Source organism: Marmota monax, unplaced genomic scaffold, assembly GCF_021218885.2.
Source record: "Marmota monax isolate L192 unplaced genomic scaffold, Marmota_monax_Labrador192_F-V1.1 WCK01_AAM20220418_F8-fsc00393, whole genome shotgun sequence".
Classification (NCBI taxonomy): domain Eukaryota; kingdom Metazoa; phylum Chordata; class Mammalia; order Rodentia; family Sciuridae; genus Marmota; species Marmota monax.
This window is the reverse complement of record NW_026692824.1, coordinates 411,981-520,263: the sequence shown is the minus strand read 5'-3', so window position 1 is coordinate 520,263 and position 108,283 is coordinate 411,981. Positions and strand designations below refer to the sequence as shown.

Genomic DNA, 108,283 nt, shown 5'->3' with positions numbered 1-108,283 from the left:
GTATTGAACTATTTCTCAATGATTTTTCCCTCCATTTTTTACCTGTTTTCTCAAATTGATTATCTCCAGCCTTCACATACCTCCTGAGTGCATTTATAGAGTACCCATGATATGCCAGAACATTTCTAGGTTATAACAGTGATAAGGGTAACAAAGTTCTGCACTCGTGGAGTTTATATTCTGCTGGAGGGAAATAGGCAAATAAGTTAAAGTAAAAAATAAAACAGTAATTAGCACCATGGTAAATAGCACTGTGACAGATAGTGACCTGATTATTTTATAATGGGTGATTAGAAAGGTGTTCTCTAAGAAGATGTCATTAAAGCTGTCTTGAGTAGTAGAAAGGAAGGAAGAAGGTGACACCAAGAATGCTGATGTCCTAAGGCAGGGACAAGTGGAGTGCAGAAAGACAGTGTCTGAAGTTTGGTTATGGAAGAGCAGAGAGAGCGCAAGAGATGGAGGTGGACAGGTAGGCAGAGATGAATTCCAGGGCTTTGGGGACCATCCTAAGAGTTTGGATTTCATTTCTTAGTGCAATGAGATGCAACCAAAGCATAAGCAGAGGACTAACATTCAATAAGCAAGTATTGTGCACCTGTTATGTGCCAGGCACTGTTCTTGGCACTTGGGACACATTCCTTTCCTCAAGAAACTTACATTCTAGAAGGGAGTGACAGACAAGAAAAGTAAGTAAAATGAATACAAAATTTATAGCATGTTAGAAAATAAGTGCAATGGGCAAAGAAAAAAAATCTAATCTGTTTATTTGAAGAAATGAATACAAGGGAGGGCTTAGGGAATCTAGAAATAAGGCTTTTGCAAAATGGTGGTTTTGACTTATGTGATAGAAAAAAATGAATGTGAACATGTTTTGAATATGTTTTGATATTAAGGTCAACAGGACTTGCTTGGAAATAATCAGAAAAAAAAGAAATGAACTGGGGTTTTGAATAAGGAGACAGATGAAAGTTAAGAAGTAGGTTTAGGAGCAATAGTAATAAAAGTCAACAGTTCTGTTTTGCTTATGCTGCATTTGAGATAATCCACTGGGCATCTAAGTGGAGAAGTCAAGCAGTTAATTGACTATAAGAAATCAGGGCTGGAACAACTGGATTGGGAGGATAGGTAGACAGATGCCACTTAAATTCATGGAATGAGTGTGAAGATCATAACTATAATGGGTCCATACTGATCCTTGGCCTTTGATGTATAGATTGGCCTGGCAAAAGGAATAGAAGCCACAGCCAATTGGGCAGAAAGAGGCCAATAGTAGAAGAGAAGAGCCGATGTTTAAAGGAAGGTATGGCCAACTATGGTGCTCCTGAGAAGTCATGGAGGTGACAGTAGGAAAGTGATGGCTTTGGCCATGTGGAGAGGATGGAAGATGAAATGGAAAAAACAATTGTAACATTAAAAAAATTTAGCAGAAAATGGATGCTAATAGTTGGAACACTAGATGGAGGGCCTGTGGACTGTGTCATATATGGTACCCTCTGCACCCTACCCTGTCCCCTGAAAGGATGATCTCTGTGGAATGTATTAACCAGGGTCTCTTGCCCTCTTTCTTCTAATTGGGCTTAGCTAATGCATCATACCTGCAGGAGATCTAAGGGTGGGAGCAGAGAAGCTGGTGTTCATTCCCCTTTTTGTCCTTTGCCAGGAGTTGGCTAATGCTATTCTCTTCTATCTTAGGCCACAGCTCCTGTTGGAGTCACAGGTCTCCAAGTTCCATCGCTGCTCCTCCCTTACCCTTTCAGAGCTGGGGTCAGTAACTGCACTTGCCAACCCAGGAATGCTTCGCTGTTCCTTGGTTTGCCTTAACCCTACATGCATCTTTTTAAATAGTTCCTCCATTAAATTCTCTTTAATTACTCCTTTTGAGCAGTGGTCATGGTAACAAATTAACTTTCAGGTGGGGGCAATGGAGGAAAAGAGGAGGAAGGTGGAAATGAGACACTGCTGGCTTGAGTGTTTGTGGAACTAAGGAGACTGCTTGTGCTACACATTTTTTAGGAGGATGAGCAAAGAAGGTTCCTTAAAGCCTGGTTATATTTACATTAAATTCTGTGAGAATAAACATAATGAGATAAGATGTAATTATTGAAGTAATCTTTGGGGTGTGATGAAGAGAATGGAGGGAAGAGAAGGAATGGAGAGCATGCTTGACATAGAAGTAATAAGCTGGTTCCCAATCTAGCTCATGGACTTGAGAGACAGTTTTTGAAGAATCTTCCTGAAGGAGTCAGGAACACTTTTGAATAAAAGAAGATTGAATGATGAAATGATGACAAAAGTGCGCTACCGCTTGAGCCACATCCCCAGCCCAAAAAAAATTGTCATAGACTTGTTCTTTCATCTCAATATTTATACCTCTTAGGTCTCTTAATTACCTAGGACCTCCAGTGCAAGGTTGAGCAGCAGTCATGATGTCATTCTCATTTTGTTCTTGTTTTTTAATGGGCTGCTTCTATTTTTTAGTTGGAATTATTAAGTATGTTCAATTTGATGTTTGATAGAGTAAGAAAGTTTTAATTCCTAGTTGAAACATTTTCATTAGGAATGAGTATTAAATTATATCAAATGCCTTTCTATTTATATTCAAACAACCATCTTTTTTTCCTCTTATTAATGAATGACATTAATGAATATGTTAGATCATTTTTTCTATTTTGGGACAACAATCATTTAATTTCTGCTTGATTTCATTTATTAATTTTATTTAGAATTTTATGTTTATATTTAAAATAAGGCCAAAATTTTTTTTTTCTCTACATAAAGTGATTTGGTAAGCAGAAATTATCTTCTTTTTCTCCCAAAGTTTTCATAAAATTTGCCCACAAATCAACATGGACATGGTGTTTATTTTTGTTGGGGGGTGGGTTCAGGGGAGAAGGTATTAAATGTTTTATTTCTAATTTTACTTAATGAATGGTTATAGATCTATTTAGGTTTTCCATGTCATCAGGAGTGAATTTGAATAAGTCATTAATATAAGGTTCTGTTTTTTGTTTTTTGGTGGTGCTGGGGATTGAACCCAGGACTTTGTGCCTACAAGGTGAGCACTCTACCAACTGAGTTACATCCCCAGCGCAATATAAGGTTCTTTTTTAAATTTTTTTTAACATTTATTTTTTAGTTTTCGGTGGACACAACATCTTTATTTTATTTGTATGTGGTGCTGAGGATTGAACCCAGTGCCCCGCGCATGCCAGGCGAGCGTGTTACCACTTGAGCCACATCTCCAGCCCAATATAAGGTTCTTAACAGTGTATTTGGTCCTTTTTTTTTTTTAATTTCTATTTTTTTTATACTTTTACTGTATCTTGGTCAATTTTTCTGAAGATTTGCTATATTGGTAATCTTTTAAAAAACCAAGTTTTCATTGTTGTTGAATGTTTTGATTATCTTCTTTATTTCACTCATTTTTGTTCATCTCTCTCTTCCTCTTAACTTTTTTTAGGCTTTATTGTTTTTAACTTACTGAGCTAGACATAGTTTAATTTCACTATTTTTTCCTCCAACATATATGTCTAAGACTGAATTTCTTATCTAAGTAATGCTGTGTGGACTAAAAGCTATGTCCACAAAATTCTTTGATACTCTTCTTCCTCTTTGATATTCCTTCCATCTGTACTCAAGAGGGAGAGGAGCTGGAGGATAAGAATTTTATATTCTTTCTTTCTCCTTCATATACTTCACTCCTACCACTTTTATTTCTTCACTAATATATTTTTCCAATCTCCCATTCACCCAATGTACCTATATTTTAATTTTCATTTGTATCAATATCAGATGAATAGTATATAAATATTGAGAGATTCATGTACAAAATTTTCCTTTTTTGAATAATTTTCCCCTATCTTCTGCCCTCTAAATAACCTATTAGTCATTTTGTTCATCTGTGTACACAGTCAATTTAAATAAATGTGTAAATGTTGTACAAAACAACAACAACAACAACAAAATAAAGAGGTAGAGGGGTTGAGGCTGTAGGTGAGTGGAAGAGCCTGCACTTAGCACACGCAAGGCCCTGGGTTCAAGCCTCAGCACAAAATAACAAAGTGGTAGAGCTTAATTCTGCCTTCCTTGAGTATTAGTTGGACTTAGTGACTTAATCCTGACACATGGAATACTATAGCAGTGATGGCATGTGAACTTGAAATTGGAAATTCTAGCTTCAGATCACTTCAGATCCAGCTGGTATGTTGACTGCAGCTACATTTCAGAATCAGAACCAGAACCACCCAGCTAAGTTGTTCTCTGGTTTCTGACCCACAAAAACTGTGAGATAATAAATTTTTATTTACATAGATGCTAAAATTGGGGGTAATATGTTACTATGTAGTAATATGCAAATAATGCAGCTGTTTTATCTACATCAAACTCTGCCAAGTGATATTGTCTTTCAGTTGTAATATTTTGAAATTTTCATTATGATTCTTTGGTCCATGAATAATTTAGAAGTGTTTTAAAGTTTTATGACTGTATAAGCATTCTAAATCGTCTTTAACTTTTAATTTTATTACATTGTGATCAGAGATCATTGTCTGCATTATTGACAAGATGAAAATCATTTAGACATTGTTTTATTTTTAAAAAGAGGCCTGTCAGTTACGGCTTTATTATGTCATTGTGCATGGAAGGAGATAGGTACTTTCCAAAACTATAAGCAAGAAGTTTTGCAAGCATTCATATTGTTGGAAAACGTGCTTATTCAAATATTATGCCCAGAGAAATTATCAAACAAGAAAGTTGTTTAATGAAATAGACACTTTCAATGAAATGTTTTATCTGATTCTACAGACCAATGTTGGTATCTGGAAAGAAACTTTTGTTACAAATTAACATTTTCAAGAAGAGATTTAAGATAATGGGAAACAGAATTAGGTGGATTATAGTTACAAATTGCCACACAACTCTATACCCAGAACTGTGATGCTTTCTATTAATGTCCTTGGCAGGATACCTTACAGAACATGCAGGAGGAGAGATCATCACTCTTTGTTTCCTTCTGATACTCCTTTCAGCAGCAGCTGCTACTTGGGAGAGCCAACATCCCCAACACTAAGCATAGAAATTCTACTGGCTAATGGCAGGAGAAAAGACAGGCTAGCAGCTTAAAAACTTAAAATAAGATAGAAGAAAGTGGGGGAAAATATTAAACAGAATATGGAGCATGAAATGTTTTACTTTGACAGTGATGTTGATCTACATCTAGGCATTGGTCATTTTCCCGAAATGTTCCACGAGACTCAAAAAGACTATTTCCACCATGAAGTTCAAGGTTCTGTATATGCCCATTAGATAAATCTTTTTATGCAAATATGCCACATCATTATTAGAATTAGAATTCCATGGTTCAAATATTTTAGGTCCTTAGTTATTTTTTTTGTCTTTAAGTATCAATTGTCAAGAAAGATGTGTTCAAAAATCTGCTACTGTGATTGTTGGTGTATCCAGTTTCCTTTGTGGAATTCTCTTAATCGTTATATTCATTAGAGCTTAGAAGTGTTAGTTTCCAGATAAGTTGCTCCTTTTATCAAAATGTTGTATCCTTCTTTCTCCAACCTAATAATACTTCTTTCTTTTTTTCTCTGATACTGATTTATTTACATCAGCTTTTCTTTGGTTATTATTGGCTGATGTATCATTTTTAATCTTTCAGTGTCACTTTTTTTGTTTTCTTGTAAATAGCATAACTGTGTTTTGTTTGTTTTGTTTCTTTGGTTTTATGTTTTGTCTCTGAAGCTAGGAGTTGGTCTTCTGGCAGATATGAGTTTACTCTGTTTTTTTTACTATGATTATTGATAGAACAATTAATTTCCATCACATTGTCTTATGATTTCTATTTATTTTCTTCTCTCCACCTCCTTCTCCTGTTTGTTAGATTGATTGAGACTTCTTTATCCCATTCTTTCTCTTCTCCTGGTCTGGAACTTAATTCTCTTTCCATTTATCCATAAATGGAAATTTAAATGCATACTTGAATTTAAAAAATAAAGTGTATCTGTGTCACTTTCTCTGAAACAATACAAAACCTTGGAATGCATTAACTTGGATCACCTCCTCATCTGATGTGACATTATCATCATAGCAGCTTTGTCCCACCCTTGTGTTGCTTCCATTTTCTTAAAAACAGTGCTGCGAAGACAGGTTTGTCATTCCCTGAGTATGCACATGCCAGAGTTCCCGTAGGATGAAACTATGGATCACAGAGCGACAACTTTACCAGGTAACGCCAAATTTTTGAGAGTAGTCACACCAATTCACACTTCCCCTGTGGGGTTGAACTGTCTTGTTGTTCGTCATTTTTGGTAATGTCTGCCTTGTGAACATCTATCTGCCTGTCTAGTTGATAAGTATTAGAACACTGTGGTTAAAATTTGCATTTCCTGGGCTGGGGTTGTAGCTCAGCAATAGAGTACTTGCTTAGCACATGTGAGGCACTGGGTTTGATCCTCAGCACCACATAAAAAAATAATTGAATAAAGGTGTTATGTTCATCTACGCCTAAAAATCAATCAGTAAATAAATTTGCATTTTCTGGCTGCTAAGGAGGGTTATGTAGGGTTACTTTTCAGGTTTCCTCTCCTGGTAATGCCACTCAAATGTTTTATCTTTTTCTGTCAGACTATCTTTTACATACTCATCTGCAGTCCTTGATGTGCTCTTTTGATTCAAGCCTTTTGTCAGTTGTGTTTATTATCAGTATCTTCTCCCATTTGCAAGTTGTCTTTTCACTCTTTTTAGTGCCTTGGTTATCAGAATTTCTTAACTTTAATGCTGGAGACTTTATTAATCTATACCTTTGTGGGAAGTGCTTTTTTATCATACTTAAGAGATCCCTTCTCTACTTAAAGATATCCTCCTGTATTATCTATTAGAAGATAATATTTTACAGATTTACATTTTATGTTACAGCGTAAAATTTAAGCAAAGTTGCAGTTATTGCTTCACAGATAAAGTTTTATTGGTTTTCCTTCAAATGTTGATTTAACTTTTCTTAAGATGACCCTGAGCACACCATATTTTAGTGTTAAGATTCCAGTTAGCTGCTGCTGCTGTTGTTCCATAGACTTAATACTTCTTCATATTTACTCACATATTTACCAGCTTTTTTGTTCAATAGTTAGGGTTTTTGGGGTTATACTCTTCAGTTTTTGTCTTCCAATGGGAAAAGGAGTCTCGTGTGTGTGTGTTTTCTATTGTTTGGTTGCATTTTGGAGGGAGGGAGCTAAGCAAGTACTAAGCAAATGCTCTGCCACAGAGCTACACCCCCAGCCCTGCTTCATGTGTTTTAAATTACGTTGTGAGCTCATCTTCAGGAGGTGTCCCAAGGACATTCCAGTGGTGTTTCTGCCAATCAATCCATGTGCAATTACAGTTAGTACCAATTTCATGTTTATTTTTTGGCTTTGGGGGATCCTGCATCACAAACCAAAAATTTGTGTGTGTACCAGGCCAGGGTTTCTGTTTCTCAGAAATTTTAGGAAAAGCTTCCCTGCTTTTCTCTCTTCTGCCATGGGGGGTCTTCCTTCAACCTGGCCTTTCTTTGAATGTGTGGTCTACACAGTGTCCAGGCCTGATGCCAGTCTCAGTTGTGACTGCTTGTTACTGAACCAACATTTCATATGCTGAGTTGTCCAGGATAACTAAAGGCAGAGAGTCTGGTGCAAGGGAGGTATCACACCCCTGTCACTCATGCTGCCTGGATTTTCACAGTTACTTAGGAGTTTAAGGCTGCAATTCCTCCAGCAAGGCAGTGGTGCTCACCTATGTTCTTGTAAAACTGAAAAATAATCAACCACTTAACTCACAGTGGCACTGACAGAAACATATTTTTTTGACATTGGCTGGCAATGTAGTAAAGTTCAGGGTGAGTTATGTTCATCAACTGTAAAGTTGGTTCAAGACACGATTCAAAATCCCCCCTAACAAATCCAAAGTGACTCTGAACTTGACCAAAAAAAGAACATAGCAAGGAAGATCATGTGATCCTGACACATGCCATGATATGAGAGAATGAGACTTGTGTGGAACAAATAGTTCCTTCTTTAAAAAAAAAAAATGAGATTGGGGACTGGAGTTGTGGCTCAGTGGTATAGCACTTGCCTGGCATGTGTGAGGTCCTGGGTTTGATCCTCGGCACCGCACATAAATAAGTAAAAGATCCATTGACAACTAAAGAATATATTTTTAAAAATGAGATTGCCATTTCTCCCTAGGTCTCATTTATTCGAGGAAATAACCCATTTTCTCTACTACTTAAACTTTCTTTATGTTGATTGCCTTGTCCTTAAAAGAGTCATTAGATGTCTGCCTAAAGGCAGAAGTGTGAATCTAAGCATTTGGGGGAGATTAAGTAAACATACTAAGGCTACATGACTAAAACATGAATTAGGATTAGAGCCAGGGTCTTCCTGCTTTCAGAGCCCATGATTTTCACCACTGACACTAAGGTATGAGACCATTGCTTTTCCAAGAGGCCTGAAAGAAAGTGTGTGAAATTGTCTCCCAATCCTATGAGAAACAAGGGAAGACTTAGAGGGTATGGGGTACAAGCAACACTCTTCCTCCTTTGCATGGACCACTCCTTCAGGGCAGTCAAGTCGCAGGTTCACAGATTTAAAAGGGATTCTAGATGCTCTTTAGGCGCTAGGGAGATTGGTTGATTTTTTTCCTAAAGCCAAAATCATTGGCAGAGCCAAGACTAGAAGAGGCCTACACTTCTCCAAGGGGGGCTCTTGACTTGTTTGCATTTACTGTTAATTCTGCACAGTTCTTAGGGCCACTTGCCCAGTCTCAAGATCTCTATAAAGAGACCCCTGTGAAGGGATGATACTGGTGGCAATGGTTTATTTTCATCATGAGAATAAATAGCTATTGTATCTTCTTTCTATTGAGTGTGGGAGGGAGGAATTTACAAAGACTCACTGTTCAAAGCCCCATACTCCTAAATTACAGATAATTTGTCTAGCAATTCTTACTAGTTTAAACTTTTCTATGTATTTGAGAAATAAGGGAAGACTTAGAGGGTATGGGGTACAAGCAACACTCTTCCTCCTTTGCACTTCTCTTTGAATTCAGGTGACACCGAACACTAGAGGTGCAGAAAAAGCTGATGACCAGAGGCCATCCCTGGCTTCACTCCTTCTTTTCATCTGTATAAGTTCTCCTTGGTTATTATTGTCCTAGAGTGCTGGACTGGGCTTAATCCCAGATTTAGATTTTGACCATACACTTATTGATCACAAATGAGAAAAATAATGGATGAGTAAAGATTGTCCTTTTCCTAAATAATTTCTGTTGGATGCATGTTCTTGTGGCTCACACCACTTTCCTTCTGCCTCTGCAGACCAGTCATGGGAGACATTAATCATTCAGCCTCCTGCCATGGTCTCATTTAAGGATATTTGCCTCAATTCCATCACCATGGCCAAACACCAACATTAACCGCTTACTAAAGACCAAGCACAGCAGCAAAGCCCATTATGTGTATTAATCCATTTAAGTCTCACAATAGTGCCACAGAACAGGTACTTTTTGTCTCTTTTTCACATGAGAAGACCAAGATTCAGAGGCATTAAGCAATTTGCCTGTGGCAAGGCTACAGGTGAGAGTCTATTACTAAATAAATCAAAGGACTACCACCTGTGCCAAGTACCACTGATCTCACTGATTGACCCTGCAGTAGATCTTATCAAGGGTCATCCAGACATATGCCACACTTGCCCAAAACTTGCAGTCTGGTGTACACACACACACACACACACACACACAAATCAGGACTGAGCCAATTGAAAGCCTTTCTCAGGAAATTGGACCTTGGAGATCTAGAGTAGAAGCAGTGGGTAAGAGCTGTGATACAGAGTCTTACTCAAAGTGTGGTCCACAGCACCAATTAATCATCTGAGAGCTTTTTAGAAATGTTAAATTCTCAGCCTCCTCCGTATACCTTCTGAATCAGAAACTGCATTTTAATAACACTCCCAGATGACTTTTAAACACTTGAGAAGGACTGATATAGAGACAGCATGGCCAAGAAGGTCCTGAGTAATTGGAAAGATCTGTGTATAATTACTAAGAAATACTGCCTTATCATGTAAAGCTTATCTCAGAAAGGAATAATAGTTTAATATCAGAAGATCTGTTAAGGGATGACCACATCCATGGACAAATAGAAAAAAAATTACAGTGACTATCTTGAAACATTAAAAGAAGTGGGGAGGGTATTAGTCTAAAATCTAAGGATTATTTGAACTACCCTAAGAAAATTAGGAATAGAAAAATACTACTAGAGATTGGATGTTTGTGTCCCTGTAACTCATGTTGAAACCTGATCCCCAAAGTGATGGTATTTGTAGATGGAGCTTTAAGTCATTAGTGCAGAGTCCTTCTGACTGAAATTACTATCTGTATAAAAGAGACCCCAAAAAAGAACCCCTTCCACCATATAAGATAGTGAAAAGACAGTTATGAACCAATAAGTGGGTCCTTGCCATACACGGGATCCACCTTGATCTTGGACTTCCCAGCCTCCAGAACTAAAATAAGCTTTCGTTGTTTATAAGCCACCCAGTCTGTAGTATTCTATTATAGCAGCTCAAAAAAACTAAGATACACTTTCTAGTCCAATAAAGGCTCAAAAAATCCACAATTATCAACCCTACTGAACTTTCTTTCATGTTCATAAGAGACTAAGGGTGCCCTCTATCACAGCTACTGCTCAATACAGTGTTGAAGGTCTTGGCCCACATGACAGGATGAGAAAAATCAGAATTATATGAATCAGAAGGAAAGAGTCAAAACTATCTTTCAGATGACAAAATAGTAAGTTTTCTGTATAAGTGACCTACAGAATGAACAAAATATCAGAATAAGAATATGGTAAAACTGATAGCTATAGATTAACTTATAAGAATCTTTATTGCTTCTTTATATCAGCCTAATCAACAATAGGTTATAATTTTAAAAAATAATTTTGCATAGTGGCACTGTGTGCTTTTGAAATCCTTTTAGATACATGCAGTTATGATTCATTCAAGTGTTGCAGAGTAGTGCATTTTATGAATATACTATTATTTATTTAGTAATTGAAACTGTGCTGTACCTTTTTTTTTTTTTTTTTTTTGGACTGGAGATTGAACCCAGGGATGCTTTGCTACTGAGCCACATGCCACATCCCCAGCCCTTTTTATTTTTTATTTTCAGGTAGGGTCTTACTAAATTGTTTAGGGCCTTGCTAAGTTGTGAGGCTGGCCTTAAACTTGCCATCCTCCTGCCTCAGCCTCCCCAGTCACTGGGATTACAGGCATATACCACCACACAAGCCCAAATTATTTTCAATGCATCTCATTGTACACATGTGTGACTATTTCTCCAGAGGGAGAATTACTAGGTCAAAGGATATGCATATTATCAGATATTACTAAATTGTTCCAGAAAGAAAATTTCAAATTCCCATAGTTTCAAAATTTTAAGTTCATAATCAAGTTTCAAAATTAAATGGTATAAAGCAGATCTAAACAGCCAGAGAAAGAACATTTATGAATAGGATGATAATATCAAAATTCTCTAAATTAATTTTCTCCAATCATTTCAAATTCAGTAAAATGTTTATGTCAATGTTAACTTCAGTTAAAAGAGCAGCATAATTTCTAAAAAAAAAAAAAAAGAAAAAGAAAGAAAGAAACTGGATTTTTGATTGTAAATCCAAACTGTAAATTTAGATAAAGGTTCACAAGAATCCACAAAATCAACCCTAGTGAACTTTCTTTCTGTTCATAAGAGACTAAGGGTGACTCTGTCACAACTACTGCTCAATATAGTGTTGGAGGTCTTGGCCCACATGACTGTTTGAGAAAATCAGAATTATATGGATTAGAAGGACAGAGTCAAAACTACTTTTCAGATGATAAAATAGTAAGTTGTAATCCAAACTGGGTTTACAATAAACTCTGTTAAGCAATTAGAAGCTATAATCTAACTATGCATAGCAATATGACTAGATCTTAAAATGGTAATGGGCTGTGAAAAAGCACAAGATACTGAACTAGTACTGTTATATATTTGAGGATTCCTATCTTTAGACAGAATGGTCCCACATTCAGAGCAAAGCAAGTGGAGCTGAGGGACAACCCGTCTGCTGCAGCTGTAGTTCATTACATCCCTCCCATGGTAATCACTGTTCCTGGGCTCTGCAGAGGTTCCCTATGGACCCCACCTTACATTAACCTTTCTGGTTTTCTGAGGCAGCTCAAGCGTGTGACTGCTCCTCACATAATCCAGCATTCTGGCAGTTCTTTCAAAACTCAGGGTTCTCATGTTCCTCAGAAATCAGCTACTCTTGTAAAAGTACTGGGAGCATCTTAGATTGTGCTGAGTATTCTGAAGAGGAGATAGAGGATTTTTTAAAATTTATTTATTTATTTATTTATATGAGGATGGTTTTATATCACAAATAGCAACACAGATATCCTGAGATTCTCTGGCTTAGGTGTAGGAAGGTGGGATATTAGTGCTCAATTTGAGAAATAGCTAGAACCAGAAAGGGTGTGGTGGTGAAGAAATTAGCAACCTTACCAGGGCTCTTAACTTGCTGTTCTGGTTTAGATATGAGGTGTCCCCCAAAAGTTCATGTATGAGGCAATGCAAGAATTTTCAGAGACAAATGACTGGGTGATGAGAGCCTTAACCTAATCAGTGAATTAATACACTGATATGGATTAACTGGGCAATAACTATAGGCAGGTAGATTGTAGCTAGAGGAGACAGGTCACTGGAGGTATGATTTGGGGGTTTATATTTGGTCCCTGGTGAGCAGAGCCGTCTTTCTGCTTCCACATTGACATGTCCTGAGTGTTTTCTTCCATCATGACCTTCTGCCATGATGTTCTGCCTCACCTTGGGCCCAGAGCTGTGGAGTCGTGCCGGAGTACAGCTGCAGCAAATAACCGGGGGGTGACGAATAACTTGGGTACGTTGATACAGCAGGAGTGGGAGCCGTTTATTGCAGGACAGGAGCAGTATTTATACATTCCACACAGCTTATCTAATTAGCATAAACTAGATACATCAGTCAACCAATAAGGAATCTCCACACTTAATGGCTTGCTTTTGTTACTTCTCAAACCACTCCCTCTGGCATTTTGCCAGGCACCATCCAGACTTGTTTACGAACTCTAACATTCCCCTGGCAAAATGCCAGGTGTTATTTTGACTTGTTTACAGACTCTAACAGAGTCGGCCATCTGCAGTCTGAGACCTCTGAAACCATGAGCCCCCAAATTAACTTTTCCTCTTCTAAGGTTTTCTTGTCAGGTCTTTTGGTCATATCAACACAAAACATTGACTAAAACACTTGCTTTGCAAAGTTCTTTTAATGTGTGATCTGTTTCAATGTCCACATAATAGTAAAAGGAATAATAAATATTTGGGAGGTTGGTTAGATCTGAACAAAAGTTTCATTTTATTAAACAATAGGGTCTGGTGATTGTCCCATTGTCAACAGGCAGGTTTTGAGTAGAAGAAGAGACAGGATCATGTCTTGATCACAGAATGATCAGACCCTCTGCACCTTTCCTCCCTCCCTTTACTTGTCAGCTTTCTATGACTGTAATGAGATAGTTGAGATAATTAACTTGGAGAAAAGGTTCATTCAGTTCATGATTCTGAAGGTTCAGTCCATGATTTAGTGACCCCATTGCTTTTGACTTCTGGCAAGGCAACACATCATGTGAGAGCTGTTGGTGGAGCAAAACCATTCATCTCATGAGCCAAGAAACAAAATGGAAGAGGGAGAGACCAGAGTCCCACAGTGCCCTCCCAGAGTACAGCCCTAGTGACCTAAAGGCATTCCACTAGTCCTCACCTCCTAAAGGCTCCATCACCTCCCAACAGTGCCATGCTGGGGATCAAGTCTTTAACACATAGGTCTTTGGGGAACACTCACTATCCAAACTATGGCACCTCCACCTCAGCTCCAAGTCCCCATAGACAGATTAGACACATGAAATACAAAAGTCTGTGGGCCACATACTTTACTAGAACCTTCTTTACAAGTCTAAAGAAATGACCCAAAGGGCTGTTGAGAAGTCTCCATAGAGGTGGAGACATCTCCTAGTGTGTATCAAAATAAAGTCAATGGTAAAAGCAAGCCCAACAAAACCCTTCCCATGATGATTATTTTGAACCTTTTAAATTTTTATTTACATCTGGCTGGATGCAGGGGTGCATGCCTGCAATCCCAGTGGCTGGGGAGGCTGAGTCAGGAGGACCCAAGTTTGAGGCCAACCTCAGCAACTTAGCAAGGCCTAAGCAACTTAGTGATACTCTGTCTCAAAATAAAACACAAAAATGGGGACTGGGGATGTGGCTCAGTGTTTAAGCACCCTTGGGTTCAATCCCTGGCACACACACATACACACACACACACAAAGTCTGTTCCCCCTCTCCTCCCAAAACCCACTGGCTCCCGGCTTTGCCACTTATGCACCCCTGGTTCTCCACTCCCAGGAGTACTGTCCGGGTGTAGGGTATCAGGTGAGGACGGGAGGAAACTGAAAGGCATAAGATAAATAAAATAAAAACAACTACTGTTCTAGAATCCAAGATCTCATCTTCACCTGCCTCACTGGCCAGCCAGGGACAGAAACAGATTTGGGTCCTAGGGCGCTGCTGTCTCTGCTATGTGGTGCTTCCTACTTCAAAGTCAAACAGGAACCTTTTTTCCAGACGGCAAAGAAAGGGTAGACTCTGCCTGAGAAAGAGGCGGTAAAGGTGAAGATGGGCACCTGGGTGTCTGCGTCTAGGAGGGTCACACGCCCCGCCTCATAGTCCAGGGTGACGTCTATGCAGTGAGGGATCTCGCTCAGCGGCAGGTCGGTTCCCGGGGAGGTGCTGGCCCAGCACTGCTGGTGCGAGATGATTACGGCCCAGACTCCCTCCTGGGTGCTCAGGCCCATCTCCCCCTTCCTCCTCACTTCCTCGGCAGCCACTCCCACCGTGCAGCCGCCTCCGTCGCTCAGCTGCACTTTCACTTGCCAGCGGTGGAGTCCGGAGCAGAAGCCTGGAGAGCCCAGCACCACCGGCAAACTATCGAAGCGTTGGGGGCTGTCGGCCAGGTTCCGCTTATTCCGCGTATACCTCACTGACTTTCTGTCTTCTGAGAGGACCAGGCTTGCATTGGCGGTCTGAGGATCCAGAGTGACGATCCCTAGAGGAAGGAGAGCGCAGACATCTATAGAACTGACAGCAACCAGGGCCCTGCTGCAACCTGACATTGGCCTGCTCCTCTGAATCTCAGTTTCTGCTTCTGTTCTGTAAAAACAGACAATGGCAACTTCTCTACCTAAATGCCAAGCAGTGCTTGCTTCCCAGAGAGTAGCGGCTTTGCCCGCAGCAGCAGCATAGCCTGGGATTTGTCAGACACATTATATTGGGCCCCATCCCAGACCAACTAAGACAGAACCTGTTTTAACAAGATCCCTAGATGTTTTTTTTCCCCCTCACATTAGAAAAATCACTGATATATTTCAGAATGACACAATGCTTGTGGAAATAATTTCTAAATTAAGCACCAACTTAAAAGTAAATGCTATAGCTAGACATGGTGGTACATGCCTGTGATCCCAGTAACTTGGGAGGCTGGGGCAGGAGGATCACAGGTTGGAGGCCAGCCTCAGCAATTTAGTGGGACCCTGTCTCACAATAAAAAAGCAGGGGGCTGAATATGTGGTTCAGTTGTAGATCACTCCTGGATTCAATCCCTAGAACTCTCCCCACCCACACACACACACAAAAGGAAATGCTTTCTTTTGAAAATTGTACAATATTGTTCAAACCTATGGAAAATCTAGCACAATACCAGGCAAAAATCAAGGACTTGTTAGCAATTTTGAATGAATAATATCTTTACAAGTAACTAATGTTAATTGAACATTTATTATGTACCAGGGATTATATTAGCTCTTTGAGTGTATATCAGCTCTTTAATCCTCACAGCTCCTTATGGGGTAGGCACTATTATAATTTCCATTTTATAGAATAAGTGTGGGATGAAGAGGCTTAATAATCTGCCCAGCACCCTAAAGCTAGCAAGAGCCAAAATAGAGAACCCAAGCAATCAGGATCCAGAATGCATGCATATAATTGCTCTGTTTGCTGCCCTGGATGAAAGGATAAGTGAAGAATGGCTCCCCAAACCCTTAGTTGTTTACCTGAATCTGTTTCCAGATGACTCACCAAGTTTTCTGAGGGAAGCAGAAATAGAAAGATCTGTAACTTAATGTTTCTTAAAGGCACTCCCAGGGCAAGTTGTCCTGGCTACAATATGAGGACAGGGACAATGTGAGGAAGGATCTGCGTTTGCTGTGGTCTAATAGAAGAGAAGTGGCCTCACATTCCTGGACTTCTAGTCCAGTGTCTGTCCTCAGGGAAAGGAGGAAATACTCTGGGAGATGACTTCCATGAATAGAGTGGGGTCACTATGGGAAGCTTGGGGGGGGGAAGACACTTGAGCCAGGTTTTAAAGGTAGGAAAAAAATGTAGATGAATGGAAGGCAGAAGGGCACCTAATAGGAGTGGGGGAAGCTTCAACCCCTTCCCCTTTACCTGAAAATTTCTTCATCATCTCCGGGAGGGCAAGTATTTTCCTGTGAAGGTCACGAATCTTCTTGATAAGGTCAGAAGAAATGGTCTCTGGACTCACAAAAGTCTTCATCTCACACCTGCAGACAAGTTGGTAATTGGTTAGGTCCGATTCTCAATAATTGGGTGATACTAACCAAACAGGACTACAATTAAACTAAAAACTGGTCCTACTGGCTGTGGTGAATAATTAGATGGAGTATAATTTCTCTACCTTTGATAGAAAGATACAGTTACTAATGCAAAAGGCCCTTCAGATAGACTTTACAGGAACTAATGGCTACCACTCCTTAAGAATTGGAGGGTTGGTCCTCTAAAAGACTATTTGGAACTGTCAGCCTCTAGAGGGCAGTGCTGTACAATTTGAAAAACAGCCTTAAATTTTATTATTTATTAAATTATTATTATTATTATTATTATTATTATTATTATTATTATACCAGGGATTGAACCCAGGGGCACTTAACCCCTGATCCACATACCCAGCCCTTTTATTTATTTATTTATTTTTAATTTGGAGACAGAGTCTCACCAAGTTGCTTAGGGCCTTGCGAAGTTGCTGAGGCTGGCTTTGAACTTGCAATCCTCCTGCCTTATTCTCCTAAGCCTTATTCTCCTGTGCCCCACCATGCCTGGCATGAATTATTCTAATTTGTGTGCTGATATTTAAAAAGTGAAAGGGCCTAGGAAGGAAGAATAAAGGAGATGGGGACCAGGGCTCAGTGGTAGAGCACTTGCCTAGCATGAACTGAGGCCCTGGGATCAATCCCCAGTACCTTTATTTAAAAATAAATAAAGGACATGAAAGAAAGTACATATTGACACATATTGCAGTAGAAAGTCCCTGATTCTGGTCCTAGTGCAGCCCTTATTTGTCACTGGCTGTGTGGCTTTGTTAGTCACTTGTTAGTCACTGGCTATATGACCTTGCACAAGCATTTTACCCCCTTGGGCCTCAGCTTCTGCATCGGACTGGAAGATCTCTAGTGACCTTTGTGGTCTCAGACTCTGACACTCTTTGAAAGCATATTTGGAGACATTTCCTGATTAATAGACACGTGGGATTATCCCTACCCCCACCCCCTCCATGAATGAGCACACAGCATATGACAAGTGTTCCCCATTCTGAGTCTTAATGAGGATTGCTAATGCACCCAGCAGAGAGGAAAGGAAGGAGCATGTATTTACAATGCCTTTCAGCACCTGGCAGCTGTCCCATTTGGGTAGCATTGGAAAACTCTGCGGGAAGCAGGAGAAATGGATCTGGGGAAATCTGGCTAGTCTTCCCAGGTTCCATGCCTGTCATAGTCTATGATGATACTTTCCCTTTGAGTATTACTAATAGTGTGGATTACATATGTTCCTAGATCAACTTAAAAACACAATTATTATTTATTACTCCATTTCTAGGAATAAAAATAGGTTCCCAATACTGGCCTATCAGTTTAAAACTAAACCTTTAGAATACAAAACTTCAGGGAGTTTGGACTTGGTGTGTGAGGGAGTGGCTCTTTTGTCAGTGCTTTTGCCTTTCTGGGTGACTATCCACAGGGAGGAGGTAGTAGCAGTGTCACGGGTATTCATGTGAAGGAGCTGGTGCCGGGGAGTATGCCCTACCTGTTCTGGTTGACTCTGACATCCTACAAAAGAGAGACAAGAACATGCACTTAGTTTCCATATATAATTCCTGTTAGGGATTCTGTACCTCCTTTCTTCCTTCAAATATCAGCTCAAAACTCTTTTCCCCCAGTGAGTTGTGTCTACTTATTACCTACTCATTAAACTGTCCTGTTACCTCATGTTTCCTTGCTAATGTGGACTCTGCAGCCAGTTCTTTTGTGATAATTTCTGTTTTAGTCTTAGAGGGTAAGTTCTGCCTCCAAAGATTAAGAGCTGGGGCTGGGGATGTGGCTCAAACGGTAGCGCGCTCGCCTGGCATGCGAGCGGCCCGGGTTCGATCCTCAGCACCACATACAAACAAAGACGTTGTGTTCACCGAAAACTGAAAAATAAATATTAAAAAAATTCTCTCTCTCTCTCTGTCTTAAAAAAAAAAAAATTAAGAGCTGGTAGAGAGCGGGGACCAGCCTTGGAGTTCTCAGCTGGACCTACAGAAGACAACATCATAATAACCATGACAGACTCCATTTAAGGAATTCTCTTTGTGGTCACGGCCCATGTGGAGTGTTTTACATGGATTCTTTCTTATAATGTTTGCAAAAACTCTACAAAGGAGTTGCTATTATTATTCCTGTGCATAAAAGAGGTTAAAGAGACTCCTCTAGTGTTACAACTAGAAGAGCCAACATTCAAACCCAGAGCTCTCTGAACTCTTAACAAGAGCTCTTAACAAGCTCTTAACAAGACCACAGTGTATGCTTTGGGCAAGTTGCTAGACTCTCTGGGCTAGAGGAACTAGACAAGCATTGGTCCCTCCCATTAGAGATAATCCTCACTTCCCTTTCTGCTTCTCTCCAGCACATTCCAGCTCACAACATAGTGCCCCTTCCCGTGGAATCCCTCTGCTCTCCCAAGAGGGGGTGGGGCGTCTCTCACTTGTAGAAGCTCACTTCCTGGCTGCTGACACTTTTCCTCCAGCTCCTTGACTTGGACTCCAAGCTGGGTGACCTCCTCAGAGACCTTAGTGATGTACTCATCCCTCTCCTTCCAGATCTGCTGCTCTAGCTCCCTCAGCCTGGCCAGCAGGAGATGCCGCTGGTCCTCCAGCTCCTGCTGCAGCCTCTCAAAAGTTGTTTCTACTTGTTGTTTTTTGTTTTCAATCTGAGTCTGTTAGGGAGAGAAAGATAGACATTGTCAGAAGGGGTTTACAGAGTTGACTTCCAGAAGAATTATTTTATTTTGGGTTCTCAGAGGCACTCAACCACTGAGCCACATCCTTAGCCCTATTTTGTATTTTATTTAGAAACAGAGTCTCACTGAGTTGCTTAGCACTTCACAGTTGCTAAGGCTGACTTTGAACCCCCGATCCTCCTGTCTCAGCAGCTTGAGCTACTGGGATTATAGGCGTGTGTCACCATGCCTTCCCAGAAGGATTACTGATGTACTTATTAAGAGGAATAGGGACTAAGGAGCTTGAAGACTCAGTCCTCCAAATAAAACTATGGTAAGTTGATAGGTCTCAGAGTAAATTTACCAGTGACAAGGGCTATGCAATTAGCTTGAGATTCAAATAATGATGCCACATTATGCTTTCAGAATCACATTAAGCTTTTCAAAGGGCCTTCCACATCTACAATACCATCTTAACTCCACTGTACTTTCTATAGAGTTAGGTGGAGACGATTATGGTAATTTCTTAGAGAGAAATTAAGGCAAAAGGAAACTGTGATTAGAATCAACACAGGTTGGTGAACAAGTATGTGACCCTGGTTTTAGCCGCTGAGGTCACCATCTACAGGGCATGCTTTGATGGGAGTCGAGATCTGGAGAGATCTTTCTGTCCTGATAGTCCATCTCCTTGGTCAAGGTACCAGCAATTCCACACTGTGGATTTCCTCCTGGCTAACTTTGTAGCATGGATAAAGAGGTGTGAGGGAGCCAGATAGAGCCCCCACCATTAGCCTACTGACCTCAGGGTCATTCTTGTGTCCGAACTAGAATCCAGACACTTACATACATCTTTGAACCCCAAGGCTCCCATCTGAAGGTAGTGTTTTCAAGCAGACACACTCCAGCCAAAGAGTAAAGGACTAGGAGTCAAAAGACTCTGGTTTTTGTCATTTCATCATGAACCTGGGCTTTGCCATGTAGCCTTGCAAGCATCACTTTTCTGGAACTTAGTTTTTCACCTTGTAAGAAATGGATAAAAATGGATCTTGGAGCCAGGTGCTGAGACGTGCCTGGAATCCCAGCAATTCATGAGGCTGAGGCAGGAGGATTGCAAATTCAAGACCAAAGGCAACTTAGTTCTCACTAAGTCAAAATAAAAAATATTCATATTTTTAAATATATGTTATATGTATATATATATTATACATATTCAATACATATTTTATATGAATATATATTCACCTATCTCAAAAAATATAAAGGTCTGGGGATGTAGCTCAGTGGTAGAGCACCTCTGGGTTCAATTCCAGTACCACACATTTATATGTAAAAAGGACCTTAGGTTAGAGGACATCAGAATCACTTCTAGCTCTGATGTTCTGAGATGTTCTGAGATCCCAAGTGACTTTGTGTGTGGCAGCAGAAAAGTGAATAAGAACAGTTTGCCAGGTTCTTTCCAGGCAGGCAACAGATACGAGACAACAGACTTCCCTAGTCAGTTAAGAAAAATCCCAGAGAAAATGGTGGCAAGTGGCTTGGCCTTTACCAGAAGTGCGTGGAGCTTCTGATCTTCTCGACACTTTATGTCTTCAATCTTGTCCTTTTCTGTGCTCAGAGCTTCCAGACGACTTTTGAGACGATCCTGTGGGAAGAAAGGGCAGAGAAAAGTGGCTCCGTTAATAATTCAACTCACAAATATAAATTTTCTCCCACATTCTGGGAACACTGCAGAGCGCCGAAGAATTTGAAGGTGACAAAGATCCAGTTCTTGTCCCTAAAAGGATCACTACTTAAGGCAGGAGTTTGTTGAGAGTGAGTAATATTAGATAGATAAATGCAGTAGTCAGGCATGCACACAGCGAGATGGGAACACAGAGGACAGACCTGCCTGTAGGGCAAAGGGAAGGCTTTAGAAAGCAGACCCCCCACCCCATTTCCTCAGCCACACCATCCTACCCAAACCGGCCAAGGGGAAGCCAAGCTTCTTACCCTGTAGGGTTGAATGGCCTCCTCGAGGAGGCCCACAGTGTGGGCCTGGTGGGAGGGACCCTCCCGGCAGAACACACAGAGGAACTCTGAATCATTCTTGCAGAAGAAGTAGATCTTCTCACCGTGCTCCTCGCAGTTCATCTTCCCCACAGGACCCAAAGGCACAGGGGCCAAGAGGGTCTCTGTCTGCTCCTCTTCCTCTTGGCAGAGCGTGCAGAGCAGGACCCTGCGGGAGGGCTGGGCCCCCATTTGGGCATGCGCAGGGAAGCAGAGGCTACAGAAGGTGTGTCCACAGGCGGCACTTACTGCATCCTGAAGGGGCCCTGCACAGGCAGGACAGGCAGCCCCCTCATGGACCAACTGCAGGGAGGAGGTGGAAGGCATCACGGTGCCTTCCCCAGCCTGTCCACACTGGCCTCAGCCACGTTCACGCAAATTTCCTTTACCTGAAATTGAGTCACTTTTAAATACGTCACCAAAGGAAAGGAACACAGAGCTGACAGAGGAAGGCAGGAATGTCCGCACGGAGAAGCCACCTGGCTCCACCTCTTGCACACCTAGGAACCCTTGGCCACCACCCATCAGCTAAATGGGTCCAAACTCCAGGGCATCTTGAACTACCTAGAGGTGGCCAGGTGAGCTAGATAGTTTTCCACTCCTCTGTTATCTTCTAGTTCCTGGATCGGGGAGAAGAGCTCCCCGTGAGGTCACGTCTGAAGTTTCCTGGAATCCCTTGACCATAGTGGGGTGGAGAGAATTGGGGAGGAGCCACTTCCTGTCAGATTGAGCAGGTGGGAGCCATAAACTCGCTGTGAAGTTTGCCTGTAGCGTCAAAGTCCAAGCTGGAATGGGAGGTGACCGACTTCCGGAGACTCTGGGGGACTCTGTTCAGACGTACAGGTCTTCTTGGAGGTTTCCCTCCTCTGCCTGTCTTTCTTCATCGTGCCTTATTTGCCATGCTGGTCTTCCCTATACTCCTAAATGCCCCACTTCTGTGGACCACCATCTCCAGTGGAGTTTGGTTAATCCTGGATTTCATTTTCATATTTTAACTGCAGGTGGGAAAAGATAAGAAACCATAATGCAAATTATGTGTTGATCAAAAAAAAAAAAAACATAGAAAACTCAATTAGTCAAAGAGATAAACAGATTCAACTATATTTATCTAGGGTTTACTATTTTCACATTATTAGGTCCATTCCTAATAACCACCCTTTGGGGCAGGTGTCATTACTTTCATTTTCAGAGAAGGAAATGTAAACAGAGAAGTAAAGTCACAGGCTGATAGCCACAGGCTGGGGACAATCCTAATCTCCAGGGTTCAAGTCTTGTGCTCTTCCTGCACTCCCAGCCAAGACAAAGATCAAGAAGCCAAAAATTGGGGGAGTGGGGAGTCTTTCTTTGCTCACCTGCATCTGCAGATAAATCAGGGTCCCTTCCATTCATGATCAGCCCGGCACCTCCTTGTTGCCCCCTTTTCCCTCCAGCTACTTTGTATATCACCCTTACCCTCCACTCCTATCAAGAGCACAGTCTTGGAGCTATATTGTCAAATATGTGAACTACGGGCCACACATATGGCTACTGACTATTGAAATATATATGTAAAATACATCTGAAATTCAAAGATTTAGCACAAAAAAAGCAATTAAAATATCTCATTAATAAAGTTTTATACAGCTGGGCATGGTGGTGTACACCTGTAATTCCAGTGCTCAGGAGGCTAAGGCAGGAGGATCAAAGTCAGCTTTAGCAACTTAGTGAGGCCCTAAGCAACTTAGAGACACCCTGTCTCTAAATAAAATATTTTTAAAAGAACTAGGGATGTGGCTCAGTGGTTAAGTGCCCTGGTTTCAATCCCTGGTACTACTATTACTACTACTACTAGTAGTACTACAATTAATAATAATAATAATAATAATGTTTCATACAGATTACATGCTGAACTCATAACATTTTGGAAATAGTGGGCCAAATAAAATATATTCTTAAAATTATTTTTTTCTGTTTACCTTTGAAAGGCTACTAGAACATTTTAAATTGCATACGTAAACACCAAAAAATCATCTTTAGGGGCTGGGGTTGTGGCTCAGTGGTAGAGTGCTTGCCTAGCATTCACAGGGCACTGGGTTCGATTCTCAGCACCACATAAATGTAAAATAAAGATATTGTGTCCACCTAAAACTTAAGAATAAATATTTTTTAAAAATCATCTTTAATTTTAGTAAATAAATAAAGAAATTTCATATGTGGCTTGCACTGTATTTTTATTGGACAGTATTACTCAGAAGACACACAGCTCTACCTGCAAATCATGGTCACTTCCTACTTGTTGACCTAGGGCAAGCTGAGGGAACCTGGCTAAGCCTCGGCTTTCTGCTTTACAAAGCAGAAAGCCTAATAGCACCAGTGTTACAGAGCAGATAGGTGGAATAAATAAAATGATGTGTTTAAAGTGCTTTTATCAGTATAAGGTGTGTAGTCATCATAAAGAAATGCTAGCCATGACTATTTTTCTTTCTCCTCCCCCATGCAGGGTATATTTTGAACTCATTTGAAACCTCTGGAAGCCAGTTGGGACATCACCAAATACACCCCAGCACAGGACCTTATCTGAGTCCCCACACTCTCCTCCCCGCTGACTGGCAGGCCCTGGGATGGCTGATACCTCCAATCTCCCTGGAGACAGCTGGTCACATTGCAGGGAGGCAGGAGTGGCATCATCACTCTGGGACCCAGTCTCCCTCTTGTCCCCAAAAGAAGACTGATCTCTTCCCATAGCTGACAGCTGAGATGCCAACACACTCCTCCACTGTGACGGTCTCTGGATGGACAGAAAGCAACAGCAAGCCCCAGGCCAGGATCATTGGTCCAGACAGTAACTGAGGCCATCTCTGGAATGCTGTGAGCCCCTCTGCCTCTTCTCCTCCCCTCCTCTGCCTTTTCTCCATTTCTGCTATTGGCAGGTGTGTGTCTGTTCCCAAGAGAGCAGGAAAACGGAACCCTGGCACCAGAGATGCAAGTGGGTGCCTTGTCTGAGTGTGTGTGACTATGTTTGTGTCCGTTGTGTGCACATGTGAGTGTGTGAGTGTGTGTTCTGTGCCCTTGCTGCTCTCCCAATCCTTCCACCTTAATCAAGCAGAGAGAGTGACCTTGAGGAGTCCACAGGGCCAGCAGAACCAGCATGGCCTCAGCTGCCTCTGTGACCAACCTGGTAGATGAGGTCAACTGCCCCATCTGCCAAGGCACTCTGAGGGAACCTGTCACCATCGACTGTGGCCATAACTTCTGCAGGGGCTGCCTCACTCGCTATTGTGAGATACCAGGTTCAGAATCCGAGGAGTCCCTCACCTGTCCGCTCTGCAAAGAGCCTTTCCGTCCGGGGAGTTTCCGGCCTAACTGGCAGCTGGCCAATGTGGTGGAAAACATCGAGCGCCTCAAGCTGGTAGCCATGCTGGGCCCAGAGGAGGAGGACGTCTGCCGGGAGCACGGGGAGAAGGTCTATTTCTTCTGCGAGGATGATGAGGCGCAGTTGTGTGTGGTGTGTCGCGAAGCCGGGGAGCACAGGGTTCACACTGTGCGCTTCTTGGAGGATGCTGCAGGTCCCTACCGGGTAGGAAGGGGGACCTGGGCTCCCCAGAGTGGGATCAAGTTGCACTGGACCAAGAGAAACAGAGCAGAGTTGTAGATTATTTGGACCATCCTGAATCCAAATTCTTTCTCTCTACTTATATGGTCACCCAGGCAGTAAAACTAGGCACAGAAAATCACAGGTTTATCATTTAAAGGGTGTCTTAGATTGTTTACTTGTGGCCCACAGACAACAGGACCTCAGTAAGTGCTTATTGAATGAATGAGTGACCAAAACGTGTATGTGTGTGTGTGTGTATTAGGCTTGTATTTGAGGAAACAATCACACACTGTGTAATTGTACCATTGTTCCCCATGTTCACAAGGGGGAACAGTCTTTTGGGTGTGGATCTGAGTGTGTATTCAAGTGTGTAAGTGTAACATTTTATGTTTTTTGAATAAATTTATATATATATAGATAGATAGATAGATAGATAGTTTGGATAGAATATGTAGTAGATAAATAATTTTATCTCTTAATTGGATATGTGCCAGTTTTCGTTGTTCATATATTGTTTTACTACAAGTGAGAGTATGTGTGGATGTCTTAATTAGTTAATTAGCTCTTGATGGTGAGAATCTATATGTATTTTTGAATATGCATATGTGGGCTTTTATATGTATGTACCTGTTCCTAATTCCATCCTAGAACAAACAGTTTTAAAACAATTCATCAATTATTTTTGCATTTCCAAGTTTTTTCTCCCTTATGGAATCATACCTAAGATAATTGATTCTATAAAAGAGAGCATTGTTATTTGTACAAGTTCCTTCTGGATATGTCAGAAAGCTGGAACAATTTCAGTGATATTAAGCTTGAAGTATATCAGGACAGATTCTAGATACCACCTACTAAGCTAGGCATGGTGGCACATGCCTGTAACCCCAGTGACTGGGAGGCTGAGGCAGGAAGACTACAAGTTAAAGACCAGTCTAGGCAACTTATCAAGAAACTCTGTCTCAAATAAAAAATAAAAAGATCTGGGAGTGGCTGGGAGGGTATCTCAGTGGCAGACTGCCCCAGGATTCAATCCTCAGTACAGGGGAAGGAGGAGAGAGAGAGAGGGAGAGAGAAAGACCACTTCCCAGATGCAAAAGAAAGTGGATGTTTAACCAGAAGAAAGGGCAAAAGCAAGTCACAGACTTTAATGGCACAGGAGGAAGGGGAAGGCCCAGATTAAAACTCTTGAAACACAGTGTAAGAGGGAAAAGACCCAAAGAGTGTGAGCTGTCAAGGTGCTGAAGACTCAGGGCTTGTCTACCATTCCCAGAGACAGAGGGTTGGATAAGATGACACCCCTTTAATAAATCTTTTTTTTTTTTTTCATCTTAGCATTTTATGCTCCTTCTCCCTCAGGAACAAATACAGAAGTGTCTTAGAAATCTAAGAAAGGAGAGAGAGGAGATTCAAGAAATCCAATCAAGAGAAAATAAAAGGATACAAGTCCTCCTGGTAAGTGATTACCCTTCCCCAGGTCCCTCCTATTCCTCAGTGTCCAGGGTCTCCCTGAAAACAAGCAAGACAGCATAGGGCTTTAAAGTCATCCTGTGTCTGAAATCCTGGCAGTGACACTTCACTATATGAGCTCAAGCAACTCTTTAACTTCAGTTGACTTATCTATTAAATAGAGATAAAAAGTCATTACCACCTCAATGAATTGCTGCAAGGATAAATGAGATCCTGCCTGTAAAGTAGCTTGGTAGTATGCACACAGTGTGTACTTCCTATAAGACAGGAGGTCAGGTGTCCCCTCTACCTCCTCTGAGCCCTACCCCTTTTAGAAGCTCCTGCAGATGGTGGCTGAGGCAGTGCTGTACTGTCCAGTTCCCAGAACAGGATGGCAGGTGGAAAGAAAACCATGCCACAACTCCAGATCTCTCTGGGGAGATGGCAGGGATGCTGAGGGCTATGATTGTACCACCAAACCTTGGAGGACATGGACCTGGGCTAAGAGGGAGATAGGACCAAGTAAGGAAAAAGAAGAAAACAGATGAGGACTAAGGAGAGGAGATGATGGGGGAGGTGTTCTCCTTGGCTCTTATCCTGCCTTCTCAGACTCAGGTGGCCACCAAGAGACAACAGGTGATTTCCGAGTTTGCACATCTGAGCCAGTTCCTGGAGGAACAGCAGAGTATACTCTTAGAGCAACTGGAGAGGCTAGATGGTGACATCTTGAAGCAACAGGAAGAGTTTGATTCCCTGGTTGCTGGGGAGATCTGCCGGTTTAGTGCCCTGATTGAAGAGCTGGAGGAGAAGAGCGAGAGGCCAGCAAAGGAGCTCCTGACGGTGAGGCCTGGGCCTGCCCACTGTGCTCTCTGTGATCACCATCTTTACCTTGTCTACGCCAGGCTACCTTCACTCAGGCATCTCTACATCCCAGATGGGAAACAGGTCACAGGACTATAGATCCTGATTTTAGGCTGTGCTTTCCCAAATGCTCCCTGGACACTGTGCTCCCTGGTCTCCATCTCTCCATCCTATCATCTCTCAAATCTCACAGGGCTTCTGTGAGGTGAGAAAGTAGAAATGGCACTTCAAAAAGTGCCAAATATTATGCAAACAAGTGTCAGGTGTTACTTCCAATGCAAGTAAGCTTTATAACCTGAATGCCTCTTCCATCTGCCAGAAAATTCTTACTGGTTTATTTATTTCACTTTCTCAAACTGGAGGAGGGATATTGGGGACCCAACAAGGAATCATAAAGGCAGCATGATTTAGGAGGGTGCACTAGGGACTAAGAAATAGGAGACCTGGGAATGAGATTCATTCCCCTTTGCCTCTAACTAGCAGGGACCAGTCACCTCACCACCCGAGTCTACACAATACAGAGGTTGGGCTCTGATCCTCAAAGCCTGTGAATCCTAATGTTCTGGAACTCTATGAATCTGGCGTCCTTTTTCTGTATAGGTCTAGAAAACGGTATTTTGTCTTTTGTAGACCTAAGAAAAGTAGTAGAGAAAAACTGGACTAAATCCTTCTCCCCCCCCCCCTCCCATCCCCTCTGCCTTTCTCTTTCCCCTAGGATATCAGAAGCACTCTAATAAGGTAAGCAATGCAATTTCTCTTTTCTTTTCCACATAAATACACATATATAGCTGGGCGTAGTGGTGCACCCTGTAAACCCAGCAACTCAGGAGTCTGAGGCAGGAGGATTGAAAATCTGAGGTCAGCCTGGGCAACTTAGAAACACCCTGTCCCGAAATAAAAAAATAATAGAGCACTTGCCTGGCATGTGTGTGGCCCTCTGTTCAATACCCAGCACTGCAAATAAATAAATATTGAAAAGGACTGGAAATATAGCTCAGGGGTAGAGCACTCCTGGGTTAAGTCCTTGGTGCCATAAATAAATAATAAATATGTGCACCACATACCTAGTTATTGCCATACACAGATACAACATCCTCACATTAAGGACATTCAAACGTAAGCTTCCACATGCCAAAATATATTCGCACTTATAGCTGTAGATGCACACCCTCAGATAGCAGTGTCGTCTGCCCTAAAGGAAGTATGTCTGTGAAAACTGGTGTCTCCAAGCCATGTTAGAAGATGCCCACCTGACTCTGGAGGTGTTCATTAAGGAATATAATTCCCAGACCCTGTCGTTTCTGTGCCCCTAGATGTGAAACCAGAAAGTGCCGGAAACCAGAGGCTGTGTCCCCTGAGCTGGGCCAGAGGATTCGGAACTTCCCCCAACAAGCCCTCCCACTGCAGAAGGAGATGAAGATGTTCCTGGGTAAGTGGACCCCAGGCCCCCACAGAGGTGGTCATGAAGACTGGGTTTGGAATAGGTCTCCATGCTCCATTGCCAAGTGGTTGTGAATTTGGCGAGGTTTATTCCCTTTCAGTGCCTTTATTTTCTTGTTTGCAGATTTTTAATAAAATCTGCCTCTCAGGATGATGTGACAATTAAGAGAGGTAACAAAGGTAAAGATTTCTGGGGAAACAAATCAACTGATTTGAAAAAATAGACAAAACTAATCAGTTGGCATTAAATAATATAAAAGAGAATGATTGCCAAGCATCTATCATTCTCAGTCATTTAAAAATCCACAGCGGCATTTGTAATAAGTTTTAGATGATGGATGTTGTTAGTTTTTCATAACCTGTGACAGTAGTTATCTTTACCCTGTGGGAGCTGACTCATCCATCCCTCCCTTTCGCTTTCCTTCTGTTAGAGTGGCTCCCAGAGCTGGGCTGCCACTGTGGCAACTGTGCTCCACCCTTTTCTGGAACATGGAGTGTTGGTGGGAAAGAGTGAGGAAAGCTTGAGAGTCCAGAAGGAAATAAAACAGATAGCACCCCTGCAACTATGACATCATAATGATGACCCATCCACAAAAACATCATCCTGGAAGAATTTTCCCTATAAATCTACTTCCCACAAATATTCCCATTCGCCTGACAGTAAAGGAAATTTTACTCTAATCAAAGGCTGACCTTTCACTATTCCAAAAATTATTTCTAAGCAGGATAGAAAATAAATCTAGCTACTTATCTAGCAGATGTTTCTTGAGCATTTATTATGTGCTGAACTGTGGATACAGAGGTAAGCAAGGCAATATGGCCGCTGCCCACTCAGACCTAGGGCAGTGGTTCTCAAAGGGGGGCTCCTGGTCAACAGCAACAGTATCAGTATCCCCTTGGGAACTTGTTAAAAATGCAATTTTTGAAGCCCACTCCAGAGCACAGGAATGTGAATCAGGTGTGTGTTAGCAAGTACTCGAGTAATTCCAATGCAAGTTCACGTTTAGAACCGCTGACCTAGAGGATTCTAACTTCTATTCTTCTCCTTGTCCCTTCCCTCTTCTGGACCTGTTCCCTTATCACTGGGTGTTCTCTGGTTTCAAAAATAATGAAATCTCATCTTGTTTTATTTCCTCTTTACAGAAAAACTCTGCTTTGAGTTGGACTATGAGCCAGGTAAGCAGCCTACATCAGGATGGCGATCCTAAAAAGGAGAAACAATCTTGCAGGGCTCTACACTGAGCACTACAATAATCATATATATGTATAATCACACACATCATATACACACACATGCATATGTATTCACATATATTTGTGTGTATACACATAGAGAGTCACCCCTGCATACCCATGGGTTCCATATCCATTGATTCAGCCAACCTCAGATAGAAATATTCAGAAAATCTGTTTGTACTAAATATGGCCAGACTTTTTTCTTGTCATTGTTCCCTAAACAATACAGTATACCATATTTACATAGCATTTACATCTTTGTATGTATTATAAGTAATCTAGAGATGATTTAAAGCATATAAGAATATATGTGTATGTAAACACTATACCATTCTATATAAGGAATTTAAGCATCTGAAGATTTTGGTCTTCATGGGGTTCCTAGAACCAGTCCCCTACAGACATCAAGAGATGATATATATAAGAAAGGACAGGTGCACATACATTCCTCATGAAGTTTCACATTCTGATCTGCACATGTTGAGTGGATAGAAAGATTAAATTGGAATGGGATAAGGCCTATCAGAGAAGCCTTTTTGCATGAGAGGAACTTTGGTCTGGGTTTATAATCACATTCTCAAAGAGCTGCTCCCTCTCAGGTGTCATTTCATTAATGACAGTTTGAAGGAGGGCAGCATTATTTCCCATCTATCAGCTAAAGACACTGTCCTTTGGAGGAGGAGTCATAGAGTTGTTGGGATAGCTCCCTAACCCATGGATAGATCTGAATTTATGGGTTTTCCTCAATGTATGGATACTAAAAGTAAAAATTTGAAGGGTTCTGCCAAAGTTTTTGCTGTTAAAAAGTGGTCATCAGAGTCTGGCAGTTTGGAGTGACTGAAGCAGGGTGAATAACCCAAGGCTGTCTGAGTCAAGGCTGACTCAGATAGCCTGCTGGTAGCACAAGTGTGCAAAGGAGTCACCAAGCCTGGAGAGAGAGCAAGGGAGAAATCCTGAAGTTGGGCCCCAGGGGAGAAAAGTCTCTGCCTCTGAGAAGGAGATGGGGGAGGGGCAGCTGTGTGTACCAGCAGGAGGGAGGTCCAGCTGGCAGGTACTTCTTGCAGCCCAGCAGGACAGAAACCGAATAAGGGCTGTAGCCCCTCTGAGGTTCCTTAGAGGAACCCCCTGGGCACCGTGTTGAGATGCAGAGTCTGAGAGTCTGAATTACAACAAGTTCCCAGGTGATGCGCATGCTGAGGGTCCTTGCAGGTGCCATAACATTAGAAAGCGGGTGCAAAGAAGAGTTTTAGGCTGTCCTTGAAGGTCATAGCATGTTTTCTGACATCTTTGTCTCTTTGGGTTTTTCCCATAGCTCACATCTCTCTAGACCCCCAGACTTCCCACCCCAAGCTCCTCTTGTCTGAGGACCACCAACGGGCTCAGTTCTCCTACAAATGGCAGAATTCACCAGAAAGCCCCCAGCGTTTTGACCGGGCCACCTGTGTCCTAGCCCACAGTGGCTTCACAGGCGGGAGACACACATGGGTGGTGAGCGTGGACTTGGCCCACGGGGGCAGCTGCACTGTGGGTGTGGTGAGTGAGGATGTTCGGCGTAAGGGGGAGCTGCGGCTGCGCCCAGAGGAGGGTGTGTGGGCTCTGAGGCTGGCCTGGGGCTTTGTCTCTGCTTTGGCCTCCTTCCCCGCAAGACTGGCCCTGGAGGAGCAGCTCCGGCAGGTGCGGGTATCTCTTGACTACGAGGTGGGCTGGGTGACCTTTGCCAATGCTGTCACTCATGAGCACATCTACACCTTCACTGCCTCCTTCACTGGGAAGGTCTTTCCCTTCTTTGGGCTCTGGGGCCGAGGGTCCAGTTTCTCTCTGAGCTATTGAGAGGGTGAAATTACCCTCCTCCAAATACAAGACTCAAATCAAGTATCATGTGAACTTGATCTCTGGCTGAGTCATTTGGAAGACTTGGAATAGAAATGGCTTCTTTAGATATGATGGTAAGGGCCAAGATGAGATGAACTTTAATCCACTGATCAAGGTTTTCCCCAAGTGACCAGTGGATGGTCAGGGTATCTGGGAACTCCATTGCTGCAAACTCTCCTCACCACCATCAGTCACAGAAGAGCTATATACAGAAAGAGCACTGGATTTGGAGCCAGAAGACCTGAGTTCAAGACCAAGCTTAGTAACCAACCAATTGTATGAGTTCAAGCAGGACCCCCAGCTCTCTTCATCTTGTCTTCTTAACAAAAAATGTTAGAGTTCATTTATTCATATTCTCAAGGAACATTTATTGTGGGCTAACTATGAACCAAAAAGTGTAGGCAGCCACTGGCGATTTGAAATAAAAATTTTTAAAAAAGGGCTGAGGATGTGGCTCAAGCAGTAGCGCACTCGCCTGGCATGCATGCGGCCCAGGTTCGATCCCCAGCACCACATACAAACAAAGATGTTGTGTCCGCCGAAAAACTAAAAAATAAATATTAAAGAATTCTCTCTCTCTCGCTAAAAAAAAAAAAAAAAAAAAAACCAACTCATCCTGTATCTGAAGGAGCTCTGGGAAGACACAGAGACGTAAAGACTATATTTTGGCACACTATGGTGGCTTCTGTGACAGGGGTTCAACTTGGGTATTATGGAAGCCCAGAGGAGAGGGTGAGTCAGGGATAGCTTTCTGAAAGAGGTGGGTCTGAAGGAGGCATGTGTTAAGTGAGGAATGGAGGGGAGGAAGCACCTTAGGAAATGGGGACAGCGGAGAACTGGGTAGATGGGCTGTGACTCAGGGGGCACTAGGTCATCTCCATAACCTCATGAGCAGACATGCATCATCCCAACCCAACACCACTCACTGTCCCTCCTCCTCGTGGTGTCACTTTGGCTGAGACGAAGGTATACGGCCTTAGGAAAAAGATGACAGGGGAGGCTTAACCATAAACCATAACCCAAAGACCACATTCAACCTCTGGGGGGAAACCATCCTCCTGATCAAGGTGAGGTCAAGAAATAAGGTGATGGAAGAAAAGGTCGGGGGATGAACTGGAGGACCTTTGCCCCTTAGCCTAAAGAGTTGAGGCTGCTCTAGGAACACACAAAAGGCTACATATGAAAAATGGTGTGAAAAAGGGGAGATTAGGGATATGGAGATGAGCAGATTTGGAGTACAGAGGCCTGTGGGAGACTGGAAGCCTGGTGGTAATGGAGGGACTGTGGTCATGCTGGGTCTGGGAAGTCTAGAATTGCCCCTGTACTGATTCCAGGACAGATATGGCTGCCTAGAATTTGGAAAATGATATCTGTCATCCCTATGCATTATGAAAATATTTTTTTAACTGTACTGAGTGATGGTCCTTTATTTTCTAATTCTTGATGTTGTATTTTATTCTGCTTACACATGCCCCTTACTCTGACAGTCTGTTTAACATTTGTTTACCCTGCCCTTACATAAACTTCAATTCCTCATGTCTTCCTACTTGGTCCTCCATGAGAAGGTGCACCACTCAGGGTGCTACCTCAAAGGCAGAGGGCACCATAGAGTTAGGTCCAGGCTTAAAATTCCCCTGAGAATTCTGTTGTTCAACCTCGGAGGAGTAGGTAGGAAAGTCATGGTGATCAGGAGCCAGGTATTCAAGGGGGGTTGAATGGCTTCTCCTGAGTGTTGTATATTCTCAAATGTTGTATATTCCCCAAATAATGACACACACAGTATCTATATAATGATAAAACATATCACACCCCCAAACCTGGGATTCCACTAGAATGTAGGATTATATATTTTTTGTTTGCTTCTATTGGTTATTCCTGGGTCTTTAAAAATGAATGAAATGTTAGATGAAGCCAGGTGCAGTGGTGAACACCTGTAATCCCAAGGACTTGGGAGGCTGAGCCAGGAGGATCCCAAGTTGAAAGCCAGCCTCAGCAACTCAGTGAGACCCCGTCTCTAAATAAAATTTTAAAAAGGTCTGGGGAAGTGGCTCAGTGGTTAAGCACCCCTGGGTTCAATCCCTGGCACCAAAAAAAAAAAAAACAGACGATGAGCCTACTTAAATATGTGTATGAAGGTCTAGGCCAGCCAGAGGGCTTCACAATTATGTTACTTAATCTTGGTAACTCTGTGAGTTACCCATTTTGAAGCTAAGAAACCAAGGCCTAGTGAGTTGGTTATTTCTCAGCAAGAGATCTTAACTACTAGGCTTTACAGCCTTGTTCAAAAGCAGATGCCTGGGGAACCTGGTTAATATGTTAATACTGGCTATGCTCCACACAGGCAATTTGGATTCAGAAAAAAAAAAAAAGGCTTATATTTCTTAAACTGGGGAATAAAACTGCTGGTGAGTGAAAATACTCATACTGACCTGCTCCTCCTTTAAGGTAATTACTTACTTGAAATTTATTTACTTTTGGAGGAAGTAGATAAATCCCAAAACAGTGACCTTACAATAAAGCACCCCAATGAACTTCCATGCTCTGCTTGCAGAAATCAGACTCTGGGTTCCCTCCCCAGGAAGTAAGTGCTAAAGTCTAGAGACCCATACTCTAGTGTCACACACTGTGACATCCGCAAGTTTACCCCAATTTTTTTTCACAGTTTGCATTACAGCAGACCTTTCTCTTGCAAAGAAAGGAGGCCCACTCCAATTAGTTCAGATAACAGGAAAGTTTATTATAAGAATAGACATCAAAATAAGGAAAATGAGATTTTCCACCATTATTAAGTCTTCACAGAAGCTCTTGCAAGGGTTAGGGGATTGGAGAACAGTACCAGTTTCCATAGGAAGAACTAGAAATTTGAAAAATGCTGATAAATAAGAACAAACACAGCTCACTTTGACCAAATGCCATAATAAATATTTTAATATATTAACTCATTTAATCATCACATCAACTCTATGAGGTAGGTACTATTGGTAAGATCCCATTTTGCATGAGAGAGAACTGAGATGTGGAGGCTGAGTATTGTCCCACATCAGCTGAGAGTGAGCAGCTGCTCAAGCACTGGAAATCAGGTGGTTTGGTTCCCAGGCTTGTGTTCATGGTCATCATGCAATTACAAGCCCAAGAACTGGTAGGAAGGAGGGTTCAGGTCCAAGGAAGTGTAGAGACAAGACCATTCTGTAGTCACTCAGCAACAGGGTCATGAACACTTGCTCTCAATATCTGCTGTATGGCAGCTTGGCTGCTGTCTGCAGTAGTTTCCCTGCCAACTAATGATACTATTATCAAAGATCCCTTTTGAATTTCCAGGAGAACCTGATGGTTTCAGTGAATCACTATTGTCCCTCTTTGACAGGTTCTTCTCAACAGGCAACCCATAGACTCAATCAGCCAACCATCTGCTGACCAGATACCCACCCTTGTCCCAAACATCTATGGTTCCATTGGAAGAGGTCTAGAGGCCCTGGCAGGCAACTGCAGCATAATGACCTCTAGTTTCAGTCTCCTCCCACTCCTCCACTTCTGGACAGGTTCTCTCTGTGACATTAACCCATTAGAGGAGTCAGGGATTGTTAGCTGTCAACTTCAGGGGTCTTCTTTCCTTGGCTGCTATCTTGCTTTTAGATGTGGGGTCTTAGGTTTCTTGAGATCAACACCTTCTTGCCAAGTTACTACACTCTTGTTTTCCTGAACATCTACACTAGGCTCTTTCTCCTCTGGCCTCTCTAGAATCCCCAACTCGCTGCCCAGTTCATCTTGCACAAAGGATCCAGACTAGTTACTGCAAACACCACTTTCCTTTTCACTCCCAACTTAAAAGCTTTTGATGGCCCCCTACATCTTGCTCTCATCCATCTCACCTGTTTGAGGTCTGGTCTCCCCAGTTCCTGAGCATTCCAGATGAGCAGTCAGTTTCCTCATGTGTCTACAGTTGTGTCATGGCTTTTTTCTACCTCTATACTTTCATTCAAGTGATAGCCTGACCTGGAATATTTTCATCTTTCTCTCCAACCTGTCCAGGCCCCACCTCCCCCATGAAACCTGCCCTGACTCATCCAGCTTCACTTGTTTCTCTCTTGCAATTCCCAAGCATTTAACATCCACGACACTTCATTTAACCCAGTTACACACTCTCTTGTAGCTTCTGGATGGGGAAGTGGAATTTTTTAAAAAGTAGTGGAAGTAACATACTTGATGTTTTACACTGTGGGAGACACTGCAGCAGACACTGAGCATGCACAATGGAGTTTAATTCTTACAACCACTGCAGGCCACAGGTACCATTACCCACACTTTAAAGGGGGTAGTACTGATGTTCAGAGAGGCTAAGTGACTTGTCAATGGCCACAGAGGCATTAGGTTTCAGCACTGGGACTTAAACTCAACTCTGACACCCAAGTCTTCACTCTTGGCAGTACAACATGGCACCTCCTTGAGGCCATGGCTTTTTTTAAAAAAATCCCTAAGTGCCTAGTACAGTATTGACTCAGCAAAGGCTTAAACAATACTGGTTAAAAGTCAATTGATGGCGGGTATGGTGGTACACACCTGTAATGCCAGTGATTTGGGAGTCTGAGGCAAGAAGATGGCAAGTTTGAGGCCAGTCTCAGTAACTCAGTGAGACCCTGTCTCTAAATAAAAAATTAAAAGGGCTGGGGAAGTAGCTCAATGGTAGCACATCCCTGGGTTCAATCCCCAATACTAAAAATAAAAATAAAAAAAGCAATTGATGACTCCTTTCATACATGGAGGATCAAGTTATGCTATTAATTCACTCATGCCTCCATTTACAGTTTTATTATGCACCAACTATGAGCCAGGCACCAACAATTGAGAACATAGAGTAATATCTTTGCTCACCCAAAGAAGTGAGATACATGAATAAGTAATTAATATACAATTATATTAGTTATCCATTTTCCATTAATACTACCATAAGTTTACTACCTTAAACAATCCATATTTATTGTCTCAGTTTTTGGGGGGGTCAAAAATTTGGGCATAACTTAACAGAATGTTCTGTGTAGGGTCTCATAAGACTGTCATCAAGGTGTCAGCTGAACCAGGTTCTTATCTGGGAGCTCAAGTGGAAAAGAATCTACTTCCAGTCTTACTCAGATGTTGGCAGAATTCATTTTCTTATAGCTGGGAGACTAAGGGTCCCTGTTCCTACTGGTTAGAAGGTAGATCCTCCCACTTCAACAGGTCAGCAAGTAGAGCTTCTAGAGTTGAGTCTGCTAGGAAGGAGGAATCCTAAGCCAAGTAACATAGTACTAGAGTGACACTCCACCATCTTTGCCATTTTTCATTGATGAGAAGCAAGTAATGATTCCCAGTCTACTCAGGGGAAGGAAGTCACACAAGGGCATGAACACCAAGAGGTGAGAATCATGGGGATCCCCCCTGGAGTCTGTCTACCATGACAGTTGTATGGTACAAAGAACAGGTGCTACTGAAGCTCAGAAGAAATATTCCTCCCACAAACCTGCTGGGATCCATGTACTAACGTGGCATCATCATTGGTGAGCTCATGCCACCCAGATACCTGGGTGCTTATTTTAATACCATTGGTTTACAGGCAAAATGGAGATCATGTAAGTGGTCCTGGAGATCATGGATCTGACCTCCACAGTGAGAGCCATAGCATGAACCTCATTCAGGAAGGAGATTGAGTCCAAGTGTCAGAGATCCAGGCATCAGATCACGGCTGTAGGGATGACGAAATAGGTATGTGTTCTGGAGATGGCAGACCTGATGATGCACCAGGAAGATTAATTGGCCACTGGACCAGCTGGAGCAAGCAGAGAGAGGAGTTCATCTAGATTATTTGGAGTACTCCTAGAAACAAAGAAATCCTTGATAAATTCATATATTCTGTAGAATCTTCCACTGTTAGGTAGTCACTAGCAATGAGCAGTGAAATGCAGGCAAGGTCACAGGTGTTTTTTTAAATTACTTTAAGTTTTTTCCCCCCTGGGACCAGGGATTGAACTCAGAGGCAGTCAACCATTGAGTCATATTTCTAGCCCTATTTTGTATTTTATTTAGAGACAGGGTCTCATTGAGTTGCTTAGCACCTCACTTTTTCTGAGGTTGGCTTTGGACTCCTGATCCTCCTATTTCAGCCTCCCGTGCCACTGGGATTACAGGCATGTGCCAGTGCACCTGTCTTTAGGGTCCTTCTTTAAACTACTTCAAAGTAGAAGAGAAAGCAAAGAGTAATAGTTGATTTGTAGAAAATAAACAAGCAAAAGGAGCTAATTGGGAAACATGGCAAGAGAAAAGGATTAATGGAACTAACTCTTACAGGGTCCATTAATGTTGACATAAAACTCAGAATTATGGCTTTAAGTGTCTCCAATTGTCTGGGAAGGAAGATTCCTTTAGTGGGTGCACTAAGGTAACTTCTGACAAGCTATTGACCCCAATGCTCACATTAACATAGGATTGACTTGTAGATGAAACCTTCCCTAAAGAGGAAGGCCACTATGGCAGTTTCGGGGAGGACCAACTAAGGTCAGTAACTCCACTGCCCAATGTGAAGGAAGAGTTGAACACTTGATTTACAAAGAGCACAGAACATGGTCCCCAGTTCTCCTGGTAAACAAAAAACAATAATAAAATTGGGGAAAGCATTATCCTCACTTTTCTTTTACTTTATTTTCACCTCACTTTGACTTCTAATAAAGTTCTCTTGCATGACTTTTGCTGTCTGACTTTAAATCTTCTTTCATCTGAACACAGCAGCTGACGTTTGGAATTTCAACTCCCTGCTTTCCTTTGACACCACTGGCCATGAAGCATGAAGGCAAAAATGATGAAGTCCATGTGCACCTCTATGTGATGAGTCTGTACATGCGGGAAGAGAAAAGGGATGGCTCATACCTTTTCAGTAAGTCACTGGCAGTCTAAAAGAGAGAAAGAGAGTGAGAATCACAATCAGGTCTCAGGTTCCTGACACCTCCAAATTCCCTTCCAAACTTGCTCTTGAAGGTCACTCTGGGGGCCACCTTGGAAGCTGCAGGGGATTATACCCTCCTTCTACACCTTACCAGGCTGAAGCAGCAGGGTGTGAACTTGGACAAACACCACCACTACTTGCCCCTATGTACAACGTGAGTACTTCCTTTACATCTCCTGGAGGGGTGCTGTAGGTGGGCTGCATACTATTCAGAGAGAATCCCAGTGTTGGGGATGTGCCTCAGGTACACACCGTCAGTGTATTGGCATCCAACTCCTTGGCTGTACTCTCCAGATCAGCAACCAGAAGGCTGATCTGTGCTATTGCCTTGGAGAGCTCAAGGATTCTGGCCTCTTCTGCTGATGTGTCCTCCAGCTGCTGTTGAGGGATAATATCCAGTTGTCCCTTGTTTTGGTGCTAACTCACCAGCTCAGCCTCCAACTTGTGGTTTCTACAGTCTACCTGAAACTCCAGAAAACGGACTCCCTAAGACTCAATGTCAGATGGCTCCCTCCTGGCCCTCCACAGTTGAATACCTGAGTAAGAATGCTGATTCCTCAGTCCTCTTCCCCTGGTGGGACAGCCTCCCTGTGTCACAGGCATCACAGAGGCAGCTGTGTTTCTCATAAAGAAAGACTATCCAAAAGAAAGGAAACTTCCCACCTAGGGCTCTTGGGACAGAGCCCTTGGTTGGTGTAGTAATTTTCACTTGATGTCTCTTTTGATTGTCACCAGAGAGAGTAAGATTGATTTTCAGTTAATATAAGTCACATGAAAGTCAGAGGGCTTATCATGCCCCAGGTCACTCCACTAGCCAACCCTGAAGCCCAACCCAACACCCAGGTATTTAGCCTCAGCAACCTTCCATCCCCTTCAGGCTGCTCAGGGGACAGACATCCAAAACAGGAAGAGAGGTGCCTGAGGACTCTCCAACACAATCTCTCCCTCCTAGGATTTGGAGAAACCCACCTGCAGAGCCTGCAGCTTCTCCTCCTCCTGAGCCTTGAGCCGCTGAAGTTCTCCAATGTCCTTTCTGAGCTTCCTGAACCGGCGGGTGAGTCGTTCCTAAAGAGAGGGGCACAACTGCTCGTCAGACAAGTGGTAAGGGCGTACCCACTGGGGGAACCCCACACAGCAGGTATGGTCCTGCCCAGCACCAGGCTAATGTAGCGTTCTGCCTAAAGATAGTAGGTACCTTTGAAACAAGGAACTTGAGAGTTTATTTAATAGAAAAATCATGGGAGAAAAGTAATGAGTAATTTTTTTAGTCTAGATCCACACAAAATAACAGATAGTGATAGAACCATTTCCACTTGAGTTTAGGGTGCTCTTCTCTCCAAATATAAAAGTCATATGACAATTTTATATATGTATATAGTATATGTATACATATACATGTATATATACATATATATTCACTTTAAATTGATACATAAAATTGTACATATTTATGGGGTGCCATGCAATGTTTCAATAAATATTGTGTAATGTTCAAGTCTGGGTAAGCATACTATATACTCAAAGATTTATTTTTGGTGATAATAACATTTAAAAATCCTTTGTTCTAGCTTTTTTTTTTTTTTTTTGAACCCACAGGCACTTAACCACTGAGCCATATCCCCCATCCTTTTTATATTTTATTTTGAGACAGCGTCTCTATAAGTTACTGAAGCTGGTATTGAACTTCAATCCTTCTATTCAGCCTCCCAAGTTGCTGGGATTACAGGCATATGTCACTCCACTTGACTACTTCTAGCTTTTTTGGGAAACACTGTACACTATCATCATCTACAGTCACCCTACAGTATAACAGAATTCCAGAACTTCTTTCTCCTATCTAACTATAACTTAGTACTCATGACCAACTTTTCCTCATAGTTAGTCTTCTGGTGCTTCTTACCATTTTACAGTAACAAGTGAAACCAGGCTGGAGAGAATTGCCTTAAAGAGAAGAAGGAAAGCTCGGGTACCATTTCTTATTCCTACCACATCCTGTCCCCAGGATGGATAGCAAAGCCACTTATTAAGTACAAATCTATATCCTAGGCAGACATGTGCTCCCTCTTTCAATCTTAAATCAGAATCTAGATGGGTCACTGTATCCCTGAAACTATGGATATAATGAATGATTTGAGTTTTCTTTTTTTTTTAATTTTTTAGTATTGGGGATTAAACCCAGGGGTATATGACTGCTGAGCTACATTCCCAGACCTTTTATTTTTTATTTTGAGACAGTGTCTCTCTAAATTGCCCAGGCAGAACTCAAACTTGAGATCCTCCTGCCTCAACCTCCTGAGTTGCCAGGACTGCAGGCGTGTATCACCACACCCAGATATGATTTAAGTCTCTCCAAAAAAAAAAATGCGTTTAGCCAGGAAGTAGTGGTGCACTCCTATAATCTCAGTAGCACAGAAGGCTGAGGCAGGAGGAGCACTAGTTCAAAGTCAGCCTCAGCAAAAGCAAGGTGCTAAGCAACTCAGTGAGACCCTGTCTCTAAATACAAAATTGGGCTGGTGATATGACTCAGTGACCAAGTGTCTCTGAGTTTAATCCCCAGTATCCCCTTCCCAAATTGCTTGTAGGTTTTTTATAACCCACGAGAAAAGCAAAAGTAAACAAAACCGGTATAGATATCAATAGAGGTGAGTATTGAACTGGAGGAAGGGGGGATTGTCAACTGAAGACTCTGAAAACATTCTTCTCATAATCCCTTGTTCAATTAGTACAGAATGCATTTGCCCTACCAAATTTAAAAAAGAAAAATTATTTGCAACTATAGTAATAAAACAGTACTGGTGCAAAAAGAAATTTAAAAAAATGAAAGAGAAGAGAGAGCTCAGGGACAGACCATATTCATACAGGAATTTTAAAAAGAAAGAACAGTGCATATATTAGCAGGAGGAGGAACAGAAGCTATAGAAGATGGTCCTGGGAAAACTGGCTTGTGATAACAAAGAAATAAAACCAAGTCCCTATCTAAAAAACTGCAGTATGAAAGGTGAAAGTGTAAAGTTAATAAAAAATAATATTCACATATAAAGTTGTGAACTGAGGGGTAGGGAAATAATGCCATAAACAAACACCCCAAAGCACAAACGATGGGGAAAATGTTTAATTTGATCACATCAAGATTAAACATTTCTGTTTAATAACAACACATGGACAAAATTAATAGAGAAATGACAGATTGGATTGAGGTTTGGTGGCACACACCTGTAATCCCAGCTACTCAGGAGGCTGAAACAGGAGGATTGTAAATTCAAGGCCAGCTTCAGCAATTTAGCAAGACCTGTCTCAAAAAGGCTAGGACTATATAGTTCAGTTATAAAGCACCCCTGGATCCAATCCCTAATACTGAGAAAATGAAATAAAATACAATATGATAAAAATAATTCAATACAATATAATACAATACAAAATGTCCTAGCAATATTTACAAGTGCTCACATGGGGCCTATCATAATTGTTAACTTGACCTAGACTGGCCTACTATCTCTTTCTGCCTGCTTCAAGACTAAAAGACATCTACCAGCCTCCATGACTGGAAACACCAAATAACGTGAAGAGTGAAATGAAGTGGCACTGAGAACCTGGAAGATCTTCACCTATTCCCAGAAAATACATGAATACTCCTCCTCTGTATTAGTCTATCCCTCTCCCTCATTATTCCTATCCTATATCTGTAACCCCTCAGCCTTCTGGAGTTGAGTAGCTGATTCATGAGCTAAGCTCCTTCTTCACCATTCTTCGGCCACTGAACAAAGCCTTTCTTTCTCCCCAACACTGTCTCTCAGACATAGGTTTTTCTGTGGGATGAGTCTTGAACCCATAACCCAGGTAAGAGGTCAGCTAGAGCATTCTGGCAAACCTGTCACTGGGTACTTCCTGCAGGCATTTCCCAGCAGAGGCAAAATTTTAAAACTTAAGGCAATAACTGAGTGTCACTGTCACTCACTGGCCTTGCAGGGGAAGGTGACAGGCTGAGAAGGGCTGTGGAATTGCTTGTGTGAGCACAAATGTTCAGGTCTTAAAAATCACAAACAGCCTTTGCCCTTCAGTCTGCTCACTTCTGCCCTCACAGTCAAATGTCTATGAGCAGTCAGTCTGTCCTCGCCATTGTCCATCCTGATGGCCTTACATTCCGTGGCCATCTGCCTTGGTTTTTCATCCTTCTCTTGAAGCTCCTCTCTCCAGGGTGACCTGTGATCTCCATGATGAAGTGAGAAGACTTCTTCTCAGCTCTCTTTTTTTGTGGATGGCATTTCCCTCTCTTGTCCCACCCTGTCCTTCCCAGCCTTGTGCCTTCTCTGTTTCTGCATTTCAAAATCCTATAAAAAGAACCCTGATGGGAGGTTGGTTCCTTAACCCTTCCCATCTTAGATTATGTCCTTAACTTCAGATTATGATGAGTCATAATTCTGAAACCAAATCTTTTTTTCTAACAGTTAATCTCATATTTCCAATTCAGCTAAGTATTTCCTGTCCTGCTAGTAACTCAAAAAATCATTTGGAGAATTCAGACTAGTCAGCCCTTCCTGGGCCTCTTCTACAACCCTTTCCCCTTGGCCTTCGTAATTCTGTCATTGTACCCACTGTTCTGCCTGCCCTTCTGTCACATTTTACTTACTTTTTTAAAAATATTTTTTAGTTATAGATAGATGCAATATCTTTATTTCATTTATTCATTTTTATGTGGTGTGAAGGATTGAACCCAGTGCCTCACATGTGCAAGGCAAGCACTCTGCCACTGAGCCATAACCCATCCTACATTTCACTTTTTATCTGTGCTTCTCTTCCCTTCAAACTGCTCCTCTTTGACAAGATAAGCCCAAACTCCACCCAGCCTCTAAGGCTCTTCTCTCTGTGACAGGACTCCAATTTACATTTCCAGTTTCTCTCTCTCTCTCTCTCTCTCTCTCTCTCTCTCTCCTTCCTGCACACCCTCTGCACTGGCCAACAGGATTGCTTGGGGCTTTCTGAACACACCCGTGAAGCCCCACCTCATTATGGTTTATCTCTTATTTCCTCTTGCCAGAAATACTGTCTTTTTCTGATGGTCAGAACCCATTTTCCAAGTTCAGTTTTAAAAGTCAGAGTCTTATCTTCTGGCAGTTTAAAATTTAATGAAGGGTTTAAAGTCAACTTACTGGCACTGTGTAAATGAGAAAAGAAAGCAGAGATAACAGCAATAAAGATAAATGCATGAAATGATGGAAGATTGCAGGTTATATAGATGTATCATTTACAATACTCAAAATGGGCAAGGTGGAGTTCTCTGTTTCAAAAAGTATGTTTTCATCCATTTTTGCAGTAAAATAATATTCAATGAGAGTATGTCATATAAATTAGCCACTTGTTTGAGTTTAAAAAGCAAATTTCTACAAACATTTACTACCCCTCGGCAGCCAGCATCCTGCCAGGATAGTTTCCTGCTCAGAAGGTGATGAACTACCTGAGAAAAAGAAAGTCTGGAATAATTAGTAAAGAAATAAGAGCCTGAGCCAGAAAGTGGATTCAAAAAAGGGGAGCTCCGGAGAGGTCCTCCAGTCCCAGTTGGAGCTAGCACTGAATGACTAGAAAATGGCTCAGGTTCTTTATTTAAGAGAGAGTACATCAAAGGCAGGGATAAGGTTTCAGCTTGTGGAGTCTTGCTTCGCGATGGCTTGCAGTCAATAGGTTGATTGGCCTCTTGGCAAGCCACACCCATCTCTGAGAGGTTGTGTGGCTACGTGGCTCCAGCAGGGTCACTCATCTCCGGTGCCATGCAGAACCTGTGACAGAGCTGAATAGAAAGTCACAAGTATCAGGCAATCTCAAACCAGAATCCTGGAGTTCCCAGATACCAGACTTTCTTATCCAATGGCTTCCATGCCAATTGGGTTCATGCACATTTCACTGGTGGCTTCTAGCAATTTACCTACCAAAAATACTCTTTACTATTATCTTCTGGCAGTTTAAAATTTAATAAAGGACTTAAGGTCAACTTACTGGTACTGTGTAATGAGAAAAGAAAGCAGAGATAACAGCAAGAAAGATAAATGAATGAAATGATGAAGATTGGAGCTAGAGCTGAATGGCTAGAAAATGGCTCAGACATATTGGAATATAGTGAATAGTTTAATGCCTGTCTTTTCTTGAATGAATATTTTTTTAAGTTTGTGATCCTATAAGCTGTCAGATAAACTATGATTTCACAGTAAAAACGAGGGTGTTAAGCAGTGATGGAATATGAAAACCTAGCAACACTGAAATTTGTTCTCAAACAACTCAACTAATAACGTGTATAAAAGAAAATTCAGTTGACAGACAAAAAGCACCCATCCCCAATATATTAAATAACAACAAAAAACCCCACAACTAACTTTCAAAATGCATGCTTCTACAGAATAATATCATCCACGTCATCATGCTCTAGAAAAGGTCAGGAAATAGACATAAAGGGTTTATGAGTAAAATATAGGAGCTCAGCAAAGACTCTCATTTGAATCTATAAGACCAAAAAAAAAAAGCCAACATTATAAAATATAGATATAGCTAACTTCAATAGAATAAGGGCACCTCAAGTCAAAGACAATTTGATTTCCAATTCAGAACAGAAAAACACTTGGTGATACTTCCTGCTACTTGTCAAGAAAAGTAAATAAACCCTCAAAAGTCACGAGTCTTAAAGTAATCAAGAAATTTAATGCAATGACCATGAAAATCCCAGGGAGCACTCTAAAAAACAAAGAAACAGCCAGATATGGTGGCATACACCTATAGTCTCAACTACTTGGGAGGTGAGGCAAAAAGAATGCTTGAGTGCCAAGTTTAAGACCAGCCTGGACAGCATAATGAGAACCCCATCTCAAAGAAAACAAAAGCAAAAAACTTACAAAGGTGATATAAGAACATTCTTCTGAAAGGAGAGTCAACAAGATTATCAAGTCTCAAAAAATTTTTCAATGGCAAAGATACTTCTAGATTTAAAAGTAAACCATGAGACCAAACATATCAAAACTATGTAATAATAACATTAGTACAAAAATAATAATCAATGTAGAAGAGTGAAAATTTTCCATTACATTGTTATAAGAACTTACTTTATGTCAAATCAGAAATAACACATAAATGTGGAAAGGACTCACTATTATAGAAATGTTTGCAGATGACTGGATACAAGAATTTTAAAAATTAACATGGATTTATCCATCACACTATACAGTATATTAAATAAGCTTAAAATTAATAAATCTTTAAAGATAAAAGAGCAGCATAATCATATTAGACAAATTTCTGAGTATTTAAGATAAGGAGATTTTATTTCTATAAAGAATAGAAGTGATTTTAAATATAAAATTTCTAAATTTTTTGCCCCCAAAATACAAGAAAAAAAGAAAAGAAAGAATAAAATAAAAAATGTAAGCTAAACATAACTAATACAGTTTATTTTTCAAAAGATTAAGTACTATGAGGTGATGATACAGAATTTATGTCCTGATTCTATGGGGAAATGTAGAAAGTGACTCTTCATAGATAAAATAATCTCACCAACTTCCCCCCTGCCCCCAGCATGTAGAAATCAAGTAAAACAACTGAAGTCAATGTTTCACACTTATTAAACCAACAAAATACATGAAAGTGCTAGACACCATCATTGGTCAGTCAGTAAGGAAACAGGTATACAAAGAAGACTTAGTGGCATTACAGAGTTTTCAGCCTTTCTGGAATACAGCATAATTCTTTTTCAAAGGATATAATTTATGCCAGGCATGGTGGTACACACCTGTAGTCCCAGAGACTCTGGAGGCTGAGGCAGGAGGATGGCAAGTTTGAAGACAGCCTTAACAACTTAGTAAGAGCCTGTCTCAAAAATTAAAAATGGGCTGGGGATATAGCTCAGTGGTAAGCCGCCCCAGAGTTCAATCCCTAGTACTGACCAAACCAAACCAAACCCGTTCTGTAAACATTAACAGGTGCACACAGGGCCCACCATCATAACTTCTACGGAAATAGACTCAACTGTCTTGCTCTTCCTCTCTCTACTTTTCAGGAACCTCCTTATCCTTGGATAAATTGTATATCACCTTTTCCTCAGCTGTCTGTCCTCAAGCAGCCTCTTGGAACATCTTAGATCACTTGTTTCAAACTGCAGACGGGTGTTCCAGCCAGCCAGCCAACTCTGTGCAGGTTCTCTCATAGTTCACTTGCCTGAATTATATCACCCAAACTATCCTCTCTTTTCACACCTTTTGCATCCCCACCTCTGCCACACTGCTTCTTATATTATTGAGGAAATAAAAACCAGAACACCCAAACTGTCTCTAAAACTTAAAAACTACTTATACTTAGAGACAGCTTCTTTTGTCCCCTACAGAAGAAGTGGAAGAAGTGCCCTTTCTCCCAGCCCAGGCTTCTCTTCTCTGCCACTATCTAAAGGGCCCCTGGGTCTCTTTCAATGCAATCTACATCATATCTTAAAAAGCTCTTCTCTCAGCACTGGGACACGATTTTCTGTTTTCCTCCTGTCCTTCCGTGACTCATCCTGTCTCCTTTTCTGGGCCCTCCTCTCTCCTACATCCTAGTGATCACCTTTCCCATGACCTTCCCTGAAACTGATTTTCTCTCAAGATTCCCTTCTAAGGATATTACATCAATTCCCTCAGATGTAAATATCATATTCAAGCCAGGTGCAGTGGTACACACCTATAATCCCAGCAATTTGCAAGCCTGAGGTAAGTGGTTTGCAAGTTCAAAGCCAGCCTCGGCAACTTAGAAGACCCTCAGCAACTTAGTGAAACCCTGTCTCAAAACACAAAATAAAAGGAACTGGGGAGCTGGGCATGGTGGTGTATGCCTGTAATCCCAGTGGCTCAGGAGGCTGAGGCAGGAGGATTGTGAGTTCAAAGCCAGCCTCAGCAACTTAGCAAGGCACTTAGCACCTCAGCGAGACCCTGTCTCTAAATAAAATATTAAAAAGGGCTGGGGATGTGGCCCAGTTGTTGAGCGCACCCCTGGGTTCAAGCCTCAGTATCCAAAAAAAAAAAAAAAAGAACCAGGATATAACTCAGTGGTAGCATGCCCCTGGGTTAAAGTTCCAGTACCATAACAAATAAGTAAATATCACCTTCATTCCTGCTCTAGATTCTGAGAATATAACCCCAGACTCTCTTTGGAGATAAAGAGTTGATATCCAATTACATATCTAAGATCGCTACTATGGTGTGTCTCAACTTGGACTCAACTTGTCCCAAATGAAACTCTTGATATTTCATTCAAACCTGTTCTCCCCATTCCTTATCTGTCACATCATCCCTTTGGTTTCTCAAACCAGAAACTCATGAGGTCATCTTTGATTCTTTGATTTTTTTCCTCACCCCAATTTTCACCTATCAATAAATCCTAACAATTCAAACTCTGATTATAAATTCTTTAAATATAATGAGACCTTCCAGACTTGGGTCTCTGCATATATTCCCTTTCCCTCAGCTTTGCACTGGTCCATTTTTCTTCCTCTAGGCCTTAACTTCAATGTCATCTCCCCTAAGAGACCCCGTCAGACCACACTAACATAGTCATGTGTTATTCTCCATCTCAGGGTCTTGTTTGTTTTCCTCCTAGATCACAAAATCATGTAGTTTGTTTCATTTCTTATTTGTCTGTTTTCCTAAGTGAAGGCTCATACCTCATCATACATAAATTCAGAAAGAACTCACTGTGTTTTCCTTAAGTGAATAAATATTGTTGGCATTTATTTGTTCTGCAATTCCTATTACTGTTTAAACATGAATTTGAAGACAATGATCATGAATCATCTGGTACTTCCTACAACAGCTAGCATGATATTCTATACAAAGTGCAAACCTGGGTAAATCATTTAGTAGATGAGTAGATTTCTCCCTCTCGTGCCTGTGGCTCATTAGCCAGTGGGAAGCTCCTCCCCACACTCCTGAGGACACCATACCTGGAAGGTGCAGAGCTCTTTGCCTCTTCAACTTTCTGAGCTATTTCTCTCTTTTCTATAGTCACTCCCAAGCTGGAATAACTTTTTTCTCATTTTATATCATTACAATAGTCTCCAAAAATCAAGAAGACTTTGAAAACTCAGTCTTCATCATTTCAATAGAAAGATACTCATGGTATACAAATACTACCTGGATTGGGGTGAGGCAAAGGTTGGTAAAAATAATTCTAGAGGAATTGACAAAATAAACATATGAATATCCACAAAAATTCTGAAAAATAAGAGAAATTGAAGATCTATCTGACATTTAAATATATTACAAGGTGGAAAGTGGGAGGGAAAGGTTTTGATTCCCATGATGGCCATCATGCAGTTTCAGTTATTTAAAGTTTATAACTTGCCTATAATCCCAGTGATTCCAGAGGCTGAGATGGGAGGATCTCGGGTTCCAGGCCAGCCTTAGCAATTTAGAGAGGCTTTACACAATTTTGCAAGACCTTGTCTCAATGAAAAATAAAATTGGTCTGAGGATGTGACTTGGTGGTTAAGCACCCCAGATTCAATCCCTAGTACCAACAATAAAAATATAGTTTGTATCTGCCAGGCAATAGTATACTTATTCTTAAAGAGATTAATGCACAGATTAGCAGAGGATAGAAATTAAATGGAGACCATTTAACTTTGCCAACCACATGAAGTAAATATACATTTATGGCATATTACAAAGTTGGCATTCAAATCAGTGGGAGAACTATATGGAATATTTATTGGTTCCTAAGCAAACAGGAGTTGAAGGGTGGACTTCCTGGATTGAAGAAGTATCTTGGGTTGAAGTATCTTGGGTAAGGATTGAAGGAGAGAATGGGAATGTGTCAACAACAGAGTACCCTGGAACAACAGGAACCTGTTTTAAGAACATGATGCCAACTATGAGCAAAACTTAGACAATCATTAAGAAGAGAGAATTGTTCAATTTTCATATTCCAGATGGTAACACAGGTTTCTCTAGTAAATTAGCACCTACACAAAAATGCCCGTTCTTCATCAACATTCTAAATCAGGTGACTTAAATATCTGGCAAGAAAATACCAACACAGGGCTGTTGGTAAAAATCAGCAGTGGAATGCTTGTTTAGCATGCCCAAGGCCCTGGGTTCCATCCCTAGCACTGAAAAATGAGAAAGAGAGAGAAAGGAGGAAGGAAGGAAGGGAGGCAGGGACCAATGCATGGGAAGAAGATGGAGCCTGGCAAGAAGTATTGAGACAGCAGAGAAAAGAGAGGAGCCGGACCACAAAGGGAGAAAATGGAAAAGGAAGCACAGTGTCTAACAAGGAAAGAACATGACAAAATTGGTAGGAAATTTTATAACATGTATTCTTCAAATGTCATGATACCTGTAGGGGAAATCTAGCTCCACCAGTCAAGCAATGTTTTATGAATTTAAGAACATTTTCAGAATATAAACATATTGCTTGGTTTTAATTCACTCACCAAGCCCTCTAAGAAATCAGAGTTTTACCAAATACCTTGAACTCTTAGTGATTAAGACTCAAAAGAACAACAACAACAAAAAGATTTAGGAGAAAATTTTTTTTAATGTGCTCTAGATGTAAAACAATTATTTTCTGTAGAGAAATTATTAATGAAATGTCGTAGCACCTCTCAAGCTAGTTTTCTAGCTGAATAAGAGAGCGTAAGTAATTTTATGGTATAAAAGAACTCTGCTGCTTATTATTCTTTCCTTCATGGCCTAATTATAAAATAAATGATTTTAATATTCTTTTGTTTCTACAAATACCTGTCCTGAATTGAACATGTAGTAGGACTTAAGCCATTTTTATTATCAGAAACTGGTACTAGCATATGTTTCTTTAATTTGAATTGGTATTACTTATGTTTGGTATGATATTAAAGTTGTCATTTTTGGTTTTCCAGAAAATGGCTTTAAAACCATAGTTTTATTTATCATAAAAATTTTCTATATCACTATTTATTTTGGATTATGTTGTAATGTTATACATATTTGTAATTTATAATGCATGCATAAACATTTAAAAGTAAAGAACAAATTTACAATATGTAAAATGGTTTTGCATACAAACAGGAATATAGAGAATAATAAAACAGAATAGGATCAAGAACATATGTAAGTAAATATACATTTATGGCATATTACAAAGTTGGCATTCAAATCAGTGGGAGAACTATATGCAATATTTAATAAATGGTGATAGGAAAAATTGTAACTTAGAAAAAATAATTAGATTCCTATACACTTTCACCAAAATATATCTTGGGTATTCTAAGTTATCCAAAATATACATTGAAAAATATTCATTACAACATTGTATACAACCTCAAAACAAAATAATAACTTGAAAATAGCACAATGTTTGTCTATTTATGTTACATTCAAAAAATGAATACCATACAATTGTTGAAAAGAATTCAGAAGATCTGGATGTACTGATGGGAAAAATGGGAAAATGTCCAAAATATTTTTTTGGATGATAAAGACAAGCTACAGGAAAAAAAATCGTGTGTATGTGTGTGTGTGTTTTCAAGAGTGCATTTGTACATACAGTTTTCTGGAAGTATACACAAAAATCTAACAATGATTACCTCTAGGACTGACAATGGGGGTAGGCAGGAAAAATGATTTTGAATTTTGATGGTATACCTTTTGGTGTTGTCTGAATTTAATACCAAGAGGTTGAAATTTTTATGATAAAACATTAAGTAAAATAAAAATAATCATGATGAGAAGGAGAAAGTGAAGAAAAGACAAAGGGGGAAGAAAAAGAGAGAATCATATATTAATATCCAAGTTTCAGTATACTTGCAGGATAATTGCTAGCATAGGTAAAACTTGATTTCACTTCTAGCCAAGTTTCTAGTACTATCAACTAGGGAGTATATAATCTTAGTACTGAACAGGCTTTACATTATCTGGTACAACTTCATTCTACAGATGAGCACGCTAAGAGTGGCTCAGGCTTCCTGGAAATCTGCCATTACAGGGACAGTATCACCTTTAAGACAGCCTCACATTAAAGCTTGAAAGTCCAACATCAGCAGCAAAATATACACGGAAAAGCAAAGACAAAGATATAAAATAGAATGAAGCAGAGGGAACAAAGGTGTCAGTTATTGATCCTCTATGTAAGGTGCCACACACAGAAGCAAATAGCTCAGGGAGCCATGGCAGGGGTGCTCAGCCTTACCTTGTAGTGACTGATGGCATTTTCAATGGTCGGCTCAGAATGAGACTGGTGTTCAAGGGACTCCAGGCATTCCACGCACAGTAGACATTTGCTCTTCTCACAGAACCTCTGAAACCTCTTCTGGTGCTTGTGGCAGATGTAGCCTTCCCCCAGTACCCTCTCAGAATAGGGCTTCCGGCAGAGGGGACAGCAGAGAGCCCCAGAGGCCAAGGCCTTCTCCATGTGCTGGGCCAGGCACACACGACAGAAGAGGTGTTTGCAGTCGGTGCTCACAGCCTCCTTCAGGTGTTCTTGGCAGATGGGGCAGACAGCCTCCTCCTGTCTGTCCTCTTGTAAGGAGACCATGGTCTCCAACCTGTCCCACCAGCCTCCCACTGGGTCTTCTGAAGAATCCTGCCACACTTGATAGCCCTAGATGAGAGGGCTCAGCTGGAAGGAGGCAGCCCTGGACAGACCCAAAGGACACAGCTCAGGCTCCAACTTCAGGCAGTTGCCCCCTTTCCATCAAAGGAGACAGTTCTGGCCACCTAAACCATGATTCTGAATGAGTTTCAGAAATACCTCATTAGCTTTGCTATGCATCCTGTGGTTTCCCTATATCTGCGACACTTGAAATCACTATTTCCATACAACTCTAAGAAGCAGGTGATTCAAAAACTCTTTTATTTCTCTCCCCCCCGCCCGCATTTTCTCTTGAGAGCTTTCTGTGAATATTTATACAGTTCAAAATTAAATGACCAGGATGTCATTGTCATGGCCAGAAACAGAACCACCATAATTTATAAGTTGAAAGTCTTCTTTGATTTGCTGTTGGTTGCCAGGATTCGGCAGGAGTTCAAACTGTTCTCGCCCACAGTAATGTACTGCCATTGATACAGCCAACCATTTATAGCAGCATGTTGTCAGCAAGTCATTTTCCTAACTAGCATCTTTTCCACGGTTATAGATGCCACATAAAAGAGAAAGAGAAAGAAAACGGGACAGAAAGCAGAAGAGAGACTTGTGTAATGTTTGAAGCCATCTTTTTCTTTCTTTTCAAATTATCTCCAAAGATGACCCAAAGGAAGTCTCTGCCACACCACTTCCCTTAAATATGGTGTGTTCACTCTCATCTTGCCTAACTTCCTTCCCCACAAAAGCTCTTTTATAATCCTACCTCAATTTCTCCTTTTTGATTTCAGGTCATTTTCTCAGGCTCCAGATCTGGGGAGAAGGCCGGCCGGGTGAATGGTTCCTTCTTAAATCAGGCCAATTATATATGCTCATGGGTCAGTGAAACTGGGGGAGAGGTGGATCAACTCACCCAATCTTAGAAACACTGAATTACCAGGGAAATGAAAGTCCCCGTGACCTAGGGTAACTGGAAGAACAGGTGGACTTTAGTTGTTGCAGGGTGTGGCTTGTTTGCTCACGGGAAAGAGGAAAGTCTTGGTGCTTTTAATGCAAATATTACAGAAACTGACAGTCAACTCAGAATGGAGGCCACCAGAATCCCAGCTTATGGCACTGTAGGATCCAGGTGTCATGAGACCTTGACACTTACTGCTGGATGATGCTGGAACATCAGTTGCCCACCCCACTGTCCTCCAGTAACCTTCTAGTCAGGCTGATGTCAGCATTGACATTGGGAGAGACACCAGCTGGTGCCAGTAATAAGGATCGCGGCTTGAGGCTTTTAATGATCTAAGATTCTTATTTGAAAACCTCAATCTATAGCCCCCTCCTTCAATCCTACTTTGCCACCGATTGCTATGTGGAGTTGTGTGGTATTATAATAAGATAAGTATACTTTTGGTCTTCATCCCTGGTTCTGGAAGACAACACCTCAAACCCTTGTAGTTTCCTGAGTGATAGAAGTGACTGGTGTATATTTTGCTATTCACAATAGGACCCTTTCAACCAAACCTGATTTTATGCCAAAGAGGTGGCTCTTAAAATATGGGGCCAGTTACTAGAAAAGCCAATTATGGTTAGAGAGTTGGAACTTATAGCTCTACCTCCTACCTCGAGAAAGAAGAGAGGGTCCTGGGAACTGAGTAATCACCAATGGCCAATAATTTGGTCAATTATACTTACATATTGGAATATTCATGAAAGTCTCAACAAAAGGGTTCAGAGAACTTCCAGGATGGTAAATGCATCACATGCTGGGAAAATGGTGCTCACCAAACTCAGTGGGGATACAACTCAGCGGGACACAAAATCCTGTGCTCACTTCCCTTCTGGAGCTTACCCTATGTACCTCTTCATCTGGCTGTTCGTGACTTCTTTGCACCAAATCAGTAATAGCAATTAAAGTGTGTTTCTGAGTTCTGTGCACGATTATAGCAAATTGTTAAACTTAAGGATGGACTCATGGAGAATTCCAATTTGTAGCCAAGTCAGCCATAAGTGTGGGTAACCTGGGGACCCACTACTTATGATGTGCATCTGAAGCAAGAGGCAGTCTTCTGGGACAAGCTCTTAACCTGTGGTATCTGTATTAACCACCGATAGTGTCAGAATTAAGGACATTCAGTTATGTCAGAGAATTGTAAAATTAGTTGGTGTGAGAAAAATAAATCCACATATTTGGTGCCCAAATGTTTAAACAGATTTTCTTTTAGGTTGATACCAAAAAGTCACTTTCTCAAGTCATAGTTCCTTGGCTTTCTTCTCAAAGGAGATGACTCCCTAAAATTTCAAGGTCACAGGTGGGGTGGGTAGCTTCCTCACTCCACACCCCCACCTCCTGACCATTATTTCTCAGACTCAGAGTAAGAATATCTGTCTGAAAGATCTCTGGTTGTCTACTCTGGCTCTTCTTTGCTACCCTTCACACACCTGTCTCCCTTAATTCATTGAGGACTTGGGTACAAGGATCACAGGTTTTTCCTTACCCCATGTCTTTCCATTATCCTAAGTACAAGACTATGTAAATGGACATCCAACACTGAAGTCCCTCAGTTCCTTGACCTGCCCACGTCTAATGACCTTCCCTTTTGCCACCTACCCTGTGACTACTCTCTGCACTTCGTTGGAATTCAGATTTCAGCACTTGAAATCACAAATCTAGGCATCAACCTTGTCCTGCTGCTCTCTCTGTAAGCTACTCACTGCCACACCTGTTCTTTAACCTCTAGTCCTTGACCCTCCTGCATTGGACATTTCTGCACAATCTCATGGGATAATGTAGGAAACAAAATATAGAAAAATGAAATAACTGTCCAAGGTCACAGTGGGGTAAATCTAGACCTGAGATTCATATTCGGATATCCGTTATCCCAGACCCATGGCTTCCTTGCCACAAAGTATCATCTCTCTCCACACCTTTCCTTGCCCTTGATAAATGAGTGGGTGAATGGATAGATGGATAGAAAGACTGGATAAGTGGATATATGGCCACATAGATGAAGAAAAATAGCATTTTATGCCAATGTGGACTATTGATCATATAGTAACTTTTACTATAGTTATTTAGGTACTTGTTTTTCCTACAGGTTTATTGAGCAACTTAAAGGCAGGAACCCACTATTTAGTAATACTAGCTTGTGTATGTGTAAACAAACTATATATGTGTAAAATACTAGCTTGTGTATGTGTGTGTGTATGTGTGTTTGTATGTGTGTGTGTGTGTGCATGTGTGTGGTGTTAGGGAATGAACAGCTTTATGCCTATGCTGTACCAACAGAGCTATACCCCCAGACCCCTGAGTAATATTAGCTTAAGAAAAAAATTGTAAGTAAGGCTGGAAATTTATGAAGTAAGGGTTTTTACACACAATTACCTGATAATAATTCACAGAAGACTCTGCCAGACCCCAAGCTTTCACAAAAAGTACTTCTACAAGGACATCTACCAAGCAATTGTTTATTTAACCTTGAACTGATGTTACTCAAGTTATTTGCCATTATGGCCAAGAAACAATGTTTCAAAATATCTGATGTAATCTTCATTTTTGAAAACTTCAAAAACTTCCCCTTGTCTCAACCTCCTTGAATACACCCATAGTTTGCTGGCATGCACAATCCCATTGCAGTGCTATTCCCAAATAAATATCAGTATTTGGGAGAAAATATGATTTTTAAAATTTAGATTGACAATCCTAAACTTGAATTTCAGTGATATTTTCTCAATTTACATCCAAACTTATGATTCTGAGACCTTAGTTCAAGTAGTCCCCTCCTTGTAATTCTCTTTTCCTTGGCTATTGGTTCCCTCTCACCTCACCCCTCTAAGCATCCGTAAAAGGTAGACTACTCCAACCTTGTGCCATGAGGTGTAGCTAAATGAACTTCCAAGGCAGAGGCCCCGGGTTCATGCCACCACTCTGTCTTTTCCCACCTGAGCCTCAATGCCATTCAGATTCTTTTTTCCTTGTCTTGATCTCCTTGAGTTTAAATTCCTGCACATCCTTGGATGTCCCATCACCACTTCAAGTTCAATGTACCTTCTAAATTATTCCTACCTGGATTTTAACCTGCCACTCTGCCCAGAACAGGAATAGAGAGGGTGCTTCAGCTGAGTGCTTTTGGTAGCTGACTCTGGGTGCAAAGTAAGTGGCACTGTCTCTCAAGATGGAACATGACTTCTTCCTTTCACCTCTGGAAGGTAGACTGCTGCTGCCATGACTTGAGAGCACTAGGATATTTCTTTTAAAGATGGTGGCTTAAAATTGGCAGTGTAATTACTCAGAGAAAAATATAATAAACACTGGAAAGGATGTGGGGGAAAAGGAATAGTTTTACACTGTTGGTGAGATTGTAAATTAAATTAGTACAACCACCGTGGAAATCAATATGGAGGTTCCTCAAAAGACTAAGAATTACCAAATGACACAATATAATTAAAAGTCAGCACACTATAGTAACACATGCATACCCATGTGTATAGCTGCACAATTTATAATAGCCAAGTTATGGGACCAGCCCAGTTGTCCATCAACAGATGATGGGTAAAGAATGTGGAACATATACACAATGGAGTTTTACTCAGCCATAAAGAAAAATGAAATTATTGCATTTGCAGGAAAATAGGTGGAACTTGAAAGCATTATCTTAAGCAAAATTAGTCAAACTCAGAAAGTCAAGAGTCTTATGTTTTCTCTCATATGTGGAAGCTGGAGAAGAAAAAATGATGGGGGAATCTCAGAGAGACCAGTAGAGTAGAAGAAGGGGACAAGGGGAGGGAGAAGAAGAAGATAAGGGAGGCACTGGAAATGAAATTGACCAAATTATATTGTTATATTTTGTGCATATTCAAATATGTAACAACAGATTCCACTATTATGTATAATTGTAATGCACAAAAAAATAAAAGAAAAAGAAAAATATCTGGCTGTGTAAAATTAGTCATAAAATATGTAGACGGGGCGGGGGTGGAAGTAGGAGAGAAAGAACATAAAATTGTATAAGAGGAAGAGGGAGCCAGGAGAAAGGCAGAACCTACAGGGCAGCAGAAGGCAAGGGGACTGGGGACAGTTTGCCAATGAGAAATGTCATGTGGGAGAAATGTCAAAGAATGGTGAAGAATGTAAATGCCTAATACAAAATCTTAAGTTATCTGCTCTGCAATTTTGTCCTTTGATGAAAGCCATCCTCTAACCTGGAACTCAGTACCACCTCTCCCTTAAATCTCCAGGAAACTGTCAGTTGATATAATATACACAACTACTTGAGTAAGAAACAACATAAGTGTGGTGGACCACACCTGTAATCCAGCGGCTTGGGAGGCTGAGGCAGGAGGATACAGAGTTCACAGCCAACTTCAGCAACAGAGAGGCCCTAAGCAACTCAGTAAGACTCTATCTCTAAATAAAATACAAAATAGGGCTGGGAGTGTGCTCAATGGTCGAGTGGCCCTGAGTTCAATCCCTGTTATCCAAAAAAAAAAAAAAAAAATTAACATACGAGAAATTACAGATTTCAAATATTTTCACCAAGAAAAAAAAACAAGTAAACAAACCCCCAATTAACCTGAAATGTATTGAGGCAGTTCATCATCCACAGGTTGAGAAAGAATCTTACAAAACATCTGCTCCCAAGAACAGCCAGATGGACCAGTATGGACATTTTGCTTATAGAAGTTGTGGAGAGGGATGAATCTACCCTGAGTGGAATGTATACAAGTGGTTGACTTACTGTAGGCATTAAGTTAGACACACTTATTTCAACAAAATGATGAGGCTACACAATTAGACACTTCCTTATAATATGGGAATTTATGAGCTGCAAATTCCAAACTTACTGAGGCATTGAGAAAAATCAAAAGGCGTAAGCAAGTGCAGAGAGTGATGTTCGATAAGGCTATGAGAGTCAGCCTGAAGTAAGACTTCAGCAGAGGAAACTTCAAATACAATTCTGATTCAAGTAATTGGGTGTGCAGAGAAACAAGTACCATGAAGTTCATCACTTGCCCTGGCTATTTCCAAGGCCCCAGGATGGGCTGTGGCAATGTATTCACATGGTCACACTATTTTGTAGATTTGCAAAAGTAATGTATATTTAACTGCAGTTAGCATTTCTTTTTCCATTCCAACTTTCCTCTGTCCTTGTATCAGTGGGCATTTGGGGATCCAGCAAAAGGGAAATTGAGTTAGACTTACATGGTTTGAGTGTACTAAGACATGTGGCTTATAAATACCTCTGTGTTTCATCAGGTTATTGCTAAGTTTAGAAATGGCTTCCAGGAATACTTCTGCCACCTGCTGAGATTACTCACTTGACAGCAAAGACTAAAGTGCAAGGTCAGAGGAATTGTCACCATAAGAACGTGTCTTAAGACATGAAGCACCAGAAGTCTGTGGCAGCAGAGCCAATAAATCCTTCCAATACCAGAAAATTCTAAATGTAGGATTCAGTCTCATCAATGTCTAATCAAAATGGAAGCTCTCATCTTTAGGAGTATATTTACGATGCAACACATACAATTGTACATTTGTCATGAGATAAAACTGTTTTTTACATATTTCTACAAAAATCTAATTTTTTTTTTGCAGTGCTGGATCTTGAGCACACCAGGACAACGCTGTGCCACTGAGCTATATCCCAGCCTTCTATATAAATTCAACAGAAGTTATTCTAACATCAAAAAAGTGAATTGTAGATGGGCGCAGTGGCCCACACCTGTTATCCCAGCAGTTTGGGAGGCTAAGACAGGAGGATTGCGAGTTCAAAGTCAGGCTCAGCAAAAGCGAAGCACTAAGCAACTTAGTGAGACCCTGTCTCTAAATAAAATACAAAATAGAATTGGGGATGGCTCAGTGGTTGGGTGCCCTTGAGTTCAATCCCCTACTCCCCCACCCCCACCAAAATAAAGTGAACTGTAAGAGCTGGGAACACTGGTGCTCGCCTGTAATTCCAGCAACTTGGGATGCTGAGGAAGGAGGATGGTGGGCTCAAAGCCAACCTCAGCAACTTAGTGAGGCCCTAGCAATTTAGTGAGACCCTGCCTCAAAATGAAAAATAAAAAGGGCTGGGGATAATTGGTAAAATTACCAGTATAAAAAAGAAAGAAAGAAAGAAAGAAAGAAAGAAAGAAAGAAAGAAAGAAAGAAAGAAAGAAAGAAAGAAAGAAAGAAAAGTAAATTGTAACAATTATTTTTCATTTCCAACCAAAACCAGTAATTTACTGGAGAGAAAAGATTAATTTTAAGTAGAATTGATGCCTAGATTTTTGTAATCTATTGATGAGAGGAACAAACTGTATAAACACATAGAAATTTTAAATTTTTTGTAGATTTGGCATAAAATATCTACACAGATATTTACCAGAAGGACTTTACCAGAAGGATTTAGCAATGAACAAGTCAATGACCATAAGCAATTTATAGAGTGAGTCACTACCAAAGGAAACTTGAAATGTCTTGAAAAAAATCTTAGGATCATAAAAGAAACTCTTAGAATTGGCAGCCTTCCAAATGAGTGCATTAAAAATTGACATGCGATTATCAATGATTGTGAAATAAAAATCAACTTTTCTAAATTTTCAATAGTAACTTAAAATTTTTTTAAATTAACCACATTTAGAAGAGATACCAAATTATTCTGAACCAAGAAAACACATTTCAAACTGTTATCAAATTAAGAGTTAATCAAATAGTAGAAAACTGAAAATATAGCAGTTGTTCAGGCAACTATTAGAAATATTTATCAGGATTTTTTTTGGTTGCGGTATTTGTCTGTTTTTTAAATTGTATAATTTATTGACACTGCTTTTTGCATGCTAAGCTAATATTTACTTTGATTCCTAATTTAGTCTGATGTTGTATATTTTTTTTTTCTTGAAGAGGTCCTACACTGCGAGCCTCAAGCTGCACGAACCTGGATTGAACCCCGCCCTGAGTTTTCAAGCTGTAAGGTTGTGCTCCTGGAAGGCTTCCAGCCTTGGCGGTTTTCCATCAGGAAGTCCTTAAGAGAGTCTAAACGGAAAAAGACAGATATCTTGGCAGATGAGGTCTTGAAGGTGAGAAGCAGAGTTGCCGCCCATGGATCTATCTATGAGTCCCTACTGAAAGCTCTAACAGTCGCCAGAGGCTGCAGCTTCCAGAGCTCAAGCAATTTTTAGTTTCTGTCTTTGCAGCGGCTTCCGAATTCCAGAGGCAAGGGCTGCACAATGCAGTTTGCAGAAAACCTCCACCAACACGCATCTCCGGGCCCGCAGCTTCGTAGCATTCATAAGCGAATATGTGCTTTAGGATTAAAAAACAAAAGCAGAACAAAAATGAACCCCCTCAACTGGGGAAATATAATCAAGATTACTCCCAGATTGTTTATTTTTCAAATAGGCTTTTTAAAACACCTTCAGCCATTCGGGTGTGGGGACGGGCGCCCAGTTCGTTCCCGAGCGTGCTCACCAACAGCTTTGCCCCAACCACCCTAATGTCCAACAACTGTCACCAGAGCTGCCTCACTCCTTGTCCGGCCTTCAAAGGGAGAGACTTCCTGTGCCGCCTCTAGGCTCACAAAGCCTGTCGCGGCAGCATAGCCCGCAGCCAGGATGCTGGACTGTCCTCTCACCGCCAGTCGGTTCTCTCTGGTCTCCGCGCTCCTTCTGGCTTCTCTAACCCGGCGGACTTCGGGTTGCCAGCGCCTCACCTGGGTCTGCGCGCCTTGAATCGCTCACAGAGTAGTGATCCCCAACCTACAAATGAGGAAACCGAAGCCCAGAACCCTGGAAGGCAATCCCCAGTGGCCACTGAGAGTAGTCACCAAAAACAAGTACTGTAAGTGACTCTGGGAAGATTTACATTTGATTTCCTACAACAGAGGAACAGTCTCTGAAAACTAGCCTCCACAAATTCTTCCCTGCGGACCCAATTCGCCCCATACCGATCCATTTAGCAAAATCTCCGGGAACAGTTCACCCCAAACCAATGGAATGAAAAAGCTTTGTTTAAAAGTGAAGCCTGCCGAAGAGGAAATCTTCGTGGGGGGACTTACAGGTTTTTAATGCATCATTTAGCTTCTGTTTTCTGTTTGGCTCCTCTTTCTCCCTCTAGAGCTGGCTGCAGCTCCGATCTTCTTGTCACGTCCTATTCTGCAAACTGAGACCTATCAGGGGCCTTTACACCCAGGGCTGCTCCTCATGCTAGTGTTGTACTGAAGAGAAAATTATCAAAGCCACGGCTGTGCACCTGCCTTCTCCAGGCCCCACCTGAATATTTGTACCAACAGGCTGTTTCTGAGTCTGGTAAGGAGGGCCACTCTGACCTCAGCTCTCCTGGGATATTTGGTGTATAGGATGCAGGGTTCTCTTCCAGCCCAGACTGCAGGTGAGGGAAGCAATGTGTGTGTGTGTGTGTGTGTGTGCACAAGTCAATGTAGACTTTACTGCTAAAGAAAAAAGAAATCGGAAAAAAAATTTTTTTTTCTAAGAAGCTCATGTCCAGAGAAAAGTAAACCACTAAAAAACTGAGGTCTGGATCAGAAGGATTTCTACTTTCATTAAGGACTGAGTAATTCAGACCAATCTTCCAGATGAAGACAACTAAAAAAGCTGGATAAAATATTTTAAAATTCAAAGGGCTAGTAAGGAATTGCTAGGCCAAAACTTGGGAAAGGAATCTGTGGACACAAGCCTGGAACTTGGGATTGCTTTTGTTCTGGGGGAAGGGGGCATTTGTTGATTCTGTAGGGGGTTTGAGAATCTAAACTGAATTTTGGCATCCTTTAAAGGCTTATGGCAACTGGAAGTCCCAAGGCCAAAAATGCTCAAGCATAGAACTTATTTAAGGTGACTCCAAACTGCTAGTATCAAAAACTAGAATTCTTTTGGGAGGAAGAGAATATCACCCTAGGCCTTGATTTCTTTCTACAAATACTTTCTTGTATATGTCTTCCAAATTATCAGAGGTAACCAGGCACCAGAAGGAGGACAGTAAAGAAGAAATAACACACAACAGGGTCTCCAGATGCTGGGATATTTGGACACAGACTGTACAACAACTATGTACATGCTATTTTCAAGAAGATAAAAAGCCATGCTTAGAAATTTGCCAGAGAACTCAAAATTCTAACAGGTGGCACAGGAGATTTTGGGGGGAGAAAAATATTCTAGACTAAATCAATAATGGGCACTAGAGTTAAAATATAGTAGAAACTCAAGTATGGTGGACTTGGTCCATCTCTGAGCCCAGGAAAAAGTAAAGATGAGCAAGTAACCTCAGAGAAATTGATATAGTAGTTTACTGTTTTCCATTTCAGCTTTTGGCCACCACAAAATGGATACCCCAAAAATAAATAATATAATTTTAACTATATTAATTTTTAAAGAGTTATGCATTCACTTGGCTCAATAATATATAAAAAGGTGTGCCCAAGACGATTTGCAACAATACTGCCCCTATTTTGTCCCTTCCCCAAACCCTGCCCTACAGGTAAACAGTAGTTTCCTCTGTGTTCTTTCAATGTTCCTTGATGTGAGTGGAAGTAAATGCAAGTATATGTGTGTATATAATTTTACGTCATATTTTATATACCTCTTTTTAAGCAAAATTTCACAGGTTAATTACTCTTTTTTTTTCATTTCACAAAAAAAGATTTTTGCTCATCAGTACATATAAAATGGCTCAGTTTATGATGGCAATGGAAAAATTAGTTATTTTGTGCCAGGTCCTGCAGAAAGTGCAGAGGACATCATGAAGAAAAACAATGGTCATAGGTAAGAAGATTCATTTTCACAGTCTTAAATGGAAAATTCATCTAGACTTGGCTCTGGGAGGATTACACAGCTATTCCTGAGGGCTCTCTCCCACTGTCTCCCTAGCCACCTGTGATGTGAGCTCATGGGAACCACTGGCCAATGTTGGACAGCTTTGTGCAATGGTGGTGCCAGATGTCATCCCCTGAATTTGAGGCAGCTTGGGCAGGGCAGCTTAGGTCCAGCAGCTCTCCTGTGCCAACTCGGGGCCAGGGCACATGTTGTCTACAGGAGACGGGAGCAATCAGTAGACTTAGCAGAAACTCAATGTCAGATGTGAGTTGACATTGTGCTAGGACCACGAGTCTAACTCAGATATCAGCTTTAAGGTGCTTTTAGGTCTCTGTGGAACTAATGAATGGGGTAAGGGCCATGGGAAGCCAAGGGGAGGCAGACTAATGGGGGAGCATCCTCATTTAAACAGACTGTCCAATTTTTACAACCCCCATAAATTATTCAATATTTTAAAAACATATTTTAGAAATCACTGGGTTAAAAATGACATTTTACATAAATTAAAATTGCTGAAAATTTGAATAAAAGTCATAACTAAAATAGTTTTATTTTATAGGGAGAACTCTAGACATTGACCCATTTACCTGACTCCTACATCAGGATTCTTGGATCAAAGGTACATTCATTATCTACAGAAAAGTCCCAAGTCAAGTTGTTGCCAAAAGCTCTGTCCTTGTCCCCGATGTTAATCCATTAACTGGACAAGGTTTTGAGAAAAAGATAAAGAAGGTTTTTGTTTTGCTAGAAATGAGAAACACAAGGGACTCTTGCCCCAAAGGCTGTGATTCTGCCCATCAGCAGGAACGGGGTGATTATAGAGGTGATTCCAAGGCTGGAATTGGGCACAGTTCTGCAATACAAAAATATTACGTACTCTGATTTGTTATGACAATTTTCTTTGATTCATTGCACAATTATAACTATTAAGTGTTGAGAGGTTGAGAACAGGCTGTATTAGAGTTCTCTGTAGAAACAGAACCAATAGAATAGAAAGATTTAAGGAATTGGCTCACCTGATGGCAAGGGCTAGCAAATTTTAATTCTGCAGGGCAGGCCTATCTGCTGGAGAGCCAAGGAGGAACTGATGTTGCAACTCAAGTTCAAAGGCATCCTGGCCTTTGATCCTGTGATCAAACCCCCCACTTCCTTGGGGAACCTGCTTGCTTTTTTTTTTTTTTTTGTGGCGGGGTTGCTAGGGATTGAACCCAGGATTTTGTGCATGCAAGGCAAGCACTCTACCAACTGAGCTATATTCCCCAGCTCCAGGAACCTCCATCTTTTTTCCTTAAGGCCTTCAACTGTGTGGATAAGGCCTACCAACCTTACAGAGTGTCATCTACCAACATTACAGAGTGTTATCTACATAATAGTAACTGATTTAAATGCCAATTGCATCTAAAAAATACCTTTGCACAAACAAAACTGGTGTCAACAAATATCTGGGTATGGTGGCACAACCAAATTGACATGTAAAATTAATCACCAAAGCTAATTCAAGAATTCGACAACCTTAGGTACCTGAATAAAGAGAAGGCTAAGTTCCCCTGATCTTGCTCCATACTAAATTGGAGCTGGGGTTTTAGGAAGCCTGCATATTCTCCTGGCAAAAGAGAGGGGTGAGACCACTATGGCACTTTTCTGTTGCATTGCAGCCTTTAAAACTTTAATACAATGAATCAAAGAAAATTGTCATAACAAATATCTAGATATCTTTTAATGGTTTTCTCCAAGGAAGAAAAGGTATCTTGTATCTTGTTGGTTTTTCTAATCCCAAGACCAATTCTTTTGTTTAATAATTCAAGAAATTGAAAGTAATATCTTGTGTTCCTCACGACTAAAACACTCAGGGTCACTCCGGGTGAACTGGGCTGCACAAAATCACACAAGAGATACTTTTTTCTTTTGGTCCTGGACGGCTCCTCTGAACTTAAGGGTCTGCAGAAATAGAGAGCAAGAGAGCACATGCTGAACCCCTTTTTTGAGGAGAAGCCATTCAAATGAGGGAAGGGATCAGGTTTCAGGGGGTTGAGTCTAGCTTCCTGATGTCTGCTGTCAGCAGGTTGATTGACATCTAGGAAGGTCAAACCCAAAGACAGAGCAAGAGAAGGGAACACACAAAAGGCATTTCCATGGAACATTCTATCCCAAACCAGGGCAAAGGGGTAGTATTACAAAGGAATAAGTGAGTGTAGCTCCTGAAGACACGCCTTCTACTTCCTGGGCTGGGACAATGCCCAAGTCACCATGAAATGTAGAGCTTCTTGCTTCAGGATGGAAGGCGTGGGTCATTCAGAATGGCTCCCCACAATATCTAATATTCTATTACTTATAAATCGACTTTTGTTGCCCCATACATTTATTTATTTATTTAGGTATTGGGGATTGAACCCAAGGGATCTTAACACTGACCCAGATCCCCAGACCTTTTTATTTTTTATTTTAAGACAGGTTTGTGGGCTGGGGATATGGCTCAAGTGGTAGAGTGCTTGCCCGACATGCGTGCGGCCCAGGTTTGATCCTCAGCACCACATACAAACAAAGATGTTGTGTCCACTGAAAACTAAAAAATAAATGTTAAAATTGTCTCTTAAAAAAAAAAAAAGACAGGTTTGATTAGGGCCTCACTAAATTTCTGAGACTGGCTTTGAATCTGTGATCCTCCTGCCTTAGTCTCTAGAGCCACTGAGATTACAGGAGTGCACCACCATACCCAACCACAGACATTCATTTTTATGGGTTTTTGTTTGTTTTGCTGCTTTCTGTTTGCAAGTGCAATATACAATTTCTGTAAAGGATTTCAAATTCTAGTCTTTTCAATTGACATCCTATAATTTGATGACCTCATCAATTCTACATACTGTTTGTTTTTTTCCTTTCAGTACTGGGGATTGGACACAGTGTCACTCTGCATTGCCAAGACTGGCCTCAAATTTTGATGCCCCTGCCTCAGTTCTCAAGTCCTTGTGATTACAAATCACCACACGTGACAATTATTAAAGTATTTTAAATATAACTGTTTTTATTACTTTCTAATTTTTACTTTTTTAAAAAATATTTTTTAGTTGCTAATGGACCTTTATTTAATTTATTTATATGTGGTGCTGAGAATCAAACCCAGTGTCTCACACACTCTAGGTGAGCACCTTACCCCTGAGCCACAACCCCAGCCCCATAATTTTTACTTTTTTTAAATATTCTTTTTTTTAAATTTTTAAATTTTTAAATAGACCTTTATTTTATTTATTTATACATGGTGTTGAGAATCAAACCCAGTGCCTCACACATGCCAGGCAAGTGCGCTACCACTGAGCCACAGCCCCAGTTCCCTAATTTTTACTTTTAATGAAAAACAGTCTAGCTCTCTGCTAAGAAAACTGGTTACAGGTGTCTCTGCTCAGATTGTCCCATGACCTCATTCCTACCCCTCATCCTGAAGTCTAAAAACCTTATTGAAATTCCTTTTACATTTGACTCTCTTATAATATGCTTTCTAGTCACCTAATGATTGCATTTTATATCATTTGCCTTGATGCTTTCCAGGAAGACAGTGACCAGCTATCATTTTCTCAGACTCCCACGGGCAATGTGTGAAGAATCCCATTTTCCCATATCTTTATCAGCTATGGACATTTTAAAATGCTTGCTCATATGATGAATACAAATTTTATCTCATATTTGCATTTTGTTATTTGTATTTTTCTAATAGGAAGACTGAACTTCATTTTTATTTTGAAACATTTTAGAATTCCTTTAAATTTCAAGTTCTATCCATTGTTCATTTTTTTATATTTTTCTTATTTTAACAAAATTGTTTTATTTTGAAAAGTGAAATGGAAAAGAATATTAAAAATAACCAGTACCCTTGTAACCAACAACCTAGAATTAACAAATGTAAGTATTTTATCATATTCAGCTCAAATTGTTTTAAATTAAATGTTACAAATAACTTCAAGATTTTTCTCTATCCATTTAGTCCTATTCTTCCATTTCTCTCCCTCTTTCTCCAGAAGCAAAAAACTTATCAAAACTTCAGTGTGTGTCCTTCCAGGCTATGTGTTTAAATCTCTAGCATGTATATATGGAACTGCAAATTATATACAGTGTTGATTTGTGTATTTTTCTTATTTTTTTAATTAGTTATACATGACAGTAGAATGTATTTATGCACTTTGATGTATCATATATAGATGGGATATAATTTCTCATTTTTCTGAGTGTACACATTGGAGAATCACATTGGTCGTGCAGTCACATATATACATAAAGTAATAATGTCTGTTTTGTTCTACTATCCTTCCTATCCCCATGTCTCCTCCCCAGCTTCACTTCCCTCTAACTCTATTCTTCTCTAGTGCCCCCCACCTTGTTATTGTGAATTAGCATCCACATATTAGAGAAAACATTCAGCCTTTGCTTTGGGGGATTGGCTTATTTTGCTTAGCAAGATATTTTCCAACTCCATCCATTTACTGGCAAATGCCATAATTTCATTCTTCTTTAAACCTGAGTAATATTCCATTGAATATATATATCACATTTTCTTTATCCATTTATCTATTGAAGGACACCTAGGTTGTTTCCATAGGTTAGCTATTGTGAATTGAGCTGCTATAAACATTGATGTGGCTGCATTACTGTAGTATGCTGATTTTAAGTCCTTTGGGTATAAACCGAGGAGTGGGTTAACTGGGTCAAATGGTGGTTCCATTTCAAGTTTTCTGAGGAATCCATGGTGGTTGCAACAACTTGCAGTCCCACCAGCAATGTATGAATGTGCCTTTTTCCCCACATCCTTGCCAACATTTACTGTTGTCTGTATTCTTGATGATTGCTATTCATACAAGAATAAGATGAAATCTTAGTGTAGTTTTGATTTGCATTTCTTTAATTGCTAGAGATGTTGAACACTATTTCATATATTTGTTAATTGATGGTGTTTCTTCTTCTGTGAAGTGTCTATTCAGTTCCTTATCCCATTTATTGATTGGGTTATTTGTTTTTTGTTTGTTTGTTTGTTTTTGGTGTTAAGTTTTTTGAGTTCTTTATATATCCTGGAGATTAATGCTTTATCGAAGGTGCATGCGGTAAAGATTTTCTCCCAATCTGTAGGCTCTCTCCTCCTATTATTGATTGTTTCCTTTGCTGGAAAACCTTTTTAATTTGAATCCATCCCTTTTATTGATTCTTGGATTTTACTTCTTGCATTTTAGGAGTCTTGTTAAGGAACTCAGATCCTGGGCCGACACAGTGAAGATCTGAGCCTACTTTTTCTTCTATTAGGTGCAGGTCTATGTTCTAGTGCCTAAGTCTTTGATCCACTTTGAGTTGATTTTTGTGTAGGGTGAGAGATAGAGGTTTAATTTCATTTTGCTACATATAGATTTCCAGTTTTGCCAGTACCAGTTATTGAATAGGCTATCTTTTCTCCAGTAAATATTTTTAGCAGCTTTGTCTAGTATGAGATAACTGTATTTATGTGATTTTGTCTCTGTGTCCTCTGTTCTGTACCATTGGTCTAGAAGTCTATTTTGGTGCCAATACCATGCCATTTTTGTTACTATAGCTCTGGAGTATAGTTTAAGTTCTGGTATTGTGATGCCTCCTGCTTCACTTTGCTTTCTAAGGATTGCTTTGGTTATTCTGGGTCTCTTGTTTTTTCCAAATGAATTTTATGATTGCCTTTTCTATTTCTATGAAGAATGTCATTGGGATTTTAATAGGAATTGCATTAAATCTGTATAATGCTTTTGGTAGTATGGCCATTGACAGTATTAATTCTGCCTATCTAGAGCATGGGAGATCTTTTCATCTTCTGGGGTTTTCTTTAATTTATTTGTTTAGTGTTCTGTAGTTTTTATTGTAGAGGTCTTTCACCTCTTTTGTTAGATTGATTCCCAAGGAGTTGTTTTTTGGGGGGGTTTGTTTGTTTTGTTTTGAGTCTTTAAGCCATCTGGAATTATTTTTGTATGTGGTATGAGATATGGATCAAACAAGCCCCCACCAAACAGGGAAAGCCCTTAGACCTGGCATCATAAATTAAGTAGCTTATATATTCCCCACAGATTGTGATGCCACTCTATCTTAGACCAAGTTACTGTGTAAGAACTGCTGGGCTCCTGGATATATATTCAGTTCCATTGATCAGTTTGTCTATTTTTGTAGCAACACCACACTGTCCTAATTATAGGTTTATAATAGGCCATGCTAGCTGGTAAGACAATTCCTCTTTCCCTTGTTTTCTTTTTCACAATTGCCTTGATTCTTTTGGGACCTTGGCCTTTTTATATTAATTTTAGAATCTGCCAAGTTTTACATACACACTTCAAAATAATCTTTATTAGATTCCAATTGGAATTACACAGAATTTATAAATTAATGGCTAATTATTATATTACTATATTTAAATTTACTGTCTGCTAACATTCATGTCAGTTTTTATCTTTTTCTTTTTCTTTTCTTTTTTGAAAGATTCATTCCTAGGTTCTTTAGGTTTGTCTGGAGTTTTTAATAATATAAAAGAATATGTTACCACTACAGTTTCCAATTTCTATTTGTATTATAGATCTTTATCCAGTAACTCTTTTATTAGTTCTTATAACCTGTCCTTTGATTTTATTGAGTTGTCTATAAGAGAAATCTATCATACTTTTAAATAGTAACAAATATATCTTTCACTTTCCAATTCTTAAGCTCTTACTTACATAAGAGCTTACTTAATTTTCTCATTGTGTTAAGTAATACCACTAGTTAAGTAATACCACTAGAGTGATCATTACTATCTTGTTCCTGAACTTAATTTTAAGATGTTTACCAATAGCTGTTCTTTTAGTAGCAGGCGTTCAGTAGCAACCCCTTAGAGATAGTTTCAAATCTAAAGCTTAAAAACAGCCAGGCAAAGTAAAGAGCACCTATAATCCCTGCTACTGGAGAAGTGAGTACAATTCTGAGGCCAGCCCAAGCAACATAGGGAGACCCACCTCAAAAAAAAAAAAAAAAAAAAGAAAAAGAAAAGAAAAGAAAAAAGAAAGAGAGAGAGAGAGAGAGAGAGATATTAAAAACATGTCTGTCTGATTCTTTGCCCATCTTTAATCTCTGTAGATAGTTCCCTGTTATGGACACTGTCAACATCCCACTTCCAACTTCCAGCTCCTGTAACTTTTCATGCAAGGGCTTCTTGTGGTCATCAGTCTGCTCTGCCTGTGCAGTACAGGCTGAAAGTGCCCAGAATTAACACTCCCTAGAAGCAGCACCCAACCAATGACTAGAGGGAGCCGGGGTTCCCATCCCCTAGCTCCCACTCTGCCCCTGAGCTACATCAGCTTCTTCCATCCTTATCTTCATCTCTAAGCTGGAGCTCTGATACAGGGGAGGCTGATGTAACATTGTAGGACAGAACAGGAGATATCTAGTCACAGAACTACCTCTGGCCCTCACTGACTTCTGAGAAGGTCATCATTAGTCTTAACAGGACCCCACTGAATCCATGCACCCACTGCTGTGTGACTTCTTGTCTGTTTTTTTTTTTTTTTTGATAGCTATCTTGGCAGCAGCACTATATCACTTCTCTTCTAGGGCTAGTTTTTATAAACTCTATGCTTGGATGTCTTATCCCTCTGGAACTAACATGCAATAGCATCTCTTTCAAGTCCTCAACCCTAAGCCAGGCATGGCAGTGCAGACCTGTAAACCCAACAACTTGGGAGACTGAGGAAAGAGGATCACAAGCTTGAGGCCATGTCACAAAAAAATGAAAAGAGCTGGACATATAGCTCAGTGGAAAAGCACCTTTTGAGTTTGATCCCCAGTACTGAAAAAAGAAGACCTCATCCTTTGTAAATTGGAGGCAGTTTGGTTGCAAACTGCTGAATCTGCTAAGAGTTTTAAATATCCATTCCATTGAGTCTCGTGGATGAATAGCCCAAGAATAACAATAATAATTCTAGGAGAGTGAAAGCACTTTTGGACCACTACATAATATGTGTGTGTGTGTGGGGGGGGTGTTTTTGTTGTTTGTTGGTTGGCTGGTATTAGGGATTGAGCCCAGGGGTGTTCTACCACATTCCCAGCCCTTTTTATTTTTTGTTTCGAGAGTATCTCACCACATAGTGAAGCCTCAGACTTAAGAAGATCCTCCTACCTCAGCCTCCTGGTTGCTTCATTACAGGCATGTGCTTCCACACTGGTTACAGTCTCCTCTTTTATGTCTGTTTCCCCTTCATGAAATTATCATGCCTGTTTAGTGATAATTGTCTGAAATCGCTGATGGTGTTCATATGTGCATTTTCCTTTTCTCTCTCTCTGCTGGCTTCTCCAAACTTGAAAAGATTTGCTTGTCACTTTTGAAGATTGCCATGTGTTTTTATTAATGCTGTGAGAAAGAAAGAACATTTAATATGGAGGTCCGTCATTTGTTATCTGGAGTAGCTCGAGCAACTTATGATGTCTCTAAACCGGTAGTTCTCAGTGGGACAGCACTGTACTTCCTGGGGATTTGTTTAAAATGTAAATTCAGTTCTTCCCTGAACCTATTGAAACAGAAAGTCTGTGCTGGGTCTCAGCAAATCTGTGTTTTAACAAGTCCTATTGTTTAACAAACCCTAAGTTTTGATTTTGAAGCATACTTGGTTTCCTAGAGAATGGATACTGACAAGTTTTTTTTTTTTTTTTTTGCAATTGAGATTTAAATATGATAATATATGCAAAATAAATTGCTAAGTTAGGAAATGCCTACAGGGGCTGGGGAGACATGAGGTAAAAGGGTGGAGGAAAATAGCCACCTTGTAGAGAGACATTCAAATTATTACTACTTTTTAAATCATCATACAAAATAAAACCTGTCTAAAAGTTAAATTCTACAAGGGGTAAGAGGCAGGGAGGGAGGGGGAAAATGCTGGAGAGTGATACTGGCCAAGTTATGTTGTTATAGTGTGTGCATGTATGTATATGTAACAACAAATCCCAATAGGTACAACTATTATTCACCAATCTTAAAAATGTGGGGAAATAAATAAATAAGAATTTTTTAGGGCTGGGGATGTGGCTCAAGCGGTAGCGCGCTCGCCTGGCATTCGTGCGGCCCGGGTTCGATCCTCAGCACCACATACAAACAAAGATGTTGTGTCTGCCGAAAACTAAAATAAATAAATTAATAAAAAAAAAAAAAAAGAATTTTTTAAAGTTAAATTCTGCCTCCAGAGGCCATTAGTTTAGGATGAATATAACCTATAAAATCTTAAACAAAATTTTCAGCTGCTTTAATTTGATCTTAAAACAAATGGAGAAGCCTATAGTGTATTATTCCTGAAAGTCCTTGGTTTCCAACAATTGCTATAATTAGCATAACCACATAATTTATTATCCAAACTGGAAAACTGTGAGAATGAAAGGAAGTACTAGTAATCTTTACACCAGGTTGGGGTGTAGCTCAATGGTAGAGCACTTGCCTACCCTACCATGCACAAGGTCCTCAGCTCAATCCCTAACACCTGGTGGGGGCTGGCGAGGGAGAAAAAAGAGTTGTGTACCAGGACAAAGGTGAAACCCAGCACTAATCCAGGCAAAGAAGAATGTATAATTGCTCTGGCTATATAATCATAAAATCATCCACCATCTCAGCTTGACTTAAGATTTAGACCAGATAAAAATGAACGGTCTTTCTCCGCTAGCACCCGCGCCGCTGCCCCTCCTCCTTCTCAGCCTTGGCATTCACGTTCATGGCCTTCTGCTACATGCTGGCACTGCTGCTCACCGCCGGGCTCATCTTCTTGGCCATCTGATTATAGCATTTAATGAGCTGAAGATTGATTACAAGAATCCTATAGACCAGTGTAATACCCTGAATCCTCTTGTACTTCCAAAGTACCTCATCCATGCTTTGGTCTGTGTCACGTTTCTTTGTGCAGCAGAGTGGCTTACACTGGGTCTTGGCATATCATATTTGGAGGTACATGAATAGACCAGTGATGAGTGGACCGGGACTCTAGGATCCTTCAAACATCATGAATGCAGATATTTTAGCATACTGTCAGAAAGAAGGATGGTGCAAGTTAGCTTTTTACTTTCTAGCATTTTTTTTTAAACTACCTGTATGGCATGACCTATGTTTTGGTGAGTTCTTAGAACAACACACAGAAGAATTGGTGCGGTTAAGTGCGTGCAACAGCCACCAAATGATGGCAAGATCCTGTTTCCAAGAGTAGCCTATGGAATCTGATCAGTTACTTTAAAAAAATGACTCCTTATTTTTTAAATGTTTCCACATTTTTTGCTTGTGAGAAGACTGTTTTCTTTCTTTCTTTCTTTTTTAAGAGAGAGAATTTTTTAATATTTATTTTTTAGTTTTCAGCAGACACAACATCTTTGTTTGTATGTGGTGCTGAGGATCGAACCAGGGCCGCACACATGCCAGGAGAGCGCACTACCACTTGAGCCACATCCCCAGCCCGAGAAGACTGTTTTCATATGTTATACTTGGACAAAGAATTTAAATGGAATTATGTATAAATTAATATAAAATGACTACCTTTGGTGTTGACAGGTTTGAACTCCTTAAAGAACAGCCATGATCCTCCAAATGAGTGCATTAATTACTGACTGTCCTTATTTCATGGGAAACTTTTGTTTATAGAAACTTGTAGGCCCCATTTTGGTTTTATTGAAATGCCATTTAATCATAAATTAGCTGTAGCTATCAGGTGCTTCTGATGAATTGAAAATATGTATCTGACTTGTGGGAAACTTTATAGGTTTCCTCATTTATCAGGTAGATGATTATATATGGATACATTTACAAAAATAAGAAGAGTGGGAATTTTTTCCTTCAACTTGAATATTATCCCTATATGTTGCATGAATGAAAGACTTCCCATGTTTCCATCAGAGTAATGTACTTGCTTTAATTCTTAAGCATCAGTGAATGTGATATAAAATATATATACTGGATTACTTGTGAAGGACGCATTTAAAGCTATTTTAAATGTGTTTTTATTTGTAAGACACTACTTATTAAGAAATTGGTTATATTATGTTTACTGTTTTAATCTGGTGGTAAAGGTATTCTTAAGAATTTGCAAGTACTTTAGATTTTCAAAACTGAATGAGAGAGAAAATTGTATAACCATCCTGCTGTCCCCTTAGTGCAATACAATAAAACTCTGAAATTTAAAAAAAAAAATGAATGATGTCCTTCTTGATGGGAATAGGTGCCAGACGCTGGAGAGAAGAGGAGGTAAAGGTAGAAACCAGTACTCAGAGATGGGAAGGGAGGAAGCACTCTTTTTCCTTGAGACATATGGAAGGAGGAAAGATTAAGACACAAATGTATTGAGATAAAGGAGGGAACACAGGTGACACTGCTTGATATTTTCCTCATCAGAACAAAAGTCATAGGGCAGGGTAAGCCAGGGATCAGAGAAGCACCAACAAGGAAGAAGAAACATACATAGACCAAAATAAGATTGGGTAAAGAATGGGCACAGAGACATCAGAGTGTTGAAGAACTGCAGGAAAAAAAAAAAAAACAGTAGAGGACAGGTGGCTACTGGTACGATGGGAAAGTAAAAGATTCACCAGGGTCAAGAATAATATACAAAAAGTAAAAATGGCCCTGTAGAAAGAAAGTTTCTTGCTTCTCCCACTGGACTAAGAGTTCCCCCACAAGAGAAATACTTGTTTCTCTTTGTGACTAAAAATTCCCCAAGGTGGGTGATAATGTCTTCATATTTTCACAGAATTCTTCAAACCCAAAATAGAAGATTATCTTATCCCCCTTCCTTCCTCCCTGCCTCCCTCCCTTCCTTACTTCCTTCTTTTCCATGTGCTCTCTCCAAGTTTGGGCTTGGCTTACAAGGAATGCCCAAAGCATTGCGGGCTTCACTCAGCCCCTTCTCAGGTCCCTTCACAGCTGATGGGAAGTACTTCCTGTGTGGACTTTGGTGCCCTAGTCCTTCTGGTCTCAATTAACTGCCTTTGAAACATATCCTTAATTAGTTCAAAGTTCAGGACAACTTATCTCATTTCAAAAGCAGCCTAGATACATTCACAATATCCATTTGTTCTTAAGAGGTAGCCAGGTAGGATAGTTCTGTTTTCCTCTCTTTATAATATTCCCGACATTTGAATTTTTACTCTTTTCTATCATTCATTTACTTTTCTCTCCCTCTTTGTTTCCTCCCTCCCCATCCTTTGAATTGATAGACTCTTCGACCTGCACCTCCTCTCTTTCCTTCTCCATTACTAGAGCCAGTGTCCACAGCAGACTTCCAGACTTTCAACACCTGAAGCAGCCTTCTCTTCACTCATGGCCAGCCAACAGTTTTCCAGCCAACTGCAGGAGGAAGTAATCTGCCCCATCTGCACAGACTTTCTGCAGGACCCTGTCACCATCGACTGTGGACACAATTTCTGCAACAGATGCATCACATGGATTGGGGAAGCATCAGGCAGTTTTTTCAGTTTTTCTGCAACAGTTCTGTGAACAAAACATTCAGGCCCAACTGGCTGTTGGTAAATCTGGTGAAAAAAATCCAAGCTATGAGTGCTTCTGAGGAGCAACCAGAAAGGGATGAGCTGAAATGTCAGAGGCATGGAGAGAAGCTCCATTACTTCTGTGAGCACAGTGGGAATTTCCTCTGTGTGATGTGTTGTGAATCCGAGGACCACAGAACGCATAATGACAGTTTGATAGAAGAAGCTGCCCAGAAATATCAGGTAGGCATCTGGGGGCCCTTCTCTGCTCCCCACATCAGAAGAGGACTTTAGTGGGGATCTGTAAACTGTTACCTCTTCCAGGTGGTTTGTACCACCCTTTGCTCTTAAGTGGGCAATTCAGTCAGCCATGGTGGGGGAGGGATGCTGCCCAATGCAATGCACCATGAAGACTGGACAGGACTTGAATTCTAGCTCAGAAGGTTTGGGCTCAAGTTCTGACTCCTGTGTATCCTTATAACCTTCAAGGAAACTCTTTACCTCTCCCAACCTCAGGTGCCTCAAGTTTCAAATGATCCAAACAAAACCTATGTCTTAAAATTGTTGATAGGGCAAATCAGGGCAAGTTTGTGGGAGTTCTTTGATGATGCCAAAACACCCTGCAAATATTAATTCTAATTAGTCATAAATAACATTTTTCTCTCTTAGGTCAGTCACTAAGGCTCCATCTTTTCCCATTATCCCACTCCTCCCCCCAGCTTGAGAAAGAAAGTGGGGGGGTGCTATTAATAATTATATTAGGACTCCCTGGAGAGTCAATCATACCTGCTCCTCTGAGAGACTCAGAGGGATTTAATGAGAAGAGAACTCAGGCACAACCTACAAAAAGGACCCCCTCCCCACAGGTGAAGATTCAATCTCAGGTTGAGATCTTGCAGCAAACAGAGAAGGAGATAGTACAAAAGAAGGAGCAAGGCGAATGGAAGATCAATGATTTTATGGTAAGGAAAAACTCCATCCCATGGTCCCTGGAAACAGAAATATTTCTGTGGAAGATCCTAAACTCTTTATTGTTCTCACCCTCCAAAAAAAGGTTCTGTGACAAAAACTGGGGCAGAAAGAGACAGTGTATAGGAGGAGCAGCCCTGGGTGGGGACAGAGAATGTGACCTGCGGGCTAGGTGTGTTCACGCCCTCTCCTCTAAGGACTTGACATGCCAGAGTGCAGCAGCTGGGTGACCCACCTTGCTTTCACAGAGCAGGTAGGCAGCTTGCCTCTGACACCGGCACCACTGTTGGTAAAAGGAAAACCTGCACTGGTCTTAAAATCAGAAATATTGGCTTTTAACTAAGCTCTGCCTAAGGAGGCCATGACTAACAAGAGACTGATTCTCAAGTTCGAAATGAGAGACTGTGGTATCACCCAACACTTTTAGGTGTCTTGTTTTGTTGGCATGTCCAAGGAAAAATTATGTGACAGCAGATTATAACCTGACAGCCTTCTGAAAATGTGAGTTTTAGACACTGAGGTCCTTAAAGGTGAAAATGATGAAACATAACTTAGCCTAAAACAAAGAACATAGGAAGTGCTTTTAAAGTTCATTCTTCTCACCTCTCCTTTCCTACAAGTCTGTCACAGTACACGGTTTTGCTCTGGCACTCAGTATAAACTTAATACACTTAAAATTGAATACAGTGTTGCCGCAGTCTGGCTGGGCACAAAATCACGAGCCACTCAAGCAGGAACAAAGTTTATTTTTTGAAACTGCCGCCAATGTCCGGTACCGCCTGGGAAAATTTTTTCCACCCACGCGGCCTCCTCCCGGACCCGCAGAGAGAGCTCCTCCCCCGGAACTCCCTCCTACTGTACTTCCCCAACCAATGGGAACTCTCCAGGAGTCCCGCAGCCGGCCTAGGTGAGCAGCAGGAGTCCAATATCCATATGAATGCAAATCTTAACATAATCATATCATCTCAATGGCTAGCTGGCGTCACCTTTAGACCAAAAATGCCATGCATCATATACTTGGCTCTTAGCAAGTGGCCTGGGCAGATATTGGAGGCTACCCTCTCATCTCTGTGTCCCTTTCTCTTGCCACCAGAATCATGTAAATTTTGAGAGGATAAAGATCCTTGGGGAATTCAGGCACCTGCAGCAGGTCCTTGAGGAGGAGAAGAATTTCCTCCTGTCCCGGCTCCATTGGCTGGAGCAGGAGGGGACAGAGCACAGGAAACTCTTCATGGCTTCAATGGAGTTGCAGCTGACCACCCTCAAGAAGCTCATTGATTCCTTGAAGGTCAAGCAGCAAATGCTTCCTAGTCAGCTGCTGGAGGTGAGAGTCCTTTGGGGGCAGAACTGTGGACAGGTAGCAGTCTATCCCTGGTCTCAAGTCAGAGCATGGACCACCTGACAGAATACGCGAGATTGCCCCAATCATCTTTTTTTTTCTTTTTTGGTAAATTATAGTTGTACATAATGGTGGGATTCATTGTACATATTCATGCATGCACACAATATAACAATATAATTTGGCCAATATTATTCTCCAGTATTTCTCTTTCCTTCCCCTCTTCCCTTCTTCTGATCTCTTTTCTCAATTCTACTGATCTCCCTTCAGTTTTCATGAGATCCTCCCCATACAACATTTCTTTTCCTTTTCCCTCTCTCGCTTGCACATGTGAAAGAAAACATATGAACCTTGACTTTCCAAGTTTGGCTTATTTTGCTTAACATGATGTTCTCAAGTTCCATCTATTTCCTTCAAATGAAACAATTTCATTTTTATGGTTGAATAATACTCCATCGTGCATATATATACCATATTTTCTTCATCCATTCATTCATTGATGAGCACCTACTCTGTTTTCATAGTTAGGTGAACATGATTATACTGCTATAAATATGACGATGCATATATGATTATAATATGAAGTCTTTTATGCTTTAGGATAGACATCAAGCAGTGAGATAGCTGGGTAATGTTGTCGTTCTATTCCTAGTCTTTTGAGGAACCTCCATACTGATTTCTATACTGGTTGTATTTATTTACAGTCTTACCAATAATGTAAAAGTGTTCCTTTTTCTCCACATACTTGCCATGATTTATTATTGTTTTTATTCTTGATGGCTGACATTCTAAGTTGGGTAAGATAAAATCTCAGTGTAGTTTTTATTTGCATTTACCCCAATCTTATTACCTCTAGCACAGACATGTAAGCCACATACATAATTTAGCAGTAAAATGTGGGTCACATGTGTAATTTAAAATATAATGTGAACTATATAATGTGATTTTAAAATGCACTGCAAAACATGTATCTAACTTAAATTTTTCTAGTAACCACATTAAAAAGGTAAAAAAGAAACTGATGAAATAAATTTTAAGAAAATATTTAGTTAACTCAATGTCTAAAAGTTATTTCGTCCTGTTCTCCATATATATTTTTTTTAATTTTTGTAGTTTAGATGGACAAAATGCCTTTATTTTATTTGTTTACTTTTATGTGGTGCTGAGGATTGAACCCAGTGCCTCATGCATGCTAGGCAAGCACTCTGCCACTGAGCTATAGCACCAGCCCCTTTCTCCATATTTTTGAGGTATTACATTCTGGGAATTTTTTTGGGGGGGGGTACTGAGTTTTTGACTTCTAATATATATTTTGCACTTTTAGTACATCTCAGTTCAGAGGCTAAATTGTCAGTTGTTGAAATAAAATGTAATCCTACCAAATCAATAAAGTTGTGTTCCATGGAAAGAGAATTTTACTCCTGCTTCAGTTTTTAATTTAAATTTTAATTAGTGAAAATTAAATTGAGTTAAAAATGTGGTTTATTGTCACACTAGCCTTGTTTCAAGTGTTAATAGCCATAAGTGGCTGTGCAGTGGCTACCATATTGGACAGCGTAGGTCTAGGTGATGCACAAAATTAGATGAGATGATCACACCTGAATTCATCTCCTTTGCCTATAAGTTTTTCTTTCTTTCTTTCAAGAAATCTCTCTCTCTCTCTCTCTCTCTCTCTCTCTCTCTCTCTCTCTCTAATTCTCTCTTCCCCATCCCCCACCCCACCCCCAACCCACACACAGAGAAAGGAAAAGATTATGCAAAGCCATTCCAGCCTCTCTCCTGTCCTTGGTTTAGTATCAGAGACAAAAATTCATTCTCAGAATCTCAGTGTTTCTTCTCCTCATCTTCACTCAGATTTTCACTTCACTTTTCTTGTCTACTTGTATATGAGGTGCTTCTTGGAGTAGCCCTCCAGGGGCAGATGGGAATAGTGAGGGAATTGGAAGGTTTCTCACTCCATCTCTAGCAGGGTGGGAAGCTTCACTTTGGCCCTGTGGTCAGCTACACACTAAAGCTGTGCTCTCTTTCTCTTCTAGGACATCAGAGTTATCCTGCACAGGTACGATGGGCCAACCCGCATGCATCATGCATACAGTACTCAACATATATTCAAACACACTCAACATTTTTCCCTCCCAAATATCTCCACTCTTAATTTTGCAGTCAACTATTTAGGTTGAAGATGGGGAATGCCTGAGCCTTAGCATTGGGTTGGTTGATTTAAAAAAAAAAAAAAGAAAAGAAAGAAAGAAAAAGAAGCTTTTTGTCAACTTCCTAGTCCTTCAGCACAGATTCTCCTATTTTCTGGCACCTTCTGTATGTCCCCTTGCTCAACTAGGTGGCTCCTGGGTCCCCCACTAGATTTCCCTGCCCCTGTTCTGGTCTCTCCTCTGTCTCCAACTCCCACCTTCGTTTTCATATTTCCTCAAGCCCCACCTCTCTCCAGCCCTGTAGCTCTAGCCCTGGCCCCTGACTCCTAGCTCACTAACCCCTGACTCACACCAGCCAGGCCTCTATCTCCTCTTATGCATGTCACTAGGTCCTCCCTCCCCCACATCCCATCCCCTGATCTCACCATCACCTTCCACGACTTCATAGGAGTGAAGAATTTCAATTTCTCAATCCAACCCTGATTCCTCCACACCTGGAGAAAAAACTCAGTGAAGCAAAATCAAGACATGACTCCATCACAGAGAACATGAAGAAATTCGAAGGTATGGAACTGGCTGTCACCTCCTTCAGTCACCTGCCTCTGGGGATTCTCTCCCCATCACCCTGCCCCCCCCAGAAGCTGAACTGTAACTCGTACATGCCAATAATAATTAGTGGGCCCTTCAAATGCTAGGATCTCTGTTGGGCAGTTTCCAAGTATTGCTATGCTTCCTTTCAGGCAATTCTAACTCTATCTTCATAGTATGTTATTTATTTGCCTCCCTGACTCATGACAGCCACTAGAAGGGGCTTTGACTTAAACCATAAGTGACTATTTCTGGGGGACCAGAGAGGAGACAGGATACTACTTTCCCAAGACTTCAAGCAGGGACTGTGAGATCTACAACCAGTGGTTCTTCCTGAGTACAGAAGTGAATCTCAATTAAAAGTCAATGACATTTTGGGAAAATCCTTTTTCCTCCCTCCTGAGGAAACAGAAATCATCCAGAACACCAAGTGAACAACTTGGGCTTTAGATAGTTGGTCAGATATTCTTCAAAACCTTGTCTAGGGCTAGAATTGTGGCTCAGTAGTAGAGTGCTTTCCTCACATGCGTAGGGCTCTGGGTTTGATCCTCAGCACCACATAAATAAATAATATAAAAGTATTATGTCCATCTACAACTAAAATTTTTTTAATTTTTTTTTTTTAAAACTTGCCTGGGCAGGGCATGGTGGTACATGTCTTTAATTTCAGAACTCAGGGGACTGAGGCAGGAAGATCATAAGCCCAAGGCCAGCCTCAACAACCTAGTGAGGCCCTAAGCAACTTATCAGGACTCTGTCTCAAAATAAAAAATAAAAAGGGTTGGGGATGTGGCTCACTGGTTAAGAGTCCCTGGTTCAATCCCTGGTACGAAAGAAAGAGAGAGAGAGAGAGAGAGAGAGAGAGAAAGAAAGAGAGAGAATGAATGGGGAAAGGCGGGAGAAAGGAAGGAAAGAAGAAAGGAAAAAATCTTATCTGGGTTTGCAACAGGGAAGCAGGTTTGGCGTCAGTAAAGACTCCCTTCCTTGCAAAACTGTGTTGTCTAAGCTGGGAGTAAAGATAGTTTTAATAGAGTCCTCTACTTAGAACTATCACAAAAGTCTACATTCCATCCACATTTACTTCAGGATGTGTTGTCAGCTCTGAAATGTAGCTTGTCCGAATGCGCTACAGGTTTAGAATGCATACCAATTTCTGAAGACTTGGTATGAAAATAAAATGTAAGCTGGTGCAATGGCACATGCCTGTAATCCTAGCTTCCTAGGAAATGGAGACAGGAAGATCCAAGTTTGAGGTCAGCCTCAGCAACTAAGCAAGACTCTGTCTCAAAAAAAAAAAAAAAAAAAAAAAAGAATCTAGAATGTAGAATATGTGCGTGCGTGTGTGTGTGTGTGTGTGTGTGTGTGTGTGTGTATAAAATTTATGGTGCTGGGGATTGAACCCAAGGTCTTGTACATGCTTGGCAGGCACTCAACCAACTGAGATATATCCCTAGCTCTACAATAGTTTTTTAATTGCCCAGGCTGGGCAATTAAACTTTGTTAAACTTTGTTGCCCAGGCTGGTTTCAAATTTGTGAACTCAAGTGATCCACCTACCTTGGCTTCCTGAATAGCTGGGACTACAGATACTCAGCTAGCAATACATTTTTATTCTATATGTTAAAATGACAACATTTTGAAAATACTGAGTTAAATAAAACATACTTTAAAATTAATTTCACCAGTTTAATTTACTTTTTTAATATGACTACTAGAAAATTTAAAATTAAGTGGTTCATATTTGTGGCTTCTACTGTGTTTCTACTGAATAGTGCTGGGCTAAAGAACCACTGCAGGGAAGCACAAAGGACACTTCTATATTTTAGTATCTTCTTGGTTCACTAAGAATTTGAGAGACAAGCTGGGTGTGGTTACATATGCCGATAATCCTAGCAACTGGGGAGGGTGAGGCAGGAGGATCAAAGGCCAACCCCAGCAATTTAGGGAAAACCTGTCTCAAAATAAAAATAAATAAACAAAAGGTCTGAGGATGTAACTCAGCCCCTAGCTTCAATTTTCAGTCCAAAAATAAAATTTAAAATTTGAAAACCAGAATATGAGAGAGAAATCCATCTCCCCACTTGTCCCAAGCATCTCAAATTTCAAGTCAGTGCCAAGCTGTATAGTCCTGCTTCCTGTTTCACCTCCCTCAACTCCATTTCTTTGCATTTTCTACCCCTAGATAACCTCCAGGCTAATGGGAAGAAAGATAAAAACAGATTCCTCAAAGGCATGAATGAAAAAGACAAGCAGAACTGTAAGTGATGGCTGCTTCCTGTCATTTGGGGCAAGTGAGAAATGTAAGGGGAAGAACTTTCTCTTTGGATTCAAAAAGGCTTCCTGGGTGAATGCTAGTGAACCAATTGAGAAGAACAGACTCATATGTTTTATTTATTTAAACTTATGTAATTCACAGCATAGTGACAATCCTAAATTTTAGAAGTATTCAAAAGTAATAGATTTCTATTACTTTTGAATACTTCTAAAATTTAGGATTCTTCATTGCTTAGAGGCAGAGAAAAAAAAGTGAGACAAGGAAGCAAAGGAGGCGACTCTTTGTAGTATTAGCTGACCTGCTGGGCCTAGGTTTCTGGGCAAACTACTATGGATGTGATGTTAGAATAATTCAGAGATGGAGAAACATTGTCATAACAGCTTGTACTGAAATCAGTAGAAATGGTTCTGCCACCTGATGGTAACACTAGAATTATCATTTCTTAAAGACCCACTATGTTCTGAGCATCCCATTTCCAAGATTGCAAACCCTACAACTATCCCCCAAGGTACATGTTTATTACCTGCAATTTACAATGAAGCTCCCTGGAACTCCAGAGAAGAGAGCTAGGCTTCTTGGGCCATGTGATTTTAAGTGAAATAGAATAAGAATTCATGGACTGGGGTCAGAGGTAGAGCACTTCCCTAGCAAGTGTGAGGCCTGGGTTCGTTCCTCAGCACTACATAAAAGTAAATAAAATAAAGGTATTGTGTCCAACTACAACTAAAATATATATATAAAGAATTCACTTCTCCAAAGCCAGAAATGACACTGTTCATTCCAAAGTCAGCAAGATTTAGAGATTATATTCTACCAGCATTCCACAAGAGGAGATACTGACCTTTGAAGAAGGTAAGTGTTTGCTGTATTCCCTGACTTGTACCCTGTTGAGTGTTCAACATCCCAGGTTCTAGCATTATGGACCAGTAGGGAAGCCTCCTTCTGTCTGTCATCCCCTTGGGTCGGGGATGGTGTTCACTGAGAACCACTGACTGTTGTTGTGGTACTGAGGATTGAAGCCTGGGGTGCTCAACCACTGAGCTACATCCCCAACCCTGTTTATTTTTTGTTTTGAGATGGGGTCTCACTGAGTTGCCAGTCCTCAAACTTACAATTCTCCTGCCTCACCTTCCTTGGTTGCTGGGACTACTACAGATTTGCACCACTACCCCTAGCTATTTGTATTTGTTTTTAATATGCAGTTTCTGGTTATTAAAACTAAATTTGGGTCTGGGTACATAGCTCAGTGGTAGAGTGCTTGGCTGGCATGGCATGTGAAAAACCCTGGATTCCATTCCTAGTGCCTCAAAAAAACTTTTTTGTTTTCTCTCCCTAATTCCTAGGGTGTCTATTAGAGAAAAATAATCCAGAGTCATCTTTTCCAACTAGGAGTCTACTCCAAACACTGGGATTTTCCTGTGGGGTAGTGAGAGGTCCTCCAAGTCTACTGGAAGAAATGCTCTTTCCACCCACCGTCGGGAATACACTGAATTGACCCAGAATACACTGAAATTTCCTAACATGCAGGCCACCCTCTCCTGTCAGAACTAGGTGGAATGAATCAATGCTCTCAGTATCTACCTGAGATTGAGATTACAAATCAGCAGAAACTCCCCACTACTCAAATAGGAGAATAAGAAAACAACAGAAAAAGGGGTTTAGAGACACCTTAAAAAGAGATTGGGGGATGGGGTGCTGTGGAATCTATAGTTCTTGAGTATACCAGGTGCCACATATTGCATGGGCAGATATGGGTGGAAGACAGGCATCTCATGAGTCTTCTCTATTTTCCAAATTACAGGAAATACTGGGCCCCCGGATCCGTTTGCCCGTAACCTGTTTCTTGAATTTAGCCTAGGTCCCTCCTGCTGTAGGTAGAACTCAGCCGCACAATTGGCAATGGAGATTCATTGCTGACGCTTACTGACATCTTTTCTACTTTCCTTCTCCTTCTTCCTCAAAGGGGACGAAACAATTAAGCCGGGGCCATGGAATCCCTACCCCGCAACTCCAACCCACGCCTTATTTGGGGCTCCCTTTGCTGGGGAAGCCGCCCCTTCAGCATCACTTCTGGCCGGAAGCAGGGAGACTTATGTTGAAGTTCCTGGAAACGGAGCGGGGAGCTTTGGCGCTGAGATTACTGAACGGTTCAAAGTGGTGCTGAGTGAGTGGCTGAAGGCGATCATGGTCCCTGGTTGAGCAGAGTCGCGTCGAGGGAGTGGAAAGTCGGGAAGAGGCCTGGGCTACTGACAGGGAAGATGCTGGTGGTGGTGAAGGCTGGAGAAGGATGAACGCGTTCTTTAATGAAACGAAAGGAAAAGACGACCTTGGACCCTTGAAGCTCTAGCCTCATTCTTGGCTTCTCCTATCACTTTGGCTATGGTGCCTCCTAGAGGATAAACGTAGTCCCTACCACTGTCTCCCTCTGACTCCCTCCCTGACTACCCCGCCGCTCCTCTTTTTAAACTATTTGAGTGGCAGTAGTTCAGGCACAAGGCCAAAGATGAGTAAGGCCTTCTTGGGTCAAGATCCTAACCCTCCCCATGAGCCTGACCGCTGTCGCTCTTACCTGCATTCCCACATCCTCCATCTCACCCAAATGCCCACATGTAGCAATGGAAAATTAATATTGCAGCAAAGACTGAGATTACAAATCAGCAGAAAGTCCCCACAATCAAACCGTTGTGGAGGGTGGATGGGGAGCCTTCTAGCCTTGGTAAACTGTGCCTGAATGTCTGAATCCTCAATGTGGGACTGAGGTCAGGAGATTCTGAATATTCCTTCTGTGTTCCAATCTTCCTCTTCATTCTTGTGTTTGAGGGACTTCACTTTGGAAAAATTACTTAAGCTCATAAAGTCTGAGCCTCAACATCTCATACTAGCCTCAATCAGGGACCACGGGAAATGAGGAAGGAAGAGATGATCTCTCATCTTTGATTGTTGAAATGATCCCACCACCATCAGCAGCAGGGAGCTCCCCTCTGCACCCACAGAACAGCACATGATGAAATTAGGGATGGACTTTAGGGGGGGGGGGGGTGGATAGGCCTAGGACTTCTCCTATGGCTAGGGTTGTGCCTGGGGAGAGGAAACCTATTTCCAGCTGCATCTGGGGAAGCTCAGAATTTGGGGTTGAACAACTTGACTCTCTCCCTCTTTCTCCTCATTTTCCCACAGCCCCTGTGACACTGGATGCAGCCTCGGCGCACCCAGACCTCATCCTTTCCCAGGATCTAAAGACAGTAACTCTGGCCCTCCACTTCCCGCGCAGGTCGGAGGAGCCCGCCAACCCCGAGTGCTTCTACCCTTTTCGTTGTGTACTGGGCTGTCCAGGCATTTCTTCTGGCTACCAGGCCTGGGAGGCGGAGCTTCAAGGGAGGGAACGCGGGGGCTGTCTGGTGGGCGTGGCCTTGGAGCTAGTGTCAAGACGCGGTTGTCTGCTTGTGGAGCCCTTGGCAGGCCTCTGGACGCTGCGCATCACAAGCATTGGGTGCGAGGCGCTCACCGATGGTGGTACCCGGGAGAACCTCCCCATCCGTCCGAAGAAAGTGGGCATCTTCGTGGACCACGCACGCGGGAAGATCGTCTTCTTTGACAGCACCACAAGCAAGCACATCTATACCTTTCACGCCTCCTTCGCTGGGCAGATCTTCCCCTTTTTCCAGCTCCTGTACCCTGGCACCCGAATCTCTCTGAATCCCTAGAGCTGTTCCCTTTCCTTTCTCTCCGTCTCTTCCCTTCTAACTCCCCATTTTGGGATGCGCTGCAGCTAGTCCCATTGAAGCTAGGCTTCCTGGAGCCCTTTCCAAACTTTCTGATATTCTGACCCCATTTAAAATTTTCCATTTTTCTCTCAGGTTCCCCTTCCCCTTTCTATGTCTGAATCAAGAAGAAAGACTCAAATACACCAAAAGACTATACATAAGGCTATCCGTTGCAGCACTTTTTGTAATAGAACAAGATTGGAAGCAACTCAAATGCCCCTCAACAAGTGATGGTTAAAAAAAGCTGAGGTGAGAAAGCATTTGAACCCTAGTTGAGACTAAAGATGCAGAAGCTGACCTGAGCTGCTCCCTTCTTTTCCTCCACCTCATTTTTCCTGCTGCACACACCTGCACAAGTAACTCTGAATGCAGCCTTTGCTGGTCCAGACCTCATCCTTTCCTGAGGTCTGAAAACCACCATGTTGGGCTTTGTCTCTTCAGGAGACTCAGCCAGATCCTCTTTAATACCAATTTGCAAATGAGGACTATTATGTTGTAATATGGGATGACCTCCAAGATATATTGTTAAGTGAAAAAATTAAGTGAGTAACCATACACATAGTATGTTAAATGTCACATAAGGAGGGGTATTAATATACATTTTTCCTTATATTTATTTTCTTTTTAAATAGAAGGATAAACCAAAACCTAATTCAAATTACCTATGGGGGAGGGTAAAATTAGGTGGAAATGGTGGAAATTAGTCTTTTCTAAATATTTCAAACCCAGGGCCTCATACTTGCCAGCCTTTGCTGAACTTTGCTGAGCCACATCCCCAGCACAAGTGTGTGTCATTTTGTATATTTGACATAATGTAAATATTTCACATCATTATAAAAAATTAAATGAGATTAAATAAATCTAATTGTCTACATAGTTAGTAGTATTTCTTAGCTGTGTCCATAAAGAAGAACTAAAACTAATATGAAACTCATCAGATTTAGATCTGAGTAACAAGGGATTCAGAAGATACAGTCTGCAACTTCCAATTTGGAAAATTTGCAGGAGAAGGAACAAGTTTTCTTCATTAAATAAATTGCTGAGGTAGGCACAGCGGCACATGTCTATAATCCCAGCAACTTGGGAAGCTAAGACAGGAAGAACAAGAGGTGGAGGTCAGTCACAGCCATGTAGTGAGACTGTGAAAATAAAAAATAAAAAAGACTGGAGATGTAGCTCAGTGTTAGAGCACTCTTGAGTTCAATCCTCAATACCACAAAAAAAGAAAAAGAAAAAGTAACAAAAAATTGCTGGGAAAGGAGGAGAAACACACAGACTAAAAGAGACTAAAGGACATATCAACCACATGCATTGCAGACTTATTTGCATCTTGGTTTGAACAAGTTAATTGTAATTAATTTTTAAAATCATGAGACAAAAATATGAGCATCAGTTGTACATTTACATTAAAGAATTGTTCCTCTTTAAGGTATGATCATTATATTTTTATAAGTTATTTGCATACTGAAGTTTTTACAAAAGATGTGATGTCTGGTATTTGCTTAAAAACGGTGGGGAAAAAAGAGGGGAGATGAATTGCTAATTGTTGAAGGAGGAGATAAGTGCCCAAGAGTTCATCATACTATTTTCTCTACTTTTATATAGCTTTAAAACTTTTCCATAATAGAAAGGGAGCGCGCGCGCGCACACACACACACACACAGACACACGAGGGTGGGGGAGTGAGACCCTCTAAGTAAGGTCTCTACCAGAATCAATATTTGGGAGTGAATTTGACTCAGGACCCAGACATCTATCCCTTCAGAAATGCTGAAAAGTTTCTGATTATGGCAAAAGATTTCTTTTCAAAGACAAATCCATCCGACTTTTCCAGGTCCTCATACTGAGAAAGCAAAGTTAAACCAGTACTATGTGCATCTTCCTCTCAAACTCTCACCATCACAACAAAAATCTGTATCATTTCTAGTTTTGCCAGGAATCGAAGTTAAAGGACTGCTTGTGTTTCCTGGGTGATACTGAATAAGTAAAAGGACCCACGATTTGCGCCAGAGTTCAAAATTTTCAAGGGTTTCTTCCTCTTCGACTCTCTTCAGCTGGCCGGCGGGTAGGGTTGGCAGATGGGGCGGGCATTCCGAGGTTTTTACAGCCGCCCAGTTGGGATTAGGAAGCGGCAGGATTGCAGCCGACGTGCCGAGTCGTCTGCTGACCGCCAAGCTGCTGGGCACGTGTCCCCGCGAAGGGAGGGCGGGCCCAGGTGTCGCGGCGGGAGCGAGCCAACGCCCAGAGCGCGGATTCCAAGAGCGCGCTGTCAGCCCTGGCTGGGCTCCTCCAGCCAGTTCCCCCGGTTGCCCGCGAGGCGCCGCTGATTACATAAACAGCCTTGGCTCTTCTGCCAAGGACAGGACCTGGGACTGGTGACAAGGCGGCCAAGACCGGCCAGCAACTCCGGTCCTGACATTCATTCAGAATCACCCCGGGGTAGTTCAAATTCCCATATTCAAAAGTCCTAGCCATGAACTTCACACACTTTACCCTCTTTAATTATATGCATATTTAGCTTCTTTGCTAGAAAGAGAGATCTCTGACTGTATTACATTAATTACCTACTTCTTCCCCTTTCCCAACCCCTGCACAGCACAGACACTAGAATGGGGTAGTTGATTAATATTTACTAAATAGAAATCATCTCCTAATTATTCTTTCCTGCAAAGTGCCAATGTCTTGGAAATTCAATTTTTTAAAAACATTCAGCCTTTTTTTTTTTAAAGAGAGAGAAATTTTTTATATATTTATTTTTTTAGGTGTAGATGGACACAACACGATGCCTTTATTTTTATGTGGTGCTGAGGATTGAACCCGGGTCCCGCCCGTGCTAGGTGAGAGCTCTACCGCTGAGCCACAATCCCAGCCCCGAGAGAGAATTTTTTAATATTTATTTATTTTTTTTAGTTTTCGGTGGACACAACATCTTTAGTTTTTAATGTTTTTTTATGTGGTGCTGAGGATCGAACCCAGCGCCCACCCCCCTGCATGCCAGGCAAGTGTGCTACTGCTTGAGCCACATCCCCAGCTCTGGAAATTCAATTTTTATGGACCAGTTCCACCTCACTTCCTCCAAGAAGTCTTCCCCAGCCAGGGTGCCTGACTCTTGCTGTAGGAAGTGTGCATACTCTCAAAGCCACCAAAGGACCAGTTAGTAGATGGAAACTCCTTGAAGACAGAAGCAGCCTCTCACTCATTTTTTACTCCCCTATTCCAGTGGCAGTTCAGGGTATGGTTCAGAGTGAATGGAAGAATATTTTACCACCAGGTTTAAATTTGGGGAGGTCTTCCAACCTGAATCTTAATCTTGGGCAATGACCAGCCCCTCCCTTATCCCTGAGGAAAGAGGGGCTTCTCTTTCAGAGCCTTTTGGAATCCTATATCCTTGAGGAGTGTTCTGGGCAGGTACTGAGTCCATATCAAGAGCTGAAATTTCCATTCCTTAACTTTTTTTTTCCTGTTCCTCCACATGTTAATAACAATAACAATAACTTGTTCAGCAGTTTTTTAAATGGTTTCAGAGATGTTATTCCATTTACGCCTCACAATCTCTTGAAGAATTATGTATCATGGCACTCCCACATTCCAGATAGGTCATAGATGCTCAAACTTAAGTCTAAAGCACGTGCAAAAAGCGTTTTGAAAAGACAAAAGCCCCTAAACAAGTGACAGAATGATTATGACAAATAATAATCTTTCCATGGTATTGTTCCCTCCTAGACACCCTATTAGTTTCCTAGGACTGTCATAACACATTCACACAGACTGAGTGGCTTGAAACAACAGAAACTTATTCTTTCACAGTTTGGGAAGGTAGAAGTCTGAAATCAGGATGTCAGCAGAGCCCTGCTCCCTCTGAAGGGTCTAGGGAAGACTCCTTCCTTATCTCTGCTAGCTTCTGTAATACTGAAATCCTGGGCATTCTTTGGCTTGAAGATGCATCACTCTGATCTCTTCATCTGTCCTCTCCCCTATGTGTCTTTTTCTTCTCTTCTTTTCTCTCTCTCCCCACCCCCAGGGATTAAACACCCAGGGGTGCTTAACCACTGAGTCACATCCCCAGAACTTTTTACTCTTTGAGACTGGTTCTTACTAAATTGCTGGCTTTGAACTTGTGATCCCCCTGCCTCAGCTTCCTGAGATGCTGGGTTTATAGGCGTGCACCACTGTGCCCAGTTTTTCCCTGCATTTCTATATCCAGATTTCCCTTTTCTTGTAAGGACACCAGTCATACTGGACCAAGGCCCACTGTAATCCAGTTGACTTCATTTGAACTTGATTTCATCTGAAAAGATCCTATTTTTAAACAAAGTTACCTTCATAGGTATCTGGAGCTAGGACTAGCTTTCTGGCAGACACAGTTCAACCTATAATTCCTTCTATCACATACTGGAAAATGAGGTTATGAAAAAAGAGAAATGATGGCAGGAAAAATGGTTCTTTAGAGTCATGACAGCTTTTGAAAGGCTCTGAAAGAAGAACTCCTCTTCCTTCAGGAGTTGAGAAGGGGATGGTCATTGTTCTATTACTGAAAAAGCCAAGGCCAAAACCTGAAGGAAGTCAAAACAAGAAGAAAGGAAGACAAGGTAGTGGGTCAGAGGATGTATTCTCCAGGGAGAGTCAAATTTGAGCAACTAGGCTGGAGGACCAAGGAAGTGGCAAGGTAGAAGAGAAAACTGTGTAGTGGGAGTACAGAAAGCATGAGGGGGTGCAAAAGAACTGCTCCCTAGCAAGGGAGAGTAAGCAAGAGCCACCCACTCTTGGGGAAGTCCAGTGACAACTAAGGTCAGTGTCAAAAGGAGGACACCCACGGTGCTGAGACCCTTCCACCCACCCCTTGAGAAGCATGGAGTCTGCTAACTCCTGAAGCATAGTCCAGATACTTCTGGATCATCAAATCATCTTGTCCTCCTTCCTGTGGCCTTATTCTCTACTCATTTTTTTGCCACCATCCTCCACTTACTCACTTTCACCTAGGTGTTTTTCTCATCCTCTTTTTCCTCACTCTCATGGTCCTTCAGGGCCCAACTCTATGCTTCTTCTTCAGAACTCCACCCTCTTTCCTCTGCTCCCCTTGCCACTGTCTAGATTAGGCCATCAGCCCCCATCTGAATTACCATGACCACTGCCTCCCTCATCTTCCTGACTCCAGACCTATTCTGCCCAATCCATCCTCTCTGACTCAGGCCAAAAGAATTGTTTCCCTGTTTTGTTTTCAGGACTGGGGATTGAATGTAGGGGAGCTCTACCATTTAACTACAACCCTAATACGAGACAAGATCTTACTAAATTGCCAAGTCTATCCTCAAACTTGCTTGTGTTTCTTCTGTCTCAGTCTCCTGTGTTGCTGAGACTACAAGTATATTTCACTGTGCTTAGCTGTTTCCCAAAATTTTATCACAAGCATTCAACAAGCAGAAAAGGGGCTTGGGATGTGACTCCATTGTAAAATACTTGTCTGGCATGCATGAGGTCTTGGATTTGATCCCCAGCACCACCAAAGGAAACACCCCCCCACCCACACACACAGAGAGAAGTTGAAAAGGGTTTTGCAATGAATACCCAAATACCCACCACCTAGATTCTGTCATTAGCATTTGACTATAGTTGCTTTATCCAATGCTTCTATCTACTCATCCCTTTATCATCAGTCCATCTTGTAATTTTATGAATTTTAAAGTACATAGCAGACATTCAACTGAATTTTTAAAACTGAATCTAACCATATCAAGTTTAGCTGGACTTTCAATGATTCACTTTCTCTAAAGGAGAAGGACTGAAATCCACATTGTGATCTGTAAGAGCCTCCAGTCTAATCCCTCCTCTTGCCTGCTTCCCATTTTTCACTCTAGTAAAACCAAACTGCATAAAACTCACCACCCGTCACACTATCTATCATCTCCCTGACCTGCTTTTGTTTCTTCTTATGAACTTTTCCTCAGCTTCCAGGCCTCAAATACCCATTCCCAGAAGCCTTTTTTTTTAAAGTCCCCCCTTCTCTCCTACATTGGTTTGGATGAATCTCCTCTATGAGCATAGAACAGCCCCAGGGCCATATCTAAATTATTGGACTTATTTCCACAAATCAATGATCTGCTCGTGTATCTCCCACCCTCACCTCAACTGAGTGCTTCCTGAAGTCAGGGATCTTGTTCTATTTGCCTATTGTCCTTGGCATCTAGAACAATCTGTGGCATATGTGGGTTCTCCACAAATACTTGCTGAGTGAATACATGACTATCTGTCCCTTCTGACAGCACCTCCTGCCTTTGTCCCAGCTTCTTCCCAACAGCATGGATCCAGTTCTTCAGTGTGCATCCAGAGGATAAGAATGAAGCAGGATGTGGTGGCCATGCCTATAATCCCAGCTACTTGGGACACTGAAGTAGGAGGATCACAGGTTTGAGTCCAGTTGGGCAAATGAGTGAGACCCTGTCTCAAAATAAAAATGAAAAGAATTGGGAATGTAGTTCAGTAGTAGAGGGCCCCTGGTTCAACCCTCTGATCCACATCAAACAGAAAAAAAAAGGGAAGAAGAAGAAGAAGAAGAAGAAGAAGAAGAAGAAGAAGAAGAGGAGGAGGAGGAGGAGGAGGAGGAGGAGGAGGAGGAGGAGGAGGAGGAGGAGGAAGAGGAGGAGGAAGAGGAGGAGGAAGAGGAGGAGGAAGAAGAAGAAAAGGAGGAGGAGGAAGAGGAGGAGGGGGGGAGGGGGAGGGGCGGGGGAGGAGGAAGAAAATTTTTAAAAGGAAAAGAAAGAATGAGAAAAAAAGAGAGAACACTGAATGGTTCTCCATCCAAATACCCTGGGAACACACTTGCAATTGAACAAGTTGAATTTATTATTCCTTGCAGAGAGGGAGAATGCACTCCATAGGAAATCATAGGCCATCTCAATAAGTGTGTTAGGAAAAAAAGGAACACCTACTATAGGATTTGTGGGAGAGGAGACTAGAATGAGGATAAAACTGTAATTGGTTATTTATTTATTTATTTTTTTAAAGAGCCAAACACAGTGAAGCTCTTCTGTCATCCTGGCCACTCAGGAGGTTGAAGCTAGAGAACCACAAGCTTGAGGCCAGCCTCAACAACTCAACTTAGTGAGATCCTATCTCAAAATAAAAATAATAGAAGGTTGGAGCTTTAGCTTTGTGGTAAAGTGCTCTGTGTTAAATCCCCAATAAAACACACACACACATAGCAGTTATCTCACAAATTGGTCAAAAATGCATCTTCCCTTTTAGCAGAGGTGTTTGGTATTTTGTGAATGTACAGTTACCATGATTTTTTTGGTCTGTGTTCCATCAAAATTATCTTGCTTTTTCTCACTATCACAGTTTGGGGTAAATTTGTCTGAGGTTGGTATTTTCTAGGGCAGTTTATGCCTAGGAGGAGAATAAAAGTGTTTGGGGTGTCAGGCCACCTTCTGAATAGCAGAGGCTGCTCTGTTTTCCTGTCTGAGTGCTTAGGTGGGGAATTGGGGCATAGATGAAATTGTGTGGTTGGGGAATTCGTGTTTAGAGTCCAGTTCAATGCAAAAGCTCTTCAAACAGGACAAGTCTTGAGTTTATCTCCAAGGTATTCAATCTCCAACTTAGCCATAAAACCCCACCTTTCATGGCCACGGTGAAGACAACTAGTCATTAGGGAGCAGCCTTGGGTGGCCTTGACTGGGGCCTCATGCAGGCCTCTCCTATCTGGAGGTTCCTTGTTCTCCCAGGGCAGAGACTCTGAAGCTTGTTGTCTTGGCTGGGCTGTTTTTGTTTGTCATCCTGCCTTATATCACAGTCTCATAGTGACTCCCATACCCACTCATTTGAGCCCTGAGGAAAACCTATTAGATATGAATTCTTTGTTGATAGTGGCCTCTGACCAGACGGGTTCAGCTCCCTGGACCCCAAGGGCCTTCTTGTCTCTGCTCTTTGCCTTTTGGGGTGGTGATCTCACCCAGCCTGTCAGTTTCAGGGATCCAGTGAGTCACTGTGGGATAAATCGACAGCCTGCTAGATGCCTGGCTCCTGAGTTGTCTTGGGAAGGATGTGGGGCCATGACCTTTAATCCTCCAGTGCTTCTGTGTATTAATGATTCCCTTTTCCTAGTAAGGCCCTTAATGTTTCTTCAAATCAGATATTTCTAATGTTAATGCCTCCTGCTTTCATTTCCCCTTTCTGACAAAGGCAGACTTTCTTGTTCTTATTAGGTTCTTTATTACCCTCCCCCCCCCCCCACACACACACAATGCCTGGCTTTCTTTATCACATCCTTATGTCCTGCCTTCTCTTCCTTTAGGTTCAAATCTTCTTACCAGAGGTGTTTGATTGCTGTAAGACCTGGAACAAATTACTTAACTCTCTGGGCTTTAGTTTTTGCATCTGTCAACTGTGGATAATGATAATTGCCTTTTAGTATTGTTGTATGGATTATTTTTTAAAACTATACAAGTAATTAATGTATACATTCATTTGCAAAGAATTTAAATGAGATAGGCAGAATGAAAGTCTCATTTAACTACTGTCTCCCTAAATCCTAACTTAATGTAGTCCTTCATGACATTTTTCTGAGTATTTATATACATACTCATATACACATAGAAATATATATATATGTGAATGTGCATGTATGTATGTTTGTGTTTTTGAAATAGCTATTAAGTAAGGGTAATGAAGATGGGAGGATATTTGCTTGAGGACCAAGTGAGGTTGTGGTTTAAATAAAAAGTTATATCTTGCATAAATCAATAGATAATGCCTAAAATTGAAGGAGCATATAATTACTAATATAATCCTGGCATATAGAAACAAACACCAAAAACAAATGAGCTAAGAGTTGAAAGTAGAGAGATAGGGGTGAGGGCTAATTTTTTTTTTAAAAGACAGAGAGAGAGAGAGAATTTTTTTAATATTTATTTTTTAGTTTTTCGGCAGACACAACATCTTTGTTTGTATGTGGTGCTGAGGATCGAACCCGGGCCACACGCATGCCAGGCAAGCGTGCTACTGCTTGAGCCACCTCCCCAGCCCCTAATATTTTTTTCTATCTAACCCATCTAATTATTTGACTTTTTATTTACACGTAATAACTTCAATTAAAATTCTGGAAATAATCTTATTATGTTCTGTGTTCTTTTTCTTTTTTTCCCCCACATCAAGCTGTGCTGCCCACACACTCCCTCACATTTCCTCCCCCTCTCTATTCCGGCAGTCCAGCCTTCTGCAATCTTCCTGATCTTTCACAATTTTGACAATCCACTCTGTACCTGCTGCCAGAATGACCTCTGGAACATGTTCAGAATATATTCCTATCGGACTTAAGAACTCTCTGAGACTTGCCCAGGATAAAGGATTGATCCCAAGCGCTTGGCAAGGCAAGCTCTAGGTCCTTCTCAGCTCCAGCCCCAGGCAGGATATGATGCTCACCACACACTGTAATCCTCAGCTGTGAGCTGCACCTGCCCTTCTCCAGGCCTGTCTCTGTTCTCTCTATCCCCCCCCCACCAAAATCCTTCCCTTGTGGGTGTTTATTTAATATGAATCATAACTCATAGTACTCAATATTCTGAACTTTTTCTTTTTAACCACGTTCCTAGAGACTGTCTCATGTCAACCCAAATAGGGTTCTTTTCCTTGTTCTTTGTTTTGTTTTGGTGCTGGGGATTGAACCCAGGGTTTCATACATGCTAAGCACGCTCTACCACTGAACTATATCCCCAGTCCTTCCTCATTCTTATTAAATACTGCTACATGGATTAAATTACCTAATATGCATGAAAGCACTTTGGATGTCATCTGGCATACAGGTATGCTATGAATATTTCTATTGTCCCAACAAATGGAGAAGCACTTTAACCCATAGCCCTATAGTTGTAAGCTCCCTCCTAACCCTCATGACAGCCATGTGATGATTTAAAATGGAACATGAGTTTAATGCCACTGTCCTCCCCATCATTTCTTTAGCTTCTCCATTGAGTACCCTTCACATCCCTTCTTTGTTCTTTCACACACCTACTCTCCCATGCACTGTGCAAACTGGCTTTTACCTAAAAGGCCCACTCTCACCCTCTCCCACCATCCACTGGAGAAAGGTTTTCCCTCTTCCCAGACATCCCCTGCGAAAGCTTCCCCAAGCTGCCCTCCCCCAGAGGAGCCCTCAGGCCTGGGGCCACACCCTTGTCTTGTTTATACAGCTCACAACTCTGCTGCACTGGAAGCTCAGTCTTTTGAAACAGACTATCTTAATACCTGCAGTGCTTAACATATTACCTGGCACAGAAAAAGTGGCCCATAAATATTTGTAGGATGAAAATCCTTAACCTCCTAAAAGTCTAATCTCTCTCTTCTATTTAACATGTCACCTACAGACACTGTTGCTGCTATGGTATAAAAGAGAAAGTAGAAGTTTTCTGTTCTTACTAGCTGTGTGAATTGGGGCAATTCATTTCACTTCTTGAGCCTCAGTTTCTTGATCTGTAAAATGAGAGTAATGATATTTATGATAAACAAATGCTGATACAAAATATATAATGGTGCTCCAAAATGCAAAAAGTATTATCTCTTCTCCAATTTCATGTCCAACTTTATGTAGTTCTGATGAAATCCTCTCATCACATCCAGCTTCTTCTGCCAGATTCCCTCCTCCCTGTGTTTGCTCTTCATTCATTTCAGATGCTGTTGTTCACCACCTCATCCCTCTATCTAACCCAAAAGGTCCTACTTTGCCCTAATTCCTCCTTAGTGTCTCTTCACTAGGCTTCATCTTTCTCCTCCTATGAATAGATCTGTCTTCTCAGCCTCCTCAGAGCCACCCCAAGAGCTTCCTTGAAGCCCCTCCCTGCTCTTCCTGCCCTACATGCCACCCTGAGGGCAGGGGAGCCAGGCATGGGTGTGGGTACCTCTACTAAGCCCTGGTTTCAAGGACGCTCACAAAGGTGCTCAGAGATGGCAGATAAAAGGGTGCGAGAGGCCACACTCTGCTCAGGGAGTGGCTTGATGAAGGGAGCCCCAGAGTCCAAGGCGGGTCCCCAGGCCAGTTTTCCTCTCAGAGATGCAGGGTGGGGCAGGGCAGGGCTGGAAGAGTGAGTTGGGGGGCACCTCTGAGGCTCTGGAGGAAGTCAGATGGAAGGGCTGCTGCATTAATTGGCAGGCTGGATGCCAGCAGCATGCCTGTGATATTTTGGCAACAGGTCACGGGGAAGAGGAAGGAAGGGAGGGAGGGAGAATGTCATGTGGGCCAAGTCCCAGAGGCACATGGGGCTGGCTCTCAGCTCTTGAGGCTTTTCTAGGTCACTCTGTGTAGCTGTCTCCCTGACTGAGTCTCTCTGCTCTGCCTCACGCTTCCTTTTATGTTTCTGACTTGGTTTCTCTGACTCATAGTTCATGTCTCTGACCCTCTTTGTGTCTCTGTGTCCCTGAGAATCAAGAGTCAGGGTTCCAACACTGCTGGAGGAAGATGAACTCAAGCCCTGATTCTGCCCCCAGGCCGACTTTGATCTTGAGAAAAAAGGCCACTTATTCTGCCTGGCCGCCAGTTTCCTCCCTGTAACTGGAATGTGACATATTCTCCTTGAGTAGGTAAGAGAATGGTAAAAAAAAAAAAAAAAAATTAACTTGAAAATTATTATTTGCTAATATTAATACTATTCTTTCTTTTTGGTTCTGCCACTACTCATAATGTCATGTGCTGACCAAGGACTGCACAGTTTACAACAGGCAGCTGAGCTTCACATGTCCAGGGTGAAATTCCTCATCTTCCCATCCCAGCCACTGACAGTTCCATCCTCTCAGTGCTGGGGCCAAATCCCTCAAGTTCCCTAACTTCTTATTTGCTGTTATGACTTACATCCAACCCAGCAGCAAACTGTCAGCTCCTGTTGACACATGTCCAGAATCAGTCCCTTCCTAGCACCTCCATCTACTGCCAGGCTCACCTTACTCTGAACTAAATGAAGTGCACAACCTGGTCACCTCTCTCACTTCCTACTCCTCCCTCTGCTTCAGCCACATGGCCTTCATGCTAAATCATTTTCTTTTCTTTTCCTTTCTTCCTTTCTTTTTTCTTTTTAAAGTACTAGGGATTCAGCACAGGGACACTTTACCACTGAGTCACAATCCCAGTCCCCACAACCTCCTGCTTTTTTTGGACAGAATCTTGCTAAATTGCCTTGAACTTGAGATCCTCCTGCCTCAGCCTTCTGAGTGGCTGGGATTACAGGCATGCACCACTGTGCCCAGGCATTCTAAATCTTCAACACACCAGCAGCTTCTGCTTCAGAGCCTTTCCCTTCATCTGGAATAACTTCCTCCAGATAAGGACTTGAGTAATTCTTTCACCTTCCTTGAAGCTTTGCTCAAATATAACCTATTAAAATTGTAAACCTGCCCATTCCATCCAGCATTCCCTATCGTCTTTCCTGACTTTAAATAGCTTATGGTGCAGCTTGAGTATCCCTAACCCAAAAATCTATAATTGGAAATGTCCCCAAATTTGAAATTTTTGAGTGTCCAAATAACTTCATAAGTGGAAAATTCCACACCTGACTTCCTATAACAGACCACAGTCAAAATGCAGACACATTCAAAATATTGTATTGCTGGGTGTGGTGGCATACACACCTGTACTCCCAGTGACTAGAGAGGTTGAGACAAGAGGAGCACAAGTTTGAAGCCAGCCTCAGCAAGTTAGTGAGGCCCTAAGCAATTTAACAAGATCCTGTCTCAAAACAAATATTAAAAGGGCAGGGGGCTGGGGTTATAACTTAGTTGGCCTTGCATGCACAAGACCCCAACACCACAAAACATAAATAAATAAATAAATGAAAGAGCCAGGGGTATAGCTCAGTGGTGGAGTACCCTAAGTTCAATTCCCATTAGCACTAAGTTAATATATGTATATTTTAAAAACAAAAACAAAATTGAAATATTGTATAAAATTACTTTTAGTTTCAGGTTATGTTTGTAAGGTAAATATGAATAATAACTGAATTTTGTGTTTAGACTTGGATCCTATCGCCAAGATACCTTGTATATGCAAATATTCCAAAATCTGAAAAATTCCCAAATCATTTCAGGTCCCAAGCATTTTGGATAAGAGCCACTAATTGCTACCAATCACATGTCCCTTATATATTTGTTAATGATCTGTTTTCCTTAAGAGGGCAGATTCCTATGTGCTTTGGTCTCTGCTGAATCCCCAGCTCCCAACACTGTTTCTGGCACATAGTAGGTACTTAATAAATATTTGTTGAATGAGTGAATATAAATTATTTCCTTAGATCCTTAAAACAATTCTTTGATGTAATATATGTAATATTTTTATTCTATAGTCACAAAGCTAGCAAGAGTTGAGTTGAATCTTGAGATGCAACTATTTCCAAGCTGTGTGTATGTACTTTCATACTGTGCGGTTTCTTACTTAATTTAGCTAGGAAGCTGAAAACATGGGTTATTTCAGTGTGGTTGTTTATTTTGTTGTTGTTATTATTGTTGTTGTTTGTTTTTGATACTGAAGCTTGAACCCAGGGATGCTTTACCATTGAAACTACATCCCAGGCCCTTTTTACTCTTTAGACAGGGTTTTTCTAAGTTTATGAGGCTGGTCATGAGCTGGAAATCTTCCTGCATCAGCCTATTTGAGTTGCTGGGATTATAGGTAGGTACCACTGTATTTAGTAATTAGTTCAACTTTTAAATGAGAGGGTGTGAGCCTGGTATAATAGCATACACCCAAATCTCAGCACCTAGGGAGGTTGAGGCAGGAGGATCCCAAATTCAATGTTAGCTTCAGAAAGTTAGCGAGGCCCTATCTCCAATATATACATAAAGGACTGGCAATGTAGCCCAGTGGGTAAAGCCTTTCCCAACCAACCACCTGGTGTCCAGTTCCCAGTACCCACACACACACACACAAATTTAAATAACAAAATAAATGAAGGGGTTTGGACTGGTGGATTTCCCATCTGCTAGAAGATGAGGCCTGCTCCTTCCTCCAGAGCCTTCTCAACTGCTTCAGTCAAGTTCTTCTCCCTCCTCCCCACTTCAACATTTCCTGAGGCCCAGGGAAGAGAGGTTAAGTGGTTTACCAGGTCTATTGGAAGACTGTGAATCACAGAACCATGGGAAATTTTTCTGGTTTTGGCTATCTACATTCTACCCTTCCTGATGGCTTAGCCTCTGATTCTGTCCAGGAAATAGGATGACAATAAATTAAAAAGAAAGAAGAGAGAAGGAAAAAATGTGGTGGAGAGAGCAGGGAGATAGGTAAGAGGAAGAGAACAGAGAGGTAAGTACATGTCTGGGAATATTCTGCAGAGAGGAGAGGCAGTCCTTGTGCAGGGCTGTTCATCTGAACCAGGAAGACTCAACACTCTGTCTGTATCTCCTCTCTTGTGATCCCATTCCCGTTTCAGTAATTGCATCTTGCTTTGACCCAGTTGTTCACTCCAGGAATTAGAAACTCATCCTTGATTTTCCTTGCTTTCATCCCACAAAGACCTCTTCAATACTTTAGTCAGTTCTATCTACAAAATGTATTTCAAATTGGCCTGCTCACTCCAGCTCCACTGAATTCCACAAACTCAAGCCAACAACATCTCTTGCCTAAACAACTGGAATGTTTTTCTCTCTTCAGAATGATCACCTTGTATAGATCTGGGGAATGTTATTAGTATGTAGTAGCCACAGGTCTTTCCCATTATATTCTTGTCTTATTTCACTACTCAGAACTGAAGACTTCTTGATTTAATACCTTCTTATGTCTTCATCACTACCTGTTCTCTAGCCCTCAAATGCTTTTCCTTTCTCTCTGTGTATGGTGAACTCCTCATCTATCAAGTTTACCCTTAAATATTACCTCCTTAGAGAGGCCTTCCTCAAGCCTTCATCAAACTTAGAACTCAGGCTATTAGTATCTGTGCTGGATACTAAGTTATCAGATTTCACAAACAAAAATATTTTATTTTATAAACATTTTTATATTTATAATATATATATATATATATATATATATATATATATATATATATATATATATATATATATAAAACAGGCTCATGCCTGTTATCCCAGAGGCTCAGGAGGCTGAGACAGGAGGATCTTGAGTTCAAAGCCAGCCTCAGCAATGGCAAGGCACTAAGCAACTCAGTGAGATCCTGTCTTTAAGTAAAATACAAAATAGGGCTGGAGATATGGCTCAGTGGTTGAGTGCCGCTGAGTTTAATCCCCGTTACTTAATAATAATAAATAAATAAAAATAAAGGATGCCCACTTATATATGCATTTAGATAAATAATGAATAATTATTTAGTATAAATTTGCCTCCATTCAATATTTGGGGATACTTTACACTAAAAAATTAATTGTTCAGGAAATTCGCTCACATGTGGAAGCTAGAGAGGAAAAAGAAAAAGAAATAGATGAGGGGATCATTAGAATAGAGGAAAGGGACTAAAATCCTGAACAGGACAAGGAGAGGGAAAGGAGACATACAAGGGAATGATACTGGTCAAGTTATATGTTATATTGTGCACATGTATGAATATGTATAATAAATTCCATCACTATGCACAACTATAATGCACCAAAAAGTGGAAAAATTAAAATAAAATGAATGTTAAAATATATACAAATTGGACCATATAAACCCCAATTTAAAGCTTAGAAGAAAGCCCAGCTCCTTATCCTGATCCTTAAAGTCCTGCACAGCCTGGCTCTTGGTATGGCTCTAATCCCAAGTCAAACCATTTTCATAGCACTTCACTTTTCAACAACATTGTTCCCACTTCAAAGCCTTTGCACCTGCCATTGCCTAGAGGGCTCTCCTCCAATTCTTTTCACTACTGGATCCCTCTCATCCATCATGGCTCAGCTCAAATGTCACTCCTCAGAGAAGTTTTCCTACTAAGAGTAGTGCATGCCTCCTCCGGTTAACTCTTCTTACATTACCCACTTTATATTCCTTAAAGCATTTATCATAATCTATACTTAGTTTCTTAATTTGTTTGCTTGCTTATTGTTGATGTCTCCTAATAGAATTTAAATTTCCAGAGGACAAGAGACTGTGTTTGGCTTGTTTTCTACAGTTCCCTTAACTCCTAGAACAGTGCTGGGCACATAGTAGGTGCTCAGTAAATAGTCGTTGAATGATTAAATGGAATAGTTGGATGAATGCACAGCTCTTAAAGGAATGCTGATAACAAGTTGAGGAACAAAAAAACATGGGGAGCATTGGGAAGAGAAGTGATAGTGGATATTTAAAGGGGAATTTAAAGAGTGAATAAAGAAACGTCACTTAATGAGATCCTAACTCAAAACTTAAAAAAAAAAGAAATGTGGTAGCGCATGCTTGTAATCCCAGTGGCTCAAGAAGCTAAGGTAGGAAGATGGTAAGTTCAAAGCCAGTCTTGTCAATTTAGCAAGACCCTAAGCAATTTAGTGAGACCCTGTGTCAAAATAAAAATAAATAAATAAGGAATGAGGATATGGTTCAGAGGTTAAGCACCTCTGGATTTAATCCCTGGTAGAAAGGAAGGAAGGAAGGAAAAAAGAAAGAAAGAAAGAAAGAAAGGAGTGAGAGAGAGAGAGAGAGAGAGAAAGAAAAAGAAAGAAAGAAAGAAAGAGAAAGAAAGATCAGTGTCATTGACAAGGGGGTTGTTAGGAGAGAGAACAAAATGAGCATACAGGATGAACTTGAAGAAGGCACAACATCTCAGAGAAAGGTTATCTCTAAATAGGTGTTTAAAGAGAGAGAGAAGAAAGAATTTCTCATTAGGGGTAGAAAATACTACTTTTTTTTTCAGAAAAAAAGAAAGTAGTGCTTAAGAGAACAAGCACAGAATTTGAAACCAATTCAATAGATTTGAATTTCAGCCCTGGATCCCCCTCCTACCAGCTCTTTGAGCCTAGTCAAATCCTGGATGATGCCCAAGGCTCAGTGACCTCTCTAAAATGACTGGATGTGGCCCACAGCTCTTACTGGGTTAAATAAGAGGATAAACTGTGAGGGTGACATTCCTGTAACAACACAGGTCATGTTGTTGAGCATCAGGACTGATGGGATTGATCTGTGAATCTTCTACCTTAATTCCACTCCATTCTTGTTCTTGCATCAGGGATGTTTTACCCAGAATCCTTGGAGCAGTTATTTAGAAAAATTGCCCTGCGGTAAGAGAAATTTCAGTTATGTTAAAGCACATTGTAAACTGTGGAGTCTTAAAAAAAAACAGGTAAATATAGAAACAATCAAAATTTAATAAAATCTTTGCAAATGACTTAACAAGTGAGAACTGAAAAAGAATTGTGGTCTCCTTCACTTGTGCTTATTACCTGCTGGGTCTTCTTTCCACTTGAAGCTTTCTCCCTCCCAAATCCTTCCCATTCTTTGCTCAGGCTTCTTTCATTTCTCTGTCACTCAACTCAACCAACTCTCCTTTCCTTTTATAGGTCACCTCCTCTAGGATGCCTTTCTGAAATCATTCCCACTCATCCTCCATCCTGTCAACAGAATTCTCCATCTTCGCCTCACAGTGCACTCAATGATGAATGCACCTTATCTGCTTTATTCCACTCCCTAATTTAGTAATGACAGATTTTAGTTGATGATGGATACACTTTACCTGTCTTATCACACTTTCTTAAGGACAGGGACCATGAATGTTCTGACATCTGTCTCCCAAAACCTTCCTCATACCCCTCTCCACTTTTTTCTACCTCTCCCACTTGAAGGCTTAAAGACTTGTGGACTACTTAAAAGGACAGCATGTTACTGATGGTGGAGCAGAGATAGACAGGAGAGAAGGAAATGAAAGGAGAGAAGAAGGAAATGAAAGGAGAGAAGAGAACAAAAAAAGAGAATGGGGGAAAAAAAAAAGAGAGGGGCTAAGGCCTGTCCCACCTCTGATGTTCCCCGGTGTCAACTGTGGGTATGAAGAAGGTGGAAAGGGGTGAGAATGGTTATGTGGGAGGAACCTACATTAAGGAAGGAGATGTGTATGTTAACAGAGAGGCAGGATCCATTCTCAATCAGCCAGAGCAAGCAAAGCCAAACCAGCATACATGAAATCACCACCACCCTTCCTGCTCTCTGCAGAAAGAATGAACTCAAATGGGTATTGGAGGATCAAGTGTAGAGTTATTAGGAGTCTGGAGAGGGAGGGAGAAGGTTTTGAGAAGTGAGATATTTCCTGGCAGAGTCTGTCTCCAAATGCCTTTTCCCTTACCAGTGTCCTAGAACCATTAGGTATGAACTCATGATAACCAGGGTGTAGAATCTTCATCATCTAGTTATAGAAGGGAAATGACAACTAGTCATGAGCTTCTTCAGTCAGACTGAGCACCATGTCTCATATCACATGAGCATTCTATAAGCACCATGCCTGGCGCTGGCCAGTAAGAAAAGATTATTATTATTATTATTATTATTGTTGTTGTTATTATTATTATTTTGGTACTGGGGATTGAATCCAGGGGTACTTCACTGCTGAGCCACATCCCCAGCCCTTTTTATTTTGAGACAGATTCTTGCTAAGTTTCTTCGAGACTTGCTAAGTTGCTGAATCTGGCCTCCAATTTGCGATCCTTCTGTCTCAGCCTCCAGAGTCACTGGTATTACAGGCTTGTGCAACCATGCTCAACGAGGAAAGACTATTGATTGAAAAGGATAAGAATGTCCTTGTCTGGAATTTAGAGGGTGTCAGCAGAGTCAAAGGATCCTCTCACTTTGCTCAATCAGTGATGAGTACTTAAAAAACTGAGACTAGGTTTACCAGGACACCATGCTAGGCACTGTTCCCTGTGCATGTCAAGCAGCAGTGAAGGTGAATGTTAGGTTCCTATTCCTATACTCCTTACCATCTGTTGGACGGAAATAATAAATAGACCATTGTAGGCACTCAGAAATGTTGTGAAGACAATAAGTCTGAGTAAAGAGATAGTGAATGCCTTTGAGCAAAACTACTTGAGATGTAAGTGGTAAAGAAGACCTCTTGGGGGACTGAGGGTAAGGGTTAATGGTAGAGGGCTCACTTAGCATACACAAGGCCCTGGTTCAATACTCTAGTACTGAAAGAAAAGAAAAAAATTCTCTCATGAATATGTTACCTTTGGATTGAGACTACAATGAGAAGATAAAGAGCCATGTGAAGCTCTGGAGGAGGAGGGCCCAGGCAGAAAGAAAGCAAAGGCTGTGCTATGAGATCAGCCTTGGCATGCTCAAGGAACAGAAAATACAAGGCACTGCAGCTAGAGCACAAAGAATGAAATGGGAGGAGCAGGTCCACCTACACATCCCAACGTGCAATACAATGGTTTCCCCTTGGCTAAACACTGGAACCACCTGGAGAGCTTTTAAACTATGGATACTTGGGGCCCATTGCAGGAGGTTCTGTTTAATTGGTTTGGGTTATCTCCTGGACATTAGAAGTTTAAAAATTTCTCAGATGATTCTAAGGTGCCACCAAGGTGTTGAACCATTGGCAAGACTTTGAGGGCCATGGCAAGTCACTTGGATTGGTGATAGTAGATACAAGTTTCCCAAAGAGGCATTTACCCAGTGTCTTGGCCCAGATCCAGAAAGAACTCATTGTCTAAGAGGCTTTGAAGGTGGGGATGGAGCCAGGAAAATGAAGTAATCTAAAGGAAAAGAGACTAAAGGAGATTGACAAAAAGGCCAAGAGAGACAGCAAAATCAAGAAATGGGACATATTTGGAGGCATAAAAGCAGACAAGTACAGACAGACCCAGAAAGGTCAGAGGCTGAGGGAGAAATGTCAAACATAAATTAGTTTCCTAATTCTGCTGTAACAAATTACCACAAACACTGTCTTGACACAACATACATTAATTATCTCATAATTCTATAATTCACAAGTCTGGAAAGGGTCTTACTGGGGTAAAATCAAGGTGTCAGCAGGACTCCATTCCTTTGGGATGCTCTAGTGGAGAAGCCATTCCCTTGGCTTTTGCAAATTCTAAAGGCCACCCACTTCCTTAGCTCCTGGATCCCTTCCTCAATCTTAAAAGCTAGCAACATCAGGCCAGGGACTTTTTTATTATTTTATTTGTAGTTGTCGATGGGCAGCATGACTTTATTTTATTTATTTATTTTCATGTGGTGCTGAGGATAAAACCCAGTGCCTCACATGTGCTAGGCAAGCACTCTACCACTGAGCTACAGCCCCAGCCCTGGCCAAGTATTTCTCATGCTGCTGTCTTCCTGGTCCTTCTTTCTGATTCCACCTTCTACTTTTAAGGACCTTTATGATTGCCGTAGACCCACCTGGATATTCTCGAATAGCCTCCCTACTTTAACTTCAACTGTTTATCAAACACAGTCCCATCTGAAAATTAATTCTCCTTTGCCATATAAGGTAGCATTCACAGTTTCCAGGAATTAGGACATGGCATCTTTGGAGGGCCATTATTCTACCTATTGTAGCATAGCAGTATATCTTTCACAAATGGATTTCAATCATATCTATAGTCTTTTGGTCAAGTTTTATCTGTGTCTTATATGAGCATTGAGCTAGGAGAATTATTCCAAAATGAATGTGCATGTGTTTGTTTGTGTAGGTTTGTTTATCATGGTGTCATATTTGAGTATCTCCCTAATAGGTATGGGGGAGGAGGAAGAAGGGTGCCTGGAGGGGGTGCCTAATAAAGCACTGCTGCTCCACAAAGACTTGCTGCTGTTGTATTGTTGCTATTATTGACAATAAAACTAATAACAGAGTGTCTCTTTGCATGTTTTGTTTGAGTATGCCCCTCTGTCTCTAAATAATCCTGGGTGTTCACCCTGGTGCTATTTAATGTATATCTGTGATGTTTGGACTATACATATATCTATGTCAATAAGTTTGTGCACATTTGGGCATTTGAACATCAGTGAATGCACACACATGTTGTATAACAGTGCATGATCACAGATGTATATATCACAGATATTTACTCATTCACAAATCTCCAAGGGTATCCAGAAAGGGTATCCAGGAAGAAAGGTCTTGCATGAGAGAGCCATAGAAGCTAGGAAGAGGAGAGAGCAGGAAGAAAAAGAGAAGAGGGAGGAAGAAAAGGAAGGAAGAAGAGAGAGAGCACTAAAGGTGAGGGAAGAAGACACAAGAAAAGATCAAGGGGGAAAAAATCAGAAATCAAGAGGGAGTTCCAGGGATCTGCAGTTGAAGAAGAAGAAAGGTAAAATAAGAAGGAAGAAGAAGAAAAAGAAAAAAGGAGGAAGAGGAGGAGGAGGAGGAAGAGGAGGAAGAGAAGGAGGGGGAGGAGGAGGAGGAGGGGGAGGAGGAGGAGGAGCCCCTGCCTCAGCCTGGGTGGCTCCACTTCTGATCTTCCTGCTGTGTAAATTTGGCTATCCCAACTCTCTGGGCCTCAGTAAAATAGATAATCCTTGGGCCAGTTCCAAAGGAGGGAAAGAGATAAATGGAAATAAAAACTCACACAGGGAAAAGTAGAGAAAGAACCAAGAAGGAGAGAACTAAGAGTAGAACTGAGAGAGCA

General features: G+C 41.2%; 4 protein-coding genes across 10 annotated transcripts; 2 read left to right on the top strand and 2 right to left on the bottom strand.

Moving 5' to 3' along the window:
* Positions 1 to 14,515: 14,515 nt before the first annotated feature.
* Positions 14,516 to 21,810, bottom strand: Trim15 (tripartite motif containing 15). The gene is made up of 7 exons (XM_046448552.2): positions 21,427 to 21,810; positions 20,984 to 21,079; positions 19,204 to 19,434; positions 18,265 to 18,287; positions 16,612 to 16,727; positions 16,218 to 16,250; positions 14,516 to 15,214 (listed from the first exon to the last, which is right to left on the bottom strand). The coding sequence occupies exons 1-7, from the start codon at positions 21,808 to 21,810 to the stop codon at positions 14,700 to 14,702; spliced, it is 1,398 nt and encodes a 465-aa protein (XP_046304508.1). The 3' UTR covers positions 14,516 to 14,699.
* Positions 21,811 to 24,078: 2,268 nt separating this feature from the next.
* Trim10 (tripartite motif containing 10) lies at positions 24,079 to 32,209 on the top strand. 2 transcript variants are annotated; one of them, XM_046448490.2, is made up of 7 exons: positions 24,079 to 25,039; positions 26,390 to 26,509; positions 27,113 to 27,343; positions 28,080 to 28,102; positions 28,678 to 28,793; positions 29,948 to 29,980; positions 31,353 to 32,209. In XM_046448490.2, the coding sequence occupies exons 1-7, from the start codon at positions 24,611 to 24,613 to the stop codon at positions 31,868 to 31,870; spliced, it is 1,470 nt and encodes a 489-aa protein (XP_046304446.1). In that variant the 5' UTR covers positions 24,079 to 24,610; the 3' UTR covers positions 31,871 to 32,209. The 2 variants fall into 2 exon arrangements, with proteins under 2 accessions (XP_046304446.1, XP_046304447.1); XM_046448491.2 differs by having other exon boundaries at positions 24,081 to 25,039; positions 26,414 to 26,509.
* A 2,415-nt stretch (positions 32,210 to 34,624) lies between these two features.
* Trim40 (tripartite motif containing 40) lies at positions 34,625 to 60,857 on the bottom strand. Of its 6 annotated transcripts, XM_058580664.1 has the most exons (7): positions 53,206 to 60,857; positions 52,050 to 52,576; positions 39,852 to 39,947; positions 39,419 to 39,518; positions 39,135 to 39,344; positions 38,567 to 38,829; positions 34,625 to 37,759 (listed from the first exon to the last, which is right to left on the bottom strand). In XM_058580664.1, the coding sequence occupies exons 2-5, from the start codon at positions 52,392 to 52,394 to the stop codon at positions 39,334 to 39,336; spliced, it is 552 nt and encodes a 183-aa protein (XP_058436647.1). In that variant the 5' UTR covers positions 52,395 to 52,576; positions 53,206 to 60,857; the 3' UTR covers positions 34,625 to 37,759; positions 38,567 to 38,829; positions 39,135 to 39,333. The 6 variants fall into 6 exon arrangements, with proteins under 6 accessions (XP_058436647.1, XP_058436643.1, XP_058436645.1 ...); XM_058580660.1 differs by having other exon boundaries at positions 39,135 to 39,518; XM_058580662.1 differs by having other exon boundaries at positions 38,589 to 38,829; positions 39,135 to 39,518.
* Positions 60,858 to 61,661: 804 nt separating this feature from the next.
* Positions 61,662 to 87,667, top strand: Trim31 (tripartite motif containing 31). The gene is given in 12 exon segments (XM_046448529.2): positions 61,662 to 61,800; positions 63,067 to 63,188; positions 63,799 to 63,858; positions 75,438 to 75,694; positions 75,697 to 75,950; positions 76,574 to 76,669; positions 77,770 to 78,000; positions 80,052 to 80,074; positions 80,614 to 80,729; positions 82,935 to 83,009; positions 84,991 to 85,191; positions 86,205 to 87,667. Coding segments are annotated over 9 exon segments (1,677 nt in total). The 5' UTR covers positions 61,662 to 61,800; positions 63,067 to 63,188; positions 63,799 to 63,858; positions 75,438 to 75,540; the 3' UTR covers positions 86,732 to 87,667.
* Positions 87,668 to 108,283: the final 20,616 nt, after the last annotated feature.

What these genes read in the sequence shown, in the direction of transcription:
- Trim40 (XM_058580660.1), bottom strand. Translation starts at nt 52,394, where the DNA reads ATGGTCTCCTTACAAGAGGACAGACAGGAGGAGGCTGTCTGCCCCATC. An exon ending in ATGCCATCAGTCACTACAAG is followed by an intron (nt 39,948 to 52,049) that starts GTAAGGCTGAGC and finishes CCCTCTCTTTAG; the next exon opens with GAACGACTCACCCGCCGGTT. An exon ending in AGAAGCTGCAGGCTCTGCAG is followed by an intron (nt 39,519 to 39,851) that starts GTGGGTTTCTCC and finishes TCTTTTGGATAG; the next exon opens with TCTTTCTTTATGAGAAACAC.
- Trim15 (XM_046448552.2), bottom strand. Translation starts at nt 21,810, where the DNA reads ATGCCTTCCACCTCCTCCCTGCAGTTGGTCCATGAGGGGGCTGCCTGT. An exon ending in AGGCCATTCAACCCTACAGG is followed by an intron (nt 21,080 to 21,426) that starts GTAAGAAGCTTG and finishes TTCTTCCCACAG; the next exon opens with GATCGTCTCAAAAGTCGTCT. An exon ending in GATGATGAAGAAATTTTCAG is followed by an intron (nt 16,251 to 16,611) that starts GTAAAGGGGAAG and finishes TGCTTCCCTCAG; the next exon opens with AAAACTTGGTGAGTCATCTG.
- Trim10 (XM_046448490.2), top strand. Translation starts at nt 24,611, where the DNA reads ATGGCCTCAGCTGCCTCTGTGACCAACCTGGTAGATGAGGTCAACTGC. An exon ending in CAGCAAAGGAGCTCCTGACG is followed by an intron (nt 27,344 to 28,079) that starts GTGAGGCCTGGG and finishes TCTTTCCCCTAG; the next exon opens with GATATCAGAAGCACTCTAAT. An exon ending in TGAGTTGGACTATGAGCCAG is followed by an intron (nt 29,981 to 31,352) that starts GTAAGCAGCCTA and finishes TTTTTCCCATAG; the next exon opens with CTCACATCTCTCTAGACCCC.